The sequence below is a fragment of the Haliotis rufescens genome, unplaced genomic scaffold, assembly GCF_023055435.1.
Source record: "Haliotis rufescens isolate VD_foot unplaced genomic scaffold, xgHalRufe1.0.p SCAF_2, whole genome shotgun sequence".
Classification (NCBI taxonomy): domain Eukaryota; kingdom Metazoa; phylum Mollusca; class Gastropoda; order Lepetellida; family Haliotidae; genus Haliotis; species Haliotis rufescens.
Window position 1 is genome coordinate 58,646,187 of NW_025963890.1, and position 144,179 is coordinate 58,790,365.

The 144,179-nt window shown below is 40.8% G+C and overlaps 5 protein-coding genes across 15 annotated transcripts; 3 read left to right on the forward strand and 2 right to left on the reverse strand.

Annotated features, from left to right (window-relative positions):
- Positions 1-1,175: 1,175 nt before the first annotated feature.
- LOC124141804 (multiple epidermal growth factor-like domains protein 10) lies at positions 1,176-20,016 on the reverse strand. Of its 5 annotated transcripts, none has more exons than XM_046509931.2 (8): positions 19,803-20,016; positions 18,113-18,206; positions 10,779-10,911; positions 8,059-8,118; positions 5,433-6,020; positions 3,521-3,629; positions 1,767-1,834; positions 1,176-1,627 (listed from the first exon to the last, which is right to left on the reverse strand). In XM_046509931.2, exons 3-8 carry the CDS (start codon positions 10,795-10,797, stop codon positions 1,596-1,598), a joined length of 876 nt encoding a protein of 291 aa, XP_046365887.2. In that variant the 5' UTR covers positions 10,798-10,911; positions 18,113-18,206; positions 19,803-20,016; the 3' UTR covers positions 1,176-1,595. The 5 variants fall into 5 exon arrangements, with proteins under 5 accessions (XP_046365887.2, XP_048256217.1, XP_046365908.2 ...); XM_048400260.1 differs by having other exon boundaries at positions 10,779-10,923; XM_046509952.2 differs by lacking the exon at positions 19,803-20,016 and adding an exon at positions 18,364-18,483.
- LOC124141783 (receptor-type tyrosine-protein phosphatase F-like) lies at positions 18,548-95,247 on the forward strand. 7 transcript variants are annotated; one of them, XM_048400256.1, is made up of 25 exons: positions 18,548-18,747; positions 24,291-24,475; positions 59,178-59,220; positions 60,536-60,630; positions 62,981-63,113; positions 64,317-64,465; positions 65,870-65,997; positions 66,716-66,863; positions 67,582-67,714; positions 68,918-69,066; positions 70,468-70,595; positions 71,312-71,459; positions 72,178-72,310; positions 73,511-73,659; positions 75,357-75,484; positions 76,199-76,343; positions 78,382-78,470; positions 79,347-79,551; positions 80,035-80,177; positions 80,713-80,869; positions 81,537-81,686; positions 86,895-87,044; positions 87,523-87,610; positions 92,169-92,241; positions 92,567-95,247. In XM_048400256.1, exons 4-25 carry the CDS (start codon positions 60,555-60,557, stop codon positions 92,918-92,920), a joined length of 3,156 nt encoding a protein of 1,051 aa, XP_048256213.1. In that variant the 5' UTR covers positions 18,548-18,747; positions 24,291-24,475; positions 59,178-59,220; positions 60,536-60,554; the 3' UTR covers positions 92,921-95,247. The 7 variants fall into 7 exon arrangements, with proteins under 7 accessions (XP_048256213.1, XP_046365846.2, XP_048256215.1 ...); XM_048400258.1 differs by lacking the exon at positions 18,548-18,747 and adding an exon at positions 20,014-20,122; XM_046509890.2 differs by lacking the exon at positions 59,178-59,220.
- On the reverse strand, positions 40,654-48,565 carry LOC125382110 (platelet endothelial aggregation receptor 1-like). The gene is made up of 4 exons (XM_048400261.1): positions 48,407-48,565; positions 46,885-46,944; positions 41,533-41,947; positions 40,654-40,913 (listed from the first exon to the last, which is right to left on the reverse strand). Exons 2-4 carry the CDS (start codon positions 46,937-46,939, stop codon positions 40,832-40,834), a joined length of 552 nt encoding a protein of 183 aa, XP_048256218.1. The 5' UTR covers positions 46,940-46,944; positions 48,407-48,565; the 3' UTR covers positions 40,654-40,831.
- A 6,205-nt stretch (positions 95,248-101,452) lies between the features above and the next one.
- Positions 101,453-115,899, forward strand: LOC124141822. Its single transcript, XM_046509979.2, has 8 exons — positions 101,453-101,575; positions 104,441-104,629; positions 105,209-105,418; positions 107,319-107,471; positions 109,246-109,351; positions 112,657-112,887; positions 113,223-113,336; positions 115,358-115,899. Exons 1-8 carry the CDS (start codon positions 101,521-101,523, stop codon positions 115,548-115,550), a joined length of 1,251 nt encoding a protein of 416 aa, XP_046365935.2. The 5' UTR covers positions 101,453-101,520; the 3' UTR covers positions 115,551-115,899.
- Positions 115,900-134,995: 19,096 nt separating this feature from the next.
- On the forward strand, positions 134,996-139,066 carry LOC124141834 (2-oxoglutarate-dependent dioxygenase 33-like). Its single transcript, XM_046509987.2, has 2 exons — positions 134,996-135,082; positions 137,267-139,066. The coding sequence occupies exon 2, from the start codon at positions 137,310-137,312 to the stop codon at positions 138,342-138,344; it is 1,035 nt and encodes a 344-aa protein (XP_046365943.2). The 5' UTR covers positions 134,996-135,082; positions 137,267-137,309; the 3' UTR covers positions 138,345-139,066.
- The last annotated feature ends 5,113 nt before the right edge of the window (positions 139,067-144,179 follow it).

The window sequence follows — 144,179 nt, forward strand, 5'->3', positions numbered from 1 at the left end:
CTGGATGTGGGAATGGATGTGGTTGTGTGTATATAGGATGTTTGTATGGGGGATAATATTATGAATATTATTTTCATAATTACTTTTAAATGTGGTGTGTACACATATAAAATATTGTTTCTTTGAGTCTTTTAGTGTCTCGTAGGCCATTTTGGCCGGCCGCTGAATTTTTACATTCTTGCCTTGTCATTTTATATGTACAGCGGGTGACACTATAATAAAATATTCTTCTTCTTCTGAAATAAAATCGCCCCCGGGCGGATATATTTCGCGCCCCCCTCAGTATAAAGTCTCCCCCCTGATTATTCGGTTTGTTGCAATGTCTTTAAGTACTATATTCTTTAAATAGTTATCTTTAATGTAAGGAGGGTTACTTTAAAAAATAGATTATGAAATAAGGTCATAATGAATTGATATTTCAGCATATTTTATTTGGTAACTGCATTTCCATCCTAAAATAATTATAAGACATAATCATACCAAACAAATTTGAATGAAATGACTTTATGTAACAAATACATGTACGGTTACTGTTGTAACTGAATTCAGAAATCTTATTTATGCTCGCAAACACTCGGTTTTAACACTAACTACGTAAAAACTGTCAACGTATCCACGCGCGCCTCCAGTTCAGGCTGTCCGTTATACTCTGATTTAAGATCTAAAATATATTTCTTAATACAGGTTACGATTTGAAAATGGTATCAGTGTAATATCAGTGGCTAGAATATCATGGTGCAACCAGGTTTCTGTTAAACATACAGCTTACAACACCCACCGCCAGCCTGTATTGAACAACTTCAACCGGCATCGTCAAAGCCAAGTGTACATGTAATTGTTACAATCGGGCTGGCGGTAGATCTTCATGAAGAACACCTTGTTAAAAAGACACATCGAAACTGATTTGCATAACAGATGACCACAACATATTGCAAAATATCAAAATATCAAAAAATGATACAGTATAACCTCATACTGAAGAGAAAACAAGAACAACACAGAGAAGTAAAATAGTACATCATATAGAAATGGGATAAAATAATCTGAGAAGGGATTCATACGTTATATACAACTTAAAAAAATATTATTATGAAAAACGAAAGGAAAAGTGTGCCCCCCCCCCCCCCACCCCCCCCACCCCCCCCCCCCACCCCCCACCCCCACCCCTCCCCCCACAACGCCCCTTTCACACCCGAAAAGAAAAAAAACCCCGCAAAATCACTAAAAATAAAAATCAACACATAAAAAAAATATTCTTCAAATGCAACGTTTCGGAACTGATACGGGAACATTTATCTAACAAATGATAACATAAAGTACTAGCTTTCATATTCAACATTTGACACTACAGCATGATAAAAAAACGTCAACGCCAGAGAAGAACCAGTCTTGATTATCCAACGAAACAGATTCCATCGCGATGAACATCATAGGAATGAAAAGTGATGACACAAGATGTTCGCGAAAAGAGTACGCATGTAAGTATTAAAAATGATATCTGTTCCTCGACTATGTCGTTCCATCGACAGTCATGCACTTTCTTCAGTTATTGTTCTGTAGTCACAAGTCCTCGCATCCCACGATAAAACACCGTCCTAATCATTGCCACCTGTATCTTCATCTTGTGCTAAAAACATAGAAGTGTAATTGATATACTTTAAAGGACCAATAACTTAGACTTTACTCCATCAAAAACATGTACGCTACAGTAATTCTATTAAGAGAAATGTATGAAATAACTGTGGAAAGTTCGGTATATATTTTACCTAAAGTCTCCAGAACGTCATTATTAGCAGCCTCAGATGGTTGCCTGCTTCGACATCGCCAAAACAATCTGGAATGTATACATGCATTTATATATAATATATATTAATAAAACGACAACCTTCTTTTCATTCTTCTCAATGTTTTGTTCTGATAACATGTAATAAAAACATAGGAAGACTCGATGATGTATTACTTTCTGTAGAGGTGACAATTATATGATACTTTAAAATAATAAAAATATTCACGCAGGCAAAAGTAGTTGATGATCATAATTCATTGGTAACTAATAACATCACATGGAATATATGGCCAGATTGCTCAGGCTCCCATCTGCGTACACCACAAACAGCGTGTTAGGACAGACCAGGCTTGCTTCATCCTGCTCAGGCGCATTATGAGTGGGTGATTGGGCATTCCAGCAATATCACAGCCAGGGACACCGTAAATAAGTTTAACACACCGTCCCCACATGGGGAATGAAGTGACATGAGTGAACGCTTTTATCACGAGTCTACACAAAGCTACCCCATCGCCCAAACGAAAGTCACTCGTAAAAGTGCTTTATGTCTTATGTTAAATAAGCAAACGTTTGCCATAACCTGCGTGAAGAAAACATAAAGTGATAGTCAGAATTTGAATAATTATTTGAAATTTAAAAACAAAAATCTTTAGAAGCCTATCCGGTTCAACTAAGTCCTTATGGGAACTAGTACAATTTTTTTAATTTTCAAAGAAAAGAGAGAGATTTGTGTTTGTGTTTTCTCCTAAAACATCCTAAAATGATGCAATGGAATATCATCCCCTTCACTTTGACTTTGAGTATATCAACCAGGCTTCTGGTTTTAAATCAGCCTTTGTAACACACTACTTCAGTCATTCACGGTTATCCGGTGGGATCCGCCATTGGTATGATATATTCAGTTCATGCTTGTCGCAAGAGGCGGGTGGGGGAGTAAAGCGTTTGTAACGCTGAAGAATCGGGTTCGATTCCCCACATGGGTACAATGTGTAGAAGCCCATTTCTGGTGTCCTCTGCCGGGATATTGCTGGAATATTGATAAATGCGGCGTCCATCTTCAAAGTCTCAAACTCCGTCCGATAGACGTCATCGTATCCCAATTGGGAGGATCCATGCGCACAGCAATCACTATCGCCCAAACAAAGATCTGAGGACATCCCATTGCGGGTCACTTCAGAACATCTCCATTGTCTCTAATTCAAGACCGCCTCCGTGGTCTAATGGTAAAGCGTCCGCCCGGAGAGCGGAAGGTCCGGGGTTCGATCCCCAGCCGCGTCATGCCAAAAAGGATGGTACTTGTTGTTACCCTGTCTGGCGCTCGGCATTAAGGGGCTAAAACAAGGACTGGTCGGCTCAGAGTCAGTATACTGTGTCTGAGTAGGGCATTCATGTTAAACTGCGGCATGGTATCTCAGTGAGCTAGCACTATAAATCGGCATCAGTCCGGACTAGTACAAGCAGCCACACACACACATACACGTGCATGCACGTCGCTATACAAGTGCAATAATCCTGGACGCGACGTTAAACCCCATTTCACCTCACCTCACCACTAATTCAACATAGGATTCTGCCTCGCTCATGTGTCCAGTCTGATTTGACGGCTGTTTAAAAAGGTTTCGAAACGAAAGCCAACCATCCGGGTTACTTCCAATGATTGAATGGATGTATGATGCACTGGATAATCGAGGGGGACTGGATAATTGACTGGGTGCTGTGCAAAAACAGTCTTACCTATTAAAGCGCCGTGTCTTTTTACATACGAGACATCCGACAACAGCTACTGCTACAACGATGACACAGATCCCAGTCAGAGAACCAGCAATCGCTGACGCATTAACACCTGAAGAAGGAAGATCAACTTTCGTTACGTCATGCAATTTGTGACGTCATGAACAATGGATGACCTCATACAAAATTGTTCTCAACAATGAGATTGTGACGTTAAACCCCGTTTCCCCTCACCTCACTTCTGAACTGTGATTGAAGCAAGCAATGAAGATAATACATATATTCAATTATTATATAACAGCCCCGTGAAGATCCGGGGTAGAATAGGTCTTCAGCAACCCATGATCGCCGTAAAAGGCGACTCAGCTTGTCGTAAGAGGCGACAAACGGGATATTTATAAAATGATATTTATTACTGGCGTGTCTGGTCCAGACTCAATTATTTACAGACCGCCGTCATGTAGCTGGAATATTTTGCTGAGTGAGGCGTTAACCCTCTGGATGCCGAGTTTTTTTTCTGACGCACATTTTCCTAAGATCGGAAAAGTGAAGGTTGTGCGAGAATTGCGCTCACGCGGCACTGGATCTACCTCTGGCTATAAAATTACACAGAGTTGGAGAATATGAATTTTTTTATTTAAAAGTGTAAATTTAACTATAAATATCAAACCGGTTTTTAAAAAAGACACTCCTAAGTGTTGTCCGATAATTTATTCTGCGTTGAAAAACAGTAAATTTCTCCGCTTTTTATCGTACACCCATAAAAGTACTGTGTGACAAATTTTTTTATTAAGAAGCTTTACGGAAACTGTGAGCGAACAAAATACTGCCTAATATCTGAACGCCATAACAACATACCAAATGGAGTTATTTGCGTATGTATAACGACATACAATCAATTCCAAAAATAGCATGCCGTAAATGACGAAAACTGATTTTTCTCTATGACGTCAAAAGGTGACAGAGAGGTTACACACGTACAAAGAAAAGGGGGCATAACTCCGCTATGCTTAGCTCTTGTTTGTTGTAACTCAGGTCACTTGGTGAGAATTAGCTGTGGGTAAGGACAATATATTTTCGTGGTGTTTTGTTCAGGAGGAACCAAACTATTCCAACACAAATATCGATATTGAAACTGTACACGTTTAGTTATAAAATATACCCATCAGAAATGATGAAATCGTACTGAAACGTGATTTTGTAAACACTATCCAATATGGCGGAAAGTTCACTTCGGCGTTCGTGTTTTCGTTTTTTCCAAAACATTCTAAACGATTCTAGGGTTATCGGAGACGTTTTGGAATGATCATTGATGATTTCATAAAAGACAGATACCCGTGATCACTAATATGCTATTTTTGAAATTCATTTCTCCGAGTAAATATCCGAAATTTAGATTTCAAAACATCCTGTATATAACGCCGTGAGTGGTGATTTAGTAATGTGTAAAAAATGGCGACATTTACGATGTGCCTAATTTTCAGAGGTCATGTTCCGTACTTTTGCTTGGCCTAAATGCCAGTGGATGATATCACAGAACGGGGAATTTCCCACCTTATTCAAAACTGTAAAGTGTAGTTGTGTGGGTGATGTATTTTTTTATTTTATTAGACTTCAAAGTGAGGGTTGTAGAGGAGGGACATATATGTCCCTCTGGCATCCAGGGGGTTAACCACTAGGCTACCCGACCGCCCCTATACCGTGGATATAAAGCCAGTGGTAACAGAAACACAGCAAACAATCAATCGAACAAACGAACATCCCACGCTCGTTTATATTTTTACGTGATATAATGTCAAATGTGATTTATTCAAATTTTCAACAAACAGCAATTCGAACAGATGATCTGTTCAGTTTTAACGATAAAGCATACATGTATAATTTCTATTCTGTCCTGTTCTACATCTGAACGTACCGGTGAATTTGCTGTTGCTGTTGCTGCTGCTGCATGTGACGTTGTTTTGGGGGCATTCTGGGCACTGTTCCCGGCACACACAGTTGTCGTTACACTTCTTTTCACATGTCTCACCAAAATATCCCGGGGTACATCCACCCGTGCAAATCATGTTTTCTCGGTCACATTCATGGAGCCAACATCCCGTGGAACAATCTTCCGAACAATTCTCACCTGCTTTACCAACTACACATTCGTTACAGTGTCCATCATCAAAGTCACAAACTCCGTCCTTACAGTTGCTGTCACATTTGTTCGTGCAATGCGACCCCCACCATGTTGGTTGACAATTTGTGCAGTTTGCTGTGTTCTGGTCACATTTGGCTGGCCCGTGTGAATCATTCAGACAGTTGGGTGGACATTCCAGCGTACAGTAAAAAGAGTGGTAGCCAGCTTCACACGATTTGCATTCACCAGTCGTCTTGTTGCAGCCGTAGTCGTTACATCCCGAACTGCATGCCTTAGTACAATTCTCGCCGTACCACATTTTTTCCTCACACTTTTCACAAGGGAGAGGGTGAGAGGGTTGGAAGCAGTGGGGCGGGAGCCCTGGAACACAATATTAGAGTGAGTGAGTGAGTGAGTGAGTGAGTGAGTATGGTATTACGGCACTTTTAGCAATATTCCAGCAATATCACGGCGGGGACACCAGAAATGGGCTTCACACATTGTACCCATGTACAATCGAACCCGGGCCTTCGGCGTGACGAGCGAACGCTTTAACCACTAGGCTATCCACCATCCCATATTACATCAGAAAGCGCCAGCCTAGAAACTCTCTGTTGTTCAACACACATGCTTGTTCAAGTTTCTTTGAAAAAAATAGTTTGTTCCCGAAAACCCCTTATGATCCCCAACATTGTCCAACGGAGTAAAACGTTAAACACTAACTCCAATAGCTGCCTCAATAATAAGGTGCTGACACCACTTTCTGATGTAGTAAAACGTACAACCAATGTAGAATTGCAATACAACTTTATAACAGAAAGTCCCATGTCTCTAGTACATGAACAACAATGTAATAGGCAGTCTGGGTTCCAAGACCTTGTGAAGAAAGTGAGTGAGTATGGTTTTACGCCGCTTTTAGTAATATTCCAGCAATATCTCGGCGGGGACACCAGAAATGGGCTTCACACATTGTACCCATGTACAATCGAACCCGGGCCTTCGGCGTGACGAGCGAACGCTTTAACCACTAGGCTATCCACCATCCCATATTACATCAGAAAGCGCCAGCCTAGAAACTCCTTGTTGTTCAACACACATGCTTGTTCAAGTTTCTTTGAAAAAAATAGTTTGTTCCCGAAAACCCCTTATGATCCCCAACATTGTCCAACGGAGTAAAACGTTAAACACTAACTCCAATAGCTGCCTCAATAATAAGGTGCTGACACCACTTTCTGATGTAGTAAAACGTACAACCAATGTAGAATTGCAATACAACTTTATAACAGAAAGTCCCATGTCTCTAGTACATGAACAACAATGTAATAGGCAGTCTGGGTTCCAAGACCTTGTGAAGAAAGTGAGTGAGTATGGTTTTACGCCGCTTTTAGCAATATTCCAGCAATGTCACGGCGGGGGACACCAGAAATGGGCTTCACACACTGTACCCATGTCGGGAATCGAACCCGGGTCTCCTGCGTGACAAGTGAACGCTTTAACCACTAGGCTACCCGACCGACCCACTTATGAAGAAAATACAGAAATATTCAATATCATTTATAATTTATCATTCTAAAAAACCATAATAGGTATATCAATCAGAAACGTTTTACACTAGACATGTTGTCACGGTCAGCACAAGGCAGTCGGACAACTGCTCACAAACGTTAAGTCATAAAACAGTTTTGCATAGACACGCATTGGCGTAGTTTATAGCATTTTATCCTATTTTGGGTAAAGTAAACAATTTGACAGGAGAGAAAATCGTACTGCAACATATATATAGGGAAAAAAATTACGATAATTTAAAACATATAATATATACGCAAACAATATCAATTACATCTTGTTAAATTACTAGATCTTTTCTTCTTATGTTTCAAATCATAATTAAGTTGTTCACGTTTGTATGTATACTAGTATATATATCAATGGGGTGAATGAATATATATATTAAGGAATATATCTATATATATCTATATCTATCTATATATCTATATATATATATATATATATATATATATATATATATATATATGTATATATATATTTTATTATATAATACAATAATAAAATAATAAAGTCCACGTTAGTCCATCATCTTCTTTATATCAGTTTCATACATAGTACTTTCGCTGTCTCATGACAGCTCTTCAGTGTAACTGACATATCAGTCTGATATAAACTGATATAAAGAAGATGATGGACTAACGTGGACTTTATTATTTTATTATATATATATATATTCATTAATTGTTATATAGTTTATTAATATACTGTACCTAGGAAGGTCATTGCTGTGTGAATTCATCATATTGACCTCGTCGTCCCTGATTTTATACGTGACGTAACATTGTCAGTATAACTATGTTACAGTCTACAGTTACAGCGTGTATGAAACTATCTATGTACTATTAAATACCTTCTCCAGTTCCTGTGATGACACGTGCTGTACATACGACCAAGCCCAGAACTGTTGTGACTGAAAAGAAGATAATTGGAAACTCATGACAGGTTACACATTGTAGGTCGATTATTTGGGACTCTGTACTCTTAAAACCCATCTTGCAACAATGTATGTTTTGCCACAGTGTACCATGTGGGGACTCGAACGAGGGTGTTCGGCTCCACAAACCCGAGCTTTAACCGTTAGGCAACCCAACGCCCCAGGCCGCGATGAGCTAGCGACACCAACACTGATATTCATTGTCTAGAACTAACGGTTCCTTGGAATTCCGGTACAAAACAGGTCGCTTGTATCAAATACGTGTAGTAGTGAGTGAGTGAGTTGGGTTTAACGCCGCTTTTAACAATATTCCAGTTATATCGCGGCGTGTCAGCTTAATGTGGGAGGAAAGCCCGAAGTGATGCAGGTCTCAGACGTTTACCACTTCGGTGAAACCCACGAGCACGGGTATGGTGCTGACAAACCTAGAAACATAATCGGGGCGAACCGGGATTCGAACCCACAATCATAGGTTTCTGGCGTGCCCAAGGGACGCAACTCTGCACAGCGAATCGCGGCGCCTTAGACGACTGGGCCACCCGTGCCCCCAATACGTGTAGTAAGAGTGGACCAATCAGCATGGGATGGTTTCAGCGTGTGGCATGGCTTACTGGGATGCATCATACACCTGCTGAGTGAATCATTGCTCTTTCTGTATACATTTGATCTGGACTGACCAGATTCCATCACTTACACCGTGGAGAGGACTACTACAGTATGTGGCGTAAAAAATTAACTCACTCACTCTCCGTGGAAAAAACAACAATTTTGATCCGTATAGCTAAACGTAACTTTTTACCAAATACAATTCGTGTTAGGGACCGACCATCTGATATTCAGGGTGGAGGGTGGGATTTTATATAGATATTTTTTTTTTCAGCTATAAACCAGATATTTGCTTTATTAAAACTATAAGCCTGATTTTAAAAATAGCAAAACATCTAGCAACAATGTATGTCAGGCAATGCTTTTTTCGACTTTCTGGACCACAATTATTTGTTTCAAAAATGGATTTCTTTAGATAAAATTCCAGGCCCCAAGAATATCAAACGGTTGGTCCCTTAGCCTCCGTGGTCTAGTGGTAGAGCGTCCGCCCGGAGAGCGGAAGGTCCGGGGTTCGATCCCCGATCGCGTCATACCAAAAGACGTTAAAAGATGGTACTTGTTGTTACCCTGTCTGGCGCTCGGCATAAAGGGGCTGGTCGGCTCGGAGTATACTGTGTCTGAGTTGGGTATTCATGTTAAACAGCGGCATGGTATCTCAGTGAGCTAGCACTATAAATCGGCATCAGTCCGGACAACTACAACTAACAAGCAGCCATCTCACCTTAGTCTGCCGGTGTTGAAAAAAACACACGAGCACTACATTCAGAAGAACCTAAGCTGTTTCAGTTAAAAGAACAGTGTTACAAACCTATGCTAACCATGCATTACATAATAAGGTTCTCCTCATGTCCTAGTTTCGCTTCGTATCGTATATTAAAACCAATATTATTTTCTGAGCCCCAATTTGAACCATTATGAGAAGGAATTTCAGACAAAATCCTCCATGATAACAATACGCAAAGGTGATTCAGAAAACAACACGTTTGTCAAACAGTGCACTGGCTGTAGAGTCATGTTCCCACGACATAAATTGAATGGAGCATTTGAACGCCATGGCCTTGTCAACAACATCCAAACGTGGGTACAGTTTGACAACAGCGATGGGTGGGATCTACCTTGTCACAACCAATGTTGATCGCAGTACAAATAAATGCTGAACAACGTTAGTGTTCCTTTCGGAAATGATTTCAAAGGGGCCTGTTGGAATCTTTCTCAGTTGAGGAAGTAACGAACAAGATATCCCTTGTGCCAGTCAATGTGGTAGATCTTCAGTAAGGACCTTGTAACATTGTATACTATAAACCAAGAGAGCAGTGTGTACAATTCAAAACACGCTTAAAGGGCAAGTTCACACGGAAATGAACCTATTTTTCTTGTACTTTTTCCACATTAAAAGTGTTAACATAGAAGTGTCATAGATAAAAATATAAAAATATCACAATTAATTAACATATTTTTTGCATTAAAACGATTTATATTTTTCACATTTACCAAGTGTTCTATTTCCACAACAAAAACACCATGGCTTATGCCCCTTGCAATATGACGTCATTGGTGCCAATTGATAAACATTATGACGTCATCATGCTTTGTTAGAGCCGCTTCACGTGGTGTAGGTCCAGGTGTGTGATTCTAGCGTCTCAGATGCCAGCCAGCATAGTGTTATGCTGAGTCACCACTGCGCCGTAGTGTGTCGTAGGCCATGTTGTTTTACCGCAAACTGGTACTTGATATCTTTTGCGTTGAGAATAGACAGGGACCCAGTTGAATTGGCACCAATTACGTCATAATCTAAGGGGGATAACTCAGGCCTGTTTAGCTCGAAAAACGAAGGCCTCATAACGGCATATCATTTTCACACTATTGTGAGCTTCCTACGTTCACTGTGAAAAAAATGAGTGTATATTTTCAAACACAGATACTAATTAATTCTAAAATTGCGTTTTGTTTAGAAAAAGAAAGAAAGTGATTTTTGCGTGTACACTTCCCCTTTAAGTGAATGACGTTGAATCTGTGGTAAGAGTATTTACATTGGACAGGTTCTTTCATTTGATCCAGTGGTAGAACGTCCTCCCGGAGAGCGGAATGTCCGGGGTTCGATACCCGGCCGAGTCATAAAAGATGGTTACGTTGTTACCCTGTCTGGCGCTCGGCAACAAGGGGCTAAAACAAGGACTGGTTGGCTCGGAGTCAGTATTATGTGTCTGAGTGGGGTATTCATATTCACACACGCACGCACGCACGCACGCACGCACGCACGCACGCACACACACACATGCATGCACGTCGCTATATATAGAGTGCAATACTCTTGGACGCGACGTTAAACCCAATTTCACTTCACCTCACCTCTGTCGTTGAACACTGGGGACAAATAGGCATGAAATTAAATAACATTACAGTATATAACAGACAAACAGAAATGTCAATTTGACGGCCAGTGTGATCAAGTGAATGTCAGTATAATTGTAGTCACGCATATATACGGTGAACATCTGTTGATTGGAAAGAGAGACAGGCAATGCCTGTATGGCTTAGTCATCTTTCCTGTATGATCGTATGTGAGGTGAGGTGAGGTGAGGTGAGGTGAGGCGAGGTGAGGTGAGGTGAGGTGAGGTGAGGTGAGGTGAGGCGAGGTGAGGTGAGGTGAAATTTGGTTTAACGTCGCATTATTGCACTTATATAGCGACGTGCATGCTTGTGCTAGTCCGGACTGATGCCGATTTATAGTGCTAGCACACTGAGATACCCGACCAGTCCTTGTTTTTGCCCCTTATGCCGAACGCCTGGCAGGGTAACAACAAGTACCATCTTTTAACGTCTTTTGGTATGATTTGTTTGTTTGTTTGTTTGTTTGTTTGTTGTTTAACGCCACACTCAGCAATATTCCAGCTATATGACGGCGGTCTGTAAATAATCGAGTCTGGACCAGACAATACAGTGATTGATATCATGAGCATCGATCCACGCAATAAGGATCGTTGACCGTGCATCAACCAAGTCAGCGAGCCTGACCACCCGATCCCGTTAATCGCCTTTTACGACAAGCACAGTCACCTTTTACGGCAAGCATGGGTTGCTGTAGATCTATTCTACCCCGGATCTTAACGGGTCCTTTTGGTATGACGCGGCCGGGGATCGAACCCCGGACCATCCGCTCTCCGGGTATGACGCGGCCGGGGATCGAACCCCGGACCTTCCTCTCCGGGCGGACGCTCTACCACTAGACCACGGAGGTGGTCTATGATCGCATGTAATCAAGCTAAACTTACTTGGGGGGCACGGGTGGCACTGTCGTCTAAGGCGCCGCAATTCGCTGTGCATAGTTGCGTCCCTTGGGTACGCCAGAAACCTAAATGCATAGGTTCGAATCCCAGTTCGCCCCGATTATGTCTGTCTGATTAGATCTGTCAGCACCGTGTCCATGGGTTTCACTAAAATTGGAAGCTGAGACCTGTATCTCTTCCGGCTTTCCTCCCACATTAAACTGACATGCCGTGATGTAACAGAAATACTGTTCAAAGCGGCCTTAAACCCAACTCACTCACACACTAAATGGATTTGATTCGGAATAACTTGAACGCCGTACTTCATGTGACGATGGGTACATTCAATCCTAATCAGAGGTCAGCACTCGGAATACCAAGCCTGATTAACACCGTAGTAACTGTGTAATGGTAGCACATATATAGTTATGAACAATGGAAATACAATGACGTTGCACTGGACATGGGACTTCCGGGGGTGACGTAGCTTAGGGGATGAACAATTAAGGCAATAAATGACATACTATAAATAACAGTAATTAACGGGAAGTAATAAAGTAGCCCAGTTTGGCTGTCAGTCAATATACATTGAAATGTTGGTGAGGATTAACAACGGGGATTAACGCCTAAAACGTAATGACAACTAGGTTTATGGCTACAGGGTAATTTGCCCTTAGAGTCAAAGGGCGGTCGGGTAGCCTAGTGGTTAAAGTGTTCGCACGTCACGCCGAAGACCCGGGTTCGATTCCCGACATGGGTACAATGTTTGAAGCTCATTTCTGGTGCCCCCCGCCGTGATATTGCTGGAATATTGCTAAAAGCGGCGTAAAATCATACTCACTCACTTAGAGTCAAATGTACTGCAGACAATGGTAGTCATAAATCAGTCGCTATGACATCACCTTTAATGTTACAGCTGATTTATGTTACATAAACTAAGCTTTATATTTATCAAATGAACTAAAAATATATAATCAGAGCGAATCTGTGATTCGAACCCACAGTAATAGGTCGCTTAAGGCATCAAAACCAAACGTGATTGTTGCATTTCATCAATGATGCAAAGTTACATTAAAGTAGTAAAGATTTGATTAAATATTTAATTATTGCATCTGTAATATAATTTCAATTTTCTTTACATGGAACCTTTCACAAATGATGTTCAAAGATAAGAGCAAACCCCTTTCCATACTCATAAGAAATCTCTGCCCAAAACAGGATTGTCTGGTCATACTCGATTATTTACAGACGGCCGACATATAGCTGCCCCTTGAAGATTCCGGGGTAGAATAGGTCTTCAGCAACCCATGCTTGCCGTAAAAGGTGACTATGCTTGTCGTAAAAGGCGACTAACGGGATCGGGTTGTCAGGCTCGCTGACTTGGTTGATGCATGTCATCGATCCCAATTGCGTGGATCGATGCTCATGATATCAATCACTGGATTGTCTGGTCCAGGCTCGATTATTTACAGACTGCCGTCATATAGCTGGAATATTGCTGAGTGCGGCGTAAAACAACAAACCAAACCGACATATAGCTGTTATATTGCTGAGTGCGTTGACACAGATAATTTTGAATATAATTAAGTACATACAGAAATGAATTAGTGGTGGGAATTTTGTATTGAAATGAACGCAGTCTTGTTGTACTGACTATTCTATTACAGATATTGTGTCAATTTCAGTTTTAATTCTAATTCCCACTTTTCCTGCGCTTAGATTTTATATCTGTAGATTTCAATGAAAAATAAATATTCTTACATTTAACCACACAGCGCTTTTCCTCCACAGAATCTTTAACTAAACCAACAGATTTAAGGAATTGTTTAATGCTGCTGATAACAACATAATATTATAAATAGGATAAAGATATAACATATAATTTAATTAAATTGTCATGTGATAGAAACGCCTTATTTTCCTTGACCAAGTCTAAAGTTTGGGCGACACCCTTCTCAGACCAATATTTAAAGAAAATTGACTTCCTATTAATTTTAGTGTCAGGTTTATGAACAATTGTTTAAGTTAAAAAAACTACTGGAATATTCTCGCTTGATTTTCTTATCAAACATTATAAATGACTGAAAACAACTTTTCCAAAACTTATTACTTATCAATGATGATTTTCTCTCACAGATTGTTATACCAAATTCACTAAGATTACACAAGTAAGTATGTGTTGATGCAAATATGTGCTTCTGTGTTTGATCAGCTGAGGACACAAGTCTCCTTATCCACGTGGTTTTAAGAGATGTTACATATGAAAGCATATTCACTATACCCAAGCCCCCTTGCTTCAAAGGTTGAGAAACTTCAATCCCCTCTACTTTGTCCCGGTTATCACTCCAAAGTAATTGAAAAGGCAACGCATTTAAATTAAAAAGAAAATTATTAGAGGAATAAGGCAGAGAAAACAATCAATACATCACTGAAAAAGATCAACAGAAATCGATGGAGCTTGGATGCTGTATCATACACTTTTCGACAATGACTAGCAGTTTTCATTTTACACTTTCAATTTTAGTTTTACACTGGATCACGTTCTTTTCGGCACTGCAATGTAATATATAGGCTGCAATAGTTTATGCGTGCGTGATATGTGCAGTTTATTTGTATTACTAGAGTGAATGTGTGCGTGAGATGTATGTTACTACCTGAAAAAATTTAAGATTTACTGAGAAATATTCTTTTCATGTCACGGGCTTCCTGCTACCCTATACGGAAGCCTGCTTTATACAGCAGGTACTTCTTTTTATAAACAATAACAACACAACATCTATGAGAATAACGTTCATGTAAAACAACATCTGGCATCAATGTATACTTTGTGGCAGACGATTTTTTTTTCAACAGCCTAAAGCATGAATATTTCAAATCATTTTCTGGGACAATTATTTTTTCAGTATAATGACACCGAGCCGACCAGTTTCTGTTTCATCCGGTTAATCCCGAACGCTAGGTATCGAAACAACAAGTGCAATTCCCGGAATTATCGAATCTTGGACATATTGTCGCATTACATAAATCCGGCTAGAAGGATGACGCAAATAAATACAGAGACATTTCTATGTTGAATATTACAAGTAAAATATTCATAGGAGTTATTGAATCTGGCATACACTTTTTGGTTTTGACCCAACAGATACTGTCAGAATGTCAAACAGGGTTCAGAAAGAAGTGTCGAAAATTTTACTGTATTTTTGTTGACTTAAAAAATGCTTTGACAACTTGGATCGAAATAAACTTCTTTGCTCTGTAAAGGTATACATAGTGAGATAAGTAGACTACTTAGAAGTATATATGGAAACGTAAAAGCACCTGCCAGGTGTATACGTAGTTAATATACTATGACTGATGTATACAATACAAGCGCAGTTGTAAGACAGGGATGTATACTATCACCACTCCTCTTTATCTTATACATTGATGAACTTGTGAATACACTGATGTGTTGGTATTTTTATAGACGAAGTTGTACAGGCATTAGCGATTTTACTATTTGCGGATAACGTTGCAATATTTGCAGATAGTGTTCTACATTTACAGAAAAAGATATATATTCTATATAAATGTTGTGCTAAGTAGGGAGTGTCTGTTAATTTTAACAAAACAAAAGTTGTTGTTTTTACGAAAGGAGGAAATATATCTAAACATGAGAAATGGTCCAGAAAGACTAGAAGTAGTATCATGTACTACAAATATCTTGGCTCAACAATTGCATAAGTAAGGATAGTAATTTATGGCTGAGTATTTACAACTTCTTTATTACAATTAAGAGCGACGTTTCGGTGTAGGTTCTAACACCGTTATCAAGCAAGTGATTTACAGAGTGTAGTAAACAAGTACATGTATATATACAAGTAGGAGGCAATGTTTATACAGTGGAGTAGATATAATATAATATAATATAAACAATTGCATGTCGAAGTTTATTTACAAAAGCATGTGAAGTACTTTCAAGGCAAGCAGATAAGCAATGTATTCAGCTGAGCAGTTTGTTAGTAACTTGAGAAATATACCTGTTGAATCGCTGTTTAGGATATTTGATGGTAAAATACAGCCAATACGTACTGGGGCGGAGCCTAGTAGCCTAGTGGTTAAAGCGTTCGCTCGTCATGCCGAAGACCCGGGTCCGATTCCCGACATGGGTACAATGTGTGAAGCCCATTTCTGGTGTCCCCCGCCTTGATATTGCTGGAATATTGCTAAAAGCGGCCTAAAACCATACTCACTCACTCACTCACTCACTCAATACGTACTGTAGTACGGCTCGGCACTTTGGGGAACCTTATATCGCAAATTCATACAAAATTTTGTTAATGTGTTCTTGGCGTCGCCTACGGAAGGTACCCGACATATGTAAACTACTCATGCGGAGTTATCTCATACTGGAGACCGCCTCCGTGGTCTTGTGGTAGAGCGTCCGCCCGGAGAGCGGAAGGTCCAGGGTTCGATCCCGGGCCGCGTCATACAAAAAGACGTTAAAAGATTGTACTTGTTGTTACCCTGTCTGGCGCTCGGCATTAAGGGGCTAAAACAAGGACTGGTCGGCTCGGAGTCAGTATACTGTGTCTGAGTGGGGTATTCATGTTAAACTGCGGCATGGTATCTCAGTGAGCTAGCACTATAAATCGGCATCAGTCCGGACTAGTACAAGCAGCCACACACACACATACACGTGCATGCACGTCGCTATATAAGTGCAATAATCTTGGACGCGACGTTAAACCCAATTTCACCTCACCTCATACTGGAAGCGTTTGCTCAGACAGCCAGATACACGATGCTCTGGACTAGGCTTATACATGCTTAAACACCTTGGTGACCTTGGGGATATAAACTGGGACTCAGGTGTTGGAGAAGTTCTTTTTTCATATCGATTTTCATATGCGTGGGCATTCCGTGTTCATAAAAATGTTTAAACAACGATGTTAAGATACGTATTGTCAAAGCTGGTCAGCTGTTATCAGATGTTCAAAATCGCTACATGCCTATTCCATGTTTAAAATGGAAATAATACCAGAAATGCATTAAACAACTATTCGATCTATATGTTTACGCAGATGTTTAACGAAGTTCAGGTGTGGTATACATACGAGTACCCTCAATATTCAGTTATACAGATATTCCAAAGAAAATGATGTTTTAACATCGAGGTGTCCCTACTGCAACATTACCAAGAAGATGAATACCACGTGTTATTAATATGTCCAGTATATGAAGATGTAAGAATCAACTACCCGCCTAACTATTATCATATGATCCAACACAAAGCATATTTGTTACAGTTAGTGAACAGCAAAAATAGTCACATTTTTCTTAGAAGAAATTTAAAAGAGTGAGTGAGTGAGTTGGGTTTAACGCCGCTTTTAACAGTAGTCCCGTTATATCACGGCGTCTCAGCTTAATGTGGGAGAAAAGCCCGAAGTGATGCAGGTCTCAGACGTTTACCACTTCGGCGAAACCCACGAGCACGGGTATGGTGCTGACAAACCTAGAAACATAATCGGGACGAACCGGGATTCGAAACCAGAATCATAGATTTCTGGCGTACCCAAGGGACGCAACTCTGCACAGCGAATCATCGCAGCGCCTTGGACGGCTGGGCCACCCGTGTCCCCAAATTTAAAAGAAATATGATACATTGAATATTACTAAAACTCAAATGTGTGCATCTATTCAGTCACAATATACAAGTTGTGCTCCAAGACGAATTGTCCTACATGTCATTGTACTATTGACCTCATGGTCACATAAACGAAATAAATATGTCTGTCTGAAACAACAAATGCGATCTTTTTACGTATTTGGCATGGGAATCGAACCACCGACTTTCCGTTCTCCGAGCTGACGCTCTATCCACTAGACCAAGGCGGCGGTCACAAGTTATAATGAGTGAGTGAGTATGGTTTTACGCCGCTTTTAGCAATATTCCAGCAATATCACGGCGGGGGACACCAGAAATGGCCTTCACACATTGTACCCATGTCGGGAATCGAACCCGGGTCTTCGGCGTGAAGAGAGTCCTTATAAAGGGAATCAACGGAATAAGAACAGATTTTGAAAAAAAACCAATAAAAAACCCCAAACCAACATACCGTACATCTCAGGATACTCCACAAACGACAGCGAACATGAAATCCCCTTCTCCAGGCGACCCTGAAGTCGAGATGTATGTCCTGAGATGCTTCACTGAAACACAGAGAATGAGGACAGGTGTATAAAGACCAAACAGTAGCAGCACTTCATCATTGAACGTGAGCCAGTAATACCTGACATATCCACTCGTTACACAAAGCGACCATTGCTCTAAGGTGATCGTAACTCCCATACTTTAACATAGACTTACGACAAGGCTCAGATAGCTTCTCGTGTGTCCTGTGTCTCCTGCGTCGTTATTTACTCGCAACCGTGACCAGCCACGTATTGCGACATGTTTACATTGTGAGACAGGGAAATCTTAATCTATGGAGTGAAAATAAAAACGAAATTGAAAGTCACGGCTTCTGTTAAATTCAATAGGCGACACTGAGACGTAACATCAGGTTCTCGTATCATAATTGTTGGATGTTACGCAGATGCACAATCAGACGGAGCCGAGGTTGTTTATTTTAGAAAGGCTACATGAGTGTTGTATGTACCTTGACCTACCGGAGTGGATAAATACTGAGGTCAACAAACAACCCTGGCACAACAAGTGATACTGAATGCAACATCTGCAACAAGTCACCAGGTTTGGCAAACAAGAAATTTTATACATGGAAAATCTGCGATGCCTAAAAATACTCAATTGTAGATATTACCAAAAGGTGTCTCAACGAAAACTTGGTGTGCTACGTTGTCAATTTATACTGATATTTGGAGAAAATAGAGAATATCTCTCTCTCTCTCTCTTCCCTCTCTTTCTCTCACTCTCTTTCCCTCTCTCGCTCTCACTCTCTCTCTCCCTCTCTCGCTCTCACTCTTTCCCTCTCTCGCTCTCACTCTTTCCCTCTCTCTCTCATTCTCTTTCTCTCTCGCACTCTTTCCCTCTCTCACACTCTCTCTTTCCCTCTCTCCCACTCTCTTTCTCTCTCTTACTAAGGGAAATCCATTTCGGAGTATTCGTGACTCATCGGGAATTGTGGAGGAATACCCACTGTACTTTCGATATACAATTCAAAGTCGCCCAACTCAACACAACAAGGGGGTATAATAGTTCAGCCGACATTTCTTTACAACTAGGTAAGATCGCTCAATCATGACACGCAATATGTGCAGCGCGTGTCCTCGCGTGTCTGCTGTTTATGCGTATTTATGTATGGCAACACTTGGACAGTGAGTGTGTCACTCAACACGAAGCCAGTGTCACGTCATGTTAATTGTTTGTATGGTATGTTTTTTTATTCTCATCAAAATGACCGTGACAAGTAGTTCTAATTACCGCAGTCACACAGTGCAAGTCATATTCTTTATCACACACACTTATTCGTCAAGTAACAATACATCCGCCATTACATACATAATGAAGTATAATACTGAAAGTAGACCTACTCAGAAATATCGCATTGCACAGTTGCAATAACACAATTCACACCTTTTCTTCAGTTGGTGAATAGTTAGAACACGAGGCAAGTTAAAGGACGCCATGTCAAAAGACGTCGAGCGTAACAAGTAAACAGATTACCCCGGATCAGTAAACACAATTAACAGTAGCCATTTGAAGTCAAATATTTTGACCTAATGAACTTACCACATTTTCGCATATTGGTCATGTGCTGATGTGTGTCAAGCTAATGATTTACCTACCTTGTTATAGGCCGACTTCAAGGACACATTCGCCAGACGTTGGAGAAACACAGTATCCAACTGAGACCAAACAATCGGTAGTTGCAAAGTATGACTGATATAGCAATAAAATACCCATGTCATTATGCTGTCTCTCTAAATAAACATGTAGCTGTAATATATCCACACTCGTCTGCATAGCCTCCTGGACTTTGAATACGTCGGTGTAGAAGGCGGAAGTAGATACTCTGGTTTTGCTGACGTAGAATACTAAAGGCCGTCTCGCCAATTGCCCACATAACTCTCGCAAGATGATCTGACCTCCAATTGCCTGTCGCAAGGTACTGTACCAAGCTGCAATTGACTGTCGTAGCGTATTGTATAAAGAAACAAGAAATTATATCTGACAACCCTTTGACTAGTGGCCTGCGCAAACAATCTGGTTGAATATGCAGGGTGGTGTGCACAACGCTTTACATTTGGGCAGTCTACTGTCATATGTTGTCTATCTTACCAGCGTGTCGTTAATCAGCATGTCTTATACAGTGTTAGGCCTGCAGTACAGAAGTCTACTGCTATACAGTGTTAGGCCTGCAGTACAGAAGTCTACTGCTATACAGTGTTAGGCCTGCAGTACAGAAGTCTACTGCTATACAGTGTTAGGCCTGCAGTACAGAAGTCTACTGCTATACAGTGTTAGGCCTGCAGTACAGAAGTCTACTGCTATACAGTGTTAGGCCTGCAGTACAGAAGTCTACTGCTATACAGTGTTAGGCCTGCAGTACAGAAGTTTACTGCTATACAGTGTTAGGCCTGCAGTACAGAAGTCTACTGCTATACAGTGTTAGGCCTGCAGTACAGAAGTTTACTGCTATACAGTGTTAGGCCTGCAGTACAGAAGTCTACTGCTATACAGTGTTAGGCCTGCAGTACAGAAGTCTACTGCTATACAGTGTTAGGCCTGCAGTACAGAAGTCTACTGCTATACAGTGTTAGGCCTGCAGTACAGAAGTCTACTGCTATACAGTGTTAGGCCTGCAGTACAGAAGTCTACTGCTATACAGTGTTAGGCCTGCAGTACAGAAGTCTACTGCTATACAGTGTTAGGCCTGCAGTACAGAAGTCTACTGCTATACAGTGTTAGGCCTGCAGTACAGAAGTCTACTGCTATACAGTGTTAGGCCTGCAGTACAGAAGTCTACTGCTATACAGTGTTAGGCCTGCAGTACAGAAGTCTACTGCTATACAGTGTTAGGCCTGCAGTACAGAAGTTTACTGCGTTGGCTCTTATAAAGCAAACTAAATCAAACATACCGATAAAAAAATGTCCTTCGAAACCTCACAGAGCAGATTTATCACACAAACAAACATACTGCTGACTGACACTGGGTCTAAAATTGAAACACTAGCCAGGGTCGGTGTTTAGAGATACCTTTCCTGGGATATTTCATGCAAACTTTCAGTTTGTATACCTTACAGGTAAAGGGATTTGTTCAGTAACATGATGTAAAACGAATTTCTCATATTAATCAAATGTTAAACAAAAATATCGATTGATATAACGATCGTCATGAGCTTAATATTCAAAGAACATAAATAGATGATGATGATGATGATGATGATGATGATGATGATTCACAATGAAATTATATTATTTCATGTCATATTATGATATAACATTACCTAATAACCACTACGTCACATAGACGTATATGAATGCAATATTGACAAATTTACTGTTTAAACAACTTTTAAAATATATTTTGATCATTTTGACAACGATTGATGCATGTGATGTCCAGTTTAGATTAAGTTACGGAATCTGCAACAGATTAATGATGACACTTCAATAACACAATCAGGGAAGATAACAGGTTTTGACCTGAAAGCTTTGACACATGTAATGCATGGAGAAGGTATGTTGTGGGTCTAGTTAATAGATAATAGAGATGTTTGCATCGTGACACATCAGCACGCTATTTTCGTTGTTGCAAGTGTGAATGTAGTGATATATAACGTTTATATATTTATTTATATAACATAGCGTCTGCATTATGTCACTCACATAGCGAAGACCTTTTATTGTTTTGTTTACATTTCCAGCAATAGTACAGTGATTGATATAATGAGCAATGATCTACCTCGTCCCCGTATGTGTGTGAAGCCCATTTGTGGTGACCCCCGACGTGATATTGCTGGAATATTGCTGAAAGCGGCGTAAAACCATACTCATTCATTCGTCCCCGTATGATAAACCAAGTCACCGAACATGACCACCCAATCCGTTTCGTTGCCTCTCTCTACAAGTACAGGTTGCTGAAGACCAATATTTGTACCCGGAATCACCGCGGTCACACAGAAAAGTACACAAGTCATGACGGACTCCGATCTAGAATAGTGAGTTTGGTTTAACGCCGCTTCAGTATAATCTTGAGGAAAGCCCAAATTTATGCAGGTGTCAGACGTTTAAGACTTTGGTAAAACCAACGACCACGAAACATAATGTGGAGATCTAGAATCAACAGCAAGTGACACGTGTTGGTGGTTCAACTATCTCAAGCGCTTCCTACTATCACAAAAAAGAAAGATGAATAATTTCGTAGGCTGAAAATCGAAATTCAAAATTGGGAGTTCGGAATTCTGTAAAATTTCCAGAAAGCAAAGGAAACAAGTTATCTTCAACAGAGAAGTCTGGCCAAATCTGGTGCCGCTGCCATTCCCTTCCAGACAGAGTTTAGCAGTTACACGGACTAACCATGCACTCTATGAGCGTGATGCACTCCAACAGAGACACGCATCAGATGAAGATAACTGACAATGCATGACCAGAAAAATGGCATAATACCATCACCATGTGATCTTGACGGAAATATTTCAAATAATGTAAATATAAAGATTTTATTAAAGGGTGCATCAAAACGGCTCATTTTCTAAGCCAAAACACAGACCACTGGCAGTCAAAATGACCAGTGATATATCAGATTTGTCAGTCGCTGGTCCGTTTTAATAAATTAACCCAACAAGGGTCCTTAAGTCATTTATTTTGGGTGTACATACACGGGACCAGGTCAAAGGGTTCTGAGCCTAACAAACAAATCCAACAATAGTGAAAGTGTTCTTAATTTTACTATTCAACATAATCTCCCTTCTTTTCATATCGATATGGTAGCTGTTCAATTCCAGTCAGGAAGAAGCCTTCTAGCGCTTGAAAAACCCATTCACGGCAGCTTTGAGGTCATCTTTGTCGTCATAGCGATTTCAAGGAAGGTGTTCTTTCAGTTTAGGAAACAGGTGAAAATCAGTTGGTGCCAGGTCTGGCGAGTATGGAGTGAGAAAGGACTTCGAACCCACATTGTCGCACAGCAGTCGAAAGGTGTCAGAATAGGCATCGCCTTGAAAAAGTAGAACTCCAGCAGTCAGCTTTACTCGCCATTTTTCTTTGAATCAGCATAGTGGGCACCGGCAATCGTCTTTTGACTCTCTAAGTAATCAACATGAATCACACCATTTGCATCCCAGAATAGAGTGGCCATAACTTTCTTCACTGATGTTAAAGACTTGTATTGCTTTGGTACCGGAGAAGTGGAATGGTGCCATTCAATGGATTGACGTTTTAACTTGGGATCATAGTGCAGACCCATGTTACTAATCTCTCTTTGAATTTGACGAAATCCTCAACTAGCTCAACATTATCCGTAAAGAATGTCAGTTCCTTTTTCCTTAAGATCAGAATTTAGAAACTTTGGCACCCAACGAGCAGATATCTTATTCATCTGTAAATGTTAATGAAGAATAGTTTCAACGGATCCATGGCTTTGACCCGTGTCTTCCTCAAGTTCAGCAATGGTAATGCGTCTATCTGGCAGTATAATTTTTTCTATTTCCTTGATTGAATCTTCATTGATGGAAGTTAAGGGTCGTCCTGACCTAGGGCCATCATCAAGGCTTGTTCTCCGAGCCTTAAAAACAGCTGCCCAACGTTTAACAATGGAATAGCTGGGGCACTTATCCCCAAACACTTGTGACATGCGGTAATGACGTTCTTGGCCAGTATTTGTTTCTGAAGTCAAAAGCTTGATGACTGCTCGGTCCTCGTTCTTTTCCGTTTCTGTGTCCAATTGGACCCCTATGACGTTCAAATGGCTGCGACTAATATACAAACGGCCTCAACAGACCAAATACACTAGTCTTGCAATAAACTACCCAAACAATGTCTTGGCTTGGTTTGGTTTGTTGTTTTACGCCGCACTCAGCAATATTCCAGCTATATGACGGCGGTCTGTAAATAATCGAGTCTGGACCAGACAATCCAGTGATTGATATCATGAGCATCGATCCACGCAATTGGAATCGATGACATGCTTCAACCAAGTCAGCGAGCCTGACCACCCGATCCCGTTAGTCGCCTTTTATGGCAAGCATTGTCGCCTTTTATCAAACAATGTACTACATTGACCCTTTGTTATGGCCCATAGTTGAAAATTAGTCAGACTTGGAATCTTTTTACAGGCCCTCGTATTGAGTGAATCCTACTGAAATCGGCGAAGAAGTTCACACTCAACGCCAGAGCAGAAAACAGTCTCGATTACCCGAAACAGATTCCATTGGACGTAAATGGCAAACTAGAGGTGAAAAATACATGAAGATCAATTAAAACTCGGTGGTGATTGCAGATCTAAAAGATCGTCTAAAATGTAAGTATGTCATGCTCCCCAGTCGAATCCGTCACTCACACAATCTGCATTAAAAATAGCAAGTGTTTGCTACTTGATCCTGCAGAGCAGTGAGCCAAACGTGATTAAACGTGTGTGACCGTCAGACATGAAAATAGATTTATCATAAAGGACCCATCTCCAACTTCGGATTCCCGGGGAAACGTCTTGCGTGTAGCCCGTCGGTCCGACTGTCGTGACCATACATATATGTAGGTCAATTACACAAGCCAGCACAAACTTTGTGTTCCGATCCACCTGCCTCTGGGTTCAACTCGCATGCATCTGAATGGAGGTTAGAAGTATAGGTAATAGGGGTTCTGCCGCAACTCCACTGGAGCCAGATTTATATACCTATACCACCACTACAGATGGCATTTTTTATGCCAAAATGACTATGCGATTCAACGATAGTCATGAGATTAAGTTAAATTGGCTCCAGCTCACCAATACCTGGGGCCAATCAATGTTGTCATTAGTTCAGATGAGCCTAAATGGTAATGAAAATATTCTTTATTATTTTTATCAATAAAGCGATATTCAACATTTTCATTAAGTTCTTCGTTCATTTTACTAGGAGACCAGACTATATAACTACACTCTTCTTGGAAATTGATAAGAAACAATTGATAACCGGATTTGGTTGGTTTGACATCACTGATATAATAAAAACCTTGTGGTAATTCTCTCCATTTAATAGCTTTTTCGATTGTTGGGTTGTAATTCTCCATTATTATATATTTATGTACGCATTTGTCTAAATGTGATCTAACGATAGTAAGCAATCTATTTTTAATCTCCAACCAGTTCTTTCGTTTTGGCACGGAATATAATTGATGCGCTTGTTGCCTCCCCTGTTCTATGAACTTTTTTTTCTCGTCTTCGCTAATACCACTGGTCTTACGATATTTTGATCGAATCTCATGCTTCATTACATTGTATTTGGTGAGTTCCGACAGCACTAAACGAAACTCATCCTCGGATATCTTACAATCGGCCATTGCTGTCGAAATATGATCCTCAATCCAGTTCAACTTTGCTTCGGCGAGGATCCGAATCTTATCGTGTTTTAATGCTTTCTTTTGCAACCTACGAGAAATGAATTTTATCGTTATTCCTGCCAGTCCCGAGACTCCAGCCGCTATTTCCATGCCGAGCACGATAGACGCGGCGATTATAGTTGATAATAAACTAACACCTGCTACACCGAGTCCCATGCCAGCTGCTACAAGCGCGGTGTCAACTCCGTCCAGAGCATTCACGGCTCTGCGATACTTTTTATACAATCCAAGTCTCAACTCCCTCTCCTTCTCTTTTCGATGTTTTATGTCACTTATTTGATGTTATCGAAATCCATCGAAAGTATCCATCTTTTCAAATGCTTCATCGAGCTCTGGATATAAACCCATAGTGTATATTACGATCACATAATAGTCTTTAATTGATCTTGCTTAAATGTTTTGAGAGTATACATCAACCTTATCAAATGTATATTATACGGCAAGAATATCTTAGAAAGAGAAATGCTGTCACTTTTAACAATTTGGCCCCCCTCGAGGGTTGCAACGTTGACGCTCGTGTTTCTTGAGCCATTTAATCGATAGACCTGGTAATATTTCGAAGGCATCTACCGGTGTATCTCCGAACAAGACTTCAATAATAAGCGTAGAAATATTAGGTATTGCACTCAAGTTAACTTTAATTTCATTGAATTCAGTAACCAAATTTAAACTAACATTCTTTACTGCCGGATCATGCAAGCATCTCAAAGGCCGACGGCGGTTTAACGTGCATTCCTAATAATATGGAAAAATACATATCGTTCTCGTTCTCGTTGACTAAACCTATACATTATAGGGACAAGGATGGGCAAGCTAGAATAAAGCAAAGTAATGGGCTTAGATTCATAGACTCCGTACAGTTTCTGTTATCTTCCCTGGACAATTTAGCTAATGCGAACAATCCCGATAACTTTGCGATATCAAATAAATATACCGATAAGATAACTCGTCATTTGTTGCTGAGAAAAGGTGTATATCCTTACGAATATATGGATGATTGGTCTAGATTCGAAGAAACTGAATTACCACCCCTTGAATCATTCTATAGTAACTTAACAGAATCTAAAATAACAGATACCGATTATGAACACGCTCTGACGGTCTGGGATAAATTAGGTTGTAAGAATTTAGGCGATTATCACGATCTGTACTTAAAAACCGATGTACTGTTACTCGCCGATATATTCGAGATATTTAGAAAGACATGTTTAAAACAATACGGCTTGGACCCGGCATGGTACTATTCCAGTCCCGGACTATCGTGGGATGCATTGTTGAAGAAGACAGGTGTAGAACTAAAACTACTCACAGATTACGATATGCACTTGTTTATTGAGAAAGGATTAAGAGGTGGTATATCGATGGCGGCGAAAAGGTATTCTAAGGCTAATAATAAATTAGTGGAAGGATACGATCCGAGTAAACCCGACACGCACATATTATATCTCGACGCTAACAATTTGTACGGATGGGCTATGAGTCAACCTTTACCCACGGGTGGTTTTGAGTGGGTCGATAAGAATGATATCGAAGTGGATGATATCCATAATATCAATGTGAATGATGCGAATAAAGGGTACATACTAGAAGTTGACTTGGAATATCCAAGTTCAATACATAAAGATCATAACAGTTATCCGCTAGCTCCCGAAAGATTAATGGTTAATAAAGATTGGATGTCGGAATATCAACGCTCCTTGATGGGTAATAGTAGGTTAGCTAACGTAGAAGAACTCGTACCAAATTTGATGGATAAGACAAAATATATAGTTCACTACAGAAATCTCCAGTTGTATCTATCGTTAGGTATGAAACTTAAGAAAATACACAGAGTTCTAAAGTTTGATCAAAGCTCTTGGATGGAGCCCTATATAAGGTTGAACACAGATTTAAGAAAGATAGCTACCAGCGATTTCGAAAAGAATCTATATAAGCTCATGAATAACTCAGTATTTGGTAAAACTATGGAGAATCTAAGGAAGCGTGTTGATGTTAAATTAGTCAGATCTAATGAGGAAGAAAGACTCAGGAAACTTATAGCCAGTCCGGCTTTTAACAGAAGCAAGATATTCGATAACGACTTAGCCGCGTTGCATATGCAGAAGAGTAATATAAAATTCAACAGACCGGTGTACGTCGGTATGAGTATTCTCGACTTGTCAAAACACTTAATATATGACTTTTATTACAACGAACTTAAGAAGCAATACGGCGATAGATGCGAGGTGTTATATACCGACACAGATTCTTTGTTGATGGAAATACAAACCGAGGATGTGTATAAAGATATGGCAGAAAAAATAGATATGTACGACACGAGCGATTACTCAAAAGATAATCCACTGCACAGCGTAGTAAATAAAAAGGTGTTAGGTAAGATGAAGGATGAATGTGCTGGGACCCCTATAGTGGAGTATGTCGGATTAAGACCTAAGATGTATTCTATAAAGAAGTCCGATAATGGGGAGATAAGAAAAGCTAAGGGCGTTAAGAAGTATGTTGTAAAAAAGCATATCAAACACGAACAGTATAAAGAATCATTATTCAACGGTAGAACGTTCAAACACGAGATGAACTCTTTAAGAAGTTACAATCATAGGATATATGGATTAAGAATGAACAAGACATCATTATCCCCCTTAGATACAAAGAGATGGATTGATAAGGATGGTGTAACTACCTATGCTTATGGTTATGGTGGTAATACCGTACCGTCGGGAACTATGAACAACTCTTCTCGTACAAATGCCCTACGTATACCCGGTCCATCTTGAAGATAATAAAGAATAGGCTCTCCTTCTTTCATAATCAATCGACTAATGTTATATGTCTTAAGGGACCATATGGGATCGGTTGCGCGACGTAGGCCTCCTTCGAGGTCACCGGGCTGGTATAAATATCTTACCCTTACTCTATCCGGAAGTTTTCGTTCTTTGCCTCTCCTCGGTGCTGAAGATTCGGAAGTCACGGATTTCATTTTAATAGCATCGGATGGTTTCTTCCATATTAATCTCGTTACTTCATTATTCAGCGCTGATACAACGGCTGATAATCGTGTCACCCATTCGGTTGATCTCAATCGCTCGGATTTCATTTCGATCCCATACTGATAGCCAAACAAACGTTCCGCTGATGTCCTATTAAATCTTTCCACGATAGCTTGACTGCGGTGGGCCTCTCTTTCACCACGCCTGATTTCGACATCGTGCTTTGTTAACAGTTTAGTTATCGATCCCATAAACTCGCGACAGGGATCTACTTGAAATAGCTTTGGCCATTTTAGTGGTCCGCGTTTAGTGCATTAGCTACTTCTGTTGAATCTTTCGAGGTTAATGGCTCAGCCTCTTTGTATCGACTAGGCACATCCACTACTGTTAAAATGTATTTATACGTTTTGCGTCTTACCTTATCGTGGGGAAGAAACAAGAGGTCAGCCTGATGAACTTCATTCGTTGTAAAAATATCAAACTTCTTCCTCGGTATATAACGCGGTGCCGGTAAATATATTTGCCACATCGCTTGTTTCTTTAACCAATCCTTGGCCACATCTTTAGATACCTTAGCCGCGGTGGCTAATTTTTTTATTGCTCCTACACCTTTTAAAGTTTATTCATTATTAATTAATATTGATGTTTCTTTTAATACGACTATCGTTGAATCGCATAGTCATTTTTGCATAAAAAATGCCACCTGTAGAAGGTATATAAATCTGGTTCCAGTGGAGTTGCGGCAGAACCCCCATTACCTATAAAAATTTAAATCATAGACTCCAGGTGGTGGTGAGCTAGAGTCAATTTAACTTAATCTCATGACTATCGTTGAATCGCATTGTCATTTTGGCATAAAAAATGCCATTTGTAGTGGTGGTATAGGTATATAAATCTGGCTCCAGTGGAGTTGCGGCAGAACCCCTATTACCTATACTACTAGGTTAAATAATGCGTCAAAACCCTTTCGATATACAACAGAAATCTCTGCAGTTGATTGTACAATTCCGACAATATCATGAGCAGGTGTTTATGGATCACTATCAAATAGTAACGATACCAGGTATTCGCGAAAGGATGAGCGTATCCTACCTCACCGGTGACACCCGTCTCCGACACATGCAAAGGCAAGTCAATTGTTCACCTGAAACAAACATGGAAACATATGGTACACGTCAAAATAGGGAATTGCATCGGACATCATTTCTGTGGCTGATGCGTCAAATTTGGAAATGTTCCCCACACGTCTACCATAAACCTTTTGAAAGCTGTCCTGAGGCCTTGAATGTTGTACCCTGATCAGGGGCGGTCGGGTAGCTTAGTGGTTAAAGCGTTCGCTCTTCACGCCGAAGACCCGGGTTCGATTCCCGACATAATGTGTGAAGCCCATTTCTGGTGTACCCCGCCGTGATAGTGCTGGAATATTACTTAAGGCGGCGTAAAACCATACTCACTCACTCACTCACTCACTCACTGTAACCTTGATCAAAAATTTCTGAGCAAAAGTTGTGAAATGTAGACACCAAAGGCTGTAGCTGCAGGACTATTGCTCGATATGAAGTGAAATTTAACTATTGGATAGTTGAAGTAATCACTCCTGTCTGCGGAGAGTGTTTTGTCACTCTGAACCTTTATTCATTCAGTCGTTTTGCGCTCATTGAAATCTTATCTTTGCATATACCCGAATCACTTCATGGTCTCATAAAGGGGTTTTGTGGCCCTGCCTTTATACATACGATTTCTTCTTTTATAGCTGTTTAACGCCACACTTAACAATAATCCTGTATATATGCTCTGGACCAGGCACTTCATTGATTGGCATTAGCTGCAGCGATCCACGTATTTGAGATGATACGTGCAATCAACCATCTGTCACCGAGCAATGTAAACCCATCCACATACACTGACAGGCAAAGTAAAAGTATATCGAGTTGTTTTTTATGTAATTAAAAATTGAGAAAGCAGAAAAAATTTAAATTTGATTATTTAACCAACACTCGTTCCTGTAACAGTTTGTGAAAAGTAACCTGTAGCTGGGTAATTAAGTGTAAACGTATACTGGTTCAATGAAGACCGGGGAAAGAAGTGAATATGCAACCACACGTCCCCTACCATGTTTGAAATGTAAAGTTGTTTCGAAAAACGCAAATTTATTTATTTTCAAAGAAAGGATATCTAAGATACTCATCAGCAGTTGTGTTTTATGCGATTTTTGTTTTAGGTTTTAAAAGTTTTAAATCAAATCAGATTTTAAAAAAATAAAATAAAACCATGTAAAAAAAATTAAAAAATCTTTTTTTCATTTAACATCGCTGACTTAAGATGTTTTCAATTGAAAATCGAACAATTGAAGTCCACTAAGTGGTGTGTCGTTTCTTTTGCTGAGTTCAGTTCGTTGAACTTCATTTTGAATTGTTGGTGAACTTCTTTTTATTCTCAACGGGATCCCCATTGGCTCTTCACAAAATCTCTGACCCGTGAGGATCCGGGTTTGAATAGGTTTTCACCAACCAATGCTTGTCGTAAGAGGTGAATGACGGGTTTGTGGGGACAGGCTCACTGATTTCCAGTTTGATGCATGTAATTGATTCCAACTGCGTGGATCTATCCTCATGATATCAATCACTGGATTCTCCGGTCCAGACTAGATTGTTAACAGATCGTCGTCATATAGCTGGAATATTGCGGAGGTTAGCGTTAAACAACAAACAAACAATGTGGGACAATGTACAATATCTTGACAGCGAGTGTTGCTGAGCAACATACTAAATAGAAGCAATAAAATACATTTCCACAATCATACATATAAAACGTCAAAGCAAAGAATAACCAGTCTTGATTATCCGCCGAAACAGATTCCATTGGACGTGAAGAGCAAAATAGCCATGTAAAATATACTATTAAGAAATGTCTGCTAAAGGCAGAGTTCATCGTATGATTTCGACATATAAAAACAAGTACATGTATTGTTCTTGACCTTAATTGTATTTTGGATCCACTTTTGATGTCAAACAAATATTGGAAGCTGAGTAATTAAATTCAATATTGGTAAATGACAGCAGCAAATAAAACGCACGTTGTGCTGGAAGTTCAAATAATTGCCTAGGTATGTATTTATTTCGTAGGCTATGCATCCCTAACGCAGGTAATGATTAAATAGAAGACAATAAAACGTAACACAGAACCACCATGACGTTTCTTTCTGACTTGCCTTTGCATGTGTTTGTGATGGGTGCCACCGGCGGGGCAGGATACACTCACTTTTTCGCAAACACCTGGTGTACTCACTATTTGATAGTCATCCCTAAATACATGCTCATGATACACTAGTAGTCGGAGTCGTACCCTTAGCTGTATAAAGATAGACACTTCAGGGTTGTGTCGCTTTTATTGATATCCCAATTTATAACATCTCCAAATATACTGATTAACTGAAAATATAGCAGGTATTACACCTGGGATATGCACGAGACATACCGTAAAACAATTGTTTCGAACAATATACAGTGCAGGAGAAACTATACATAACAAACGCGATTTGAAAGTACATTTACTGTAGATTTCAAGAAACCATTCACGGGCTCTAAGCAAGTGAGGTGAGGTGAGGTGAAATGGGGTTTAACGTCGCGTCCAAGATTATTGCACTTATATAGTGACGTGCATGTACGTGTGTGTGTGTTTGTGTGGCTGCTTGTACTAGACCGGACTGATGCCGATTTATAGTGCTAGCTCACTGTGATACCATGCCGAAATTTTAACATGAATACCCCACTCAGACACAGTATACTGACTCCGAGCCGACCATTCATGGTTTTAACCCCTTAATGCCGAGCGCCAGACAGGGTAACAACAAGTACCATCCTTTAACGTCTTTTGGTATGACGCGGCTGGGGATCGAACCCCGGACCTTCCGCTCTCCGGGCGGACGCTCTACCATTAGACCACGGAGGCGGTTCTAAGCAAGCAAGTGAGTGAGTGAGTTGGGTTTAACGCCGCTTTTAACAGTATTCCAGTTATATCGCGGCGTGTCAGCTTAATGTGGGAGGAAATCCCGAAGTGATGCAGGTCTAAGACGTTTACCACTTCGGTGAAACCCACGAGCACGGGTATTGTGCTGACAAACCTAGAAACATAATCGGGGCGAACCGGGATTCGAACCCACAATCATAGGTTTCTGGCGTGCCCAAGGGACGCAACTCTGCACAGCGAATCGTCTAAGCAAGTTATAATGCAGGGTGTATATTAGAAAATATATCTGCTGTGCATCATAAAATGTGTATACCTTTCCCATGAAGAAAGACTAACAAAAGTGCAACATGTAGAATCTATCCAGTGTTTTCATGTTATTTGAGATGTACAAAACGTGAAAGATTCGCTTCGTGAAACAACAGGACCAACATTATGTGTTAACGTATTATCAATTCTATGCCTCATGAAACATTACAATTTTTGTAAAAATAGACTTATTCAGAATAGAGACACACAATGCAAATATCATACCCCAAAATGCCATATCATTATTATAAACTGATTGTTACATAAATAAATATAAGCCGAGTAAGAATTGCTACAGAGACCAAATATTTTCCTTCTTTAGGATTGAAAGTGACCGTGTGCATGTGTAAAGTCCTCAATTCAATTCGGATATGAATACAATTTAATAGTTTTTAATCGAATGTCCATGCAAAGAAAATATACATACACATCAATACTTGACTGTCACACGAGACATTTATAGAAGCACGCACGGTACATAATACTGAACGATTTACCTCCCCTTAAGTTCATGAAAGATTTGTCAGTCCAGCGATTTATAAAAATAAGTACAGTTATCACAAGACTGCACGATTTACCTCCTTTTAAGTACATTGGCGCTCAGGCATGCATTAGAGTGGCGAGTCATAAGGTCAAATTGAAAAGTGATGTTTTAGGTTTAATGTAGTAGTTAAAAAAACCTCAAAACTGATAGGAAATTCAAGAAGAAGACACAGTTCATGGCTTTGATGGATGTGAAGACCAAAATAATACGTTGGCAGTCTTTCTGAACTTCAACCTCAATGTATTGAGTCTGTTTCCGGCTTCCGAAAGAGGCCGTCGCAACTATGTTCACAAGGAAGAACGAAGGGCAAATGATACCATTGATTTGAAAGATGTTTTGTCCCGCCATTAAGGACTATTAGCTCTGCACAAAGAACAAGACTAGACGTGTCGTTGAAAGAAATCAAACGACTCCAGCAAGTTTTGCCGATGGACAAACATTAGGAGCCCAAGGTATCGACTGAGAGTACCGGACCATCGTCAGTTAGAACCATTACCATTATGGACTGTTTTGAAACCATTGGCCAAATCAGAAACAGACTTCACTACATCAGACAAAATACCGCATCTTCCAGACTTGTAAAGTAAGAATTGATGATTTAAACTTAACATCAGACAAGAATCAGTTTCCCTAAATGACCCGCGCTACTTCTAGTTTCAGGAACCACCAACAGTTTAGATTCCTATTCGAACACCATCTCAAACAAATTGTTCAATTATAGGAACGAGTTGCTGAAAGTGGTCTTTCTCATCTCACGATGTACATTGCACTACTTGTGGATGCAATACCTTCCATACATGGTCATAGAAGTGAGATGAAGTGGGATTCAAGATTATTGTCCCTGCGTGCGTCTGGCTGTGTTTGTACTAGTGCGGACTAATGCCAGAATATAGTGTTATCCCAATAAGTTATCCCACGAGTCCGAGCTGATAACACAAACACCCTTCGTCGGTTACAATCATTATGGTTACTGTCGAAACATATACCAAGAAATGGGTCAATGAGAAAAATGAACCTGTTGAATTTCTTCACATGAATACAATGTGTGAAGCCAATTTCTGGTGTCCCCCCGTCGTGATATGGCTGGAATATTACTGAAATCATACTCACTCTTTCAAAGTTGGTCAGCCAATGTACCTCCAAATCCCAGTTTCAAAGATTAACCTTAATCCTTAATACCATTAAGAAAGGACTTCCTGTGCTGGAATATTGCTAAAAGCGACGTAAAACCATACTCACTCACTCACTCACTGTAAGGCACTAATAAGGCAAATCAGGTCGCTTGATGATCACTGGATGAACTGAGTTGGATATTACATATTTATATTGTATCAGCAGAAATATGTAATCCTTATCAGTGATCATTTTGTTGGGATATATTGACATTGTTTTCGTGAAATTATGTAAACACGTTTTCGTTGGAAATTCGTTTTGGTTATTGTTTTCAGAGAAAAGAGTTGTATATCTTGTCTCCGATGGGAATTGTGTGGTTACAATGAGGCCAGGTTGCGGCCTCGATCGTTTTCATCAATATCAACCACTTTTCTATCTGATCCAGGTATATTTACCTTGCTCCGGAGCTTACCTGCAACAATTTAATAACTTCAGAACTATGGATCATACAGGAATGATCTCACGCACCAGTAGATCCGTGAAGATCCGGGCTAGAATAGATCTTCAGCAACCCATGCTTGCCGTAAAAGACAACTATGCTTGTCGTAAGAGGCGACTAACGGGATCGGGTTGATCAGGCTCGTTGACTTGGTTGATGCTTGCCATCGTATCCCAATTTCGTGGATCGATGCTCATGATGTCGTCAATCACTGGACTGTCTGGTCCAGACTCGATTATTTACAGACCGTCGTCATATGGCTGGAATATTGCCGAGTGTGGCGTTAAACAACAAACAAACAAACAAGGTTCATGCACTAATCTGGCAAAGCAGAATTGTTTTAATTCAAAAAGGCGTTTATTCCAGTAAAAGTTTTAAATAGAGTCAAAGGGCATCTTTTAATCAGAGATACAGGAGACAGTCGAATATTTTATTGATTTATCCATTGTTCGAGTCAGACGTACTGACGAGAGCTCATACATTAAATTGTCTTAAACGACATATTAAGTGGTTCTATTGTGCCTGAACAAGTTGTAGTTAAACACCTAGCTGTGGGACTAACACATCTAGGGACATACGATAAACATTAAGACAGATTCTCAGCGTAGGAGGGGGCATGGGTGGCCCAGTCGTCCAAGGCACCGCGATTCGCTGTTCAGAGTTGCGTACCTTGGGCACGCCAGAAACCTATGATTGTAGGTTCGAATCCAGGCTCGCCCCGATTATGTTTCTAGGTTTGTCAGCACCATACCCGTCCTCTCGGGTTTCACCAAAGTGATAAACGTCTCAGACCTGCATCACTTCGGGCTTTCCTCCAACATTAAGCTGACACGCCGTGATATAACCGGAATACTGTTAAAAGCGGCAACTCACTCACTCACTCACCCAGCACAGGAAAAACACAGTTTGTACACTTTCATGGACTACGGTGGTGTTTCAGAACGTTTGGGGCGCAACATACATATAACTGAAATATTGCCGTGAGCATTAATTTTTTAACAACACCGTCCCCTTGCAGTTCAGTATACACTTGATAGAACAGGATTTCAGCAACCCATTTTTCCCATAACAGGTGACTACGCTTGTCGTAAGTGGCGACTAAAGGGATGCATGTCATCGATCCCAATTGCGTGGATCTATGCTCATGTTGTCAATCACTGGATTGTCTGGTCATGCGTTGTTTAACGTGCGGCGTTAAACCACAAACAAACAGTATACACTTGGTCCATCTTTGGTCCAGGCCAGTTATGTCTGTTTTGTCAAATGCTGGTCTATCAACCAGTTTTTTGGTCCTTCTTAAACCTCTGACCATGGACGCTTTTTAAAAAAAATTGAAAACAGATGGTAACCACTAAGAACCAGATCTGGCGAATAAGGTGGATGGGGAAGAGGGATGTATCCACACATTCTCGTACATCAGCCTTTGCGACATAACTTTGGTGAACTGGAGCATGTCTTGGACGAGGAAACTACCACATCGACGTTTGCCGAGACTCTTCTCTTTGATGGACTCGCGCTATCTTTTCAATGATTTAGTATGATATTCACCATTCATCACCGTGGTGAATAATCGATGTGTATTATGTCTTTGGTGTCCCGAATAAAGTTGTTCCTGGCATTCCTCGGTGGATCTGGTTGCTTTAAACTTCTTTGATTTTGGGAGACCCGAAGTGTTTCATTAGTGATGTGTCAGTTGCCTAAAATGAAAGTGGCGATTATGTGGTGGTGGTGGTGATGTGGGTGATAGCATTCTTGAGACCCATCGGGCACAAACCTCTGACATATGAAGATGTTCATGAAGGAATAATTAAATTTGCGTTGTGTTCATTGTAATTCCTGCATTCTGATTACCTGAATTGCTCACGTGTTATTGCGTTCATTTCCCAATGAATGTAAATCATTAAGCCACGCCCACCGAGGTGTACTACTTTTGTTACAACGGAATGTCGGTGAATCCCAATGTTACATTCGAGGGAATACTACTTCTGCTCACGTGTATCGTCATGCACAGGTCATTTAGCGAAATTCATGCATATCCATTGTCCAAATTACCCTTTGAGACAGAAAGCCGAGGAATGAAACAGCAAACGTGCAGGCTCGCTCGTCTGGGTTTTTTTGCCGCTTGCTTGGATTCCACAAATTCCATGTCTTCAGGTTTTCATTTCTAACCCGCTGTTTTCCAACTACGTCTCTCTGGTCTCAGGGGACTAATGTTTGAATCTGACTGTAACTGACCATGCCATTTGAAACAGCCGCCTTCTCCCGGACATATTTGTTCCGGTTTGTTACAGTCTGACTGTTGCAGTTCTTCTCGCCTCTCGCCTTGATTGACAGGTCCTATGGTCTTTGTTTTAATCCTACTCTCCGTTGATTGGCTACTGACTTTCTGGGCGTGTAAACTTTTGTGAATGAATTAAACAATCACTTGATTCATGTCACGCCACAATATGTATTCCTACACCTGGAATGTTAATCAATCTCGTCATTTTTGTCTGCTTTGATATGTGCAACTGTTATTGGTGAAACTATTGTATATAACATTTCCATGTCGAATTTAATTATAAGGATTGACTGTGTATTTTTTTCGGGTTCATTGAGGTATGAATAAAAAAAACCCGATGTGCAAACTGCAAGAACGCATGGAGTGAAATGCGCCTACTGTTCAGTACCAGGTTGTGGACGGCATCAATGTCTTCTTTCTGCTGGTTAGGGGTCAACCAGAGCTGGTGTGTTTTTCCAAACTATTATTCTTCCACCCTGAAATTCCTTCACTCAGCATTCAGGCAACCGTTCATCAATATTATTTTGTTATAGACCTTCTAGAATCAAAGGGGCGGTCGGATAGCCTAGTGGTTAAAGCGTTCGCTCGTCACGCCGAAGACCCGGGTTCGATTCCCGACATGGGTACAATGTGTGAAGCCCATTTCTGGTGTCCCCCGCCGTGATATTGCTGGAATATTTCTAAAAGCGGCGTAAAACCATACTCACTCACTCACTCTAGGATCAAAAGTTGATAACTGTGCCATACTCCTGGAGTAGGGTACCTAAAGGTTGAAGGCAATTTTCAGCAAGTGACTAGATTGGCGCACCCCAAATTGTGAGAAATGACTAACCAAACACAGGTCAATACTGACATATGTCAAACGTAAGCATAACGACAACCTAAAAGTCCCATGCTCAAAACTTTCTTGACCGCATTTGTGGTCTAGTGGTAGAGCGTCCGCCCGGAAAGCGGAAGGTCCGGGGTTCGATCCCCGGCCGCGTCATACCATTAAAAGATGGTACTTGTTGTCACCCTGTCTGGCGCTCGTCATTAAGGGGATAAAACAAGGACTGGTCGTTTCGGAGGCAGTAAACTGTGTCTGAGTGGGGTGTTCATGTAAAACTGCTGCATGGTATCTGCTAGCACTATAAATCGGCATCAGTCCTGACTAGAACAAGCAGCCACACACACACACACACACACACACACACGTCACTATATAAGTGCTATAATCTTGGACGCGACGTTAAATCCCATTTCATCCCATCTCACCTCAAAACTTTCTGATATCCCCTCTTGAACCATGTTATTTCGCTCTGCAAATTCACACTATAAATACGCCCTAAACAAACTGACGAATGAAACAATAAAAACTAATATAGTAATTAGCTTTATTTGAATGACCAGTGCATACAGTGTAACAAATAGCTATCTAATGATGCAAATGTCAAAGGATGAGCAACTAGAAACGTTATTCCACAAGCACAGAATGTTTGTACACCTTAACTGTTCGTTGCAATCAAAACGTGTGACAGCAACACTGTGGCAAAGGATCTAAATCCGAACTATACAGTGTGAAATACTTTACAGCATATTCATTCGCTACATAAAACTACATTAATCTATACAGAATAAGAAAATGTTTGTTTTTATTTATATATACAGTACTTTGATATAAATGAAAATGTAAGAAATTTCTGAGACGAGAATACAACTATTTTAAAAGGACTTATCAGACACTGGCGTACTATATGGAGCATGTGAGTGAGTTGGGTTTTGTGCCACATTTATCAATATTCCAGCTATATCACATCGGGGGACACCAGAAATGGGCTTCACACATTGTACCCATGTGGAGAATCGATCTCAGGCTTAAGGCGTGACGAGCGAACGCTTTAAGCACTAGGCTACCCAACTCACACTGTAATATATAGAACTTGGTGTTCTCATGGTGGAACACTTTGATATGTTCATCTAAAGACAATAACTAAGCTCATAAGACTCTCTCTCTCTCCCTCTCTCTGTGTGTCAGTCTCTCTCCCTCTCTCTCTCTCTGATTTTAAAGCTAACAGTCGTTGACATAAACAACATTTTATTTGTATTGGTGTCATGACCAGATACTTATACGCATTACCAGCAGATTGGAAGGTGTCTTTCAGTTTTCATCAAAACATTATACTCGCATGCATAAAGGTAACTAAAATGTGTAGTTCGACTACCTTAACGCAAACAAGAAATGAACCCTGAAGAAATTGTTGGGTGAGTGAGTGACTATGGTTTTACGCCACTTCCAGCAATATCACACCAGATATGAGCTTTACACATGTACCCATGTACGGAATCGAACCCGGGTCTTCGGCATGACAGGCGAGTTCACGCTTTGACCACTGGGCTACCCAAATGCACCTCACGGGCATCTCAGCAAGAAACATGTCAATTTCAAGCTCTCTGGTGTCCCTGACATTTTGATACACTTTTGTACGGTCGCACATGCTAATATACAAGTATTCATAACTCGGTTTTTGTACCTATATTTACCTATATTTTCTCATAACATGCCTACTAACTATGATTTACAAAGAAGTTGCTGCACTAAATATTTGCCACAGCTGAGGTGCAGGGGACCATTCGTCTGTTTTATCAGACATCTACAAGGAATTTAATTGGGATTTGAAATCCTTGATTGACCAGTCATAAACGATTACATTTAATATCATGATATAATGTCTGATTTCGATAGATTTAATATAAGTTGATCGATGTCATTTTTAGGATACGTCATGCTTGTAACCTGCTAAAATTGGGTCATTTCTTTAGCATGCTCTTTCTATGAAGATTTCAAAAGGCGTCACACGACATTTGCTCTTAAGGTGTTTGATCAGGGTTTAAGGCAAAAGCCTTTCATATTTTTCATATTTCTTATAAGTATGGAAATGATTTTGTCGCTTATTTTTTTCATCCATTGTTGTCCGTGGCCTGAAACAACTTTTCACTCACTTATTTCCACCGGAATATACAACAGTTCTCAACTAACGTTCTCAAAGTTTTAAAAATAAATATCCAAAAGACTGACCATAAGATTATCACACCCTAACCAACCAGCAGGTAGGACAGAGCCATCTCCAATATGCCCCCAGACCGCCTCCGTGGTCTAGAGGTAGAGTGTCCGCCCGGAGAGCGGAAGGTCAAAATACGTTTAAAGATGGTACTTGTTGTTACCCTGTCTGGCGCTCGGCATTAAGGGGATAAAACAAGCACTGGTCGACTCGGAGGCAGTAAACTGTGTCTGAATGGGGTATTCATGTTAAACTGTTGCATGGTATCACAGTGAGCTAGCACTATAAATCGGCATCAGTCCGGTCTAGTACAAGCAGCTACACACACACACGTGCATGCACGTCGCTATATAAGTGCAATAATCTTGGACGCGACGTTAAACCCCATTTCACCTCACCTCACCTCACCTCACCTCACCTCACCTCACCACGAATATGCCCCCCAAGGTTCATAGGTCTCGAAATAGTTCGTGGATGAATACACCCTCAACGCCTGAAGCACGTGTAATTTTCATCTTCTTATTAATATCATACAACTCCTCAGATCCTGCCATTCTGGTAGGTACATGGGCTTGTCATCACAACGCTGTACTGAGGAGGATCATGTTGTCTCCAAGACCGTCTGAAAAAAATATGCACGGACACATCGTTTATTTAAGTAATTCCTGCACAGTGTAAGATCGTTAACCGTGTCACCATTGTAATGCTATTGCTTGTTATATGCTAACTACATACACTATGTGTAATGAGGAGATGGATGAACTCGAAACAACAGTCTAAAATTGAATGAATGTTGTTAAACGAAACAATGAGGAATATTCCATCAATACCATGGTGACTGGTGTATAATCGAATGTGAACCAGACAGACTAATGACTGAAAGCATCGGCAATGATCTACGCCACTGGCACGACCACACTCATTCAGCCACTAACCCTGACCACCCGAACCTCTCTAGTGGCCTTTTACTACAAGTATGGAAAACTGGGTATTTTTTAGAGTCTATCCCTTTTAAACAGGGGCGGTCGGGTAGCCTAGTGGTTAAAGCGTTCGCTCGTCACGCCGAAGACCCGGGTTCGATTCCTGACATGGGTACAATGTGTGAAGCCCATTTCTGGTGTCCCCCGCCGTGATATTGCTGGAATATTTCTAAAAGCGGCGTAAAACCATACTCAGTCAGTCAGTCAGTCAGCCTTTAAAACATGAAGCAGAGTAATAATAGACAAACGCCTACTACCTACCTCAGCACCACCCAGATGAGAACAAGGACTACAACCAGAACTAGCACACATCCCAACGCAGCACCAGTGATAAGTCCAACAGATACATGGAAACAGGGAGTGGCACATCTCTCCCCACAGTAGCCTGTTTTGCAACCGTTCTCACATTTCTGATCCTTTATGGCACAGATATTGTCTTGACATCCACGAGGACAATCAATAGAGCAAGTTCGACCTGTTTTGCCATTTTTGCAACCCATGCAACTTCCTGTTTGCTGATTACATGTTTCATTACGGCAGTTATTGCTGCATGACTTAGAACAAGAAAGTCCCCACCGTCCTCGATTGCAGCCATGTATACACTCTCCTTTAGATGGGTCACATTTATGTTCTTTACGGTATTCTCTACAGTGGTCAGAACACGTCCGGTTACCAACTGAAACAGGAAATATGTCAAATATTGTACAAGAAAAAAGGATTTGTACTCAATACACACTTGCTATTGATGACAAATACAGTAAACTACGGTTATAACGAACACGCTTATAACGAACTGACGGATATAACAAACTTACTTTTTTGGTCCAGACTATTTGCTGTAGTTATGCTGTATATATGCTTATAACCAACTACGGTTATAAAGAAATGCTGCGCTTCCTCATAGATAACAGCAACAAAACCCTTTCCATATTTAAGGATTGAAGTTGTATTTGTTGACGTTCATCAGCTGATGAAGACAGTGCCTTACATGAGCAAATTCCATGATACACATACAACTTCAATCCTTATATTGACAGATACATAAATCATAACAAAACAATCCATTAAACACCAAACTTCAATTATTTAAAGCGAACTATATCAACGCGGAGAGTCGTGACGTCGTGACGTCATCCGTCCCAAACATTCCATTTGGAGTGACATCCCTTGGTTTTACAAACGGCAGAAAATGGCGGCTACGGCAATGTTATTCGCTTGAAATAAACGTTGCACCCAGTAAAGTTAGCGTTGGAAAGAAATCCCGACCAGGCTGATGCTAAAAATGGATTGATATTAACGTTCTGCGAACTTTGGGTGTGTGTTTGAGTCATACTACGGCTGATGATGACAGGGATTACCGCTTGAGGCGGCGCGGTTGGATTTCCCGAAGCAATACACGACAGTGTGGAGCTCAGTGATTTCTTTTGGCAAATCGAGGATTCTCAGTTTTAGCTTCGAATGGACGCTTCATTTCAGTGACCCGACATGATCTGTCTGGCCTCAAAGCCCGCATCATTCATAGCCTGAATCGATGTCGTCAGTTTTCCCTAATGATTTTTAATGTTATTTTTAGACATTGAGGAATCCCCCCTCAAGTAGTTCTGTATGTCTCCGCACTAGATTGACAACGTAATCACGTGACATACTGACGTTCATCGGGAAATTAACGACAGTCAGCTTGGTAGTGTTCACCTAGGCGAGGTCACCCGCTACTGTCAATGTTCATAAGAAGTATCGAGTCGATTGTACGATTCCAACTCGTCATTAGCATGTGGCTATGAATCCCCCCGGTCGCACCGGTCACAAACACATGCAAGGGAAAGAGAGTTGTTCACCTGAAAAAAACATTGGAAGATATTGTACAAGTCAAAATAGGGAGTTGCATCTGACATAATTGTTGCTCACTGAGGGGTCAAATTTGGAATTTGTTTCGCGAGCACCTGCTATCATCACTATTTGATAGGTATCTAGGTAAACACATGCTCATATGACACAGTCGGGATCGTACAGTGGACGGCTTTCAGCGGATAGTTTTTATGATGATGGAAAGGTGTCCGTCGCTTTACTAATAACTTTTATTTTCATGTGAACCATTGTACATTTAAGTTTAAACTATTAATGGCAACTAGCAACATTGAAACATAAGAAATCTTTCTATGTACATATATCATGCTTTTATACAAAGAAAATCAAGTTTGGAAATTATATGATTGTGCCAATTGCTCCTGTAATCATGACTGTACTATAGGCCTGTGGCCTCCTCAGTACGTTGAATAAAGAAATTGAATAATGCTGTATTAATAACTTCGCCTGATCTATGCCTTGTGTGCAGCACACGCGACCACGTGCAACTACCTGTTCGTATGATTCCACGAGCTATTATGCGTTAATAGAAACACATACATAAAGACATGAAATTCCAGTTTGCAGATTTAAATCAACTTTAACCAATGCATAGTTAGTGTTATCGACTTGCTGATACAAGCAGTGTATTGCATGCCATACTTCCGGATCAAGAGAAGCTCATTGTGTATGTGCATAACAACAATTATATTTTCACCTTAACTGATCAAACGGTTCGTCACAATTGACATTGAATTTCCTTTTCAATTCTTATCCCATTATACCCAGTGTTGAATTTTTCTTATGAATGTGGAAAGGGTTTTGATGTCTCTTTTATTTGCATATACGCCACAGAATGCAATGTATATACTCTCAGCGCAAAGTAAGCAGTGTTTAAAGGAACGAAGTGAAAACACACCACCTTGGCTAACACTGTACCAAATGCACAATAATAGTATTCAGCATATATTTGTATTGCGATCAACATTTTTTATGACAAGGTATGTTTCATATTTTGCGTGTTTACGGTGTTCAATACTCCTTATGGAGCTTATAATATTGAGGTTGAGGATTCTATATTTGACAGACAGACAGACAGACAGCAGATTTACTCGGTTATGTGGGCCACATGGCCTATATTACAGTGTCAGTACAATATAAATTTAGTCACGTTTTTCTAAATTTAAATATCTTATACAGGTATACAGAAGTCAGTTTTATTACATCGACATGTTTGCAGTTAAGAATATTTGGAAGTGACAGGTAACCGTCATACGTATCCTGTAGTTGAGTAATATAATGTTTTCGTAAAGTCTGGTAATAATCACAAGTGAAAAAGACATGATCTTCATTTTCAATTCAACCCTTGTTACAATATCTACATACACTTTTTTCATTATCTGAGGGGGTTTTACGTAGAAACTGAACATTAAAATTTTGTAAGCTAATCCTAAATTTACAAAAGGTTCTTCTGAGAGATTTATCCTGCAAAGAAGCAATATATTTTTCTACATTCAGCAAAGATTTAACATTTGAATAATGAGATAAATATTTGGAAGCAGACAATTTTGCAAACCAATTTTGAGAGGCAACATCTTTTAGTCTTTACTGAAATTCATACAAAAAAATATTTACATCACCAACATTTAGGTAGTCACAGACATGACAAACCATTAACATATAAACAATTTTAAGATCTGTCACCCAACTGTGCTGACCTTTCTCATCTAGCTTTTTAAGGAAGTAATAACATTGTACAGGATATCTATTTGATCCCATGTGCAATAATTTTAGCCAATATTTTATAGCTCTGATCTGACTCTGGACAAACATATAGTGGCGGCCAGTTTCCCCTAAGATAGCTGTGTTTGAGGCATATTTACCTACACCAAGAAAATATTTAAAATATGAAGTTTGAACTTTCTCTATACATGCAAAATACCTTAGCCCCCAAATTTCTGCACCATATAAAAGTATAGGACTTATTTTATAATCAAATATTCTACAAGCTGTTGAGAATGATAAGAATGATTTTCTTTGGGAATAATTTATAAACAGGGATGCATGCCTTAACAGCCTCAGCTGCCAGGTTCTCACATGATTTCGTCCAAATCAGTCTAGAAGAAAATATTACCCCCAGAATATTTATAATATGAAACTGTTTTTAAAATTAATAATAATAATAATAATAATAATAATAATAATAATAATAGTGAAGACTTACAACATTATAAGCAAAGAGTACAACATCATCCGCAAAAAGCAACAGCATCAAATCCTCAATATCTTGAGAAACAAATATACTATTTTGACATTTCAGTGACAAGATCATTTATAAAGAAAATAAATAATATCGGGCTCAACATACAGCCCTATCTAACACCCACCGTTGTTTCGAAAAAACCTGTTTTACCAGAATCTTCTTTAACACATGCTTTCACAGAGCTAAACATACTTTTAAGAATAACATACATTTTACCATGACAGCCTTTCTGGAGTAGGGCATATAGTAGTTTTTTTCTGTCGACATAGTCAAAGGCCTTTTTAAAGTCTATGAAGGCAGCATAAAATCTTCCTTTTGGTTTAGAGAAATATTCAGTAACAAGAGATTGCAAAGTAAAAATGTTGTCCGTAGTTGAATATTCTTGTCTGAACCCGGCTTGCGCTTCAGATATCAAGTTGTTTATTTCCATCCATAATCTTAGCCTATTCTCTAGTATTGTAGTAACTAGTTTGCCAGTTGTATTCAAAAGGGATATTCCTCTGTAATTTGATGTGTCCTTCGTATTTCCAGATTTATATAACGGGATAATCATGCCTATATTCCAATTATCAGGAAATATTCCTGTATCAAATATCTTATTGAATAAAATGTTCAAGTACGGTGTAAAATATGGCTGTGACAGTTTATAGAAGGAGTTGGGAATACCATCTTCGCCTGGACTTTTGCCTTATTTTAAGCCTGAGATAGCATCAGCGATCTCTGTATCTGTGATAACACTTGGCAGCAACTGATCAGTAAATGGGAAGTGTTCGCAGTTTTCACAAGTGTGATTTTCAATGAAGTCTGTAACTATAGTCCCGGATTCACATGTTACACTTAATTCCGGATTCAATAAATTTTTGAAATACGACAACCATTTGTCTGGAGAAATGTTTGAGTTCGAAGAATGTTTGCCGAGAGCATGTTTCAATGCTGTCCAAAATGTTTTACAGTCTTTACCTACAGCGGCCTCAGAAATATCCGAAGCTATTATCTTCTCATGAGCGATTTTCTTCTCTTTACAACATTTCTTGAACTTGTCCTTTGCTTCAATATATTTGACAATGTACTGTGTGACATTGCGTGTCAGCGTCTACATTAATTATGTTTTCAATCAGATATGTGTTGTTAAAATAACCCATAAGTATTGTTACCGAAGATCTCTTATTCTTTGTCAGAATGATCTAGTCCCGTGCAGATTCCAGGTTAGCAACCCATGCTTGTCGTAAGAGGTGACTAAAGGGATCGGGTGGTCAGGGTAGCTGACTTGGTTGATGCATGCTATCGTATCCCAATTGCGTAGATCGATGCTCATGATGTCAATCACTGGATTGTCTGGTCCAGACTCGATTATTTTCAGACCGCCGTCAAACAGCTGGAATAGTGCTGAGTGCGGCGTTTAAACAACAAAGAAACAAAGAAACAAACAAAATGCTCCGGGTATATACCGTTATAACATAGGAAATGAGGAAAGTCTAAAATGATTGTAAATATAATATTTGTGTTACCTGATCCATGGACGATGATCAGCCACAGGGAACAGCAACACAACATCAACTGCATTGTCTCTGGTAAAGGCAACATACGTTTATGTATAATACATCGTTAATCTATATGGAGAATTATATAACCCCTAACTTCTTACTTTAACAAAACAATTCACACGATGCAACAATTGTTGCGTGTGGGTCGGGTGGTGATGTGGAGGTCATTTTTCCAAGGACGAAATCTACTTAGAGTAATCTACAACAACAGAGGTGTACTTGTACCCCTATCGCGATCTGAAAGTGAAAGGAATGATAATTTAGAAAATAGAATGTATGCTACAGTTGTGGAACACCTAAATGTGTTCCACGTCTCGGAATAAAATATGTATTACGTTACCTGGCGGTGGGGTAGCTTAGTGGTTACAACGGGCGCCCGTCAAGCCGAAGGCCCGGGTTTGATTTTTCTAAGGGGTACAATGTGTGAAGCTGTCCCCCGCCGTGATATTGCTGCTGGAATATTGCTAAAAGCGGCGTTAAACCATACTCACGTACTGTTATTTTAACTTGTGTTATTCAAATACTGGTTGATGTTAACACGTTGATAAGCTATTCTTTGTCAATATTGCCTAAATATGCTTTCGCTGTGAATGTTCAAGTGTTCCCATCTGTATCTGGAGAGTGACTTGTCCCAGCCGCGTTGCCAGGCGAATGTTCTGGGATTTCCAAGTTTTCAGAGTGAGTGAGTGAGTTGGGTTTAAAGCCGCTTTTAACACACCAGTGATGACTTGGTATATATCAGCTCCTTTCTATCAAAACTCCGTACTGTTATTCCTTCGCTTCCAACGTTTCTTATGTTTGATGTAACGCCCCTAACCTTTACTAGTGTAATCTTAGGTATATATATATTAATATTCAATATGTTAATGCTTTATAATGACACTCCGCGATGTCACTGAAATTATGTCAACAGTGAGTGGGTGAGTGAGTTGGGTTTAACGCCGCTTTTAACAGTATTCCAGTTATATCGCGGCGTGTCAGCTTAATGTGGGAGGAAAGCCCGAAGCGATGCAGGTCTTAGACGTTTACCACTTCGGTGAAACCCACGGGCACGGGTATGGTGCTGACAAACCTAGAAACATAATCGGGGCGAACCGGGATTCGAACCCACAATCATAGGTTTCTGGCGTGCCCAAGGGACGCAACTCTGCACAGCGAATCGCAGCGCCTTAGACGACTGGGCCATCCGTGCCCCCTCAAGTTATCAGAAATACCTCGAACAAATAATGTGATTGTGTTCAACCATACTCCGCGAAGTTGTCTATAAGTTGTCATTTGCTTTGGTACCACAAAATAATTTCATATTTAAAACATTATAGCGTATGTACTATCAATTTAACATCAGTGTACACACGCACATGTTTCCTGTGTACAAGCATACAGATTTTGCAGGACGCCCAGCGAATCAGTTACACACCCAACCCCTCACTCCCCACAGCCCACCCGTCGTCAAATACCAACTGTCCCCAAGAAGACCGCTCCTTACCTTATGGTGATATCTCACACAGACAGCAGGTAACAAAAGTCGAGCAAAGTTAAGACACCAACAACATGTTTGTACTGTCAATCAGTGACTGATTCCGTGTACGGTTAACGTTGTCAGAGACAGGAAATCTATATTGGTCTAAACTGATCATGGTTTTCCCCGAAGAATGGCATCATTGTTTGCGGAAGTTTTAAGAAATGTAAAACTCTCCCCAAAAATAGGTCAAAGTTTAACCGCTGTCGAAAGACACCGCTGTGCATGCGAACGCCAAAGAAAGGACCCTACCCTTTTGAAAACGCCCTTGCTTGTACCATAAACACTGGTAACTTTCCATGAGTTTGAGGCATGTTTTTTTTCTGAACATGTCCGGTCCGTTCCTGTAACTTCCGATCAGCAAAGGTTATGTGACATTTCACATTGGTGCCCCTATCCCATCTTTGTACTTATGATACCGTAATTTGATTAAGGTGATGTGTGTGACTCTGTCCCTCTCTGCTCCACGCACCCCTTACATAATGAAGAGTTACTTTTCTAGGCTCATCCGTGGAAAGCACGCTAGGTGTAGTGGCATCCGACTGGTTACTGACACAGTCTATATATAGGGGATAGTAGTTACGTTTTAAATGCCTATTGGCTGAACCTACATCATCAGCAGGTGAGTGGTGAAATAAACAATAATGCGAGACACCTTTTATCATATGCGTTTTACTTTATTTCATATTTCAAAAATATATAATGTATAATAATTGGGTACGTGAGTGAGTATGGGGAGCTCTTATTTAATAAGGTATTTCCTTGTAATTTCTCTGTCTATTTCTTCTTACTACAATCTTGTTTGTGGCATTAAGATAACGGTGTGGTATTTCTGTATGAACCATACATGCTGTTTCAGACCTGTTCCCTTTACAGACCGAGTGGCGTAACTGTGAGGAATTTTTTTTTTCAGTTGACCAAAGGTATCTTCTCGTTCCTTAGCCCAATTAAACCTCATTAATAGTAAATGTTCCCTTTTCGTGTGTGACCATTGTTTCAGTTGACAAGTGGCATCTTCTCGTTCCTTAACCCACGAGACAAACGTCCAGTAAACCACGTTAATAGTAAATGTCCATAGTACATGATTATATGTTCTTATAGTGCAATGCACCTGGTAGACACGCTAATCACTTTCACGGTTGACTTGGTAAACTCTAACCACAATCGTCCCTTCTCGAGGAGCATAGAGTAACCACGTTGACACTTGTGTTGCCTTTAATCGGATGGGCCTGTCATATTCGTACTTTGTCACAAGCAATGGTTGTTACCATAACCCTAGGGCGTCACTGACGCAGTGTTTGTCAAAAGAGTGTGTGTAACTGCTGCACAACTATGTGTAAAACATAAAACGTCTACGCCAAAGAATAATCCGTCTCGATGTTTGTTTGTTGTTTGACACCGCAAGTAACGCCAAAGAAAAAAATGAAACATGTTTATGAGACACTGTAAAACATGTACGTATTTATGTATGTGTTGTGTTGAATACATCAGTCATAGTAATATTATATTTATATATATATATATATATATATATATATATATATATATATATATATATATATATATATATATATATATGTGTGTGTGTGTGTGTGTGTGTGTGTGTGTGTGTGTGTGTGTGTGTGTGTGTGTAATATTACAATATACGATATATGAGAAGTATGCATAAGAGTATAGTTCATGTTTTAAATGAAACTGAACATTATTAAATTTACAGTTATATCTTTCATAAAAGAACGTTTTCCAGTTTACATGTTTAAATTAAAGAGACAGAACCTTTCCCCTAATTACAAGCAATCTCTGCTAATAGTTCATTGTACGATTCCGTCAATATATAGCATCTATACGAATCACTATCAAATAGTGATGATACCAGGTGGTTGTGTAAAGGTGATAGTACCCTCATCCTCATCCTGCTGAATTTAAGATTTTTCACAAACATGCTACACTGCATACATTTCATGAACTCTCCGTTGAAATGTCAAAAAATGTTTTACGCAACACGCAAATTTATATACAGTAAAGTACGGTTATAACGAACTCAAAGGGACTATTAATTTTAGTTCGTTATAACCGTAGTTCGTTATAAGCATATATACAGTATAACAACAGCAAATAGTCGGGACCAAAAAGTAAGTTCGTTATATCCGTCAGTTCGTTATAAGCGTGTTCGTTATAACCGTAGTTTACTGTATATGAGAGAGAGAGAGAGAGAGAGAGAGAGAGAGAGAGAGAGAGAGAGAGAGAGAGAGAGAGATTTTCTATTTCCTTCAGGTTTCAGTATAAAATAACAGCCTGGCACACCAAGTATTCGAGGAGGCGGTCTGACGGCTACATATGCAACTAGATATGATTATTATATTATATTAATTAACAACGAATGTGGGATATACTCGATTCCGATTGGTCAATCAGGGATATCATATCACATTAAAAACCTCTGGTTGAAACAGCCGATTTGACGATGATACCACGTCTTTCGTCTCAGTCATGGTCGGTGGGACATTTTAGAACATTTTTGAAATAACAATTGCACAAGTGCCGTAGCCCTGAGAAAAAAAAATTATGGCACACATTCTTCAGCTCAGTCTTGGCAGGTATCTCTGAGAGGCATGCAAACCTCGTGCAGTAGTTTCTGAGAAAACATGTCCCATTTCAGGCAGTATGGTCCAAGTTGAAAATCTCGGACCAGCGGCCACAACTCCGTAAATAATGAATTTACGACTCCAATTTTAAAAATCCATTTCAGATCGTGACCAGTAACGTAAAATTCAGTGTGTAAAATTTCATTTCTCAACTTAAATAGTTCTTGAGAAAACTTGTTCCCATTAAGAATCCGTTCTTTGATTTCTAAAATAATTATTGCTAAATACTCATAGGTGATCCCAACGAATATATTAGCAACAATAAAATACAAAATAACAATTCTTGACTTATATCCAAGGTTACTGCTTTGATTCCGACACTTTACACACATGATAACATGATAAAGAAACAAGAAATGAACACAGACCCCGATTACAAACATTTAATCAATGTATATGAATGTGTGTGTGTGTGTGTGTGTGTGTGTGTGCGTGCTTGCGTGCGTGCGTGCGTGCGTGCGTGCGTGCTTGTGTATGTGTGTGCGCGCGTGTGTTAAACACTGCACTCCGCAATATTCCAGCTATATATGACGGCGATCTATGCATTGCTTAGTCTAGGCTAGTCCAATGATTGATATTGTGATCAACGATCCACGCTCTCCTGTGTACGGTGACACGTCATCAACCAACTCAACGAGTTTCACCACCCGATTATTTAAGTCGTCTCTTTGGACAAGTATACGCGGGTTGATTGAAACGTTCTGGGCCCGGTTGTTCAAAACCCGGTTAACTGTTAACCAGCCGTTAAGTCAGTGTTAACTCTCCGTTAAATTTAACCAAATGGTTATGTTGTTTCCCAAAGCATGGTTATCTTTAACGACTGGTTAAACACCCGTTAAAGTTAACACACCTCCCGACCTCCGTTAATACTTAACACCTTGGTTATCTTTGAAACAAAATGGCGTTCATGGTTAGGCCTAGCGCCGCTTACATGGTTCCAGTGGTTAATGCGAGACAACAGAAGTGATTCCGAGCTGTAAATTTTGCATTAATGAACTACACAGACAGTGAACTTCGTGATAGGTACAGATTTGGGCGGGAATCTATCAACTACATCGCCAATATACTGAGTGAAGATTTGGAGCGCCCTACACAATGTAGCCATGCTCTAAACGTCGATCAACAACTGATGATACGAGCTTTCCGTTTTTACGCAAGTGGTAGTTTCCTTCAAGTGATTGGTGATACGATGGGGGTGGACAAAGGTACAGTTTCATAGTCGATGTGACTGATGCCTTGGTTAAAAGGAAGAACCTCACATAGAACGAATAGCGTGATAGTGAAATCTGTAATTGTGGACAGATGAGTATCATTGATGTCATAGAGGTACGTCCACAAAATCTTGAGTCAGTTGAGCAAATTTTTTAAATCAGTAAATTGGCAGACCTTTGGAAATGGGGCCAACTTGAGGAACGTGCAGTGATCAAGTAAGTTCCTTCTTTGTGAGGCTTAGAAATTATCAGTCAACCCTCATACCTTATGCTAAATGTTTATCACATACTTTTTAAAGTTGATCTTTGGCGTCGTGATTTCTAACAAGACATAATTGATTGTCCTTGACACTCACATCATTGTACACACTTGGCTCATTGATTTCTGAAGACAGTTTGCTTAACAATTCGAATTCTTAATATTTTTTCTAAAGACACATTTTCAAACAAAATGAAATTTTGTGGATTTTATGAGGCTTCAATCCTATAATGATGGCAAGCATCAATGCTGAGTTTCAGGAAAAGAGAGTTTTGTAGCATTGTCTCTGGCACCGAAGTTGACTGCCGATTATGATGCCTTGAAAAGTTGCATTGACTTACGTATAATCAACCTGGTGTCATGATCATTCATAAGAAGTTTCAGCTTTCTAAGTCTTGTGGTTCTTTTGGTTCACGAGGAAATATTGTAAACAAACAAATGATTTGAACATACCAAGATGTCTACATCAGGAGTAACACGCATGCCAAATTTCAACTTCACCAGTCCAGAAACTTAAAAAGATATAGAACGTCATAAAAGTTCAAGGTTTGTTTCAATGCAACGGTCAGGTACAGGGCCACATGGGATCACATGCTGTTTCAGTGAGTGAGCTTCAGGTATATTAAATGAAGCTAATATTGGTTTTTAACCAGTCCCGCAGGCTAAATGAGGTTGAATTAAGCTCACGTGGGCAGCGACCGCCTCCGTGGTCTAGTGGTAGAGCATCCGTCCGGAGAGAGGAAGGTCCGGGGTTCAATCCACGGCCGCGTTATATCAAATGACGTTAAAAGATGGTACTTGTTGTTACTGGCGCACGGCATTAAGGGGCTAAAACAAGGACTGGTCGGCTCGGAGTCAGTATTCTGTGTCTGAGTGGGGTATTCATGATAAACTGATACAGTGGGCTAGCACTATAAAACCGGCATCAGTCAGGACAAGCCACGCACGCACGCATGCACGCAAGGACGCGCGCGCACACGTACTAGCACACATGTAAGTGAAATAATCTTGAACTCGACGTTAAACCCAATTTCACCTCACCCCACACTGGCAGCTGACAGAACCTTTCATGTTCACACTGACCGTTCCCTTGACGCACCGAGGAAGGGGGCCAAGATTTAGATCACTCCCCTTAAATTTCACTCGAGAGTGATTCTGTCCTAGAAAATAGGATAGAATCACACTAGAATGACCTGATCCTGACAAACTTTAATGTGAAATTATCCTAAGACCTAATCACTCCTCTCTCAGGATCAAACCCCAAAGAAAGATTGCAAAATACACATGTATATATTTGGAAATGGGGCTGTCGGGTAGCCTAGTGGTTCAAGCGTTCGCTCGTAACGCCGAAGACCCGGGTTCGATTCCCGACATGGGTACAATGTGTGAAGCCCATTTCTGGTGTCCCCCGCCGTGATATTGCTGGAATATTGCTAAAAGCGGCGTAAAACCACACTCACTCACTCACTCATAAAACACAAAAGGGGTAGAAAATACATCAGTACTGTAAACAGGTGTGCTACTATTGCATCGTGTGTGTATGTGGTGTGATAAGTGGAGGGGATCCGCACATGACCCCACACGGACAATACTCCCCATCCTGATACCCCGTAGAACAATACCAGATAGTCTACCAATTTTCTTCTTAAATTGATGTACATGGGCTGAAATACCTCTTGCAGGGATAAATAAAGATAAAGATATAAAGATAGGAATAAATAAGTCAGTCAATCATAACTAATTACAAAAAAGCATCAGGACAATTGGGAGTTTATGAGTCATGAAATACATACTTGCATATGGATTAATTACATTATTTAATAACCTTTATTGATCCAAGTAGTATGTTGCCAAGACAACAGAGATTGGGCTCTTTTTACTTATCTTATACTTTTATACAATATTGTTTAATACAATATGCAGTAGTACATTACCGATATTACACTTAATTTTAAAGGGGAACGCGGGTGGTCCAGTCGTCTAAGGCGCTGCGATTCGCTGTGCAGGGTTGCGACCCTTCGGCACGCCAGAAACCTATGACTGTGAGTTCGAATCCCGGTTCGCCCCGATTATGTTTCTAGGTGTGTCAGCACCATACCCGTGCCCCTGGGTTTCACCGAAGTGGTAAACGTCTAAGACCTGCATCACTTCGGGCTTTCCTCCCACATTAAGCTGACACGCCGCGATATAACTGGAATACTCTTAAAAGCGGCGTTAAACCCAACTCACTCACCCACTCACTTAATTTTAAAGCATTAACATATTGAATATTAATATATATATATATACCTAAGATTACACTAGTAAAGGTTAGGGGCGTTACTTCAAACATAAGAAACGTTGGAAGCGAAGGAATAACAGTACGGAGTTTTGATAGAAAGGAGCGGATATATACCAAGTCATCACTGGTGTGTTAATCTAAATAACAGACTGATTTGATTCGAACAGTGCTTTCTTAAACGCCAGCATACATTCAATACAAAACATTCATTAGTATATGGATTAGATAACAAACCAAATGTTATACAAATGGGGATGGAAGAATTGAGGCAGGCGGGAGGAGTGTGTGTGTGTGTGTGTGTGTGTGTGTGTGTGTGTGTGTGTGTGTGTGTGTGTGTGTGTGTGTGTGTGTGTGTGTGTGTGTGTGTGTGTGTGTGTGTGTGTGTGTGTGTGTGTGTGTAGGGGAGTAGGGGAGTAGGGCGGGAAGAATTGAGGGGGGCGGGAGGTTTGTGTGTGTGTGTGTGTGTTTGTGTTTGTGTGTGTGTGTAGGGGGAGTAGGGCGGAAAGATTTGAGGGGGCGGGAGGATTGTGTGTTAGTCTCTGTGTGTGTGTATGTGTGTGTGTTAGTGTGTGTGTGTGTGTGTGTGTGTTAGTGTATGTGTGTGTGTGTGTAGGGGGAGTAGGGCGGTGAAAATTGAGGGGGGCGGGAGGATTGTGTGTGTTTGTGTGTGTGTGTGTGTGTGTAGGGGGAGTACGGCGGGAAGAATTGATCGGGGACGGGAGGATTGTGTGTGTGTTTGTGTGTGTGTGTGTGTGTGTAGGGGAGTAGGGCGGGAAGAATTGAGTGGGCGGGAGGATTGTGTGTGTGTAGGGGGAGTACGGCGGGAAGAATTGGTATCGGGGGGCAGTGGTATCGGAATAGCTTGTTTATAGGTCATGTGTTAATAGGTCACACACTATCTTTAATATTACATCAGGTCTTTATCAGCATTTGTAACGTGACATCTCCAGGTTTTCCTGTCTACAAAATATGAACATGGAATTAAAACTGACCTGAGGTGTGTGTACCTTCACTTCCCCCGCGTATGGAGACGGAGTAAAGGCTATCACAGCACACTTTCCTCAGGATTATGGAAAGGGTTTTGTCGCTTTTTTATTCAAACCCCGGTTTTCTTTGCGCTCTTCCTTCGAGGTAGTAATGCCTTAGGTTATGAATTGAAAAGCTGTCCATTATGCAATAGAACTCCAATATGAATACACGTATAAACGATACAACGGCTAAAAAGTAAAACGCGTTCATGTGATCCAGCGTACAGATACCCGCAGTAATACACCCTGCACATCACGTGTCTCCCAAGAGTGAGTGAGTGAGTTGGGTTTAACGCCGCTTTTAACAGTATTCCAGTTATATCACGGCGTGTCAGCTTAATGTGGGAGGAAAGCCCGAAGTGATGCAGGTCTCAGACGTTTACCACTTCGGTGAAAGCACGGGTATGGTGCCTAGAAACATAATCGGGGCGAACCGGGGTTCGAACCCACAATCATAGGTTTCTGGCGTGTCCAAGGGACGAAGCTCTGCACAGCGGATCGCGGCGCCTTAGACGACTGGGCCACCCGTGCCCCCGTGTCTCTCATGGGTGATGAGGTGAAAGAGAATCAGAAAAACTTAATGTCCCCCAACCTTTAGTTACTACTGCGGGCGGTTAGGTACCCTAGTTGGTGAAGCGTTCGCTCGTCACGCCGAAGACCCGGGTTCGACTCTCATCATGAGTACAATGTGTGAAGCCATTTGTGAAGCCATTTCCGCCGTGATATTTTTGGAATACTTCAATAAGCAGCGAAAAAGCTAAACTCACTTACTAGTAGCTACTGAATGACGAATTAGTACTGAACATAAATGGATTCGTACTGTTAATCTGAGTTAGCATAAAACAGGATGATTTTGAACATGTGACAAATATGGATTAACCATGACAGAGTTTTCAATACATATGTATACTACTCAAAAGATTTTAAAGAACACCCGATTGTTTTTCATATGACTACATATGACTGTCATGGTGAAAGATTAACACTATTCATATGAACATATCGGGTGTTCTTTAACTTCTTCTGATTAGCATATATATTAAATCCACATATGTTTAGCGCGTGGAAACTGAAATGAGGAAAATGTGCACCTGCATATTAAAAGGTTTCGGAGAACCAACTCCTTTGAAAGAGGGCAACGTCATACTTAAAATGACACAACGTTCCTCATGCATGTTTCATGATCATGGCGGAAACTGTATTTGTTCTTTGTGAAACCATTGAAGGAAAATGTCGGTAACTGTCGCTCCTTTTGTTAATTTCTACCCATATGTTAACAGATATTTAGTTGACATGTTTACTTCAACATGTGTCCTTCAAACATTAACTGATACGCATTCATGCACCTGTCGAACCCTGGATCTTTCCTGTTCACGGTTACCTAGCCACACTGCTCACAATGCTGTTAATCACTGCACAATCTGGTGGCAATGCAGACACTTCAAACACCGATCACTTGCATTGTTAGCTTGTAGAACCGTTGAACATGGAATCAACAAAATGACATAGTCATGCTGCAACTTGCATAGAAGCTTTGACGATCCATTATACAACGCTGTCTTTGAATCAGAGCGTGAGTATTCAGTGTACGAAAGGTACGAGCGCCGCAACGGTTTTCAATTCTTGAAAAAGGTGTCAGCCCATGCCTTCACACGGGTAGCGTAACCTGAAGAGCTTTGGAAATTTGTCACGTGTATTTAACGTGATCTGACGAGATATTCTTATGAATCTATGACAGCCAGAAGGTGAGAGTTTTTTTGCATGTTAGGAACACATAAAACGTTGTTTTACACCAAAACGATGTATACCGTGGAGATGTATACACCTGCTGTTACACACGATCTATGCGTTACCGTCGACAATGAAAGTCACTTGTGTGTTTATTTATCTGTGTAAACAGTGTTATATCTTTGGTGTACACTCACACATGCCCAACAAGAATACATCCAGAATTGTGTTCTCCCTGGTATATATAGTATATTATTGCATAGTAAGTTCGTACCCAGGGCGAAAGTGTCCTTTTAAACAGACCATACAAGGCAGGTGATGGTGGTCATTCTACCACATACAGCCCACTACCTATAATACGTAGTTGGATATTTCGAAATATTACTTGAAATCCGAATTGATAATATATATAATTTTGAATATGACATCTGAACAGGTTGTGTTAATATATATTATATTAGTATTTTGTAGTCGTGTTAACGTTAAACTAATGGGGTGAGGAGGCCGGAATTAGCATCTTCCCGAGGAAAGAGAGTTAACTGACTATACAAGTCCAGTTTCCACCCTTGCCGAACTAGTTTGGAATTCCTGGGCATGATCGTAGCGCCACCAGTGACTGTTACGAGTTATGTCCCTTCTATGCCTCTCCTATGGACCAATCAGATTCCACCTCTCGTTTCACTTGCATTTGCTTCAAACAAAACGGCGGCGCCCAGTCAAGACGATCTGATCGATAATCAATATCTATATATTGTGATAAAACGAGTCTTACATCGCGAAGTGCATCAAATCACGTGAGCACCTTGATTAAAAGGCAACGAGTTAGCGGTGCACATGTTTTGCAAATCCTGCAATCGACCGAAATCTGCATGACAATTTACGAACCGGATTTCGATTTCGCAGCGCGGTTTTGATTGGACTATGCATAGACTCGTTAGTCTAGCCAAAATGTAACCTTGTAAATGTAATCTCCCTGTAATCTCCCGGTATAAAGTAAACTTGCATATACCACAAGCCATCGACTCAATATTGTCACTTCCTGCCGACCGACTGCATATACGAACATACAAGTATTATAAGCAGCGTACACGCGCTTCTCTCGTTGTTACTGGTACTGAACGAATCGGGTGGTCCTTAACTTCTTTTGAGTAGTAGGGATGAGGGATGGGAGTAGTCGCACGGGCTGCAGCAGATCAACACTTTCGTGAAATGTTTTGCTGCTGAAAAGCCCTTCATTATTAAAAAGGTTAATGTAGTGTTCATACCCATGAACAGAGTGACTGAGCCTCAGACACTCCCCTCTAACCCCTGCTCACAGTAACACTGCTACCCCACCCAAAGTCAGATTGTCCCTGTTAAAGAATTTATAACGGAAAACCGACACAATATGAGTGATATTAAAAGTCAATTCACACTGAGCAGTGAACTTCCCGCTGAAGGTAAACAAAGACTGGTGAATTTTACATGCATATTCATGAGCGTCAATGAATACATTACATTTCGGCGAAAACACCGGGTTTTGTGTCATAATGCCCATGCGTGATACGATTTACTAACTAGCTGAATTATTTCTTGCTGTCCTTCAGTGTTGGTGTGAGTGAGGCTGGCAAGGAGCAAGAAGAAACCACGGTGAATATGTTTTGTGTGTTTATGCTTCAATATATTAACCAGGGCAAAATTAACTGAGATCATAAAAAAATATAAATAACAGTCATGATGATATGGACTATATCATATTACATGTCGATGTGTCTGCTAGTTCGTACACACTAACAACCTGTAGATAGATTTAGTTTTAAGGATTATTTGAGGAAAAAAGAATGCCAGCTCAATTTTTCTGTCACTTAAAGTTTTGTAATCACATCTATATCTAGGACTGAAAATGGACCAGTCTTGTTCCCATTTCTGGTATCAACACTATTTGACAGTGATTCCTAAACACATGTTCGTGATACAGTCGGAATCATACAGTCGACTATGCTTTTAGCAGAGATTTCCTATGAATATATGGAAAAGGTTCTGTCGCTTTTATCATATAGCGAAGACCAAATGTGACAACCAAATTTCATTTGAAATAAGAATTTGTTTAAAGTTGTTTTTATTTTAAATTGATAACCTTTGGATCCATCCATATTGCAATATAATACAATAATTCCAACTGTTTAAGAAAGTTCACAATCACAATAAGATATCTAAGCACATGATCACTTTTGTCTTTGTGTTTTTTTATTTTTTAATTTCTTAGTCTTTCTCCTTGCTATCACTTTTCCATACACATACATGTAAATGGGGATTTCGGTATTAGCAGCCCTACAATGCATGAAACTGGACCTAGGGGCCCGATGCACAAACGATCTTGACACTACGACCGTCGTTTGTCTTTGTTAAAGTATGAGATTCACAGTCGCCTTAGCTTGTATATTGCTAATAATAACGATGTCGCTTTGTCATCATCATCGCTTCTGAATTTGATTGTCAATTGTATATGAATGATTTGGTGTACTGGCTTTAGCAACAGCTGTGCTCCGAGTATCTGGTCGCACACTATTTTACGTTATCTAATATGTATATCAGTGCCGAAAGTGAAACGAGGAAACCCCCAAAAGATCTTGCATTAAACATTTTCCTCACTACTTTTACGATGTCCAATATAAATAATTGTTTTAATTAAACATACATTTTACGTTGCAATCAACTCAAGTTGATAACTCATCGGAACAGTTTTCTTTTATTGTGACATTCCATTGTTGTAAATTGCCACCTAGACTCCTGTATTTCAAATTTACAAGTTTACATCTTAAGATTTTCCTTTGGCCTCGTAAACGAGTAACGCTATGGCAACAAAACAATATTTGGCCAACGACCTCGCAGTAGAGTGCCATGTACTCGTTCAATGGTATACGGACCTAATGTCTTTATTAATGAATAAATGAATTCCTTGTAGGTGACACTAGACTGCTGACATGCCCCATAGTGTATGTCCTCTGGTCTTGTGGGCCATCGTGCTGCTGGCGTGGCATCTGTCTTCATGTACAGCCGGTAAGTATCTAAGTTATACCTACATGGGCTAGACTAGCTGATAGAGTGTTGGGTTGTCAAGACGCAGATCCGGGTTCGATTCCGAAGTTATTTTCTGGTGTTTCCCGTTGTGTTCTTACTGAAATACTACTCAAAGCGGCGTAATACTCCACTCATTCAATAGCCATGCTTGGATAGTGGTATAGAACGGGTCCGCAGGAACCTTTTATGGTTGATCCGGTTGATCCAGGCGGATGCGAAGGTGATTGGTTGATCCAAGTCACGTGATCGGATAGGATGACTCATGCATCAACAGCGCGTCACAGGTGAGGGGGGATGAAAGGTGTGTGTTTATAAGGCAGAAAAGAATTCATAAGAAAACAAAAGTAAAGGGTTATGAATAGAGCTAAATGTATAGCGTGCTGACCTGAATAGACAAGCAGCCCAGTTTGAATTGAGCGCGCTTGACAACTCACGTGACCACGTCGTTTCAAATTGTTTATTGGTCATAATGGTTTCGTTTATTTCAGGCGTTAGTAGAAATTACAATTAGTGTACAACTCACGTAGTCGTTTCAAATTGACCGCGCTCGCTAGAGCGTGCGACCTGGTTTGATGAATACAGGGTGTGTGTTGAAAGTACATCATACCGCAATAGAGACGGGTTGTGTCAACATGGTATACGCCGGGTAATGTAGGAATAAAAAATGTACGTCTAGCTGGATCAAATTCATCTTGTACGGTCTGCACGTTGTACACCATGAACGTTAGACAACCTGTATGGAAAAAAATATAGAAGAAATAGATAAGACTACACAATCAGCAAGCTAGCAGTGTCGTTTAATTACATTTAGCGCGCAACAACGAGGGAGTCACGTCACCCTGCATTGACTATAACGCTGAAGGCAACCGGATTTCGAATCACCCGCGCTGCGTACTATTGTGAACCATTTGTAAAGAATTATTCAGCCCTGTCCCGACTTGCATAGTTGATGTTTCAATGCTAGCCTTTCCATTTAACGCGATGACAAATAACCCCTACGGTTTGAGTTTTAATCGTGTAACATGATGTGCACAGTTTTACTTCAGAACGTGCTATTTTGAAAATAGATAGAAAACTGATAAGTACATGTACCCGTGTTCCTGCGGACCCGTTCTATACTACTTTGGATATATTACATCCGCCGCCCATATTTATTCTGTGCCTAAATTTCTGCTGTTTGTGGGAATATGAATATTTGTGTCGTAACATGTGATATCAATATTTGTTTCTATTAACGAAATATTGACTTAAAAGCAAACTGATAAAAAGAATGCGAGTATTGCAAAATTAGAATCACGTTGACCATATCCTGTTGCGACAAATGAGTCAATGACGACCATCCATGCGATGAACATTGCTAGGCAACACTGTACAAGCACATATGTTCTTGAACAGATTCACGCCAACATGTGAATGAACACATACACGCAAGCACCTGAACACATACACACAACCATGTACATAAATCATCGGTTCGTCTGGCCCTGAATCCATTATCTACAGACCTGTAATGTCTACGTCATGTAACTGGAGTAGTTTTGAAAGCGGCCTTAAGCCCCATTTACATGGACACTTTTACTTACGTGAGTATATATACTTACATAAGTAAATTTACTTATGGTGGCATGTGAACGCATTTGCTTACGTGAGTAAATATACTCCAGGAGTAAAGAGGCATGAGTCAAAAAATATTTGCTACACCTGATGAGGTCTAGTAAAAGTATATTTACTCATAAGTATAAATGCTGATGGAGTATTTCTGGTCATGTGAACAGATTCTCTATTTGCTTACGTAAGCATATTAAATCCAAGATACTGATAATCAGGAAGATACTGCTGTAGTTCCTTGCAAAGAACATAACATGTTCATAAAATGTTTCGCGTGTCATGCGAAAGTTATCGATTCACAGTTTATCATCAAATGATCGTTTGACGTCATTGTTCCACCAGTGTTGAGAACGTTCTCTCTTCCACAGTTCTCTTTCCTGGCATAATCCTAAGACTAATCCCATACTAAGAAAGTATTGAAAGTCTCTCTTTCGCCTCTGGTTGATTATCTTCGACAGCGACATGGCCTCAAATGATAAAAGTCCACAATTTATTTATGAAATAATGTTTACTTCTGCCTTGCATAAACTTCATGTGAACGCAATGTAAATATACTTTTGCTTACATGAGTAAATGTACTCCATGAGTAAATTTGCTTACATGAGTAAATTTTGTCCATGTGAATGGGGCTAGACAATTAACAAACAATATATACATATGCCTATATGTCCGCGTCTTTCAACCTCCTTGCAACATCATGTTCACGATATTGTTACTGCAGACCCAGAAGCGACGAACTTCACCTTCGTCGTGAGCAACTGGGAGACGCTGACTGCAGGCTGGGACATCGTGGGGCACCAGCACCCAGAGGACATAAACGTCTCCGTCATCTGGACGGCAACAGGCGCGAATTAGTAGGAAAAGCCACGCTATTTCAATCAATTGTATAGCAGACGTTTTGTTTCGTTTGTATTGATTTAGAAATGCATAATTATATTTCCCAAGAACGTAACAATGGGTCAACTCAAGTGCGTATTTACTCAAATGTATTAGCTGGTCGATGTGTGTCAAAACAACACTGCGTTGTTGCATAACCTATCAAAGTAGTACATTTTCATAACTATTAACCTTTAGTGACGTCATCCTATTTTTTTACGGGCCTTGTTTTTGCAGAAGAACCTCTTAGCAGAGTCTTTCTACGGAATACCTTGGCAATTACTATAAAATTCAAAGGAATGCCAAAATTCTACGACGTGAATCGAATCTGCAATGTTACATATCATGTAAAGGATTGTCACACTTTTCCCACCGGGACAGTTGATGAAAGGGTGTTCAGTCTCACATGTCATGAATTCAGTTGTCTGCATGCTGCACGTTATCTTCGCGGTCTACCCTGTCACTGAGTCCGTTATATACCGCGACTACTGCATTGTGTCACTATATGGTATCCCGGTGTTTTTTGTTATTTCTTGTAATTCTTGCATTTAGGTTTATAAGTCAGTTAAAACTCTCCTCCTCGGTTTTAGGTTGAAATTGTTTCATATTATATTTCAAAGTTTGTCAGCACCATACCCCTGCTGGTGGGTTTTACGTCTAAGACACTTCTTGTTTTCCCTCATAACAAGTTGACACTCGGTGATATAACTGAAATACTGTACAAGGCTGTGCCCTACGGGTTTATTGTGAACCCATAGGATTCTTTTGTTCTTAAGCTGTAGTGAGTGAGTAAGTTTGGTTTAACGCTGCTTTTAACAGTATTCCAGTTATATCGCGGCGTGTCAGCTTAATGTGGGAGGAAAGCCCGAAGTGATGCAGGTCACAGACGTTTACCACTTCGGTGAAACCCACGAGCACGGGTATGGTGCTGACAAACCTAGAAACATAATCGGGCGAACCGGGATTCGAACCCACAATCATAGATTTCTGGCGTGCCCAAGGGACGCAACTCTGCACAGCGAATCGCGGCGCCTTAGACGACTGGGCCACCCGTGCCCCCTCTTAAGCTGTACTTTTCGGGATATTATTAATTACATAACATGATCTGTGAGAGTTCTGTGAGTCTTCTGTGAGTGTTTTGTGAGTTGTGTATATTCATCTTATACTGTTTGACATTGCAGTTGGTACTATTGCTCCGAGAGCACACATCGATCCTGCTTCCTGGATGAGTCAAACTTCAGGGGTTCCCCAAGATACACATTCAACATAACACTGAGCACTCAAGATGGCGCTTCTGTCAAAAGCATGTCGATGACGACAAGGGATCATGGTAGGGTACTAGCCTCCCATTTTATCGGTATATTTCATCATTATTTCCGAATCCGGGAAACCTATTCTTGTTGGCGACGGACGGGGACTGGGCACGCTGACCTGAACATGGTTTCTAGGTTTGTCAGCACCATACCCGTGCTCGTGGGTTTCACCGAAGTGGTAAACGTCTGAGACCTGCATCACTTCGGGCTTTCCTCCCACATTAAGCTGACACGCCGCGATATAACTGGAATACTGTTAAAAGCGGCGCTAAACCCAACTCACTCACTCACTGTTGACATAATTTCAGTGACATCGCGGAGTGTCATTATAATGTGAAAAGAAAGACGAAGGTGATGCAAAGTGACATTTACACTGCGAGCACGTGTATGGTGCTGACTAATCAAGTATCATACACGATCATAGGATCCTGTTTAGCCTAAGGCACACAACTCTGCGCGGCGAACTGCAGCGCCACAGACGACCGGCCACCCGTGCTCTGTCTCGTTAATAAAAAAATATCCAAAAGATATCTTTGCATATCACCCACAACCATGATTTCAGTTTATCGTGTCTTGTGTCATTTTCATGTACTGTAAAAAACCGCATGTCCGCACTCCGGTTAACCGGAAACTTGTCCTTCCGGGTCCTGACTTTCGCAAATGTCTGTAGTTATGATACAGTAGACTACGGTTATAACGAACTCAAAGGGACTACTAATTTTAGTTCGTTATAACCGTAGTTCGTTATAAACATATATACAGCATAACTACAGTAAATAGTCGGGACCAAAAAAGTAAGTTCGTTATATCCGTCAGTTCGTTATAAGCGTGTTCGTTATAACCGTAGTTTACTGTACGTTAATGAGGAAACTAACTGATGATTTAACTCCTGGCTGTTTGTTTCTTTTCTTTTCCCCCCGACTGACAATTCTGTCAGAGAAAAACAACATCTGTCACTTGACAAAAAAAGATTTCCTAAATGTATCTACCACTGACCATACTGTTATATATGAAAAATATGTAACATATTTGTGCAAAATATGAATTCATCTGATAAATGAAACCTCGAAAGTTTGATATCACAATTCCTTTTTAATATAGCCAACAGACAGGTTAATAAGTGTGCTTGATAATTCAGCATTCCACGGAGTTATCCTAGCCGTTAACTTGGTGTCCCTGCAGTAATTTGAACAATCCGTTTGTTTAGGGTTCCTCTTTCATGTTTCGGGGCGGTCGGGTAGCCTAGTGGTTAAAGCGTGCGTACGCCACGCCGAAGACCCGGGTTCGATTCCCGACATGTGTACAATGTGTGAAGCCCATTTCTGGTGTCCCCCGCCGTGATATTCCTGGAATATTGCTAAAAGTGGCGTAAAACCATACTCACTCACTCACTCACTCACTCACTCACTTTCATGTTTCAGTGAAACCGGCACCTGTGGAGTCTCTGAACGTCACCCATGTCACCAGTCGTTGTGTAGGGTTGGCGTGGAACAAAGACACATGGGACAGAACTGTCACATTCAGAGTGACGTACAGTACTTTCACCTCTGTACGTCTCCTCGATACTCACTTAATTTAATTGTAATTCAAGAACTCAACTGATTTTCCAAGAAGCACAGAATAAAGCGAAACTAAATCTGTTGAACAAATTTGTTTATGTTCGAGCAAATGGTTTTGCATTATACCGTCTTTGTAATGGTCACCATTTATTAATACACGTGTTGCTATGACAATGAAGAGTTTTTACCCAGGCAGTATTTAAAAAATCTCAAACAAGTGTCTGCTGATATCAAATACTAGTATATCAACACCAGTTACTAAAAGTTAGAACTCTGAGGGTTGATATGTTTGATATCAAAAGACACGAGGGTGAGATTCTATTTATCATCCCAAAATCATTCTTCCAACGTTTTCAGTTTGTTAACAGTATTAACCTCCGCCTTGAGTTTTAAAAGTAGAACTGAACAGTTTCAGTAGCAGCGAGATAAGTGATGTCATTTGATTATGACGTTATGACAACCGATGACGTCGCAATGGTCTGCAAAAACATTGTGATGCCATATATTTCCAGGAGATCGCACCCAAGCCATTTTAGGATGATAAAATCTAATATGACGTCATGATTTTAAACAATAACTAGGTCCCCTCTTGTTTCCTTAATAACATTATCATCTCTGTGTTTGAGCGTGGAAAGATGCTACAGTTCACCGATAGATCAATGTACCCTCCAAGCGTAACATGCTTTAAATGATTCTGAATGTTCACAGACAAACACCACTGAAACATCCGAGCATACTATAACGATCTGCGGACTGACTCCAAACACGAGATACAACTTGAGCGTCTCCGCCTCCGATGCATATGGGCATGGGTACCCGAGTGACCCGAGGACAGCGCTTGCCAACACAACAGAAGGTAAGTTTTAGTGAGCTAAGGTGAAATGGGTTTTAACGTCGCGTCCAAGATTATTGCACTTATATAACGACGTGCATGTACGTGTGTGTGTTTGTGTGGCTGCTTGTACTAGTCCGGACTGATGCCGATTTATAGTGCTAGCACACTGAGATACCATGCCGCAGTTTAACATGAATACCCTATTCAGACACAGTATACTGACTCCGAGCCGACCAGTCCTTGTTTTAGCCCCTTAATGCCGAGCTCCAGACAGGGCTTGAACATGTTTCGCGTGTCATGCGAAAGTTATCGATTCACAGTTTATCATCAAATGATCGTTTGACGACATTGTTCCACCAGTGTTGAGAACGTTCTCTCTTCCACAGTTCTCTTTCCTGGCATAATCCTAAGACTAATCCCATACAAAGAAAGTATTGAAAGTCTCTCTTTCGCCTCTGGTTGATTATCTTCGACAGCGACATGGCCTCAAATGATAAAAGTCCACAATTTATTTATGAAATAATGTTTACTTCTGCCTTGCATAAACTTCATGTGAACGCAATGTAAATATACTTTTGCTTACATGAGTAAATGTACTCCAAGAGTAAATTTGCTTACATGAGTAAATTTTGTCCATGTGAATGGGGCTAGACAATTAACAAACAAATTATACATATGCTTATATGTCCGCGTCTTTCAACCTCCTCGCAACATCATGTTCACGATATTGTTACTGCAGACCCAGAAGCGACGAACTTCACCTTCGTCGTGAGCAACTGGAAGACGCTGACTGCAGGCTGGGACATCGTGGGGCACCAGCACCCAGAGGACATAAACGTCTCCGTCATCTGGACGGCAACAGGCGCGAATCAGTAGGAAAAGCCACGCTATTTCAATCAATTGTATAGCAGACATTTTGTTTCGTTTGTATTGATTTAGAAATGCATAATTATATTTCCCAAGAAAGTAACAATGGGTCAACTCAAGTGCGTATTTACTCAAATGTATTAGCTGGTCGATGTGTGTCAAAACAACACTGCGTTGTTGCATAACCTATCAAAGTAGTACATTTTCATAACTATTAACCTTTAGTGACGTCATCCTATTTTTTTACGGGCCTTGTTTTTGCAGAAGAACCTCTTAGCAGAGTCTTTCTACGGAATACCTTGGCAATTACTATAAAATTCAAAGGAATGCCAAAATTCTACGACGTGAATCGAATCTGCAATGTTACATATCATGTAAAGGATTGTCACACTTTTCCCACCGGGACAGTTGATGAAAGGGTGTTCAGTCTCACATGTCATGAATTCAGTTGTCTGCATGCTGCACGTTATCTTCGCGGTCTACCCTGTCACTGAGTTCGTTATATACCGCGACTACTGCATTGTGTCACTATATGGTATCCCGGTGTTTTTTGTTATTTCTTGTAATTCTTGCATTTAGGTTTATAAGTAAGTTAAAACTCTCCTCCTCGGTTTTAGGTTGAAATTGTTTCATATTATATTTCAAAGTTTGTCAGCACCATACCCCTGCTGGTGGGTTTTACGTCTAAGACACTTCTTGTTTTCCCTCATAACAAGTTGACACTCGGTGATATAACTGAAATACTGTACAAGGCTGTGCCCTACGGGTTTATTGTGAACCCATAGGATTCTTTTGTTCTTAAGCTGTAGTGAGTGAGTGAGTTTGGTTTAACGCCGCTTTTAACAGTATTCCAGTTATATCGCGGCGTGTCAGCTTAATGTGGGAGGAAAGCCCGAAGTGATGCAGGTCACAGACGTTTACCACTTCGGTGAAACCCACGGGCACGGGTATGGTGCTGACAAACCTAGAAACATAATCGGGCGAACCGGGATTCGAACCCACAATCATAGATTTCTGGCGTGCCCAAGGGACGCAACTCTGCACAGCGAATCGCGGCGCCTTAGACGACTGGGCCACCCGTGCCCCCTCTTAAGCTGTACCTTTCGGGATATTATTAATTACATAACATGTTCTGTGAGAGTTCTGTGAGTCTTCTGTGAGTGTTTTGTGAGTTGTGTATATTCATCTTATACTGTTTGACATTGCAGTTGGTACTATTGCTCCACGAGCACACATCGATCCTGCTTCCTGGATGAGTTTGACTTCAGGGGTTCCACAAGCTACACATTCAACATAACACTGAGCACTCAAGATGGCGCTTCTGTCAAAAGCATGTCGATGACGACAAGGGATCATGGTAGGGTACTAGCCTCCAATTTTATCGGTATATTTCATCATGATTTCCGAATCGTGGAAACCTATTCTTGTTGGCGACGGACGGGGACTGGGCACGCTGACCTGAACATGGTTTCTAGGTTTGTCAGCACCATACCCGTGCTCGTGGGTTTCACCGAAGTGGTAAACGTCTGAGACCTGCATCACTTCGGGCTTTCCTCCCACATTAAGCTGACACGCCGCGATATAACTGGAATACTGTTAAAAGCGGCGCTAAACCCAACTCATTCACTCACTGTTGACATCATTTCAGTGACATCGCGGAGTGTCATTATAATGTGAAAAGAAAGACGAAGGTGATGCAAAGTGATATTTACGCTGCGAGCACGTGTATGGTGCTGACTAATCAAGTATCATACACGATCATAGGATCCTGTTTAGCCTAAGGCACACAACTCTGCGCGGCGAACTGCAGCGCCACAGACGACCGGCCACCCGTGCTCTGTCTCGTTAATAAAAAAATATCCCAGAGATATCTTTGTATATCACCCACAACCATGATTTCAGTTTATCGTGTCTTGTGTTATTTTCATGTACTGTAAAAAACCGCATGTCCGCACTCCGGTTAACCGGAAACTTGTCCTTCCGGGTCCTGACTTTCGCAAATGTCTGAAGTTATGATACAGTAGACTACGGTTATAACGAACTCAAAGTGACTTCTAATTTTAGTTCGTTATAACCGTAGTTCGTTATAAACATATATACAGCATAACTACAGTAAATAGTCGGGACCAAAAAAGTAAGTTCGTTATATCCGTCATTTTGTTATAAGCGTGTTCGTTATAACCGTAGTTTACTGTACGTTAATGAGGAAACTAGCTGATGATTTAACTCCTGGCTGTTTGTTACCAGGAGTTTCTTTTCTTATCCCCCCGACTGACAATTCTGTCAGAGAAAAACAACATCTGTCACTTGACAAAAAAAGATTTCTAAAATGTATCTACCACTGACCATACTGTTATATATGAAAATATGTAACATATTTGTGCAAAATATTGATTCATCTGTTAAATGAAACCTCGAAAGTTTGATATCACAATTCCTTTTTAACAAAGCCAACAGACAGGTTAATAAGTGTGCTTGATAATTCAGCATTCCACAGAGTTATCCTAGCCATTAACTTGGTGTTCCTGCAGTAATTTGAACAATCCGTTTGTTTAGGGTTCCTCTTTCATGTTTCGGGGCGGTCGGGTAGCCTAGTGGTTAAAGCGTTCGTACGCCACGCCGAAGACCCGGGTTCGATTCCCGACATGGGTACAATGTGTGAAGCCCATTTCTGGTGTCCCCCGCCGTTATATTCCTGGAATATTGCTAAAAGCGGCGTAAAACCATACTCACTCACTCACTCACTTTCATGTTTCAGTGAAACCGGCACCTGTGGAGTCTCTGAAAGTCACCCATGTCACCAGTCGTTGTGTAGGGTTGGCGTGGAACAAAGACACATGGGACAGAACTGTCACATTCAGAGTGACGTACAGTACTTTCACCTCTGTACGTCTCCTCGATACTCACTTAATTTAATTATAATTCAAGAAATCAACTGATTTCCAAGAAGCACAGAATAAAGCGAAACTAAATCTGTTGAACAAATTTGTTTATGTTCGAGCAAATGGTTTTGCATTATACCGTCTTTGTAATGGTCACCATTTATTAATACACGTGTTGCTATGACAATGAAGAGTTTTTACCTAGGCAGTATTTAAAAAATCTCAACCAAGTGACTGCTGATATCAAATTCTAGTATATCAACACGAGTTACTAAAAGTTAGAACTCTGAGGGTTGATATGTTTGATATCTAAAGACACGAGGGTGAGATTCTATTTATCATCCAAAATCATTCTTCCAACGTTTTCAGTTTGTTATCAGTATTAACCTCCGCCTTGAGTTTTAAAAGTAGAACTGAACAGTTTCAGTAGCAGAGAGATAAGTGATGTCATTTGATTATGACGTTATGACAACCGATGACGTCGCAATGGTCTGCAAAAACATTGTGATGCCATATATTTCCAGGAGATCGCACCCAAGCCATTTTAGGATGATAAAATCTAATATGACGTCATGATTTTAAACAATAACTAGGTCCCCTCTTGTTTCCTTAATAACATTATCATCTATGTGTTTGAGCGTGGAAAGATGCTACAGTTCACCGATAGATCAATGTACCCTCCAAGCGTAACATGCTTTAAATGATTCTGAATGTTCACAGACAAACACCACTGAAACATCCGAGCATACTATAACGATCTGCGGACTGACTCCAAACACGAGATACAACTTGAGCGTCTCCGCCTCCGATGAATATGGGCATGGGTACCCAAGTGACCCGAGGACAGCGCTTGCCAACACAACAGAAGGTAAGTTTTAGTGAGCTGAGGTGAAATGGGTTTTAACGTCGCGTCCAAGATTATTGCACTTATATAGCGACGTGCATGTACGTGTGTGTGTTTGTGTGGCTGCTTGTACTAGTCCGGACTGATGCCGATTTATAGTGCTAGCACACTGAGATACCATGCCGCAGTTTAACATGAATACCCCACTCAGACACAGTATACTGACCCCGAGCCGACCAGTCCTTGTTTTAGCCCCTTAATTCCGAGCGCCAGACAGGGCTTGAACATGTTTCGCGTGTCATGCGAAAGTTATCGATTCACAGTTTATCATCAAATGATCGTTTGACGACATTGTTCCACCAGTGTTGAGAACGTTCTCTCTTCCACAGTTCTCTTTCCTGGCATAATCCTAAGACTAATCCCATACTAAGAAAGTATTGAAAGTCTCTCTTTCGCCTCTGGTTGATTATCTTCGACAGCGACATGGCCTCAAATGATAAAAGTCCACAATTTATTTATGAAATAATGTTTACTTCTGCCTTGCATAAACTTCATGTGAACGCAATGTAAATATACTTTTGCTTACATGAGTAAATGTACTCCAAGAGTAAATTTGCTTACATGAGTAAATTTTGTCCATGTGAATGGGGCTAGACAATTAACAAACAATATATACATATGCTTATATGTCCGCGTCTTTCAACCTCCTTGCAACATCATGTTCACGATATTGTTACTGCAGACCCAGAAGCGACGAACTTCACCTTCGTCGTGAGCAACTGGAAGACGCTGACTGCAGGCTGGGACATCGTGGGGCACCAGCACCCAGAGGACATAAACGTCTCCGTCATCTGGACGGCAACAGGCGCGAATTAGTAGGAAAAGCCACGCTATTTCAATCAATTGTATAGCAGACGTTTTGTTTCGTTTGTATTGATTTAGAAATGCATAATTATATTTCCCAAGAACGTAACAATGGGTCAACTCAAGTGCGTATTTACTCAAATGTATTAGCTGGTCGATGTGTGTCAAAACAACACTGCGTTGTTGCATAACCTATCAAAGTAGTACATTTTCATAACTATTAACCTTTAGTGACGTCATCCTATTTTTTTACGGGCCTTGTTTTTGCAGAAGAACCTCTTAGCAGAGTCTTTCTATGGAATACCTTGGCAATTACTATGAAATTCAAAGGAATGCCAAAATTCTACGACGTGAATCGAATCTGCAATGTTACATATCATGTAAAGGATTGTCACACTTTTCCCACTGGGACAGTTGATGAAAGGGTGTTCAGTCTCACATGTCATGAATTCAGTTGTCTGCATGCTGCACGTTATCTTCGCGGTCTACCCTGTCACTGAGTTCGTTATATACCGCGACTACTGCATTGTGTCACTATATGGTATCCCGGTGTTTTTTGTTATTTCTTGTAATTCTTGCATTTAGGTTTATAAGTAAGTTAAAACTCTCCTCCTCGGTTTTAGGTTGAAATTGTTTCATATTATATTTCAAAGTTTGTCAGCACCATACCCCTGCTGGTGGGTTTAACGTCTAAGACACTTCTTGTTTTCCCTCATAACAAGTTGACACTCGGTGATATAACTGAAATACTGTACAAGGCTGTGCCCTACGGGTTTATTGTGAACCCATAGGATTCTTTTGTTCTTAAGCTGTAGTGAGTGAGTTTGGTTTAACGCCGCTTTTAACAGTATTCCAGTTATATCGCGGCGTGTCAGCTTAATGTGGGAGGAAAGCCCGAAGTGATGCAGGTCACAGACGTTTACCACTTCGGTGAAACCCACGGGCACGGGTATGGTGCTGACAGACCTAGAAACATAATCGGGGCGAACCGGGATTCGAACCCACAATCATAGATTTCTGGCGTGCCCAAGGGACGCAACTGTGCACAGCGAATCGCGGCGCCTTAGACGACTGGGCCACCCGTGCCCCCTCTTAAGCTGTACGTTTCGGGATATTATTAATTACATAATATGATCTGTGAGAGTTCTGTGAGTCTTCTGTGAGTGTTTTGTGAGTTGTGTATATTCATCTTATACTGTTTGACATTGCAGTTGGTACTATTGCTCCACGAGCACACATCGATCCTGCTTCCTGGATGAGTCAAACTTCAGGGGTTCCACAAGCTACAAATTCAACATAACACTGAGCACTCAAGATGGCGCTTCTGTCAAAAGCATGTCGATGACGACAAGGGATCATGGTAGGGTACTAGCCTCCAATTTTATCGGTATATTTCATCATTATTTCCGAATCCGGGAAACCTATTCTTGTTGGCGACGGACGGGGACTGGGCACGCTGACCTGAACATGGTTGATGCATGTCGTCGTTACCAACTGCGTGGATCGATGCTCATAATGTCAATCAGCGGATTGTCTGATCCAGACTCTATTATTTAGAGAGCACCGTCACATAGCTAGAACATTGTTGATTATTATTATAAGTGAGTGAGTGAGTGAGTGAGTGAGTGAGTGAGTGAGTGTTGGATTTGATGCTGTTGACATAAGGGGGGACGGGTGGCCCAGTCGTCTAAGGCGCCGCGATTCGCTGTGCAGAGTTGCGTCCCTTGGGCACGCCAGAAACCTATGGTTGTGGGTTCGAATCACGGTTCGCCCCGATTATGTTTCTAGGTTTGTCAGCACCATACCCGTGCTCGTGGGTTTCACCGAAGTGGTAAACGTCTGAGACCTGCATCACTTCGGGCTTTTCTCCCACATTAAGCTGACACGCCGCGATATAACTGGAATACTGTTAAAAGCGGCGCTAAACCCAACTCACTCACTCACCGTTGACATAATTTCAGTGACATCGCGGAGTGTCATTATAATGTGAAAAGAAAGACGATGGTGATGCAAAGTGACATTTACACTGCGAGCACGTGTATGGTGCTGACTAATCAAGTATCATACACGATCATAGGATCCTGTTTAGCCTAAGGCACACAACTCTGCGCGGCGAACTGCAGCGCCACAGACGACTGGGCCACCCGTGCTCTGTCTCGTTAATAAAAAAATATCCCAGAGATATCTTTGTATATCACCCACAACCATGATTTCAGTTTATCGTGTCTTGTGTCATTTTCATGTACTGTAAAAAACCGCATGTCCGCACTCCGGTTAACCGGAAACTTGTCCTTCCGGGTCCTGACTTTCGCAAATGTCTGTAGTTATGATACAGTAGACTACGGTTATAACGAACTCAAAGGGACTACTAATTTTAGTTCGTTATAACCGTAGTTCGTTATAAACATATATACAGCATAACTACAGTAAATAGTCGGGACCAAAAAAGTAAGTTCGTTATATCCGTCAGTTCGTTATAAGCGTGCTCGTTATAACCGTAGTTTACTGTACGTTAATGAGGAAACTAACTGATGATTTAACTCCTGGCTGTTTGTTTCTTTTCTTTTCACCGCGACTGACAATTCTGTCAGAGAAAAACAACATCTGTCACTTGACAAAAAAACATTTCTCAAATGTATCTACCACTGACCATACTGTTATATATGAAAAATATGTAACATATTTGTGCAAAATATTGATTCATCTGATTCATCTGATTCAACCTCGAAAGTTTGATATCACAATTCCTTTTTAATAAAGCCAACAGACAGGTTAATAAGTGTGCTTGATAATTCAGCATTCCACAGAATTATCCTAGCCGTTAACTTGGTGTCCCTGCAGTAATTTGAACAATCCGTTTGTTTAGTTTCGGGGCGGTCGGGTAGCCTAGTGGTTAAAGCGTTCGTACGCCACGCCGAAGACCCGGGTTCGATTCCCGACATGGGTACAATATGTGAAGCCCATTTCTGGTGTCCCCCGCCGTTATATTCCTGGAATATTGCTAAAAGCGGCGTAAAACCATACTCACTCACTCACTCACTCACTTTCATGTTTCAGTGAAACCGGCACCTGTGGAGTCTCTGAAAGTCACCCATGTCACTAGTCGTTGTGTAGGGTTGGCGTGGAACAAAGACAGATGGGACAGACCTGTCACATTCAGAGTGACGTACAGTACTTTCACCTCTGTACGTCTCCTAGATACTCACTTAATTTAATTATAACTCAAGAAATCAACTGATTTCCAAGAAGCACAGAATAACGCGAAACTAAATCTGTTGAACAAATTTGTTTATGTTCGAGCAAATGGTTTTGCATTATACCGTCTTTGTAATGGTCACCATTTATCAACACACGTGTTGCTATGACAATGAAGAGTTTTTACCCAGGCAGTATTTAAAAAATCTCAACCAAGTGTCTGCTGATATCAAATACTAGTATATCAACACGAGTTACTAAAAGTTAGAACTCTGAGGGTTGATATGTTTGATATCAAAAGACACGAGGGTGAGATTCTATTTATCATCCAAAATCATTCTTCCAACGTTTTCAGTTTGTTAACAGTATTAACCTCCGCCTTGAGTTTTAAAAGTAGAACTGAACAGTTTCAGTAGCAGAGAGATAAGTGATGACATTTGATTATGACGTTATGACAACCGATGACGTCGCAATGGTCTGCAAAACATTGTGATGCCATATATTTCCAGGAGATCGCACCCAAGCCATTTTTGGATGAAAAATCTGATATGACGTCATGATTTTAAACAATAACTAGGTCCCCTCTTGTTTCCTTAATAACATTATCATCTATGTGTTTGAGCGTGGAAAGATGCTACAGTTCACCGATAGATCAATGTACCCTCCAAGCGTAACATGCTTTAAATGATTCTGAATGTTCACAGACAAACACCACTGAAACATCCGAGCATACTATAACGATCTGCGGACTGACTCCAAACACGAGATACAACTTGAGCGTCTCCGCCTCCGCTGGACATGGGTACCCGAGTGACCCGAGGACAGCGCCTGCCAACACAACAGAAGAAGGTGAGTTTTAGTGAGCTAAGGTGAAATGGGTTTTAACGTCGCGTCCAAGATTATTGCACTTATATAGCGACGTGCATGTACGTGTGTGTGTTTGTGTGGCTGCTTGTACTAGTCCGGACTGATGCCGATTTATAGTGCTAGCACACTGAGATACCATGCCGCAGTTTAACATGAATACCCTATTCAGACACAGTATACTGCCTCCGAGCCGACCAGTCCTTGTTTTAGCCCCATAATGCCGAGCGCCAGACAGAGTAACAACAAGTACCATATTTTAACGTCTTTTGATATGACGCGGTCGGGGATCGAGCCCTGGACCTTCCGCTCTCTGGGAGGCGGTCCAGGTAAGTTTTAAACATTTGGACATATATATATATTTCTCAATCAGCTTTATAGGGATGGGGGCAGGCGATCAAGAAATTTGTATTGACCGAACAACAACAAAATAAATAAATGTGATAAATATTAACAATTTGAATCCTGACCCCCAGGTTGTGAATTTTGAACACATATCGAGAATACGCGTGGTCATAAACTCGCAACATTGTTTTGTACTCGATCCGGTGTGTAAGGGAAGTTTCTCTGTCGGTGTTGAGAGCATAAAGACGGAAATTGAAGCTACAGTATATATTTCCCTACTTGGAATAAATCTTATTTCGAAACGGGAAATTCGTTCAATCTTCCTAGAGTGGGATGAAATATATTCAGAATTTGTTTTCGAGCGGAACGCTACGAGGGAGATGAGAACAACTATGACAGTGCACACGGACATGGTTTAACATTAGAAATACCGGAAATAAATTTATTCAAGAGAAATGAAAGATGCGAAAATGTACTTCCCCTACAACGCCTCTTATTATTTCCTTTGAAGATGAAGGTCAGGAGTACTCTGAAACCTTTTATATTGATAGCACGGTCAGTGTTAGTATTGTAACACGTCATAGTTCAAGTTTCGATATCATTTGAGCTTGGAATCGTGTCTCCCTTGAGGCTGGGCATGGTGGCCCGGGGTCTATTTATGTCCGCCCTAAATTGATTCTTGGTTTGTCAGCACCATATCTCTTCAGTTTCACCCGACGCCTCCGTGGTCTTGTGGTAGAGCGTCCGCCCGGAGAGCGGAAGGTTCCGGCTTCGATCCCCGGCCGCGTCATACCAAAAGACGTTAAAATATGGTACTTGTTGTTACTCTGTCTGGCACTCAGCATTAAGGGGCTAAAACAAGGACTGGTCGGCTCGGAGTCAGTATACTGTGTCTGAGTGGGGTATTCATGTTAAACTGCGGCATTGTATCTCAGTGAGCTAGCACTATAAAGCAGCCACACAAACACACACACACACACACACATGCATTCACGTCGCAATAATTCAAGTGCAATAAATAATCTTGGACGCGACGTTAAACCTCACCTCACCTTGAGTTTCACCAAAATTATAAAAGGCGACTATGCTTGTCGTAAGGGGCGACTAACGGGATCGGGTGGGCAGGCTTGCTGACTTGGTTGATGCATGTCATCGTATCCCAATTGCGTGCCTTGATGCTCATGATGTCAATCACTGGATTGTCTGGTCCATTTTCGATTATTTACAGATCGCCGTTATATAGCTGGAATATCGCTGAGTGCGGTGTAAAACAAATAAACTATAAATTTCTGCACCACTTCGGGCTTTCCTCCACAGCACGCCCGGGGAACGGGTGGCCAAGTCGTCTAAGGCGCCGCGATTCGCTGTGCAGAGTTGCGTCCCTTGGGCACGCTAGAAACCTATGATTGTGGGTTCGAATCCCGGTTCGCCCCGATTATGTTTCTAGGTTTGTCAGCACCATACCCGTGCTCGTGGGTTTTACCGAAGTGGTCTGAGACCTGCATCACTTCGGGCTTTCCTCCCACATTAAGCTGACACGCCGCGATATAACTGGAATAATGTTAAAGCGGCGTTAAACCTCACTCACTCACCATAGCACGCCCACTCGCCGTCATGTAGCTGTAATGCAACGTGCTGTTCAAAGTGGCGTTTGATTGAACTCTCTCTATTTTCACAGAGCCAGGGGCCGCACCCAACATGACTGATGCAAGCTTCACTGCACACAAGTGCGTCAATAACACGAGGAGTGTTACCATATATCTTAGGGTATAGTTCTTCTGTTTTTAAATATTTGTATGATTTTTGTATCATTTGGCTCTGAGTAATGGTGTCCTAGGAGGCAAAAAGTGTATTTGTGCCTGAGCAAGAAGGAGCGTGTGCAGGCGCGTAAATGAAAGTTGGTGACAGTGAGCGAGCGTGGAGTTAACAGTGTGTGTGTGTGTGTGTGTGTGTGTGTCTGTGTGTGAGTGAGTGAGTGTGTGTGTGTGTGTGTGTGTGTCTGTGTGTGTGTGTGTGTGTGTGTGTGTGTGTGTGTGTGTGTGTGTGTGTGTGTGTGTGTGTGTGTGTGTGTGTGTGTGTGTGTGTGTGTGTGGTGACTCAGTGCGCGAGAGAGGATGGGAATGAGATAATTTGTGCGTGTTTCAAAAAGCATGTCAGTGAGTGTGAGATAGGGGCTTTGTGTGTGTATGTGAGAGAGAAGGAAAGTGTGTGTGAGACTGTGTGACTATACTCCCTGTGTGTGAGAGAGAGTGTACGTGTGTGTATGAGAGAGAGGGTGTGGGTGCGTGCGTGTGTGTATATGTGTGTGCGTGCGTGTGTCTGTGTGTGTGAATCTGTGTGCGTGTGTGTGTGTGTGTGTGAGTGTCGGTGTGTGTGTGTATCTGTGTGTGTGCAAGAGACGTGTGTGTTGTGTTACTGTTTTAACCGTCCGCTTATGTTCACTTCAGCCACAAGATCATACGACTCACACGTGTGTGTGTGTGTGTGTGTGTGTGTGTGTGTGTGTGTGTGTGTGTGTGTGTGTGTGTGTGTGTGTGTGTGTGTGTGTGTGTGTGTGTGCGTGCGTGCGTGTGTGAGTATGTGTGTGTGTGAGAGACGAGTGTGTTGTGTTACCGTCTCACCGTCCGCTTATGTTCGCTTCAGCCACCAGATCATACGACTCACAACGGCGTCCTGAGGAGGTATAACGTTACATATGCGCGTGGCCTTAACAATGCAGACATTACCGATTCAACAGTACTGCTCGAAGCCCTAGATTGCAACGCTGACTACAACGTGTCTGTATATGCCGCCAATGATGTCGGAATGTCTCCACCCTTCACACTACGTATTCCTAAACTCGGTGACGGTATGTCCACACCTCGTTCCAACTGCAACATTAGTGCATGGACATTAACAATTTGTTTAGTCTAACTGAGCGATTAACAATAGTTTATCCTAAACCAGGGATTTGAGTAGAAACGGATCGAGAGGTTCAAAAGTCAAAATTAATAATTTATTCAGCGTATTTCAGAATATCCAGCATTTATCGATCCAGTGACCGGGGTGATAATGTCTTAGCGCTTAGAGCATGGTGTACAGCGTCATATAAATGGACTATTATGATGATGATGAAGATGATGATGATGATTATTATTAAATATAAATATAAATAATAAACTGAAATATTTACATTATGACAGCCATGTAGGGAGTTATAGAAAATCCTTAATTTTAGTCAGCTAGTGTATCAAGTTAACATACATGCAAGCCTTTATTATATGCATAACTATTGTAATATTTGTCTAACATACTTGAAAGCTGCTTTACCCATGATATTTTCCATATACAGTCCTACCACCGACGGATGTTCTGGTTGCCTTTGACAACGAATCAGTGAATGTGTCCTGGAAATCAGCGTCACATGAAGAGAAGAACTGGACCATATCCTGGAATATATTCTGTGTCTGGAATCATGACGTTCAGGATTGTGAGGTACATCTTGACAATGTTTATTGTGTCTGGTATCCTGTTGATCAGATTTGTCAGTTATCCGCAACACATTTGGGTTAGTGTATCTGGAATACTGATGCCAAGGCTTGCTATGTATCTGGAACACATCTTGTTTATTGTTTCTGGAATCCTGATCCCAAGGCTTGCTAGGTATCTGCTACACATCTTGTTTATTGTTTCTGGAATCCTGACGCTAAGGCTTGTTAAGTATCTGCAACACATCTTGTTTATTGTTTCTGGAATCCTGATCCCAAGGCTTGCTAGGTATCTGCTACACATCTTGTTTATTGTTTCTGAAATCCTGACGCTAAGGCTTGTTAAGTGTCTGGAACACATCTTGTTTATTGTTTCTGGAATCCTGATCCCAAGGCCTGCTAGGTCTCTGCTACACACCTTGTTTATTGTGTTTGGAATCCTGATCCCAAGGCTTGCTAGGTCTCTGCTACACATCTTGTTCAATCTCGTTTAATCCTGGTTCCACTAACTCCTGTTACCAGCCATTAATACATTGTTTCAGAATCAAGTAGACTGGATCAAAAGCGACAATAACGAATCCTTTGTAAAGGTCCCTTTGAAAATGTCTCCTGACAAGATCCAATTTGCTGTCTCCATGACGACAGCAGAGGGGAGCAGCGGAATGGTGCTGAGTAGTTGTGTATACAACGTATCAAAGTGTAGGTCCAAGTCCAACATTGACAAATTGGCGTGATTGTAATAAATGTTCACATGTTTTAGATGTTTTGCTGACCCGTGAAGATCAGAGTTGAATAGGTCTTCAGCAACCCATGCTTGCCATAAAAGGCGACTATGCTTGATGTAAGGGGCGACTAAGGGTATTGGATAGTCAGGCTCGCTGACTTGGTCGATGCATGTCATCGTATCCCAATTGCGTGGATCGATGCTCATGATGTCAATCACTCGATTGTCTGGTCCAGACTCGATTATTTTTCAGACCGCCGTCATATAGTTGGAATATTGCAGAGCGCGGCGTTAAACAACAAACAAACATGTTTTGCTTATATATTTACACTTGAACTAAATGATTGATCGAGGACTTGGTTTAAACACCATAATTTGTCTTGCAAAGTTGAGTCCCTTTTGCATGTTAGGATGCGCTATCCTGAATTCGAATTTCTATTCTGTCAGCACAACACCCATGTTAGCAAAATAGAAAGGTCATTGACCTATATAAGTCTCCTTGCACTTAAGCTGTCGCGCCGTGATATAGTCGAAATACTATTCAATGCGGCGTTAAACCCCAACTCAATCACTACTCCCTAACACATGTGATATGTGTAAGTATTGTTAAAATATGTGTGGTAATAAGTTTATTGACTTCAGCACCCACGGACAAGCCAGTTGTCTCGTCTGTTAAAAGCCAGCCGAACCTGGGCCTGACTGTGAAATGGTCCCCGAAGCGTTGCTACGATGCCATGCTGATTACTGAGTACCGCATAGAGTACTGCCACAACGCAAACTACGTTACTTGCGGTATGCTATATCTTGAAGTAACTCATAATGTCAGCACAATAATCTCTGATTCAGTTGTGTCAGTCGCTTCACGTTAAACATATCTACTCTGTATATAACCCTGGGGGTAAAGGGCAGAACACATCACACTATACAGATCTACTTCATGTAAAACCCTGGGAGTAAAGGGCAGAACACATCACACTATACATATCTACTTCATGTAAAACCCTGGGGGTAGAGGACAGAACACATCACACTATACATATCTACTTCATGTAAAACCCTGGGAGTAAAGGGCAGAACGCATCACACTATACATATCGACTTCATGTAAAACCCTGGGAGTAAAGGACAGAACACATCACACTAAACATATCTACTTCATGTAAAACCCTGGGGTAAAGGACAGAACACATCACACTAAACATATCTACTTCATGTAAAACCCTGGGGTAAAGGGCAGAACACATCACACCATACATATCTACTTCATGTAAAACCCTGGGAGTAAAGGGCAGAACGCATCACACTATACATATCTACTTCATGTAAAACCCTGGGAGTAAAGGACAGAACACATCACACTATACATATCTACTTCATGCTCTACCCTGGGGGTAAAGGACAGAACACATCACACTATACATATCTACTTCATGTAAAACCCTGGGAGTAAAGGACAGAACACATCACACTATACATATCTACTTCATGTAAAACCCTGGGGGTAGAGGACAGAACACATCACACTATACATATGTACTCCATGTAAAACCCTGGGTTAAGGACAGAACGCATCACACTATACATATCTACTTCATGTAAAACCCTGGGGTAAAGGGCAGAACTCATCACACTATACATATCTACTTCATGTAAAACCCTGGGAGTAAAGGACAGAACACATCACACTATACATATCTACTTCATGTAAAATCCTGGGGGTAAAGGACAGAACACATCACACTATACATATCTACTTCATGTAAAACCCTGGGGTTAAAGGACAGAACACATCACACTATACATATCTACTTCATGTAAAACCCTGGGGTAAAGGGCAGAACGCATCACACTATACATATCTTCTTCATGTAAAACCCTGGGGGTAAAGGACAGAACACATCACACTATACATATCTACTTCATGTAAAACCCTGGGGTTAAAGGACAGAACACATCACACTATACATATCTACTTCATGTAAAACCCTGGGGTAAAGGGCAGAACGCATCACACTATACATATCTTCTTCATGTAAAACCCTGGGGGTAAAGGACAGAACACATCACACTTTACATATCTACTGCATGTAAAACCCTGGGGGTAAAGGACAGAACACATCACACTATACATATCTACTTCATGTAAAACCCTGGGGGTAAAGGACAGAACACATCACATTATACATATCTACTGCATGTAAAACCCTGGGGGTAAAGGACAGAACACATCACACTATACATATCTACTTCATGTAAAACCCTGGGAGTAAAGGGCAGAACACATCACACTATACATATCTACTTCATGTAAAACCCTGGCAGTAAAGGGCAGAACACATCACACTATACATATCTACTTCATGTAAAACCCTTTGGGGTAAAGGGCAGAACACATCACACTAAACATATCTACTTCATGTAAAACCCTGGGAGTAAAGGGCAGAACACATCACACTATACATATCTACTTGATGTAAAACCCTGGGAGTAAAGGGCAGAACGCATCACACTATACATATCTACTTCATGTTAAACCCTGGGAGTAAAGGACAGAACACATCACACTATACATATCTACTTCATGCTCTACCCTGGGGGTAAAGGACAGAACACATCACACTATACATATCTACTTCATGTAAAACCCTTTGGGGTAAAGGACAGAACACATCACACTATACATATCTACTTCATGTAAAACCCTGGGAGTAAAGGGCAGAACACATCACACTAAACATATCTACTTCATGTAAAACCCTGGGAGTAAAGGACAGAACACATCACACTATACATATCTACTTCATGCTTTACCCTGGGGTAAAGGACAGAACACATCACACTATACATATCTACTTCATGTAAAACCCTGGGGGTAAAGGACAGAACACATCACACTATACATATCTACTTCATGTAAATCCCTGGGGGTAAATAGCAGAACGCATCACACTATACATATCTACTTCATGTAAAACATTGGGGGTAAAGGACAGAAAACATCACACTAAACATATCTACTGCATGTAAAACCCTGGGGGTAAAGGACAGAACACATCACACTATACATATCTACTTCATGCTTTACCCTGGGGTAAAGGACAGAAAACATCACACTAAACATATCTACTTCATGTAAAACCCTGGGGGTAAAGGACAGAACACATCACAGTATACATATCTACTTCATGTAAAACCCTGGGGTAAGGACAGAACACATCATATTATACATATCTACTTCATGTAAAACCCTGGGGGTAAATAGCAGAACGCATCACACTATACATATCTACTCCATGTAAAACCCTGGGGTAAGGACAGAACACATCACACTATACATATCTACTCACTGTAAAACCCTGGGCTAAGGACAGAACACATCACACTATACATATCTACTTCATGTAAAACCCTGGGGGTAAAGGGCAGAACACATCACACTATACAGATCTACTCCATGTAAAACCCTGGGGTAAGGACAGAACACATCACACTATACATATCTACTTCATGTAAAACCCTGGGGGTAAAGGACAGAACACATCACACTATACATATCTACTCACTGTAAAACCCTGGGGTAAGGACAGAACACATCACACTATACATATCTACTTCATTTTAAACCCCTTGGGCTAAAGGGCAGAACACATCACACTATACAGATCCACTCCATTTAAAACCCTGGGGTAAGGACAGAACGCATCACACTATACATATCTACTTCATGTAAAACCCTGGGGATAAAGGACATCACACATCACACTATACATATCTACTTCATGTAAAACCCTGGGGGTAAAGGACAGAACACATCACACTATACATATCTACTTCATGTAAACCCTGGGTTAAGGACAGAACGCATCACACTATACATATCTACTTCATGTAAAACCCTGGGGATAAAGGACAGAACACATCACACTATACATATCTACTTCATGTAAAACCCTGGGGGTAGAGGACAGAACACATCACACTATACATATCTACTTCATGTAAAACCCTGGGGGTAAAGGACAGAACACATCACACTATACATATCTACTTCATGTAAAACCCTGGGAGTAAAGGGCAGAACACATCACACTATACATATCTACTGCATGTAAAACCCTGGGAGTAAAGGACAGAACACATCACACTATACAGATGTACTCCATGTAAAACCCTTTGGGGTAAAGGACAGAACACATCACACTATACATATCTACTTCATATAAAACCCTTGGGTAAGGACAGAACACATCACACTATACATATTTACTTCATGTAAAACCCTTTGGGGTGAAGGACAGAACACATCACACTATACATATCTACTTCATGTAAAACCCAGGGGGTAAAGGACAGAACACATCACACTATACAAATCTATTTCATGTAAAACCCTTTGGGGTAAAGGGCAGAACGCATCACACTATACATATCTACTTCATGTAAAACCCTGGGGTAAAGGGCAGAACTCATCACACTATACATATCTACTTCATGTAAAACCCTGGGGGTAAAGGACAGAACACATCACACTATACATATCTACTTCATGTAAAACCCTGGGGGTAAAGGACAGAACACATCACAGTATACATATCTACTTCATGTAAAACCCTGGGGGTAAAGGGCAGAACGCATCACACTATACATATCTTCTTCATGTAAAACCCTGGGGGTAAAGGACAGAACACATCACACTATACATATCTACTGCATGTAAAACCCTGGGGGTAAAGGACAGAACACATCACACTAAACATATCTACTTCATGTAAAACCCTGGGGGTAAAGGACAGAACACATCACATTATACATATCTACTGCATGTAAAACCCTGGGGGTAAAGGACAGAACACATCACACTATACATATCTACTCACTGTAAAACCCTGGGGCTAAAGGACAGAACACTTCACACTATGCATATCTACTCCATGTAAAACCCTGTGCTAAAGGACAGAACACTTCACATTATGCAGATGTACTCTATGTAAAACCCTTTGGGGTAAAGGACAGAACACATCACACTATACATATATACTTCATGTAAAACCCTGGGGGTAAAGGACAGAACACATCACACTATACATATCTACTGCATGTAAAACCCTGGGGGTAAAGGACAGAACACATCACACTATACATATCTACTCACTGTAAAACCCTGGGGCTAAAGGACAGAACACTTCACACTATGCATATGTACTCCATGTAAAACCCTGGGTTAAAGGACAGAACACTTCACACTATGCAGATGTACTCCATGTAAAACACTGGGGCTAAAGGACAGAACACATCACACTATACATATCTACTCCATGTAAAAACCTGGGCTAAAGGACAGAACACTTCACACTATGCAGATGTACTCCATGTAAAACACTTGGGCTAAAGGACATAATACATCACACTTTACATATCTACTCCATGTAAAACTCTGGGGCTAAAGGTCAGAACACAACAGATCTAGAGATCTACTCTATGTATAAATCTCTGGAGCAACGGGGCAGAATTGATACATTGTATCCTTGCTTGTTAAATAAGAATTGTGTTGTAACACCATGTTGCTGATAGGTAGAGTTGATTATTACTCATTCTGTGGTTGGCGGCGGTGTAGTCTAGTGGTTAAAGCGTTCGCTCGTCACACCGAAGGCCTAGATTCAATTCCCAAGTTGGTACAATGTGTGAAGCTCATTTCAAGCCTAATTTGCTGTAAATGTGTTTAAACGCGACGTAAAACCTAACGTACTCACTAACTCACTCAGTTATCCTCTGGTTTGCCTGGCCCGGACTCGAATAAACACAGACCTTCGTATCATTGCTTGGCTATAGCACAACACATTTGACTCCGTATACCATAGACGTCATTGGTACCAGCTGTTCGTGAGTTCCAACTGATCTGATTATGATAATTGGTTTGTCAGCACCAGTCCTCAATGGTTTTACCGAATAGTGGTCCAACGTCAGCCATGACATTCATTGATTTCCTTATCACCCTTTCAGACACGACCAGCATTACAAGTGAGAGTGACACTTATGTCATCCCCGGTCTACTGAAGGATGTGACTTACAGAGTAAGGATCCGACAGAGGACGGTCGCGGGACTAGATGGAGTCTTTAGCGATCCAGTGTACCTTAAAGTCATTGACACAAGTGAGATTAGAAATGATCAAATACATAACGCAATGGCAAAGTTCATCCTCGAGTACCCGGGGTATTATAAGATAAATACCCTATTTGCTCCATAACGTTTTTCACCATCTCTCCTTCAGTAGCCTCGCATCCTCTTGATTAAAGGTGCATTTTAATTTAATAGCGATAATTATCGTTACCTCTGTCGAATGGAGCTGGATAGGTCCAGAGTATTTATTTTAATAAATGTGAGATGTAATACCCTAGATAAGCTACATCTGTGTCATGCAGAAAACTAATTCACTAAGGACGAAAGGACGAAGGCCATTGAACAGTTGTTATTTTCATCTGATCGTAAGACTAAATTCTTGGAGAAGTTTCAAATGAGTTGTCAAGACATTGAAAGTTTTGGTAGAACGTTGGCTTGGACTTCTGATTTGCCAGCTGTTATTTGTCACATTGAATCGTCAATATCTATTCCTTCTTTATCATGATACAGGGTTTCCTGTTTCACTCATTGGCTGGATCACCATCGGCTGTCTGATATTCCTGATAGGTCTGGGATACACCTTAGCACAGTGCATCAAGTAAGGGTTCCCTCCCAACACCTGAACACATCCGTCTGTCTTCCCTCAAACACCTGCACCCATCTGTCTGTCTTCCCTCCAACACCTGCACCCATCTGTCTGTCTTACCTCCAACACCTGCACCCATCTGTCTGTCTTACCTCCAACACCTGCACCCATCTGTCTGTCTTCCCTCCAACCCCTGCACCCATCTGACTGTCTTCCCTCCAACCCCTGCACCCATCTGTCTGGCTTCTCTCCCAACAACTGCTCCCATCTGTCTGTCTTCTCTCCCAAGAACTGCTCCCATCTGTCTGTCTTACCTCCAACACCTGCACCCATCTGTCTGTCTTCCCTCCAACCCCTGCACCCATCTGACTGTCTTCCCTCCAACCCCTGCACCCATCTGTCTGGCTTCTCTCCCAACAACTGCTCCCATCTGTCTGTCTTCTCTCCCAAGAACTGCTCCCATCTGTCTGTCTTACCTCCAACACCTGCACCCATCTGTCTGTCTTCCCTCCAACCCCTGCACCCATCTGTCTCTCTTCCCTCCCAACACCTGCACCCATCTGTCTGTCTTCCCTCCAACACCTGCACCCATCTGACTGTATTCCCTCCAACCCCTGCACCCATCTGTCTGTCTTCCCTCCAACCCCTGCACCCATCTGTCTGTCTTCCCTCCAACACCTGCACCCATCTGTCTGTCTTCCCTCCAACCCCTGCACCCATCTGTCTGTCTTCCCTCCAACACCTGCACCCATCTGTCTGTCTTCCCTCCAACACCTGCACCCATCTGTCTTTCTTCCCTCCAACCCCTGCACCCATCTGTCGGTCTTCCCTCCAACACCTGCACCCATCTGTCGGTCTTCCCTCCCAACACCTGCACCCATCTGTCTGTCTTCCCTCCAACCCCTGCACCCATCTGTCTGTCTTCTCTCCCAACACCTGCACCCATCTGTCTGTCTTCCCTCCCAACATCTGCACCCATCTGTCTGTCTTCCCTCCAACCCCTGCACCCATCTGTCTGTCTTCTCTCCCAACACCTGCTCCCATCTGTCTGTCTTCCCTCCAACCCCTGCACACATCTGACTCTCTTCCCTCCAACCCCTGCACCCATCTGTCTGTCTTCCCTCCAACCCCTGCACCCATCTGTCTGTCTTCCCTCCAACACCTGCACCCATCTGTCTGTCTTACCTCCAACACCTGCACCCATCTGTCTTTCTTCCCTCCAACACCTGCACCCATCTGTCGGTCTTCCCTCCAACACCTGCACCCATCTGTCTGTCTTCCCTCCCAACACCTGCTCCCATCTGACTGTCTTCCCTCCAACATCTGCACCCATCTGTCTGTCTTCCCTCCAACCCCTGCACCCATCTGTCTGTCTTCTCTCCCAACACCTGCTCCCATCTGTCTGTCTTCCCTCCAACCCCTGCACACATCTGACTCTCTTCCCTCCAACCCCTGCACCCATCTGTCTGTCTTCCCTCCAACCCCTGCACCCATCTGTCTGTCTTCCCTCCAACCCCTGCACCCATCTGACTGTCTTCCCTCCAACCCCTGCACCCATCTGTCTGTCTTCTCTCCCAAGAACCGCTCCCATCTGTCTGTCTTACCTCCAACACCTGCACCCATCTGTCTGTCTTCCCTCCAACCCCTGCACCCATCTGACTGTCTTCCCTCCAACCCCTGCACCCATCTGTCTGTCTTCTCTCCCAAGAACCGCTCCCATCTGTCTGTCTTCCCTCCAACACCTGCACCCATCTGACTGTCTTACCTCCAACCCCTGCACCCATCTGTCTGTCTTCTCTCCCAACAACTGCTTCCATCTGTCTGTCTTCCCTCCAACCCCTGCACCCATCTGTCTGTCTTCTCTCCCAACAACTGCTCCCATCTGTCTGTCTTCCCTCCAACCCCTACTCCCATCTGTCTGTCTTGCCTCCCAACACCTGCACCCATCCGTCTGTCTTCCCTCCCAACACCTGCACCCATCTGACTGTCTTCCCTCCAACACCTGCACCCATCTGACTGTCTTCCCTCCAACACCTGCACCCATCTGTCTGTCTTGCCTCCCAACACCTGCACCTATCTGACTGTCTTCCCTCCAACCCCTGCACCATTCTGACTGTCTTGCCTCCCAACACCTGCACCCATCCGTCTGTCTTCCCTCCCAACACCTGCACCCATCTGTCTGTCTTCCCGCCAACACCTGCTCCCATTTGTCTGTCTTGCCTCCCAACACCTGCACCCATCTGACTGTCTTCCCTCCAACACCTGCACCCATCTGTCTGTCCTGCCTCCCAACACCTGCACCCATCTGACTGTCTTCCCTCCAACACCTGCTCCCATATGTCTGTCTTGCCTCCCAACACCTGCACCCATCTGTCTGTCTTCCCTCCCAACACCTGCACCCATCTCTCTGTCTTCCCTCCAACACCTGCACCCATCTGTCTGTCTTCCCTCCAACACCTGCTCCCATCTGTCTGTCTTGCCTCCCAACACCTGCACCCATCTGTCTGTCTTCCCTCCAACACCTGCACCCATCTGTCTGTCTTCCCTCCCAACACCTGCACCCATCTCTCTGTCTTCCCTCCAACACCTGCACCCATCTGTCTGTCTTCCCTCCAACACCTGCTCCCATCTGTCTGTCTTCCCTCCAACACCTGCACCCATCTGTCTGTCTTCCCTCCAACACCTGCTCCCATCTGTCTGTCTTGCCTCCCAACACCTGCACCCATCTGTCTGTCTTCCCTCCAACACCTGCACCCATCTGTCTGTCTTCCCTCCAACACCTGCACCCATCTGACTGTCTTCCCTCCAACCCCTGCACCCATCTGTCTGTCTTGCCTCCCAACACCTGCACCCATCTGTCTGTCTTCCCTCCCAACACCTGCACCCATCCGTCTGTCTTCCCTCCCGACATCTTCTCCCATCTGTCTGCCATGTTTTTTTACCATACTTAACATGTACCTATAAGGTCGTATATAAACTTCCTGTATAAATTGAGTATGTTCTTTTCCAGGAAAACATACCAGGGGTGTGTATAAGGTCGTATAAAGACTTTCTGTATATACTATATATATCCTGAAGTAGGAAAACATACCAGGGGTGTGTATAAGGTCGTATAAAGACTTTCTGTATATACTATATATATTCTGAAGCAGGAACACATACCAGGGGTGTGTATAAGGTCGTATAAAGACTTTCTGTATATACTATATATATCCTGAAGTAGGAAAACATACCAGGGGTGTGTATAAGGTCGTATAAAGACTTTCTGTATATACTATATATATCCTGAAGTAGGAAAACATACCAGGGGTGTGTATAAGGTCGTATAAAGACTTTCTGTATATACTATATATATCCTGAAGTAGGAAAACATACCAGGGGTGTGTAGAAGGTCGTATAAAGACTTTCTGTATATACTATATATATTCTGAAGCAGGAACACATACAAGGGGTGTATAAGGTCGTATAAAGACTTTCTGTATATACTATATATATCCTGAAGTAGGAAAACATACCAGGGGTGTGTAGAAGGTCGTATAAAGACTTTCTGTATATACTATATATATTCTGAAGCAGGAACACATACAAGGGGTGTATAAGGTCGTATAAAGACTTTCTGTATATACTATATATATCCTGAAGCAGGAACACATACAAGGGGTGTATAAGGTCGTATAAAGACTTTCTGTATATACTATATATATCCTGAAGTAGGAAAACATACCAGGGGTGTGTAGAAGGTCGTATAAAGACTTTCTGTATATACTATATATATTCTGAAGCAGGAACACATACAAGGGGTGTATAAGGTCGTATAAAGACTTTCTGTATATACTATATATATCCTGAAGTAGGAAAACATACCAGGGGTGTGTAGAAGGTCGTATAAAGACTTCCTGTATAAACTATATATATCCTGAAGCAGGAAAACATACCAGGGGTGTGTAGAAGGTCGTATAAAGACTTCCTGTATAAACTATATATATCCTGAAGTAGGAAAACATACCAGGGGTGTGTAGAAGGCCGTATAAAGACTTCCTGTATATACTATATATATTCTGAAGCAGGAACACATACCAGGGGTGTGTATAAGGTCGTATCTAGACTTCCTGTATATACTATATATATTCTGAAGCAGGAACATAGATCAGGGGTGGGTATCAGGTCGTATAAAGACTTCCTGCATATACTATATATATATATTCTGAAGCAGGAACACATACCAGGGGTTAGTATAAGGTCGTATTAAGACTTCCTCTATATACTATATATATTCTGAAGCAGGAACACAGATCAGGGGTGTGTATAAGGTCGTATGTAAACTTCCTACATATACTATATATGTTGTATTACAGGAACACATACCAGGTGTGTGTAGAAGGTCGTATGTAAACTTCCTGTATATACTATATATGTTGTATTACAGGAACACATACCAGGTGTGTGTATAAGGTCGTATGTAAACTTCCTGTATATACTATATATGTTGTATTACAGGAACACAGATCAGGGGTGTGTATAAGGTCGTAAGTCGACTTCCTGCGTATACTATGTATATATTCTATTGCAGGAAAGCACATCACACGTGGAATGAGTATGACGAAATTTCCCTGCCGCATTTTTACGTGATCAGCGGTGTACAGGTAAATATTATTTCATACACTGGAGGATTTATGCTCAGTCCCAACGATTGTATGCAAAATACGACTTTCTCCAAAGTTCATTCCAGTAGATCATATGTAAGATCGAATTACCCAAAGCAATCTCATTAAGGAGGTAGCACCGTTGGCAGGACAGGAGACTTCAGTTGTCTTTTTGTGCGCTGTTGTGAACATTTTATGACTGTGGTAATACAGTTTTGCCATTAAAATAGAGGGTTTTCATTGGAAATATAAGATTTTGAACTATGAATACAGATAACCATTGGTCGGTGGATAGTGTTTGTATTTTCCATTTGTACTTAAACAGGAAACGTCACCATCCGCCGGAAAAAACACTGTTGTCAGTGGACAAGGCAGCCGTGGCCCCGAGGACGATAGGGTTTCTCGTTACCAGTCTTTGGTCCCTAACTTTGTTTCCAATCCTGGTCTGAAAAACGAGAAAAAGACCAAAGAAAACCCCCACGCATCCCTTTCAGTTGAGTCACTGGATACAGACTATGCAAGGGTTATCATCGACGATGACTCCATGCCTGGACACCCAGTTCCATCATTTCAGTATCAGCAGCCGACTGATGAGGATGTGTGGGCTGACTCGGCAGGATCCAGTGATGAATCACTGCCTCCGTATGTCACAGCGGGGACGAAGGACGGCGAAGACTAGAAGGAGGAAGATGGGGAAAAGGGAGATTGAGAAGGAGGAGGAGAAGGAGGAGGGGAAATAGGGGAAAAGAAAATTTAGAAGAGGAATAAAAACGAGGGAAAGATGGCATGGGATGAGGAATGGCAGGAGATTGGGAGTAGGAGATGAGGATGGCGATGAGGAAATAGAAACTAAGAGACAAAGAAGAAGGGTTGAGGAAAGGGAATGGTAGGATTGGGAGAAGAAGAAAGAAAAAAATAGAGGAGGAAGAGGGAATAGAAACAACGAATCAGAGGAGAGGGAATAGGGGACCATGTCGAAAGAAATACAAGAACCATAGTTGAGGTCCTTTAAGGGTGACTATGCTACTCGGTCTGCTGCCCATTTGTCGGCCCAGATCTCGACGTTGTCCTGAATTCCCCGTGTGAAACTGAGGCACTGTGTATAATATGTATTAGGGTCACAGATAGCTGCCAGGTCGGTCTATAACACACATGTTAAGATAGCAGACACACAATGTGGTGTATGAGAGACATCACTAGCTCGGATTACCAAATTAGTTTATTGCCCCTTAACTAGTTCCATTGAATGTTTATTTAACTTGTTGCAGTTTATGTATCTCTTGCTGTACTTAAAGTACCATTGAACACGTATATACCCTGTCGTTATTTGTACTAGTGTGGCGGAGTGTGAGCATCTGTGACTTTAAGACAGTTCGCAAAAAAAAATATTATCCTTTTTTTAGATTTAGTTTTTTAAGTCACAATTAGGTTTAGTTTTCTTTAATTTGTCATGTGACATATCAACACAGTAATAAGACTTAATTATTGTTAAGTGACCATATGATATATAAAACAGTGTTGTTCCCGAGAGTCAAATTTTAGGTCGAAGGGAGACAACTCTCAGTTGAAATATGAGCTATTCGCCTTCTGAGCTATTCTGTTGGCTCTCTTTTCTTATTTTTTTAATTTTGTCTTTATTATTATTTGGTTTACACATAATTTGGAATGCACAATTCTGTCATAAAATGCTTAGATGTAGTTCATGATATCATTAACAAACCAATGCGTAGCCAATATAACATATTTTTACTGATTCAATGAATTGATTCAGTGTAAAGTGTTCATGTGGAATCAAGTGAGTCATGTGGTTAAAGCCTTCATAATAATGAATCTGTGAACTAAGCATGTGACAGTTCATATTTTAGTTTCATATTTAGATATCATATTCACGACGGCATAGTCCATATATATGTCTTCATTTTCATGAGACATGACGTCATGTTATATCAACTGATATCGGACGATGATATACAATATAAAATGACTTTGTTACCCTTACATAAATTCGCTTTGTTATACTCTTTATATTTCAAATATACATGTATGCCAATATTACCCATAGGAGCAAGAACAAAGGTGAATATGTTTTCAGTAATTCTCACTGAGCATTATTTTTTTTCTTAATGTTCCTTGGCTAGTTCGTTGCCATATTCCATTGTTTCACTGTTTGCAAAGAGACCCATAGAAACGTGACGTCATATCGCATTGTCGCAAATAACTGAAAATGACGTCATCCAGTGTTCATGATTTGATGTAACGTCAACAGAGTCATTGAACGGATGTATTATCAGTGACAGTGACAATAACAAGAAAAAGTGAACTTACTGAAGGATATCTTGAAAGAGAAAGATAGTGAATCATGGTGTAAACAAGTGTGGGATGATGAGAACAAACCAAATGGGAACAAGCTAAGGACTTTCAGTCTTTTCATATTTGATGTGAATGTGAGCCACTATGTGAAATGTGTGAAGCGAAGGGACTATCGAAGTGTTTTATCCAAGTTTAGGTGTGGTAACCTCCCTCTATTAGTCGAAACAGGCCGCTATTCCAAGCCACCTATTCCTTTAAATGATAGAATATGTAAATTTTGTGCAGAAAAAAATAATTATGTTATTGAGGATGAATCACACTTTTTAATATATTGTTTTGTATACAGTGACCTAGGATATCAACTACTACACAAGGCAGCTGAATTAAATCAAGACTTTTATTATTTTAATAGCATTCAGCAATTATCTTATTTGATGCAAGAAGTGATTTTACAGACGCTTTTAGCAAGCACATTATACAGCATGTATAGAAGGAGAGTGCATCTCTTCTAGTCTTAACATTGTATATAATATTTTTATTTTGTGTTTTATATTTAATAATGTTATATGTTTTAAATGCTTTTAGAGTGTCTCATAAGCCCTAGAGGCTGGATATTGTACTTTTAATGGCAACTTGCTTTTGTTTAAAATGTGTTTTATGTACAATATGTGACACTTAAATAAACATTTCTTCTTCTTCTTCTTCTTCTTGTATTGACGCGAGAACAGGAAAGACCTCTGAACATTAATTCACTGTAAATATTTCATACGGTTAATGATATTGTGATTCGAAACATATTTGGTTTATGTAAGTTCATTTATGAAATTGACTCAGACTGAAATACAGACAGACATACAAACACAGGCAGACAAACACAAACAAATATTCAGGTAGACAGTCAGATAGACAGACAGAAATAGACAGACACACACACACACACACACACAAGGTCAAGGCTTTAGGGCATTAATTCACTGTAAATATACCCTACTGATATGATACAAAGCAATTGGCGTGCTTTTATTATCTGGAGAATTGACATGAAGAAATTGGAATCAAATATAATTGATCAAATCCATTGCCCATGTATATAAGGTTTCCACCAACTCCAAACACCTTACAAGGAGCACCAGGGCTTCTTGAGTGAGTGAGTTGGTTAGAACCCGGGTCTTCAGCGTGACGAGCGAATGCATTAACCACTGGGCTACCTCACCGCCCCCTGCGTTTTGACCCCAGTGAACATGAATGAATGGCAAGGTCCACAATTTGGCAGGAGGGAAGAGTGTCGCTGTCTCCTGTAACAGTACATTGCACGTGCATGCCAGCTGTTTATATTGAGCACGTGATTTACAGACCTCATGTGCAGATTGTGCACGAGACATCGTATCACGCGATGACACCCTGAGATGTCTTCTTTCAAGGTCAACTGGTCATGCCGAAGACAGTGTCACGTGATCACATGAGCTCCTCCCACTGTACACTTAAGCCCACTGTAGCTTTTAGGGCTCAACACACGTGCACCTCGTGCAAATCTAAGGTGCCTCTAAAAAATATAAGGATCGTCCACGGCACTCGTGGAGCTAACGGTTCACAAATAATGTTCTTCGGACCTGTGACGAGTTGATGTAGTTGGATGTTGTTGTTTTCATAATTTGAGTTTGCTCAAAGGTCACAGGAATTTCAATTTTATTCTTTTTGGCAAAACATTGCTACATGCATCAAAACACCAGGGGTGGATAATAGTATTCCTGAATTCTTTAACTGATCTTAAGATTTGTTACTTCTGTATCTCAAACTGATATTCAATTTGATAAAGAAAAATATATTTATTCCTTAAGCATGGTCAGTCGGCGTTATCATGCCAGTCCACAAACAATCAAATAAATGGGAATATTTAGAAGCTGTTCTAATTCATAAATATTTACATTAGGTGTTTACTTTACTGATCATCTTTCACTGCACCCCAAGCAAGCATCAGTGAAATCACAAAAGACGTTGATAAGTATTAAATATATTAAAGCATATAAACATCCTTAGTGACATTAATTATTTTTCAAGATATTTGACATTAATTATTTTTCAAGATATTTTATTTTGCAAAAATAAGTCCAATAATACCATACTGAGCTGAGGTGTGACTAACCAGAGTTCACGTTGTAGAAAAGGTAAATCTATTTGCATGCAAAATGTATCTTTGTAAAAATTAATACGCCCAATGTCATGGCATATGGAGAAAGTTGTAGATGTCCTATATAAACTGGCGTACATAAGAAAATATACCGATAATTTTTTCAAAATAATTTTAAAACAGTAATATTGTATTACGAATGTACATCCAATTGGCAAGATATACTGAACAGCATTGAAAACGCACCACCATGAAAATGGATGTATTTTTATCCGGGCTTAAGTCATATGAAAATATATAAGTGAATGAGTAATACACGACGTTCTGGACGAAGCATGAAGAAGAACAGCTCGTCAAAACACATTCCTAAAGTTTTTGTGAGCGATATCGCCAAAACGCAACAAATTGCGTGCACATCATGGAAAACGTGTTTTGTTTCACGGGAAGCATGACGAATAGGGCTATTAAAGACAGACTTTTAAAAGCCACATCACTTGTTGCTGCAGACGTAAAGGGTACTGACACAAGAAATGCCAAGATTAACAGCTGAGGAACATGAACGTGCCTTGGGCATGCTTCAAGTTGGTACGTCAAGTAGAGTCGATGCACAACGGTTTCAATGCCTTGGGCATGCTTCAAGTTGGTACGTCAAGTAGAGTCGATGCACAACGGTTTCAATGCCTTGGACATGCTTCAAGTTGGTACGTCAAGTAGAGTCGATGCACAACGGTTTCAATGCCTTGGGCATGCTTCAAGTTGGTACGTCAAGTAGAGTCGTTGCACAACGGTTTCAATGCCTTGGACATGCTTCAAGTTGGTACGTCAAGTAGAGTCGATGCACAACGGTTTCAATGCCTTGGACATGCTTCAAGTTGGTACGTCAAGTAGAGTCGATGCACAACGGTTTCAATGCCCTCATTCAACAGTCCTGAGGCTACTGAGCAGATACCAGCAGACAAGAACCACCAGAGATCGACCACGTCCGGGTCAACGTCGTGTAACTACACCACGTAAGGATCGCCATATTGTTCGTCGGCATCTTCGTGATCGTACACTTCCGGCTACCAGGACTGCAGCAACCGTACAAGGCCGACGCAATTGATCAGTGCTGTCCCTGTATGTCGACGTCTCCGCTCAGCAGGGCTACGTGCTCGACGTCCATATGTTGGACCCATACTCACTGATCGACATCGAAATGAACGTCTGCGTTGGGCCAAAAGGCATCGTCATTGGAGATTGCGGCAGTGGCATGGTGTGCTGTTCTCTGATGAGTTCCGTTTTCATTTACGGAATGCTGACGGTCGACTGCGAGTGTGGCGTCGACGTGGAGAACGTTACCACAATGACTGCGTTGTACAGACAGATCGATGGGGGGAGGGAGTGTCATGGTGTGGGGCGGCATCAGTCATAACCATCGAACAGAGCTCCATGTTTGTCGTGGAAGTGTTAATGCCCTTTACTACAGGAATAACATATTGGCAAATCACGTCATCCCATTCTTTCATCAGTACCAGGATATGCACACCTTCCAGCAAGATAATGCAAGATCATCTATGAACATCTATGGGATTACCTGGGTCAACGCCTCTCACGTCGTCCGCAAGTACAGAACCTGAGAGAACTTGAAGATACACTACGTCAAGAGTGGAATGCCCCAGAACACTATTCGCAGACTTATTCGATCAATGAGAAGACGTTGCATGGCCTGTGTTGCTGTCAATGGCGGACATACCAGATATTGACTTTTCATTTTAACCCTATGTGTCTTCCTTACACTGATGACGTAATTGTAATTACTGTGTGGTATTCCTGTTTCCTTTGTCGTCTTTCTTAATAATCCGTCTATGTCTGTTCTGATCAAAATCGGCCATTGCTCAAGTTGTTTTTGGAATATTTTAAGATTTATTGCGGGTGCGTTTTCAATGCTGTTCAGTATATAAACTCTGACAGATTCCAAACATAAGTTAACACGATCATTAATGGCAGTGCGTCAATAATGTGTATGGCCGCCGACGTCGGACAGAGAACGTTTGGCGTCTAATGACGTCATCAGAAATTGCCTTCCATTCCTATCTCAGTGCTTGGACCATCTGATTTCTGTTATTGGGGGATCGGTACGGCGTCGAGGATTGGCACAAGATATTACAATTATTGATGAGGCAAAAATGACCATAAATACATGACAAATATCTGAATGTAGATATAAATTCCCCTTATGTTTGCAAATCATAATTACAAAAACATTTTCAAAACAAGAATACGGTAGCGAACATATAATAGATAACGCACATCCAGTCTATACATGGTTTGAGAGTGTCATCAGATCACCAGAGAATGAAATAGTTGGGACACTGTCGGAAATAAAGCCGGGGAACAGAGAGGCACTAGACCGTGACATGGGTAAACACGAGCCACCGTGACATGGGTAAACACGAACCACCGTGACATGGGTAAACACGAACCACCGTGACATGGGTAAACACGAACCACCGTGACATGGGTAAACACGAACCACTGTGACATGGGTAAACACGAACCACTGTGACATGGGTAAACACGAACCACCGTGACATGGGTAAACACGAACCACCGTGACGTGGGTAAACACGAACCACTGTGACATGGGTAAACACGAACCACTGTGACATGGGTAAACACGAACCACTGTGACATGGGTAAACACGAACCACCGTGACATGGGTAAACACGAACCACCGTGACATGGGTAAACACGAACCACCGTGACATGGGTAAACACGAACCACCGTGACATGGGTGAGGTGAGGTGAGGTGAGGTGAAATTGGGTTTAACGTCGCGTCGAAGATTATTGCACTTATATAGCGACGTGCATGCACGTGTGTGTGTGTGTGAGTGTGGCTGCTTGTACTAGTCCGGACTGATGCCGACTTATAGTGCTAGCTCACTGAGATACCATGTCGCAGTTTAACATGAATACCCCACTCAGACACAGTATACTGACTCCGAGCCGACCAGTCCTTGTTTTAGCCCCTTAATGTCGAGCGCTAGACAGGGTAACAACAAGTACCATCTTTTAAACGTCTTTTGGTATGACGCGGCCGGGGATCGAACCCCGGACCTTCCGCTCTCCGGGCGGACGCTCTACCACAAGACCACGGAGGCAGCACCGTGACATGGGTAAACACGAGCCACCGTGACATGGGTAAACACGAACCACCGTGACATGGGTAAACACGAACCACTGTGACATGGATAAACACGAACCACCGTGACATGGGTTAACACGAACCACCGTGACATGGGTAAACACGAACCACCGTGACATGGGTAAACACGAACCACCGTGACATGGGTAAACGCGAACAACCGTGACATGGGTAAACACGAACCACCGTGACATGGGTAAACACGAACCACTGTGACATGGGTAAACACGAACCACTGTGACATGGGTAAACACGAACCACTGTGACATGGGTAAACACGAACCACCGTGACATGGGTAAACACGTACCACCGTGACATGGGTAAACACGAACCACTGTGACATGGGTAAACACGAACCACCGTGACATGGGTAAACACGAACCACCGTGACATGGGTAAACACGAACCACCGTGACATGGGTAAACACGTACCACCGTGACATGGGTAAACACGAACCACTGTGGCACTATTTAGTCCAGACTTTATATGATTTACAAGCATACGTGTATTGAATGTCTATTTCTGACTGCGGTGATAAACAACATTCACTCGGGTGGCCCGAGTCATATAATGCACGAGATACCTATGAATGTAGGTTCGAACCCCAGACTGTCCCTGATTATATGCTTAGGTTTGTCGGCACCTTTCCGTGAACGTTGGTACCCGACAGTTCAATACAATGACTTAAAAATCTGTGTAACAGCATTGAGCTCCAACAGTTGATAAAGGAACGCGCTACAGATGTAGTTCTGCATAACTGGTTACAGGAATGTGGGTGTCATCAAGGAAGTATGCATCGCATTGCTTCGGGCTTTCCTTCCTCATTAAGCTGACACGCCGAGATCTAACTAACTCCAAGTACATGCAGATCCAGGGTAGAATAGGTCTTCAGTAACCCATACTTGCCGTTAAAGGCGACCATGCTTGTCGTAAGAGGCGGGGATTGGGTAGTCAGGCTCGCTGACTTGGTTGATGCATGTCATTGATCTCTAGTACGTGGATCGATGCTCGTGATATCAATCATTGGATTGTCCGGTCCAGACTCGATTATCTACAGACTGATGTCATATAGCTGGAATATTGCTGAATGCGGCGTTAAACAATAAACAAAACCGGACTAACTCACTCACGCACTACCACCAGTGGAAAGCTAGCACGAAAAGCGTCAACCAGAGCCGTTGTAAACATCACGTAAGAAATGTGGACAACCTTATTACTTTATACTCGACCTGGATATGAACGTTACCTCGCCTGGTGTGGTCTCACCACGTCAACACTACATCATTGTCTGGTCTATAGTTTACTTATGTTGATATAATGTCATACGGCTGTCGATGAGTAAAACCCTTCTGTACAGCATTGTAAATATGAACGTATTGATCATTAACATTATGACATTTTTTTGTCCAACCAAACGCCACCGTATAAAGAACATTATGTTATTGGCAACACACCATATTACGAATAACATACCAATATGAATAATTCTAAAGTGTCAACAAAAGGATTTGTATTTAATGTTTGGCAGTTGCGTGACATATTTGTTGTGTGTCACGTGTCAGAGTGGTACAAGGGGTCAACACGTTGCACTTCCTTGTTGGTTCTTATTGTAAGGTAGATGTTGAGTCAACCGTGGTGAAGCTGTCGTCGACAATGTTGAGATTGGTGCTGATGCTGCTTCACCTTGCAGTAATTAATTCTGTACTGGGTATGTTCTTAGTATTTTCTTTCTTCTAATTAGACACTGCTCATCGCCTAAAAGCTAGTTCAATACATGTACTACTTGCATTTGAATCATTGCGTGTTTAATATCAGAGTATATACGCAGTGTTGGATCAGGATATTCGCAGTTAAGCATTAACGAGGGGTATTTGACAGATCTTAATATCAGACGTACTTATTTTGCGACGAAATTGCGTATTTGTAATTATAACTTTACACTTAAATCTTCAAACCGTTTGTGTGATAAGATCCACTGTAAGTATGAAGCCACCGCGGCCATTATGACATTCGAGGGTCTGCACGGTGACGCTTTGTGCGGGCTCAATGGCTTCACACCTTCTACTGCATGCTTTGTATCGATGAACACACATTCTACTTCCTTGGTGAAGAGGCATAGAAACATGTACACTTAGAGCCAACATGTATGTCGTTTCATACTGCCAGTGTGCTACATTGCATATTGGTTTAGTAAGGAATGTCGTTTTAGAAAAGTTCTCTTCATCAAACACAAGTTCACATGCTTATATTTATTTTATTATTCTTATTTTACGACATTTCATGTGTTACCTAAATCACCTACGTATTCATGTATAATGGATCTGCCCAGCATTTGTATGAAGTATGTGTTATGCTTGTAAATATATTATTCATATTATATAATAAAAATCAACGCCAGTGAATAACCAGTGTTGATTATCAGCTGAAATAGATTCCATTCGGTGTAAAAGGTGAGGTGAGGTGAAATGGGGTTTAACGTCGCGTCCAAGATTATTGCACTTATATAGCGACGGGCATGCACGCGAATGTATGTGTGTGTGGCTGCTTGTACTAGTCCGGACTGATTCCGATCTATAGTGCTAGCTCACTGAGATACCATGCCGCAGTTTAACATGAATACCCCACTCAGACACAGTATACTGACTCCGAGCCGACCAGTCCTTGTTTTAGCCCCTTAATGCCGAGCGCCAGACAGGGTATCAACAAGTACCATATTTTAACGTCTTTTGGTATGACGCGGCTGGTGATCGAACCCCGGACCTTCCGCTCTCCGGGCGGACGCTCTACCATTAGACCACGGAGGCGGTCGACAATTAGATGAATAGATCACGGAAATCACTAATAACACCAGGTGTTCGCTAAAAGGGTCAGCACGCCCTGTCCTATCGGTAACACCCGAACCGCTACTCGCACAATTTGCATAAAAAAAATAAAATGTTTGTGACAAGCCTTGTGGAGATTCCGGGTCACGTGGTTTGTCCACGTATATTTCAATACCCATTCCCAACCTGCTCGTGTATCATATAAAAAGTCAACACAAGAGAATAACCAGTCTCTGTTATCTGCCAAAAACAGATTCTACTGGAGGTAAAGGGGAAAATAGCGTGAAAAAAAGACTGATGACACTAGGTATTTGCGCAAAGCATATACAGTAAACTACGGTTATAACGAACTCTAAGGGACTTCTATTTTTAGTTCGTTATAACCGTAGTTCGTTATAAGCATATATACAGCATAACTACAGCAAATAGTCGGGACTAAAAAGTTAGTTCGTTATATCCGTCAGTTCGTTATAAGCGTGTTCGTTATAACCGTAGTTTACTGTAATATATATATAAAAACCTCAACGCCAGACAATAACCAGACAATATCCGACGAAACAGATTCCAATGGGCGTAAAAGGGAAACTAGAGGTGCAAATGATATGAATAGATTACTGAAAATCAGTGATGACCCCAGGTGTTTGCGAAAGGGGTTAGTATGTCCTGCTCAACGGGCAGCACCCGCCACCCGGAATACTAATCACCAGTCGTCATGGAAGGATATGACATCATTTACTGAGGAGATGACTTACTGTGTTTTCAATTCATATGTTTCAAATCGTTACCTGTAAACCAAATTCGAAACCGAACGTGTTACAGGAAGTTATTGATCCGTCAGACAATAAGAATTTGAAAGCATGGTGACGCGATAGACATGACGTCACACTATACAATAGAGTAGCGCCAACGTAAAGCTGTGTTGTTGTTATAATACACTCATTCAATGTTTTCTTCCGTATGGTTTTCTGTCTAAATTGTTTGCCATAGATGTTGATGATTTTTTAAGTGAGATCATTATTTGAAAATGACTACCGGTCAAGTTTGTTCAAGAAATGCTTTCAACTTATCATATTTTCTTTCGCGGTGATGCGGCCATCGGTGTCTATCGTGGATGCGATAACGCTGATGGACCAATCAGAATGCATGATTCTAAAATGTCATGATTGAATTATCCATGGTGACGTCATGTATGGTTTGACGGACACCGTGATCTAGTTGCCACAGCGTCTAACCGGAAAGTCGGAGATTTGATCACCGGCCGCGTCATACCAAAAGGCGTAAACATTTTTTCTTGTTCTTACCCTCCATGGTGCTCAGCGTTAATGGATAAAACAAGGACTGGTCGACTTGGAGTCATTAAACTGTGTCAGAGTGGGATATTCATGTTTAACTGCGGCGTGGTATCTCAGTATGCTGGCACTATAAAACCGGCATTAGGTATAACTAGTACAAGCAGGCACACCCACAGACACAGACGCACGCACGCAAGCACGCATGCAAGTGTTCACTGCTTCCGCTATATATAAGTTCAATACTCTGGAACGCGACAACCGGATGCTAACTGGTAAGCTTTTACGGCAGACATAGAATCTGGTGACCTCTTCTACGCCTGAATCCCAACCAGGTTCATTTATTAGGGTGAGTACAGTAGAGCTTCACACCATATACCTACCACAACGCAGGTACTTCCGGATTGGCGATACTTCAATGAACTCTTCATTGTCGTTATAACACCTGGCTTGTACTTTCAGTGAATATTGCATTAAACAAGTCGACAACAACAGTGCGTTCAGGTCGTATTACTAACGGCGGACATTCGGCTGTGGACGGCAACACCAGCAACATCAGCTGCATCTCGTTGTTCCCATACACCTGGCTGCGGATTGACCTTGACACGACCATGAAGGTGCATGCTATTATACTGCACCGAGGATCACAGCGTGAGTTGGAACGTGTATTTGAAGCATTATTTGAAACAATATGTATTAGGGGAAACGTACAGATCGAGCGCAGTATATTGTCATGATTGTAGCTGTGGGACATGTATTTGTGACGTGTATACATCATGCACAATGTTTTGACACATTTATGGTTCATTACATGTTCTGCAAATAGGGAAACACATCTTAGAATATATAACTATTTTGGGAGTATTTATTTCTAATGAAAACTCAAATTAAACAGTCAGATATAATCCATCAGGTCCTTTTTTAAATACCTGCGCTTTTAAAAGAAATCACTGAACTGCATTTATGTACATGTCAATTTGTTTTATTTGCCATATCTAATCACATGAATAAGAAACACATACACACAAATGTGGCAATTTCACGTACACGAACAGACATACAATGGTTTTACGTGCGATATTTTATGAAACATTATGAATTGTTTCATTTCGCAACAAAATAACATGGACAAGAAGCACATATCTGCAAGACAAAGTCATTGTGTTATTAAGGTTGACAAACTGATGTTTTCTTTGAACAAACACGTTGAAACAGTATGTGTAATTGCAGCCTCCAGCGACACATACTGGAACAAAACAGAGGTGTGCGTGTCTCCCAGACCAGAAATGACCGAGCCTCCTGATGATGAATACCTGTGCAACCTTTCAAGCAACACAGAGGCATCCAGCTTGCACGTCTCGTGCAGAAATCAGGGACGCTTCGTCTTTGTTAGGAATACCTTCACGTCGATCCCCAGTCTCTGTGAGGTCCAGGTGTATGGTGAGTAGCCCCGAGTTCACATGGAGGCATACATATCTTTTTACGTCAGTAGGAGGAATCATAGGTTTTTTCTTGTTATACGAATTAGGAAACACAAGTGCAAATATAACTTTGCAAACTGTGAGGATGTATGTGTTCTCACTGATATAACGTTACCACCCGAACGAAGGTTGGAAAAAGTTATTTGCAGGTGGTACCAAGTTATTGCCCCACTGAAATCCAGGACCCAGCCGAGCTACAACTCGCGGAAAGTCTAATAGAACATAGGTATGAAGAACATGTTTTTGTGAGTACATAACATTGAAGGAGATATTTCCTTTCAACCATCAAATAACAATGTACCCTACCAAAGAACCCGGGAGCCCCAGAACATTGGTTAACCTTGCACCCTACCCTACAACATCAATTAACTTTGTACCTTACGCAATATGACCAGCTCTACCCCAACTTAGGACATAAACCCACATTGAATACTAACATAGAACATCAGATAACCTTGACAACACCCTTATAACACAAGCTGATCTTGAAACCTACCTTATAACACCAGCTGACCTTGACACCTACCTTATAACACCAGCTGACCTTGACACCTAACTAATAACACAAGCCGACCTTGAGACCTACCTTATAACACCAGCTGACCTTGAGACCTACCTTATAACACCAGCCGACTTTGAGACCTACCTTATAACACCAGCCGACTTTGAGACCTACCTTATAACACCAGCCGACCTTGAGACCTACCTTATAACACCAGCTGATCTTGACACCTACCTTATAACACCAGCTGATCTTTACACCTACCTTATAACACAAGTCGACCTTGAGACCTACCTTATAACACCAGCTGACCTTGAGACCTACCTTATGACACCAGCCGACCCTGAGACCTACATTATAACACTAGCTTACCTTGCTTATGACTATCTTATAACACCAGCTGACCTTGAGACCTACCTTATAACACCAGCCGACCTTGAGACCTACCTTATAACACCAGCTGACCTTGAGACCTACCTTATAACACCAGCTGACCTTGCTTATGACTACCTTATAACACCAGCCGACTTTGAGACCTACCTTATAACACCAGCTGACCTTGACACCTACCTTATAACACCCTCTGACTTTTAGACCTACCATATAACACCAGCTGATCTTGACACCTACCTTATTACACGCCGACCTTGAGACCTACCTTATAACACCAGCTGATCTTGACACCTACCTTATAACACCAGCCGACCTTGACACCTACCTTATAACACCAGCTGACATTGACACCTACCTTATAACACCAGCCGACCTTGAGACCTACCTTATAACACCAGCCGACCTTGAGACCTACCTTATAACACCAGCTGACCTTGAGACCTACTTTATAACACCAGCCGACCTTGAGACCTACCTTATAACACCAGCCGACTTTGTGACCTACCTTATAACACCAGCTGATCTTGACACCTACCTTATAACACCCTCTGACCTTGAGACCTACCTTATAACACCAGCTGACCTTGAGACCTACCTTATAACTTCAGCTGACCTTGAGACCTACCTTATAACACCCTCTGACCTTGAAACCTTCCTTATAACACCAGCTGACCTTGATACCTACCTTATAACTTGATCTCACCTGCAACCTAGCTTGAAACAACAATTAACCTTGAAACCCGTCTTATACAATCAGCTCACCATGCATCCTACCTGAGAACACAAGTTCGCCACGCACCCTACCTTTGGTCATCAGCAACCTATGGCTATGGCTCATCCAGCAACAGCTAAACTTTCACGATTAGGCTTCCCTTGTACATAAAAACCTCAAACTAACTCTGGATCCTTGTACTGTCCCTGGCCGACTCGGCATTCTACCCTTGTCTCCTCCTCTGTCTCCCAGTGTGTACAAACGGCAGCTATGGGGCTGAGTGTTCACAGAGCTGCGGGTACTGTGGAGGGGGATCCTGTGATGCAGATACCGGCGTGTGTGGAGGCGGAGGCTGCATGGCGGGGTATTCAGGAAGCAACTGCGACATCCATGAGCCTGATACAGGTAACTCTACAATTATTTGTGAAAGGCCACGATGTATAGCAATGAAAACCAAACAAGGACGTCACATGACGTTTGAGGTCTTTACCATACACATTCTCCTTTTAATTATGCACGCATAGATTTTCCCAATAGCTTACCGTTATAAAGTTTTTAACTCGGTACGTTCTTCCCTGCTTTGAAAAGACTTTTCCAACTATGGCGGTCTAATAAATCCTTGTAGAAGATCTGCTGCCACTATCATGGCGTCCTTTAAATTGGTTGGAGGGGGGCACGGATGGCCAAGTAGGCTAAGGCGCCGCGATCCGCTGTTCAGAGTTGCGTTCCCTGGGCACGCCAGAAACCTATGATTGTGGGTTCGAATCCCGGTTCACCCCGAGTATGTTTCTAGGTTTGTCAGCACGATACCCGTGCTCGGGGGTTTCACCGAAGTGGAAAACGTCTGAGACCTGCATCACTTCAGGCTTTCCTCCCACATTAAGCTGACACACCGTGATATAACGGGAATACTGTAAAAAGCGGCGTTAAACCCAACTCACTCACTCACTCCTTTGGTTGGCAATAACGCCGCTTTTAGCAATATTCCAGCAATATCACGGCGGCGGACACCAGAAATGGGCTTCACACATTGTACCCATGTCGGGAATCAAACCCGGATCTTCGACGTGACGAGCGAACGCTTTAACCACTAGGCTACACCACCGCTCCTCTACATTGGATGAATGAGAAATGTATTTTTGACATCTCTCTGAATCAAATTACTAACATAGTCAATGCAACATAACAAGGTAGCTTTCAAAAACTGTGTGGGGGCACGGGTGGCCCAGTCGTCTAAGGCGCCGCGAATCGCTGTGCAGAGTTGCGTCCCTTGGGCACGCCAGAAACCTATGATTGTGGGTTCGAATCCCGATTCGCCCCGATTATGTTTCTAGGTTTGTCAGCACCATACCCGCGCTCGTGGGTTTCACCGAAGTGGTAAACGTCTGAGACCTGCATCACTTCAGGCTTTCCTCCCACATTAAGCTGACACGCCGCGATATAACTGGAATACTGTTAAAAGCGGCGTTAAACCCAACTCACTCACTCACTCACTCATTGGATGAATGAGAAATGTATTTTTGACATCTCTCTGAATCAAATTACTAACATAGTCAATGCAACATAACAAGGTAGCTTTCAAAAACTGTGTGGGGGCACGGGTGGCCCAGTCGTCTAAGGCGCCGCGAATCGCTGTGCAGAGTTGCGTCCCTTGGGCACGCCAGAAACCTATGATTGTGGGTTCGAATCCCGGTTCGCCCCGATAATGTTTCTAGGTTTGTCAGCACCATACCCGTGCTCGTGGGTTTCACCGAAGTGGTAAACGTCTGAGACCTGCATCACTTCAGGCTTTCCTCCCACATTAAGCTGACACGCCGTGATATAACTGGAATACTGTTAAAAGCGGCGTTAAACGCAACTCACTCACTCACTCACTCAAGAACTGTGTAGCCTCGTTGACGTAGTGTTTAGCCTCACAAGCGTGGTCCAGTCACTGACAGCATGTGTGTGTATGAGCTGCCCTGTCTCTTCCGATTAAGTTAAGGGGCGGTCGGGTAGCCTAGTGGTTAAAGCGTTCGCTCGTCACGCTGAAGACCCGGGTTCGATTCCCGACATGGGTAAAATGTGTGAAGTCCATTTATGATATTGCTGGAATATTGCTAAAAGCGGCGTAAAACCATACTCTCTCTATCACTCACGGATTAAGTTAACGCTGTAATATCCTCATGTTTCTGTTCAGGGATGTCAGCGCCCGTTGCTGGTGTCATTGGGGCCGTCATCCTCCTGCTCGTCATTGCAGCGATTGTGGCTGCAGTAATCTGCTATTTCTGCTGCATGGAAAGAAGGTAAGAACCGAATTACACGCGTATGCTGTTTGTTTGTTTGTTTGTTTGTTGTTAACGCCGCCGCGGTCTGTAATTAATCGAGTCTGGACCAGACAATCCAGTGACTGACATCATGAGTATCGATCTACGGAATTGGGATACGATGACATGCATCAACCAAGTCGAGCCTGACCACCTGATCAAGTTAATCGCCTCTTACGACAAGCATAGTCGCCCTTTATGGTAAGCATGGGTTGCTGAAGACCAATTCTGCCACGAATCTTCGCGGGTCACACGCGTATGAATTTTTAATATAACTGAATAATGTGATTGTTTCGACTCAAGGAGATATACTTTGTTGATTAATCCACGGATACAAGTATCCATGAAGGTGGAATGTGAATTATGTTTATCAATGTATCCGTTTTATAGAAGGACTGTGACTACATGTGGCTTTTTGGGTGAACGACAATACTTCTTATAGCCTTAGGGAGGCACGATTTGATTCTTGCAACTTTGTAAGGAGCAACTATGTTCTTGTAGCCTAGAAGGAACCGTGCGCCTGAACGAGTTTTGACGTTGTACCCTTGTGAGCAAGCAGTATTGAGTATAGCGACCCTAAAACAGATGTTTTGATGTACTGTACTAGTCCATCGAATAAGAAATGAAAAGAGGAATTGTAACTCTCCTTTTTCAATCAAATCTTACGAAGCCGGTGTTAAAATTTACCCATTGTAAAAATGTACTCACATTTGACACAAGTTTCGTAAAATCATTAATCCGTCAAGTGGCAATCTCCGACTGATCATGTCTTCTGAGGTGTTGTGAATCCGCTGTGCAGAGTTGCGTCCCTTAGGCGTGGTAGAAATCGAATTATGTTTCTCGCTTTGTCAGTACCATACCCGCGCTCGTGGTGTTCACCAAAGTGATATACGTCTCAGACAAGCATCACTTCGGGCTATTGTTACATATCAAGCTGTGGGGAGTATTACTGCGATAATGTTCAATGCGGGGTTAAATCAAACTCACTCACTCACTTGGACATTTTAACCTATTACCAATCGACCATGCCGATACGCCTATAAAACACTGCAATGATACAGCAAACAGGCCAGGGTAAGGGCATTTGTGCGTTAATGAATGTAGTTTAACGCCGCAGTCAGTACTTTTCCTGCATATATCGCGAGTCGTGTCCAGGCGACCCAGTGAATGATACCAATCCACAATGCACACGAGGGGCGGTCGGGTAGCCTAGTGGTTAAAGCGTTAGCTCGTCACGCCGAAGACCCGGGTTCGATCCTCGACATGGGTAAAATGTGTGAAGTGCTAAAAGCGACGTAAAACCATACTCACTCACCCATTGCAACCAACTGATCCTCATTAGTCGACTCTTACGACATCCATGGGGTACTGTGAGACCTGTTCTGCCCTGCAGTGACAGTAGTCTAGGGTAAGGTAGAACAAAAAGCATCTTCCCGAGGCAAGGGTGTCAACTAACTATAAAAGTCCAGTTTCCACCCTTGCCGAACTAGCCTGGAATGTCCCTGCTCGATCGTAGCGCCACCAGTGGCTATTACGAGTTATGTCCCTTCTTTGTTCCTACTATTGACTAATCAGATTCCGCCTCTCAAATCACTTGTATTTGCTTCAAACAAAATGGTGGCGCCCAGTCAAGACGATGTGGTCGATAATCAAGATTTATATTGTAATAATACGGGTCTTACGAGCTGACTTGGTTGATGCGTGTCATCATATCCCTATTGCGTGGATCGATGCTCATGATGTCAATCACTGGACTGTCTGGTCCAGACTAGATTATTTACAGACCGCTGTCATATATAGCTGGAATATTGCTGAGTGCGGCGTTTAACAACAAACAAACAAAAACTTAACTCGCCAAGTGCGTCAAAACACTTGAGCACCTTGGTTACAAACATGAAACGATTTGCAAAATATCTGTCGACGCCCATTTAGCAGTACACGTGATTTGCAAATTCTACAGTCGACCGACATCTGCATGTTGAAATCCATGTTGTTTACGAACCGAATGTCTGGTTCGTTACGCGATTTTGATTGGACAACGCATGGACTCGTTAGTCCAGCCAAAATATAACTCCATGAATGCAGCCTAGTTCGGCAAGGGTGGAAACTTGACTTTTATACTCAGTTAACGCCCTTGACCCGGGAGGATGGACAAAAAGAACTTCTTTATTATACTGTGATAGCGACGTTTCGGTATAGATCCTTATGACCTTGTCAACTAAGGCTTAATAAGAGACATGGTACAGAATATATATGGTAGGTGGAGGATTAACAGTAACAACGACTGCATATATGACCGAGATTAACTTGAGTAGGTTAAATAATGACAACAGAAGGATAATACTTTAACAACATGATGGACAGAGAACACAGAATAAGGCAGCCAATAAGACAGGAAGGGAGTGAGTGAGTGAGTGAGTTGGGTTTAACGCCGCTTTTAACATTATTCCAGTTATATCACGGCGTGTCAGCTTAATGTGGGAGGAAAGCCCGAAGTGATGCAGGTCTAAGACGTTTACCACTTCGGTGAAACATAATTGGGGCGAACCGGGATTCGAACCCACAATCATAGGTTTCTGGCGTGCCCAAGGGACGCGATTCTGCACAGCGAATCGCGGCGCCTTAGACGACTGGGCCACCCGTGCCCCCCATAAGACAGGAAGCCAATTGAATAGGATTAAGTATGCATGGGTGGGGTGATTATTGCTTAATGAGGTCATAGTTGGCGGACGGGATGAAATAGCTTAATCTTTGTTCATTGATGGTTTTCGGAGACGAATGTGGACGGCTTCTGTTAGTTTTCTTTCAGTGAAGTCATAGACTTCAAAACTAAAAGAAGCAGTCCACTAAAAGAAAACTTTACAGTAAACAAAGCAGTTGTTATCTATACATTGTGTCTACTTTGTCATCCGTCAACTTCTAAGTAATGCCTATCAAACAATTTATCAACAATGTCTTTCATAATTAAACAAGAATTATACAACGTTAAATAAGCCCATAGACCTCCGTAATGTTAGAACCGCGTCCGTGGTCTAGTGGATAGATCGTCGACTCTGGGAGCGAAAGGTGGGTGGTTCGATTCCCAACACCAAAATACGTCAAAAGATGGCACTTGTTGTTTCTCTGCCTGTCCCTCGGCATTAAGGCTGTGAAACAAGAACTGCTATCAGTATACTGTGTATACTCAGTATACTGAGAGGGGTAAGTGCAATAATCTTGAACACGACGTTAAACCCCATTTCACCTCATCTCAGGAACCTTAACGTCACCATGTGTTTTCCCAGAGGGGCTGCTGCGATCAGTCGTCAACAGTCAGTAGCACCGGACGGTCATAACAACAGTCTTCGAGACAGATTGCGTCGAAGTCGGGTAGGCCTTGTCTTTACAAGTCTCTTGAGACCGAGAGAACCGACTGTGTCCCAGGCAACTGATGCTCAACGGAGACATGTGAAGAGCACCCATCAACCAGCGAGGTCCGCTGTGAACAGTAGTTCTGTCCTAAAGAAGTCAGTAAGGTATGTGAAACGCGTCGCACAGATTGTACCATCAATATTCTCGTAACAAAATGGTAGAGGGCGATCTGAGTTGTGGTAAATTGTGCCCAATCCTTTTTATGTGAGTTAATTATGTTTAAATTAAAACTTAACTTAACAAAATGAATCAGCACCATACCCGTGCTCGTGGGCTTCACCGAGGTGGTAAACGTCTGAGACCTGCATCACTTCCGGCTTTCCTCCCACATTAAGCTGACACGCCGTGATATAACTGGGATACTGTTAAAAGCGGCGTTAAACCCAACTCACTCACACTACAGAGGACAAATACCGTCATACTTTGTTTCCAAATGCAGTGACAAGCCTGGCGCCGCCGTGAATGTGTCGAGCGCGAACAACAGTCAGCCCACAGATCTAGAAAAACAGCCCGGATTTGAAAATACTGCATTTGAAGACGATGACTCTGAAATGTACGGTATACAACAGTGCGTTATGTCTAGTGTTTAGGGGGACAGGCATCAGGGCAACTATATAGTTTTTGTTTGCTTCTTTGTTGTTTAAAGCCGCAATCAGCAATATTCCAGCTATATGATGGCGGTCTGGAAATAATCGAGTCTGGACCAGACAATCCAGAGATTGACATCATGAGACTCGATCCACGCAATTGGGATACAATGACATGCTTCAACCAAGTCAGCAAGCCCGACCACCCGATCCCGGTAGTCGCCTCTTACGACAAGCACAGTCGTCTTTTACGGTAAGCATGGGTTGCTGAAGACCTATTCTACCCCGGATCTTCACGGGTCTTGGCAACTGGTAGTCCAACCAAATTTAATTGAAGTTACTTGAAAATTTGTTTATACGTTACAATTTTACTCTGCGCAAAGTTAGCAGTTAATGATAACCCTATTTACATAAGGAGAATGTCATAGTTTGAAACTAATGGCAGGGCACAAACCACAACGTCGAGGCCTGACCCAAATGGACATCAGATCGCCTATACAGTCAAACACCGTCGTGTCGAACTTTGATGTGTCGAAATTATGGTTGTCTCGAAGTGAAAGATTGGTGCCCGCGTATTCCTTCTTTATTCATCATCATTTAACCTATGATGTGTCGAATCGGATGTCTCGACGTTACTGTTGTCTCGAAGTCATTTTCCAGTCCTAATTAAACATGTACTTTCAGAACACATTTCTTCTGATAAGTCGATCTCGCTTTTTTTAAGTATTGTAAGTATTTTATAATTTTAGTAATTCACAAATTAAGTATTGTAAGTATTTTATAATTTCAGTAAGTCACAAATGTACGCATATTATGTATGGTAATAGATTCAGTTAACTACTATAACATTATTGACAATAATGACAAAAGTAATGTTGGACATTTGTTTCATTTTCTTGCTGTTTGATTGTCGCATTTTTCATGTAATTCATGCTTCAGGCCAATCAGTAAATGTATGCCAAGTTCATTTTTCGGTTTTGTCGAACCTCGGATAACTCGATATAATTACGTTAGGTCTCTTCTACTTCGACACAACGGTGTTTGCGTGTATATTGAACTGACTGAAGCAGCTTTGAATGTGAATATACTCCACATTCTAGCTTGGCGTATTAGTATATGACTGAAGCAGCTTTGAATTTGAATATACTCCACATTCTAGCTTGGCGTATTAGTATATGACTGAAGCAGCTTTGAATTTGAATATACTCAACATTCTAGCTTGGCGTATTAGTATATGACTGAAACAGCTTTGAATTTGAATATACTCCACATTCTAGCTCATAGCCGCTGCATGTATCCATATCCAGGTTGTGAATCTTAACACAAATACTGCCACTGTCATTTCTCTGACATGGAAAATTATATATTCTTATGGAAGACAAATTAAATAATGAATGACATGTTTTATTTATAATAAAAAAAGTGTGTTTAAGGTTGGGTTGAATAGAAGTATGCAGGCTGTATTAATATGCAAAATGCAACCGAGTGATTGAGTGAAATTTGATCAACGCTGCAGTCAGCAATATTCTAGCTATATAACAGCATCCTGCATAATACCGATTCTGGACCAGGCAAAACAGTGAGCAATATCCACTATCAGAGCACGATTGTGAGCAATCGCCCATGTCTCATGGCCTACTACACAATTCAATTTAGTCAGCTCAATGGGATTCTAGGACCTATCGTAACCAGGATTTCACGGGTTGCATCAGATTGTTCAATAGAGGTGTTTCTTACAAAATTAAAGCTATGCAGTCTATTTACACAGCTGTTAAGGTTAGCATCAAGTTTAAACATTAAGTTTCTGAAATATTTCAGTGTACTGGAGAAGTACGTCAAGGTTATTTGTTAAGCCCCATTCTATTTGAGACATCCGTTAACGAACTGGCTGTTGAAGTTGAACAGAATTCTGGACCAGGAAAACAACTTCATCGTGATATTGCAAATCTTGATATCCTCCTTGACTTTCTCATACTTTCATCTACAGGTACGAGGTGCCAATCCATGATCCTTTGGCGGAGTCAGAGTATCTTGCAATGGGAGCAGAAAATGTCACCGAAGACAACTACGTAAACCAAGGGACAGATGCTGACGATGACGACCAACCAGTGTATGAAGCTATGGAGATTACAGGCGAAAAAGAAGAAACGGACCAACCCAGCAAAGACGGAGAATGTTAGACTATCAGTTGACATGATATAAGTGTGTGAAAACACAGGCCTTTCTAGCAGCTGTCGAGACGATGAATGTTTGGCTATGTTTGACATGCAACAAGTGTATATGAAGACTCAGGCCTTTCTAGCACCTGGGGGTGGTTTGGCACACCATCAATGCATGATGACCAATTCTGCAACTGCAGAGCTGCATGCAACGTATGTATGAAGATACGGTCTGTCTAGCAGAGACAGGGAATGTCTGAGAGTGAGTGAGTGAGTTGGGTTTATCGCCGCTTTTAATAGTAGTCCAGTTATATCGCGGCGCGTCAGCTTAATGTGGGAGGAAAGCCCGAAGTGATGCAGGTCTCAGACGTTTACCGCTTCGGTGAAACCCACGAGCACGGGTATGGTGCTGACAGACAAACCTAGAAATATAATCGGGGCGAAACGGGATTCGAACCCACAATCATAGGTTTCTGGCGTGCCCAAGGGACGAAACTCTGCACATCGAATCGACTGGGCCATCCGTGCCCCCGGAATGTCTGAGAAAGTGTTAACATGCCAGAAATGAGTTATCTTCAAGTTATGACCAAGAGATTTCTATCATCTGTAGATAAAGTGCATGCTCAACTATTATTTGAAATATAACTCGTTGATGAAGCTATTAGTTATCTAACGCAAATGTAGAGAAAGTTAGGCTATTGGTAAACATATAGCTACTGTATTGAGGTATTTAGAACTAGATCTATCTAGAAAAGTATTCACACACAGAACTGTGTTTAAATATATATTTAAATGCACACATGCACAAATGACTCTTGAAAGACGAGAGGGACCTATTTTTAGCTCATCAATATTTCTGCATGTGATTCGTCGATCACATCAAATAGCATGTGTACCAAATGTTAGCTTTTATATAAAAAAACTGTTTGTGGATATTACTTTGTCAGGTCCAAATTATATGTTTGTTTGTTGTTTAACGCCGCACTTAGCAGTGTTCCAGCTATATGACGGCTGTCTGTAAATAATTGAGTCTGGACCCGACAATCCAGTGATTGACATCATGAGCATCGATCAAGGCAATTGGGATACGATGACATGCATCAACCAAGTCAGCGAGCCTGTACACATTATACGACTGTCATCAGTCATATCAATACCGATATAAAAAGACATTTTAACAGTTTGCACTGTAATGGCGCTACTTAGCTGATTTGTCACTCCTTGAAACCACCTTTGAATATGGATATATGCCCAAGCATGGGGATCGTTAACATTTCTATGCATTCGCATTAGTCAAGTGTTGTTGGTATTGTGTGTGCTCACGTGCACAAGGTCAATTTTGAGATAATAATAAATCCGATGTAGTTTTAGATATCACTAAATGGAATTATTGACAAAAAATAAAAAGTGATATCATTCATGATTTGTGTTAAGTCATCATGAAAACCCTCTTCCGCCATCATATAATTTGTATTTGTCATGCATTTGTACCTCATATGTTGAGTATATGGGCCTGATGTTCTGTTCTGTCAAGCCAATGGCAATCTGAGACCCCATGACAGATTTAGCGATGGATCGATAATGTTGTGGATTGGCATCACTATGAACGTGCGAATCCAACTCCATATTGCGTGTGGGTCGATGTTTTGTCTTTCAGGGTGCCGTTGTACAAAGCGATCTTAGCGCTAAGGTGATAGTAACTCCCATACCTTAACATAGACTTACGACAGTCGTAGCGCCAAGGTTGTTTTGTACAACGGCACCCACGACGACAACGCGCGTGTTCACCGTGCCCGAACCGTCAATGCTCATCCCCAGCAGCACCACAGCCATAGAATACCATGGCTAGCAATCAGCCTTGACCTTTTCCCCAATGAAAACGTCTGGGAAGACGTGTGTGTCAACGTCATATGCCGCGGACCACGTTGGCTAAGCTAGCGTTGCAAGAGGAGTGGGACAGACTACCTCAAATCGCCATTTGGAGGCTCATAATCAGTATGCGTCTTCGAGTGAATGAATGCTTGACAATTCGTGGCGGTATTACGCACATATGATGAATAAACGTCAACTTGAAATTTCTCATCTTACCCCTATCGTCCTTCAAGATCTTTTGCGGTCAGGGGCGGTGTGGTAGCCCAGTGGTTAAAGCGATGGCTCGTCACGCCGAAGACCCGGGATCGATTCCGTACATGGGTTCAATGTGTGAAGCCAATTTTCCGGTGTCCCCCGCCGTGATATTGCTGGAATATTGCTACAAGCGGCGTAAAACCATACTCATTCACTACTTCATTGGCGGTCTTAACATCTGTCCTACTTCACTACCAGTGGTAATTGTGTTCCCATTTCGTTCATTATTAGTACACAACGATTACTGAAAACTAATATCTCTTACAATGTTGGAAATTTAAAGTTATTTCTGAGTATCCCCTAATTTTTAAAGTGTACAGTTGTGATAATCTCACCTCCCACCTCCCATCTCGAACCCCCTATAATAAATGACCAGACTTTTAACTCAAAACGTCAACGCCAGAGAATAATCAGTCTGGATTATCTGCCCAAACAGATTCATTAGGGTGTAAAAGGCAAAATAACGATGGAAATCAGTGAAAATCAGTGATGACACCAGGCGTTAGCGAAAAGGGTAAGCGTGTCCAGTAGTGAGTGAGTGAGTGAGTTGGGTTTAACGCCGCTTTTAAAAGTATTCCAGTCATATCACGGCGTCTCAGCTTAATGTGGGAGGAAAGCCCGAAGTGATGCAGGTCTCAGACGTTTACCACTTCGGTGAAACCCACGAGCATGGGTATGGTGCTGACAAACCTAGAAACATAATCGGGTCGAACCGGGATTCGAACCCACAATCATAGGTTTCTGGCGTGCCCAAGGGACGAAACTCTGCACATCGAATCGCGGCGCCTTAGACGACTGGGCCATCCGTGCCCCCGGAATAACTGAGAAAGTGTTAACATGCAAGAAATTAGTTATCTTCAAGTTATGACCAAGAGATTTCTATCATCTGTAGATAAAGTGCATGCTCAACTATTATTTGAAATATAACTCGTTGATAAAGCTATTAGTTATCTAACGCAAATGTAGAGAAAGTTAGGCTATTGGTAAACATATAGCTACTGTATTGAGGTATTTAGAACTAGATCTATCTAGAAAAGTATTCACACACAGAACTGTGTTTAAATTCGAACCCACAATCATAGGTTTCTGGAGTGCCTAAGGGACGCAGCTCTGCACAGCGAATCGTAGCGTCTTAGACGACTGGGCCACCCGTGTCCCCGCGTGTCCAGGAAGACCTAGGGAAACACATTACCTAAATACGCCACAATTGAATTCCATTTCTGCATAATACACAAATGTTATAACTACCACGTATAGTCCCCGTGAAGATCAGGGTAACAATTAATCTTCAGATATGATTACCGTGCACACATTGACTCTGTTTCTGTGAACACATCTATTAATCAGTCAATCCCATTAGTAGTCTGCACCAGATGTTTGAGCTGTGTGCCATACGCTATTTGAAATATGTATAGTTAATCAGCATTCCTGTTTAAAGTGATTTGTACGTACAAATTGACGTGAATGCCATATATTTATATATTATATCTAAATGCGTTTACATACATGCCACAACGGAAACACACACTAACTGAATCGCGACAGCCGGTGGTGTTATAATATGTTCACAAATGGTTTCTACTTGATTCTACAAGAAGCTGTCTGTGTGTGAAGAGCAGGGTAAGGACATTGTACCGTTCAGCAAAATCACTGAGGAAAACAAGGGGGAACACATGTACACAAAGTACATGCGTCCCTTTATTCTTTTCCGGGTTTCTTCGCGAGCGTTGTATTTCACTGTGGGTAAACACCTGGGGCTAAATTTAGGGAGCCTGCGATGAAGTGTTGTTCCCTTATTTGTTTCCCTCAGTATATCACCAGGCTTTCAATGTTGCTTGGTCATGTTCATTGTGCTACGTGTATATTTGCCGTTGTGCTAGGCGTATATTTGTACCCGTGAAGATCCGGGGTAGAATAGGTCTTCAGCAACCCATGCTTGCCGTAAAAGGCAATTGTGCTTGTCGTAAGAGGCGACTTACGGGATCGGGAAGTCAGGCTCGCTGAATTGGTTGATGCATGTCATCGTATCGCACTTCCGTGGATCTTTGCGCATGATGTCAATCACTGGATTGTTTTGTACAGACTCAATTATTTACAGACCATCGTCATACAACAAACAAACAAAAAACAAAACGTGTATATTGGCTGACGTCGTTATGCTTGCCTATGACTATGTTTATGGTTTACACCGACGTATTAAAACATTAAACCAGTTTTTATATTGATTTGTTTGTATATGTTGAATACAACAAAAATTCTGACTTAGGAGTATTTTATCTAAACCCGAAGAGTGGTATTACAGAATTTCTTATATTGAAAATGTTTCACTGTACAAAAATCGCGGATCTTTTCGAAGACATTGACATGGTGGAATAATATTGCAAATGCTTCACTTCAGGCAAGTAAAGTAATGTATGGTATTCTTAAGTCAGACCTATCTCATTAGATTATAGGGCCCGTAAGTCTCGCGAAGCGCTACTTCCGGTACCAGCATTTCCGGTGACATGCCAAAACTCATGAACTAGTTCTGCTTTCGAAATGCGCGACCGCCAAAGCTAACTCTGTAGACGAGACCAAGTATACTCCCGCGCTTTGTTTGTCACCGCTGTTGACAGTCGTAAAAGTTTACATATTTCGGAATAATATGATCGGTTATTTGTCATTCCTGCAAGGTTTATTGGTTCCTGGCTGACAACTGACAACCATAGGACCGTTCGTAAAGGTATGTGTTCTTTTCTCTACCTTTAAAATAATTTTAACAACCAGTGCGGTACTATCGTTCAGACGTGTATTCATAGTTAATTATTGTCTCAGTGGACAGTGTTTTATGATTACGGAGGATGTGTTTCATGTTTCTGTGATGTTAGATTATTTATGAAGATGAGACTACTAATAGGTAGGTCACATTACCCATCTTACCACGGTATTCTGGTATCTGACAGTATGAGTAGTGTCATGGAAGCCTAGCATTTGACAGTTTGAATAGGCATTGAATTATTTAGCAAGATTGGGGGATGAAATTTGGAAAATCTATGCTATGAATATATTTTTATAAGTGAAATTATGGGATATTATATTAATTTAATGTTTTAGTAATTATAGTACTTAATAAACCAGTCACATGTTTGAAACTTAAATTTAAAAATGCATTAAATTTGGTCATATTTACTCTGTCACACACCTTTAATAAAGTAAATAATATTCCATTATGAAATTTGTTAGTTTTGATTAGAAACATATTTTTTAAATATTTTGTTATGAAGGAGCGTTTTATGCAATCTGCATGTACAGGACGACAGGAATTAAAAAAAACACCTCCCACACACACTAAAACTAAAAAATGGTCCATTGAAATAATTAAAAGTTTAATTATTGTACTTTGGATGAATGACAGTCATTACTGCATGCCAAAAAGATTTTCTTAGCCCTGCCAGTAAATATATTTATGCCAAAAATTATCCAAATTAAATAATTGTCCTCTCAACAAGCACCAAAAAAGAATATATGTGAAACTTCTATTATCAACATTAAAAAATTATACTGTTAGAAATTACTCAATAGTTAATCAAATAACCATGAAACCAAATCAATACATTATATTGATGGCTATAATTTCGTATTTGAAATATATCATATATCAAACCCTAACCTGTAACACACATATCCCTTAATTTCGAATTCCATTTTCATGGTCATAATGAAAGTATGTCAGTCATAAAAATATTATTTTTTTTACTTGCATAATTCAATTAAAGACCTCTTAGTCTTAGGTGGTTTCAGGTTTGTGCAACAAGTAACTGCTGTTAGTATTCCATATGAATATTCACAGTGATATAGGTGTACTTATTTATCAAATTTTGTAAATATGATTTGTTAAGTCCAGTGATGAATAAAACTGGTGTTGGACAATGGTAATTTTATACTGTGAATGTACTTGATGTCTTAGTTCTATGTTGTTGCTCTGTTAACCATGTGCAGAACATGAATGGGCTGTACAACAACTTCAAGTCAGAAAATGCAAGACAAATACACTGAATTATGGAGGCGATAACCAATGACGTGTCCTACATTCAGAAAGATACTTCCCAATAAATGAAGTGTAATGTTATTCTGAAGGAAGAAATAAAAAGTGTGTTACACCTCGTCAGCAAGATAATTGTTATAACACTGCAGACTGTGATTGACATCATGGGAAAGATTAATTGTGATGAACGGTAGTGTGTTTTTAATAATATTTCTGATTGCGAGGCTCAAACGATCCAAGTAAAAAAAATTGCCAGGAGTCCAAAACATTACTACATTCAACTTATCACTCAATGAACACAGATGAACACAATTTAGTACAACGACATTGACTTGACATTACCTATTTTTCATATATATTTTTTATTTCAAATATTCTGCCAATAAAGCCAAGTTAAACAAATGAAGTGACTGACATTTTACATTTTCCAGTATCCATATGGACCAATCTGTTTTAAGATTACTGGTCAAGAATAATGTGTATTGGCTATTTTCCAATGAATTAGTGTATTTGTATGCTGAACCCTAATACAGCCGATGCAAAAGGAAGACATGTTGATATTTCAACAAAGAATTAATTTCATTAATCAACAACTGCTAATACATTGGTTATGTTTAATTTTCATTGGTGAGCATCTGTTGTATTTTCTAGGAAGATTTTGACCCATAAACTGAAAAACTATTATCATACATTCGATGTGCTTTGATGTCATATAATATTTAATATCAATTCAGTATCATGGCTGATACCAAAAATATATTAAAAAAACCCTTCTTTTGTATGGCATTATCCACACTTAAAACAATAAATAAGCTTTAGATTTATTCAGCAATTTTATTACCAGGTCATGATTATGAATTGGATTATTTTCAACAGCATGCACTGTCACTAGTGTCAGTATCTAGATTCACATTGGACTATATATGAGGGTCCCAAGATGTTCTACAACACCATGTTGATGACAAGTAGGTCCTTTTCCAGCAAGTGTCCAGTGTACATGGTGTATTCTGATGGTCACGGAAAATATTTACAGAACCAGTACTTCAGATAAGACTTTAATATGTTCACAACTCTATACACAACAAAAGTTGTTCTTTCATAGGCAATGTATTGCTTGACCACAAAATATTCAAAGAAATCTGAAGATCTGTTACAGTCCGAGATGCTTTCTCCCCTCAAACATGGATAGCAGGTCCAACTACAAAAGATAGATAACTCTTATGAGAACATATAACATATACTTCTAAAAAAAACCAATTTCTTACAATGCCTACATCAAGATATAATAAATAAATTAAGCATGTACATTGTATCTTCAACTGAATATGTTAAACAAATGCTAAATGGCGTTGTAATGATCAAGACTATTCACATACAGAATGCATTTAAGTGAGGTCACATTTCAGAGATCTTAAAAACAAACATTGCAAGGATTTAATCATCATTATTTTCGAATTAGATTAATAGTTTGTTTGTGAAAAAACCCCTGATTTTTCAGTGCACATAACATTATCATCATGATATTGGCACATATCTTTTTTATTAACACCAGACACCATATCTATTTTATGGTCTCTGTTAACACAGGCACCCCTATAAGTCTCTTTGGACAACATTATTACTAAGATATATTACAAGTATTGACAAAAAAATCGAAACAATTTACATTGTCAACATGCACATAATAGGCCTTCTTATGACTTTAGTTTGTGACATCTCCCCTGGACCCATAAATATACATTCTGTGACGTTCCATGTCAGAGCTGAACATTTAATATTGGAAAAAGGCTCAGGATAGATGTAATGGAAATTTGCAATAACATTTGTATGATGCATTAATTGGGAGCATATTGCAATTGCAAATACCGTCTGTATTTTTGACAATAAATAACAATAAATTCAATCAAACGAGTCACAGCACGACTGTTTATGCTCATATTTCAACGCCATCATCACTGTACGTGTGATGATTAACCGATCAGTACTGACTTATCAACACTGACAATTACCCCAGCCTATCAGAAGTGTGAGAAGAGTGAAAACTTACCTCAATATTTATGAATGGGTAGCGGCCGGTTTGACATCGATCATAGGACGTCTTGACAACACTGCAACTGATTTGACAAGCCAACACTTGCTATTCATGCCACCTAACTCGAGTTTTTTAATGCCTGTGACAATGTCATGTTTTTCTAAGCTACCCCAGAGTGTCCCAAATATGATTAGCCGGGCCCTGTCCGACGTAACGCTGCTGTCGCCATTGCCGCGAGACGTTGTTTGTCACCGGAAGTACTACACAACGTAAGGTCTCGCACAGTCCCGTGACCTAGTTACACCCCCTATTGTTTTAAATCTTTGATGCACAAGTCATCCAAATTCTGTTATATGGGTCTGAAGTGTGGGGTGTTGATGTTTGTAAAACTAATGAAAATCTCCATGTCTTTCCGTGTAAACGCTTGTTAGAATTGAAGAACTCCTCCTCAAATTATGTTTCAAGAGGAGAATGCAGCCACTTTATATTTATACACACAAACGAGTTTTAAAGCATTTGTTCAGTATTTTACGAATGTCTGAGAAAGATTCTGTGAAAACCCTTATAATATGATGTTTCATGCAATCTCATTAAAATCAGATCTTAGTTCTCGGTACAGCTGGACAAGGATCTGAAGACAGGTCACTTCAAGAACGACCTTTAATCCGAGAAATCAGAGCGTCGCCTACCACATCAGGAAAGTGACTGTCGGAATGTGTTTTCTGATCATGCAACCCCGAAAAGATTAATAGTGGTTATTCAGAAGGGTAATTTACGGAGAGTTACCACTGATTCGCTTCAATTCGATAAACATTTTTTACGGAAGAGGCTTTGCATAGTCCATGGAAAGTACTGCCACTATCTATGAGACATTCTTTTGTTCAGTTTTCAAATATTGACTTTGTCAGGATAGTTTTCAAAGTATAGTCTGGAATTGAAGTCGCCATTTTGAAACTAGTGCCGTAAAGCTCGAGAGCGCTGCTTTCTTGTTGCCTAAAGTCGTCTTCTTGTTAGTCATTTCCTTGCTGTGCCCGAATGCGTTGGTGCTATCGCCGCTGTCACACCCTGTAACTGTCTGCAGCGTAATGCCATGGTTCATAGTGTAGGCTGTCATGGGTGGATGGGTGGATCTGGAATCTGGTATAGTTGTATACCAGTACCTATTATTGATGGCAACCTATATCTGGGAACTGGAGACTATTCTTGTGTGGTCTGCAGGGGCATCTTGACCACATAATGGGTAGGTTATCTCGGCAGGATAAAGCCAGCGGATAAAAATGATATCCGTTTTGGTCATTGCGGAGAGAGATGCAAATATCAAATGTCAAGTACGGACTACTTTCAGTGTTTACTAACAAACATGGCGTCGCCCTTGTCATTCGGCGATCCATCGTGAATCTGGAGAAACTGCTGGGATAATTGCTATCATTATCAAAAGTATAGTCTACTATACTGAAAATCAGTGTCTAACTGTGACGTAGCTAATGAGTTATACATGTTTAGGCAACTTTGGAGATATAAATTTCGAAACAATTTAACGAAGACACTAGCCTTGCGGGATCGGTTTCAATATCTGTGCTTATGAACCTGTTCCCCAAATAAAAAAGCAGTTGGTTATGGCTGAAATATGTCAAAATTGTTACCTTGTTTCGATTTGTCGCTGTGTAACGTTATGACAGGACTTGATGTATTACCGCGAAAGCCAAATAGAAACAATTTGTATTGGCAATTTGTTGTTTTGCCTATATGTAATTACGCTACTGTATGATAAACGGGATTCACTTGAAACTATATTGACTGTTGTCATTGTCCGACTGACACATCAGTTACCTTCTAATGTAATATATATTATCAATTCTTTGATAATCACTTTGGGTAGCGTTGTCACATTCGTACTATTCGTCTTTCTTTTGAAGAATGATATGGTTGGACTCTTGTCAGATACCATACACACCAGCATATGCTGAACACATGACCTGTTGTTTTTATGGAGTAAGTTGCATGTGTGGCCATGATGACAAAATATTATTGGCTTTGAATTTTGTAACTACCACAAACAAACTTTTTATATGATTTCCATTTATCTTTGTTGGTTATTCTATTATATATTTTTTTATGAATAGTCTTACTTTTTATATATTTACCAGGAGAGATAATTAGCTTTTAATATAATTCGTTTTGGTTGAAAGGGTTATTTGAGAAATGTTTTCTTAACAAATGTCAGAAATTAGTCAAAGTTTCATGACTATTTTAGTATTTAACAGTTGCCATTCAACATTATTCGTATGTAAAACAATTTGTTACTACATTGGGAGACAAAGTGTATTGTGTTTTCAACATAAAGCTGTACGTTTGGTTCCAAATTCAATACAACACAGATTATATATGTAACCTCGCTCTGAATTGTAAACACATTATATTTATCTTCATTCTACCATAACACAATTAAACGTGAACTCTTAGTGAAGATATATAGAAAAGCTGCATGGCTTCAGTCCAAGGCATTGTTTTGAATTGGTTGCGATTTTAATTCACGATACTAGCTTTTAAACAAATAATGGTGTTTTATGTGCTTGAACATTACTGTTTTTAATACAAGATGCTTTACTTGCATATATGGCTGACATTGAGAGCAGCAAGTTAGCACCCCTATAGAAAAGAACGCAAGCCTTGCATTTCTTCTTTAAACGTCACTAGTATGACGTCACACCGCTCATTAGGACGCAGAAAATATGACGTCAGAATCGGCTATAGAAAAGCACCCAATTTCATTAAAAGTAGACACAAAATCCCTGTCAGTTGTATGAATCCGACTACATATGATCATGCGTTTATGAATCACTATCAAATAGTGATGATATCAGGTGTTCGCATGTATGTGTGTGTGTGTGTGTGTGTGTGTGTGGCTGCTTGTACTAGTCCGGACTGATGCCGATTTATAGTGCTAGCACACTGAGATACCATGCCGCAGTTTATCATGAATACCCCACTCAGACAAATTATACTGACTCCAAGCCGACCAGTCCTTATTTTGGCCCCTGAATGCCGAGCGCCAGACAGGGTAACAACAAGTACCATATTTAAACGTCTTTTGGTATGACGCGGCTGGGGATCGAACCCCGGACCTTCCGCTCTCCGGGCGAACGCTCTGCCACTAGACCACGGAGGCGGTCTCGCATAAAAGGTGAACGTAGACAACCATACATAAGCACAAACACAACGGCAAGTCAATTGTTCATTTTGACGACTTTAGAAACGCAGCGCTGTCATGTCTCCAGTGTTACCCGACCATGGGATTCATTTAGTTGCTTTTCAACAACCCGCAATTTAAACTTACTGGGTGGCAAAAGAAAGTTTAGGTCGAGTTCCGTGATCGATAAAAAAAATAACAAGAAGAGGTTTTGTTGTGAATTATAATATAATCTAGGGAGGGGTAACAAATGATAGATCAACCACAGTTTTCAGTTTCAAAAGTTGTCTGAAATGTCACCAAAAAATTGTCAGACACACTACAAGTTCATTGTCGACACAGTTGCCTTCAATAGCGTGTATGACCTCCAGCTGCCTCAATGCATGCTGTGATACGCTACCTCATCGATGACGTCAGTCTTCTGATGACGTGGACTGGAATCCGATGCCACTCGTCTCTCAGGGCCTGCTGCAATTCTTGTCTGTTGACGGGAGGCTGATGGGGTGCTCTATTCTGTCTGTCAAGATGGTCCCACAGATGTTCAATAAGATTCATATCGGGTGAGTGGGCAGGCCAGGGCAAAACGTCAACGTTCTGCTGGTTTAGAACGTTCCGAGTCAGTCTTGCAGTATGGGGCCTGGTATTGTCGTGTTGAAACAATGGCCCCTGCTGTTGGTTTTGTAAGAACGGAAGCACAACTGGCTGCAACACTTGGTCTCTGTACTGCACAGCGTTCAGGTTTCCCTGTATAATCACCAAATCAGTCTTCTGATCTCCCCACAAATACCGCCCCACACCATGACACCTGCCCCGCCGAATGGATGGACCTCTCGAATACACGCCGGAGCCAAACGTTCCCCTCTGCGTCGATAAACTCGTTCTCTGTCGTCATTTCGAAACAAGTTAAACCGACTTTCATCAGTAAACAGCACTCGACGCCAATTTCTCACTTGCCAGCGTCGAACCTGCCTCGCCCATCGCAGTCTCTGGCGTCGATGTTAAGCAGTCAGTACCATTCCTCGGAAAGGACAATACGCTCGGATTGCAGCAGCACGAACCAAACCTTCTGGCAATTTGGACCTGTGTTGCCCCCATTTCGGCCATAACGATGTCTCTCTCTCGCTGCTCCTGTGACAGTCGTGGCATTTCTTTTGTGTGCTTTCATCACGTGTGGTTATACCCTGCAGATGAACGCATTTATACAGCTAACATGCACGTGCAGTTTATGCCATAGGCGGGAAATCTGTTTCACCATTTATTTTGTCACCGCACGAGCGCCGTCAAAGATGGCGCGCTCGGGTGAGGTGGTTTTTGGTACCTGTTCCTGGGCAGTCATATTCCCAATACCCACTTTCCACTAGTTATCGCTGTTTTTAGGAAAATTACAAATTGCCAACCTATACTTTCTTTTGCCGCTTATTCCCAAGCCTCTAGCAATAACAACATGGAGAAATGACACGGAATTCGTGATCACATTGTTAGGTCACACTGTTTAACACGCAACTATTTGAGTGACATTCCGTATAATCCTACATATGACCTTCATGTTGACGTTTTGTTCTTATGATAAAAAGATGCCATGGCACCCCGAACACAAATAGCCTTCGTGTTCAATGAAAAGGCATTTTTCAAACCCAATATATATTATAATCAATGAGCGTTGTGTTACCATGAGTGCCTCTCAAAGACAACAGCTGCTGCGTCACAAATATTTGGTTTTACACATATGTAGCAAACTAATTATCAAACTGAATATATTGTCATTTCACCATAATGTTTTGGTTGTGTTAAAGCTGTCAATCAAAATGCACATAAATATATCTCAAACAAATTCTTTGTCCATTCCCACAAAATACAAATACCGTCAGTGTAACAAAATCTAACACACCTCGATCTGGAACTTGCCCAATAATAATTGAAGACTACAAATTTCAATTTTGCGAAGATAAACTAGTTACATGAATTGTCGGAGTAACGTTGTTATCTGTGTTTTAACATGTGCGGGATGGGGTGAGCATTATATTGGAGAAACTGGTATGCAACTAAAAGACCGAATCACTGTACCCAGACAACAAATTCGAGATCCGAATGTACGTTGTATAAATGTAAGCAAACACATTGCTGAATGCGGGAGTGGTCATTTTACATTTTCATTTTTTCACACTAATAAACATTGGGCAGCTATGTTTAAGGCTGGAAGAACAAGCCTTGATGACGACCCCAGGTCTGGACGTCCCTCAACTTCCATCAATTAAGATTCAATCAAGGAGATGGAAAAACTTATACTGTCAGATGGACGCATTACCACTGCTGAACTCGAGGAAGACACAGGTCTGAACCATGGATCCACTGAAACTGTTATTTATGAACATTTACAGTTGAATACGATATCTGCTCCTTGGGTACCAAAGTTTCTCAATTCTGATCTAAATGAAAACAGAACTGACATTACCAGGAGGATTTAGAGCTTATTGAGGAGGATTTCGTCAAATTCATAAAGAAACCAGTAACGGGAGATGACACATGTGTCTATCACTATTAGACCTAGTCAAAACATCAATGGAATCATTCCACTTCTCAGTGAAGATAGTTATGGCCACTGAGTTCTGGAATGCAAAGGGTGTGATCCTTGTTAGGTCTTAGGAAGTCAAAAGTCTGCTATGCTGATTTGCTTCATCACCTTGCAAAGGCTGCTGAGCGACAATATGGGTTCGAAGAACTACCTCACCCTCCATACGCGCCAGACCTGACAACCAAGTGATTTCCACCTGTTTCCTAAACTGAAAGAACACCTTCGTGGAAAGTGCAATGACGACAACGATGACCTCAAAGCTGCCATGAATGGGTTTTTGAGGGTGTCTTCAGAACACTCCTGACCGCCTCCGTGGTGTTGTGGTATAGCGTCCGCCTGGAGAGCGGAAGGTCCGAGGTTTAATCCCCAGCCACGTCATACCAAATGACGTTAAAAGATGGTACTTGTTGTTACCCTGTCTGGCGCTTGGCATTAAGGGGCTAAAACAAGGACTGGTCGGCTCGGAGTCAGTATACTGTGTCTGAGTGGGGTATTCATGTTAAACTACGACATGGTATTTCAGTGGGCTAGCACTATAAATCGGCATCAGTCCGGACTAGTACAAGCAGCCCCCCCCCCCCCCCCCCCCCACACACACACACACACACACGTGCATGCACGTCGCTATATAAGTGCAGTAATCTTGGACGCGACGTTAAACCCAATTTCACATCACCTCACCTCACCTCACCTCAGAACACTCCTTCCTGACTGGAATTTTAAAAACTTAACTATCGATATGAGAAGTGTATTTAAAAGCAGGGAGATTATGTTTAGAAAATACAATTAAAAACACTTTCATAATTGGTTGTTTTCTTTGTTAGGCTCAGACTCTTTTGACGTGCCCTAGTAGTCCAAGCCTTGGACAGAACGAGTGACCTAAAGTGGTCAAATGAAAAATACTATTAAACCAATCCTAGAAAGACTAGATAAACGTAAATGTGTTACGTACTTGACATACACGTGTTGTTGACAATGTTGGTGATAACGTGGTCATAAAGTGGCACACGTTGTGTAACTAGTGACCTGTTTCTCAATGTGACCTATACATGTATTTATGTTACATAATCGTAAACCTTTTACAAGAAAAATTGAAACAGAGTAATTAGACCGCCTTAAAACGACCGATGCATATTTTGTCATTGGTTTTGTCAGGCCCATCTTTGATAACTTTCTGGCAACCGTGATCTAACAATGTGGCGGAAAACAACATTATAAAAAGTTGTTTCCTAGGTTTAATTCTGACATTTGTTCTCCTCGTGGTTATGAAGGTCAAGGCCGTCTGTTGTCTACGTTCATAGCGAAAAACATACTGATATTGAGCTTCAGTCTTACGTTTTCTAATGAGCACGGCATACCGGCAGGTTATACACAGACACGTTTAATCACATGGACCTATTATCTGTTGTATACAACTTCGAAAACATTTGTGCAAACAATATCCCTGTAATCTAAGTCATATAATTGGTCACATTATATTCTGTAACCGAACTGCATGTTATATCAATAACGATAAGTAACATATAAACGGACTCTAATATTCTTTCATGTTTGAAGAACCAATCAGGTCATTGTGGAAACCTTTTTAATTACTTACAGCAGTTTACTTTGATCTTCGTAAGATCAAAACATATCAAATATAAAATGAGGAGATTAAATTAAGGACTCTAAATCATTTCAGTCAATCTGTCTAAAATCCAGTTTCATTTTTCAGCCAGTATACATAGTGACTGAACGTTTCAGTCAATATACATATTGCCTGATTATTGACTTTGACTGTAACATATATAGCTTCCTTATATTTTCATACAATGGCCATTTTAAAATAACGTGAAACTCATCTTCAACGATATTCAAATTACAAATCTGACGGATTTGGTTTTCTTTTGGGATATTTTGTCTGCGTCCAAAATCTATCTGTAGCCCGGTCTCATCTGTTCTTAATAGTGCTAGATGCTGTCTTATAATTTATACATTGTTATTTGTAACACAAGCTGCAGGATATAATGATGTTTATAATTGGAATAATTATCATATCTGGAGCTTTTATGCGGGTATCAGTCACCTCCGTCCTTGTCGGATTCTCTGAGTTGAGTACCAATCCACATACTAGGTATTTCTGACGCATCTTTTACCACCGAATGGAGGTCGAGTTGTATGCAGGTGTGCTCGGCATCCGGAAGGTCCGGGTCGATCCTTAACAATATGTGAAGCTATTATTGATGTCCCCTGCCGTGATATGACTAGATAATGCTGATACCTAAGTCCCTCACTCACTTTTGTAAACTCTTAATCAGTTTGATTTACTTCCCTGGAGTTATTAAAGAGACAAACGCATTTCCATCATCATTAGAAATCTAAAAAAGCAGAGTCATTGTACGATTCCAACTTTATTTTAAACATATGTTTATGAATTTCTATCAAATTGTTAGATAATACCATGTATTCACTCGCGAAAAGGTGGGCGTAGCAAGGGTCGTATGGCGTTCTTTGTTTTAAATATTTTTGTTAATAACATGTTCTGTTCCGTTTCAAATGTAATCAGTGGTACAGCCTCTAACAGTCGTTCGGAATGCCTCGTGTTACACTTTTTGAGGCTGCATGATAAAGAAAACACATTCGGATTTTCATTTTCCCGATCTCGTAAACGACACAGATTCTTAGGGTGATATGGAATGGGTTATCTTTGCGTAGCGAGTCCAAAGTTCTGATTTTGATGAGTAAGGGTTCTGTGACTTGGCAAGCGTGCCCTGGCGGTGCGCGTCTTTGATCGTTCTTTCAGGCACTGGTTTGTCTAGTCCAGACGCCATCACTGAGCTGAAACATTGCTGGCTACGGCTTAGAATATATTAGGTTGAGAGATTATAAGACAATAAAAGATTTATGTATGTACACTTCCCCTTTTACAACATATCTTTATTACGTCAAGTTATATCATCAAATATAAGTAACGAAACCCTTCACATATTCAAATGAAATCTATGCCAAAAGCAGAATCGAGTGTACGATTCCGACTATATCATGAGCATGTGTTTATGAATAACCCTGAAATAGTGATGATACCAGGTGTTGGCGAAAAGGTGAGCGTATCCTGCTCGACATGTGGCACCCGTCACATGCAAAGGCAAGTCAATTGTTCATCTGAAAAGAAAGTTGTTAGAGGTAAATAACTTTTGGGTTGGAGTCATAAAATCATGACAATTGTTTTTTTAGTCATATTGCAGATTCGCCGTTTTCGTTTAGCTGTAAATGGACTGCGGCTCATTTGGCCAGGGATTATTACTAAAGATGGTATTTGATGTCAGGTCAAGACGAACAAATACAAAATGTACAAAAGGTAATATTTGTTTTGAGAATTTGAAACTTACATGTAAACAAGTCTTCCCAAGTCCCTTCAAATTGTAAGTGAACCCTACAGGGAGAAAGACCTGTTCGGGTGTCTGTTGGACCCGCTACCCAGTAGTTGTAGGCTTGTGAAACACAGACATTGACAAGAGACATCTGTAATTTGCCGTATTATAGATGAAGTCTATTGAGAGTTATCTCCCCTAATTGTCGCGGCCGTTTGTACTATAAACTGTAAAATCCTTTCAATAATCAGAAAGGCCCATTGTACAATTCCAGCGATATAAAAACCTAAATCCCTGATGCAGTATTAGATGCAGTCCATTTACGTAAACATCTAATTTAATGTGCCTTCGAAGGGTGGCGAGTATTAATGTATATCTCAACCTTATACAGTAGACAGTGGAAGATTATTCGGCAACAATGAGCAATGTTATCATTGTGTAGGAAGTTGTAATCAACCAACAATGTCTGATGTGTTTGTAAAGTGGGTTACGTGGATGCTTAAGTGAATTTTATATTCTAAATAACCATATTCTCTTCAATTTTGGAGGAATTACTGGATTTCGTTTTTCTCTAAATACAAACTTGACAGGCAGATGCATCCTCAAATTTCTTTTGACAAAACTCCGATTCTCAATGAATAAATATAATAACATCTCTACTGTCAACTGTCTGTTCAAAGTTTTCAAAAGAAACTTTAAGGAGGACGTTGTTTTGTATTGTCATATGGGCCTCATGCTTGTATTTTTATGTGTTTTTATTTGTAGGTTTGTAACAAAAGTATACACCTAAGGTTGTAGCAAAAAAAAGGATTGGTGATTCGTGATGTATTTAACATGTATTGATGTATTTGAAATATTTTCCTCTGTCTAGCTTATAGCGTTTTTTGGTATATAGGGTTATCATCCCAAACTGGCTCCCACGGGAGATATCGCTTGGGTGAGATCAATCGATATCTACATTGTAGATATCGCTGCAATGCAATTGCATCACAATACTTTGCAGACCAATGTAATGTCATCGGTTACCATGACATCACAATCAAATGACATCACTAATTGCTGTGCTACTGAAGCTGTAAGCTGTACTTTTTTTTACACTTAAGACACTGCTTATTGTTTTCTACAAACTGAACAAGTTGGAAGAATGATGTTGGATGCTAAATAAAATTTCACCCTCGTGTCTTTTGATATGAAATATATCAACACTCGTCGATAAAAGTGAAACACACTGAGTTTTTTCCACTTTTATGAACTCGTATTGATATATTTCATACCAAAAGACACGAGAGTGGGATCCTCTATATATATAACGCAAGAGAGATCTCAATTATATGCTGGAATACATTCCAAAAAATATACAGGTGAAAAATATGTGAATAATAGATCACTGAAAATCAGTGTTGACACCATGTGTTCGTAAAAGGTTTATCACACAATTTGTATAAAAAAGTAAGTTGTTCTGTTCGTTGCTTAATGTAACCGCCTGACAACATTCCTGAGAACCTCCGTGGTCTTGTGGTAGAGCGTCCGCCCGGAGAGCGGAAGGTCCGGGGTTCGATCCCCGACCGCGTCATACCAAAAGACGTTAAAAGATGGTATTTGTTGTTACCCTGTCTGGCGCTCGGCATTAAGGGCCTAAAACAAGGACTGGTCGGCTCGGAGTCAGTGTACTGTGTCTGAGTAGGATATTCATGTTAAACTGCGGCAAGGTATCTCACTATAAATCGGCATCAATCCGGACTAGTACAAGCAGCCACACAAACACACACACGTACATGCACGTACATGCACGTCGCTATAGAGAAAGGGAGAAAGAGAGAGTTCTTTGTATTTACTATGTATAGCGTGGTTTTTATCAGGCACGTATCGTGATATGTGACCTTGAGGACATTTTTCACATTAAGAGTTCATATTAAGTCCATGTAGAATTGGTCCATTGCAGTAATACCGTTCACAGTATGTCTCTGCTATGCTGGACCACAGAGTAATAATTTTAAAAACTACGAATCTACACACCAAGATAGCGACTAAAATATTTCGACCGCGAATCAGGTTTTAGTCATTCCGCTACGAGGAGATAGCACATGTCACGTACCGGGGCCTTCCCATGCTGATAACATGACGTATTTAAATCAAGTAAACTAGTTTCAGCCGGCTTTCTAAGACCAATATATGTCTCGAAAACGTGCATATTCCTCACTAGCAAGCTGATTCAACTGTGGGGTTGTTTCAAGACAAACTGCTACTCATCCGGAAAGGTACATTGTTTTACATTCCAGTATTCTTTTCATTTATTCTTCTTGGATCAATGTTCAAGTCATTGCTTGATGTTGTGTTGTGATGTTGAAGCTTTGACTTGATGTGTGAGTTATAATGGATTCGCATCGGCAATAGCTAAGCCTCTAAGCGATTTCAAATGGTAAGAGTGAGTGAGTGAGTCTGGTTTTGCACCGCTTTTAGCAATATTCCAGCAATATCACGGCGGAGGACACCAGGAATGGGCTTCACACATTGTACCCATGTCGTGAATCGAACCCGGGTCTTCGGTGTGACGAGCGAACGCTTTAACCACTAGGCTACCCGACCGCCCCTCAAATGGTAAGAAATAAGGTCCCGAGGAGAGGAGGGGGGAGGTATAGTCTTCTGTACGGGATGGTCAGGTCACAGTTTTTAGTAAAAAAACCCGGTAATTATAGAAGAACCTACAATGCAAGGCACATGTTAACATTTTTTAGTAAGACGGAAAATCAATTGGTTTGCCCCCTTATAATCATCAGGTTATCCATTTCTGTTAGAAAGAGGGAGTAAGTTACCACATCTTATTGTTTTCTGTATGAATCTTTGACTATTTATGTATTACCCTACGGACGCGTCCTATAATCAGATTGCACACTTCTTTTGTCTCTTCCGTGGGTGAATAAAGGGCCTTATATTTCCTGAGCTCAAATAATACGTTGGACCTTTTCATAAAGTTGAGGATGTCTTTTAAAGGCGGCGTTTACTGTGTCTACGTTATCACTGATGAACCTTAACCACGACTGATTACAGCCGTAGGGACAATATACACCATCCAAACTGATCTCGAGCCATGTTTAAGTTAATGTCTGTAATTGCATGTCACATCCAAAGTTTTAACATGGGGTTAATCCGATGATCGTCCCAAAAACTGTGTTATGACTGAAGTATGTATATCACATTTGGTTTAACATCTGCATATACTGGAGAGTTTCCCATTTACATCATGGTCCGCAAGTTATCGAATCATCTTAACAAATGTTAAAGCACGGTTTCTTACGTGTTATCACGTGTTATAACGTCCCCACTGATCCAGTGACCGGGGAAATAATAACGCTTTGAACATGCCCCTGCGTGGTATGGAAATATGCGCAATATAAAAAATGACCTATTATTAATTTTGAAAATATCTTTGTATTGATCTCTTATAGTATTAATTCAATATTGTATAATTATGAACATTTCTGCTGAATGTCTGCTGAATTGTATCAACGTTTAGTATACAGTAAGAATACATAACAGTTTATTAATTTTATGAATCTGTACGACAAGAAGGTTTTCCACCTTTTATCACATCAAACCGCTCATCGGAATCTGTAATTACATCAATGGCTTGTGAAAACACAAATATGTTACTGTGCCTTGGATGCTATTCGTATTAAGTGCAAAAAATAAGAAATTCATCATTCCTTTGTAACTATCTTTCTATTGTTCTCGTGTATTACTTTAATACTGTATTACTGTGAATATTATTGCTTAACTTCTGAAAACTATTGCACCAAACGCTAGTATACAGCAGCATACAAAATGACCTGTAAACCCAATGAATCTCTTCGGCAAGTGTGTTTCTTTCATTTATATTACATCAAACCGTTCACTGGAAGCGTTTATTCGATTTATGGTTTGTGAAAACATAAATATGTGTCGTGGGTCCTACTTGTATAGAGTGCGAAAAATAAGACATTCATCATTACTTTTGTAGCCATCAGTTAATTGATCTGCTGTATTATTAACTGACTACTGCATTACTGTGAACTTTTTACTGAACTTCTATCCAGAGTTTCTAGGGCTTCGGTGCTGCCCCACACAATAACACATTGGGTGTCCCCTTGGGCGAGGGACTTTGTTTGAAATGGACCTCTGTTCACCCAGCAGTGACTGGTACGCGGTAGGATGAGATGGCAATGTGGTTGTTAATCTTCTAGCGCCTTAACAGGCGAGAGAGTCCTGTGAAGGAGAAATAATTTCCATGTGACAGTAGGACGTTTCCGTAGTTACAAACACTTACAAATATCAAGTGTAATTTCCTGTATTTGTGTGTAAATCCTAGACTATTGTTAATACGGTTTTGTATGTGTGTTTGACTGATTATCATACTTGATTTTCACTTTTGTAATGTTGTTTGAACAAAGATTCACATGTTGCAGAAATCACAAGCATCTAGTTGCCTTCCTTCGATACAGAGCCACCATGGAGGACGATCCGAAGCTACCAATTATAGATCTGAAGAAAGCTCAAGACAAGACACAGAGACTCAATGTAGCTAGAGACCTTGTCAGAGCTCTAGAGACAGTTGGTTTCCTTTACGTGGATAATGCTCCAGGAGTATATATGGATACTCTTCTGAAAAATTCCAAAAGATTCTTTGCTCTTTCATCGGCAGAGAAACACATGATGGCCAAACACAAATGGAATCCAATGAATAAAAACAAATACCGTGGCTACTTCCCTTTACAGCCAGGTGAGACATCGTATAAGGAAGGATTTGAGATAGGAGTTGAGGAGTGTCCATTCAACGATCCTGATATTCATCCTATGTTCACTGAACCCAATCTCTGGCCCCGCTATATGGATGGTTTCGACGTGTTTCTGCGAGATATGAAACAGTACTACAGAGCTATCCTGCACACTGGAACAGAAATACTGCGATTGCTGGCCTTGGGATCAGGTTTAGACGAGTACTGGTTTGAGTCGATGTTTCTCCCTGACACACTGTCAACTCTTCGTCTTCTTCACTACCCACTGAGGTCCTCCAGCCCACCAGACACAGCTAGAGATGGCGACAAGGTGCTCTGCTGTTCTGAACATTCTGATTCCGGCTTTGTGACACTCTTGGCCACCTTCCACTATCGAGGACTTCAGATTCGCAACCAGCATGACAAATGGGTTGACGTGGAACCAAGACCCAACTCTCTTGTCATGAACATAGGGGACATTTTATCAAAGACTAGTAACGGTCGTTTCAAGGCCACCAGACACAGGGTGGTTGAAACAGGTATTGACCGGTACTCTGTGCCTTTCTTCTTTGAGCCAAGGTACAGTGCTGAGATTGGACGTATGATTCCATTTGTACAAAACATGGAGAAGGAACTGTTCGTGAGATCCACTGACTTGTCGACGGTGGAACCAGGGACGAAATATGGACCCTGGCTTATTGGAAAGATGCAGCAGTTTCTAGAGTACAGACACATCCTCACACCGTTCCCTGTCACAACAGCTGCGTGACATGAAACCAGTCCTATGTCATGTGGTACTCATTGCTGTTAAATCGCTGCAGTGCTAAAATGTATTTACATAAATGCATGCCCCAGAGATTATTTGATTGATGATAGTCCTTTTTGTTTAGTTTACGGATTTTGAAAGTGAAGTATTTGGTCGGTAGGTCGAAAAAGATGCTTTGTACAGGATTGTCTTTTATCATCTTAAAGATTTGGGTCGAAAGGTAATACTTAGCTTGGTTTGGTTCCTTGTAAATATTATAAATCTAAAATCTGCCAGCGGCATTTCCTTTTATAGATCGGTTGGTCTGACAGTTGATTAGGGCAATTCGACTTGAAATCCCCTGTATTATTCTTATTGTCAAAACGATCTTAACCGTCGACGCTATAAAAATAACCTTGTCATTCTGATTTAATGGGTTTTTTCTGAATTTTCTATTTTTAAGGTCGGTCGTTCCGTAAACCAAGCTTAATCTGCCATAAAACTTCAATAGTAGATACCGTCTCACATTCATATGAAGGTTTATTCAACGCTTGATTCACAATTGGGTTTGATTACATTTTCTAAATGTGAGATTGTTTTGTTCAGTCTGATGGATACGGCTTTCCCAATTATGCGCAATCTGATAAAGATTCAACGGCTGTGAATAATCATTGTGAGCTATTCACATATGTTATTCTTTATTTTGTCATATATCTCAGTTCTTGATAATAAATACATTTTCACTCGCTTACTCTTGCACCTGTCTTATACACATCTATGAAAACGTAATTGATTATGTAGACTGCGGGATGGCCATGTTTGTAACTTACACAAGGATGTTCACACACACACACACACACACACACACACACACACACACACACACACACACACACACACACACACACACACACACACACACACACACACACACACACACACACACACACATACATATTGTCAATTAACTGGTTTGCCTGGCCAAGTCTCGATTAGAAATAGGCCGCCATGATATTGTTGGAATGTTGCTGCGTTTAACAATATCTAAGATTTATCAGATTTGTTGATGTAAGATCCATTTGTTCCCTGTGTCAGCGTACGGTATACGCGTGTTCTACTGTAATGACACATCTTTCTGTCAGCTTTCTATTTCTATTCACTCGTACATAGGGGCACATGAAAGAGGTATTTCCATTTAAATTCAGCGGGAGAGGCGATAACTTCGATGCCAATGCCATGTTTCTTCTCGCCACATGCAAACCAAAACATCAGTCCGTCCCTGTGAAAGAGTCCTGTATACGACTCGGACAAATCTATAAGTATATGCTGAGGAATCACTATCAATAAGTACTGATACCAGATGCTCGTTAGTTTGATACAAACGTTATCAAGAATGGATACCTCATAATATAAGTTTATTCACTGAAGCAAAATGTATACACGATATTTTTCCATAGACACATGAATCAGTTGCATTCATGTTTTCTAACAAAATGAACGTTCTTGGTCTAAATACATGTAAATACAATTTCATTTAGAATCGCCTGATGTCTGATCTACCGGAAACAATGGCCGGAATCAATCAACCAATCATACCTTTGAGAATCCATGTAGGCACTATCTAAGTTGACGAATCCTGACCTACTGCACTTGTAGTTTTGTATTTTCAGTGATCCATTCATATAATTTTCACAGCTATTTTGCCTTTTACGCCAAATGGAATCTGTTTCGGTGGATAATTGAGACTTGTTATTCTCTTGCGTTGACGTTGTATATTTATGTGGTGAGGTGAGGTGAAATGGGGTTTAACGTCGCGTCCAAGATTATTGCACTTATATAGCGACGTGCATGTACGTGTGTGTGTTTGTGTGGCTGCTTGTACTAGTCCGGACTGATGCCGATTTATAGTGCTAGCTCACTGAGATACCATGCCGCAGTTTAACATGAATATCCCACTCAGACACAGTATACTGACTCCTAGCCGACCAGTCCTTGTTTTATCCCCTTAATGCCGAGCGCAAGACAGGGTAACAACATGTACCATCTTTTAACGTCTTTTGGTATGACGCGGTCGGGGATCGAACCCCGGACCTTCCGCTCTCCGGGCGGACGCTCTACCACTAGACCACGGAGGAGGTGGTATATTTATGTAGATGAAAGGATTATATAAAAATGAAAAGTAACTTTCATAAAATGAAATCTTTTGAGAATCTTGCATATTTGTGAGATTAAGCTTAAGTTAAGATGACAAACCCAATGCTGATGAGACTGGTATACCACCTGTATGAAATCAAGTCAAACAGGTTGGCCACCCAATTCAACATTTGAATCTCACACTTTCAAATGACACGTTGTCACTTGTGCTTGTCGCCGTTGCCTGATCTCATGTAAAGGAATTCGTCATGGGATGAAGACTAAAACCGTCGATAATCATCCAGGACCAGGACTTTCTTTAATTTCTTGTAATACAAGCATATGTGTTAGCTCCTCTTTATGAGATTTCAAACTGGCGTGCTCTATTCCTCAATGATTCACTAGTACGCAGCTTGCCAAGTTGTGTGTTGTCGAGACGGCACATGGAATTATTTCACTGATTTCAACGTAAAAGGTTTTGTCTTATCATTTGAAGATATGTGTAAACATTTCTCTCAGTATATATTCACAACACGGGAATGATAGACGCGTATGTTGTGAAAGGAGTCTGCCATTAAATTTGATTGCTCAAAAAATGATATAATGCAGAGGTCTGTATTTTCAGTTCGCAGGAGTGTTATGTAGTCTGTATTACACACCTCGAACTTTTTGACGAACTTTCACTTCCGCCCAGCCTTTACTATAATGCTGTAGCCATGTTTGAAGCATGGGGAGATTTTCCACCGGTTTGATTTTCCAAGTATTTATATAATGCAGGTAATATAATTCTATGTTAGGCTCGCAGGAGTATTATGTAATTTGTCTCACAGACCCCTAACCTTATTATTTTACCGTCCTCACTTTTAAACTCGTGTAATGGGAAGCTTGTTTAATAACCTATAATTATTGCATACACTCCGCCTACAATGACATCAACAATCGACAGAAAAATCCGTTGAAACGTTGGTAATTATTGCATACACTCCGCCTACAATGACATCAACAATCGCCAGAAAAATCAACTGAAACGTAGGTACAGCTGTTCGAAAAACAGAACCAACAAGGTTTGTGAGCAGCGTTGTCAGTCGTGGAAACTGTCTCCTCCACTGAAGGTAGGCTATTGATGTTTCTAGACAACCGTCATCGAATTGATAATTGTATCACCGCGTATATTTAGCAGTATACCCATAGCTTAAGGAGCTGTGTGTTAGCCATGTCACACTATCATGTAAGTTATGTGAGACTTGATCGAAGGCGCTGACTATCACGCTCTGTCACATACATGTGTGTACACACATAAATGAACAAGGAATTTAATGTATGTAGAAATATATCATTTAGTGATGTCACCTATGAACACACATACACGAACAAGGAATTACATGTATGTAGAAATATATCATTTAGTGATGAACACACATTTATGAACAAGGAATTAAATGTATGTAGAAATATAACATTTAGTGATGTCACATATGAACACACATTTATGAACAAGGAATGACATGTATGTAGAAATATATCATTTAGTGATGTCACATATGAAAACACATTTATGAACAAGGAATTAAATGTATGTAGAAATATATCATTTAGTGATGTCACATATGAACACACATACACGAACAAGGAATTACATGTATGAAGAAATATATCATTTAATGACGAACACACATTTATATGAATAGGAATGACATGTATGTAGAAATATATCATTTAGTGATGAACACACATATATGAAAAAAGAATTACATATATTTAGGAAAATATCATTTAGTGATGTCCCATACAAACACACATATATGAAAAGGAATGACATGTATGTAGAAATATATCATTTAGTGATGTCACATATGAACACACATGTATGAACAAGGATTTACATATATGTAGAAATATATATCATTTAGTGATGTCACATATAAACACACATATATAAACAAGGAATTAAATGTATGTAGAAATATATCATATAGTGATGTCACATATGAACAAGGAACTACATGTATGTAGAAATATACCATTTAGTGATATCACATATGGACACACATACACGAACAAGGAATTACATGTATGTAGAAATATATCATTTAGTGATGTCACATATGTACACACATATATGAACAAGGGATTACATGAATGTAGAAATATATAATTTAGTGATGTCACATATGAACACACATTTATGAACAAGGAATTACATATATGTAAAAATATATATCATTTAGTGATGTCACATATGAAAACACATTTATGAACAAGGAATTAAATGTATGTAGAAATATATCATTTAGAGATATCACATATGAACACAATACACGAACAAGGAATTACATGTATGTAGAAATATATCATTTAGTGATGACACATATGAACACACATACACGAACAAGGAATTACATATATGTAGAAATATATCATTAAGTGATGTGACATATGTTCACACACACATACACAAAAAGGAATTACATGTATGTAGAAATGTATCATCTAGTGATGTCACATATGAACACACATATATGAACAAGGAATGACATGTATGTAGAAATATATCATTAAGTGATGTGACATATGTGCACACACACATACACGAACAAGGAATTACATGTATGTAGAAATGTATCATCAAGTGATGTCACATATGAACACACATATATGAACAAGGAATGACATGTATGTAGAAATATATCATTAAGTGATGTGACATATGTGCACACACACATTTATGAACAAGGAATTACATATATGTAGAAATATATCATTTAGTGATATCACATTTGAACACACATTTATGAACAAGGAATTACATGTATGTAGAAATATATCATTTAGTGATGTCACATACACGAACAAGGAATTACATGTATGTAGAAATATATCATTTAGTGATGTCACATATGAACACACATATATGAACAAGGAATTACATGTATATAGAAACATATCATTAAGTTATGTCACATATGAACACACATATATGAACAAGGAATGACATGTATGTAGAAATATATCATTTAGTGATGTCACATATGAACACACATTTATGAACAAGGAATTACATATATGTAGAAATATATCATTTAGTGATGTCACATACACGAACAAGGAATTACATGTATGTAGAAATATATCATTTAGTGATGTCACATATGAACACACATATATGAACAAGGAATGACATGTATGGAGAAATATATCATTAAGTAATGTCACATATGAACACACATATATGAACAAGGAATGACATGTATGTAGAAATATATCATTTAGTGATGTCACATATGAACACACATTTATGAACAAAGAACGACATGTATGTAGAAATATATCATTCAGTGATGTCACATATGAACACACATATATGAACAAGGAATGACATGGATGTAGAAATATACTCAACAACAAAAGATCCTGTGACACCAATATTTTAGTGTATTTTTCAAACAAGTAAAGTTTGTTTTTTTAATATTGTAGTACATGTATGGAATCAAGTCACAAAAACGCAACTGCTACAGAAAAGCATGCATTCCATTCAAAAGTTGACTTTTATGCAAGCCCCATGCATTTCACTACCCAAGAATGGGTATAAAAACATGTGCGTTAACGGGATTCCATATGCATTGTTTAGCATCGTGCTGACAAGAACCACTCAGAAAAACAACAAAATTACGCAATTATTCAATATTACGAAATCCCACGCCTGTCCGAAAATGAGCGTCTGCGAGC

Bases quoted from the DNA above. Each gene is read 5' to 3' on its own strand.
- LOC124141804 (XM_046509931.2), bottom strand. The intron at 6,021-8,058 runs GTATTTAATAGT...ATTGTGTTCCAG, and splicing joins CATCACAGGAACTGGAGAAG to GGCTCCCGCCCCACTGCTTC. The intron at 1,628-1,766 runs GTAAAATATATA...CTATGTTTTTAG, and splicing joins TGACGTTCTGGAGACTTTAG to CACAAGATGAAGATACAGGT.
- LOC125382110 (XM_048400261.1), bottom strand. From the start codon at position 46,939: ATGCAGTTGATGTTGTGTTGCTGTTCCCTGTGGCTGATCATCGTCCAT. The intron at 41,948-46,884 runs GTAACACAAATA...TTCCTGTTTCAG, and splicing joins GATCATCGTCCATGGATCAG to TTGGTAACCGGACGTGTTCT. The intron at 40,914-41,532 runs GTAGGTAGTAGG...TATTTTTTTCAG, and splicing joins CTCATCTGGGTGGTGCTGAG to ACGGTCTTGGAGACAACATG.
- LOC124141783 (XM_048400256.1), top strand. From the start codon at position 60,555: ATGCCCCATAGTGTATGTCCTCTGGTCTTGTGGGCCATCGTGCTGCTG. The intron at 60,631-62,980 runs GTAAGTATCTAA...TTGTTACTGCAG, and splicing joins TCTGTCTTCATGTACAGCCG to ACCCAGAAGCGACGAACTTC. The intron at 65,998-66,715 runs GTACGTCTCCTC...GAATGTTCACAG, and splicing joins CGTACAGTACTTTCACCTCT to ACAAACACCACTGAAACATC.
- LOC124141822 (XM_046509979.2), top strand. From the start codon at position 101,521: ATGTTGAGATTGGTGCTGATGCTGCTTCACCTTGCAGTAATTAATTCT. The intron at 104,630-105,208 runs GTGAGTTGGAAC...GTGTAATTGCAG, and splicing joins ACTGCACCGAGGATCACAGC to CCTCCAGCGACACATACTGG. The intron at 107,472-109,245 runs GTAACTCTACAA...GTTTCTGTTCAG, and splicing joins CATCCATGAGCCTGATACAG to GGATGTCAGCGCCCGTTGCT.
- LOC124141834 (XM_046509987.2), top strand. From the start codon at position 137,310: ATGGAGGACGATCCGAAGCTACCAATTATAGATCTGAAGAAAGCTCAA.